The 144179-nt window shown below is 43.6% G+C and overlaps 1 protein-coding gene across 2 annotated transcripts; it reads left to right on the plus strand.

The window, feature by feature from the left end:
• The first annotated feature begins 26232 nt into the window (after positions 1-26232).
• LOC117225444 (protein apterous) lies at positions 26233-117403 on the plus strand. 2 transcript variants are annotated; one of them, XM_033479011.2, is made up of 6 exons: positions 26233-27170; positions 52945-53236; positions 55524-55923; positions 101303-101832; positions 107374-107591; positions 115477-117403. In XM_033479011.2, exons 1-6 carry the CDS (start codon positions 27123-27125, stop codon positions 115690-115692), a joined length of 1704 nt encoding a protein of 567 aa, XP_033334902.1. In that variant the 5' UTR covers positions 26233-27122; the 3' UTR covers positions 115693-117403. The 2 variants fall into 2 exon arrangements, with proteins under 2 accessions (XP_033334902.1, XP_076375363.1); XM_076519248.1 differs by having other exon boundaries at positions 52948-53236.
• The last annotated feature ends 26776 nt before the right edge of the window (positions 117404-144179 follow it).

Raw genomic sequence — 144179 nt, forward strand, 5'->3', positions numbered from 1 at the left:
CTTGATCAGACACAATTCGCACAATTTTTGTCACACGACGTTATTGATTAATGATTTTTAACAGCGAACAATTTATTTCTATAGGAAAATCAAATGGCAATTTCAGATGGTTCTGTTTTCTCAGAAGACTAACCCGAGGAACTTGTGAATTTTTTTCTTGGAAACTATCCGATGGATCGGATTGATCTTATTTTTCCTTGAATCGGGAAGATTTGGCATATTTGAAGCATATTTTTTTATACATGCTCGCGTTCACACGTTGCAAACATATTTTTATAAATTATTAGAGAATAATCTCTCGAAGTAAAAGTCAACCAAGGATTGATTTATGATTTGCAACGTTAAAGCATTGATTTCTCGATGTTGTAAAAATTTTGGCAATAAACTAAATCTATTCGATTGAAATTAAAGAGAAATTTAATCAAGCTCGCTAAACAGTCTTCGAGATAAAAATTTATAAGCGCAGTCTGTTATCGTAAAAGTGTGGAAAAATAGCTAAATTCGTGTGCCTGTATCTCGATAAAAATTGTTGTTACACAAAGTCTTGAGTTGACACAATCTGCACTGTCTATGTGGATTACAATAAACAGAAGTCGAATAGAAGTGTATTTCCTCCGTAAATAAATTTAGTAAGTTAAAAATAATATAACGATATTCTAAAAATCTTCAAATGTTTTCGTTGTTCCGTATTTCACCTGCTCATTTGTCTCATAAATCCATAAAATACGCTGTTTACCGATCATGGCGGATTTTATGCGTTTATAGGAAAAATGGACGAACGAAACACAGAACAGCGAAGGCAAAAGAAGAATTTGAAAATACAGCATCGCTGTAGTAACATCATTAAAAGAAGAAATACGTTTACATCTAATTTCAGTTTTATATAACCGGCGATGCAAATCTTTATTCTGCATAATAATAAAGATTCGCAGCCTACCGATCACTAGACTGCGTATTTTATGCATTTGTGGCAAAAATGATTAATTAAAATTTCATACGATGACATGCGCATTATTTCCAACTCGCTTAAATTATTAACAAAAAAAAGAAATCGCTATCTGATTCCTTTTCGTTGCAATCGTCGAAGATCATTTTTATTCTGATTTAATTTTAATTTTTATTCTCTCTCTCTCTCTCTCTCTATAAAGAACAAAGAGAGGTAAAATAAATTGAATATTATTTGAATTCCAAAAAAAGAAGCTAACATTTGCATCCAGTAAATATTGTTCGTAACGTTCTTACATCGATAGTAAAAAATGTTCAAATATTCCAATCAACCTGAACGTTCTAGCTAGCATGATTTGGAAGCTTTTATCCACATGCTGAACGTACCTCTACTCAATGGATACGCGTAACAATCGTTTCGAACTGAAATCCAATCGTTTCCTCGTCGCATCTCCGGTTTCTTAAAAGTTCCAGTTGAAGGTGCGACGGATGTCTCAACTACCGTTGCGCGATCTTCGATTCTTCATGGTGTCTGCGAGAAGAGAAGGGCCGGGGCCGGCAAGCTGATGCGCAACATTAATTTTTTGCATTTGTCACAGCGAAAGAGTTAATTATCTTCGGAGCGGCGGCGCAGCGTCGATGGTTAGCGGGCATAAACGGCGACAGATGGTGACCGTGTCAGCCGTTCCGGCGTTTTCGCCAAAATCACCGAATCATTTCCGGTGCAGAAGGGGCAAAAATACCCGGCACTCGTCTCGCCTATCATTCTTTCGCAACCTAACGACTTTAATCGGTCCTTGAAGAGCAGTCAGGCGCCTGGACCTCTCGTAAATTGCAGTTCAGCTGCGTCGCGACCGTAACGTTTGATTAAAAGCAATTTCGGCCGGGCCGATTAAGTAATAACATCGGCTACTGGTTGCGTTCGCTGTCTATCGCCGATAATGCAACTGATTTACGATCCTGTCGTTCTTCAAACAACGTCGGGGAGAACTTTCTTCCGGGTTAACGAACCGTATTCATCGCGCGTCCCGTGTAAAACTGCAAAATCTTCATCATTGATCTCGACTGCCACCGAATTATCCGCAGTGTGTGGCTGGTAATTTATTATTAGCGGCCGGCGATGATTGCATATCCGAGCTATATATTTTTTCCAAAATATTCGACGATCGGCCATCCACGATCGGACATAGTTAACGAACGTATTAAATTATAATATTCTTGTATCTATCTAAAGGAGGGTAAGAAAAGGGACGTTTTAATCGATGGAGATAAACGATACGAAAGATGGATCAGATCAGCAGTTACGCAAATTTTAACTCCTTGCATTATAGTGTCTCTTACTAATTCCTTTTTTTTAGTTTCAAGTTTTTGCGTTTTATCCGATGCTATCATTATTATTACTAGACGGATTTTATGCATTTGTGACAGAAATGAGTAGATCGAACAAAACTCATCAAATGCAAGACAAAAATCGAACAATGCTGTTCCATTACTTAAAACTGATTAAAAATGTTAAGAATAAAAATCGATTTATTTTTTTAACTCCTGTTTTTTTGCAATCGTGGTAGAGGATTTTTATTTTGCATAAAGATGACGCAGTATAATTATTGCTCTTTCTCGCTGTAACAAAAGGTTTATCCCTTCGATAAATAAAGTTATTATTATTATTATCAAGACTAGAACTACGAAACCGGTCAAAATGATTGCTTCCTGATCTTTTCTTTTACAGTTCCTGATATTATAAAACTATATCTACGAGAAATTTTTAGGTGCGTTTCTTTATTGAAGTATATATATTATCCAGTCTTGGCATTGTTTTAAAATAATATTCATTAGCCGCGTTTATGGCTCGGTAGATCTAGTATTAAATACTTATGATTATTATTATTAACTATAGAAACTAATAATAAAGTTCTCTGTCGAATAAACGTCTGTTCAAGTACACGCAGATTCAATTGACGCACCTCGTGCAAGTATCGCACTGCATTTTCTTGCCTCCAGAAATGAAGCGAATCGTCGTGATCTGTACAGAAGCTTAATTCCACTGTTCACCTCGCAACATAGACGAGTCGCCCGTGGATTCGACCAGCGCAATTTATGTCTAGCGATCCAGATTTATGGTAGACACGGTCCTCTTCTGTCCGCTGCGGGTCTAAGCGCCACGGCGCAAGATGGATGCTTCCGGGAAGCGTAGCAGCGTCAGGATTCAGTCAAAGCACGACTATCTGTACGGTCCAGATGTTCGGGAGTCTTTAGTCAATGGCCCGTGAAGCAGGAGACGAGGCAGCAGATAAGCCTTAACAGCGATTCGCCTCGTAGATAACCGCCGGTCGCTTCTAATTCCTCGTGGACGACTAGAGCGGTTATTGTTGGCCCCTCCCTCCACGAGGAGAATCTCGACCCTAAACCATAACGATACATACGGAAAACCGTGACTCCTAACTAGACGAGAGAAAGAATGCTCGGGGCATTTAGAAACATTTTAATCACTCGAGCATTTCATTTTAATAAATGCGCGGTAGCTGGCCCAGATGGGACGATCGCGCGGTGCCCGATAAACATCGCCGGAGCCAATTTATACTTCGTCCCTTAATTACAATAATTTATGAACTTTCGTTGCGCCGGACTCGCGGCCCACGTTGTTAAATGTTATTTTATTAAACAGTTTTACAACGAACCGCTGTTATCCGGCCGCCGCGACGCCACGAGCGGCTATTCTCACGGGCTGAATCGATGAAACGGCATTTAAAGTTGCGTTTCGCAACGCTCGCGTCGCTCGCGGGAAATAATAACATTTCCATAAAACGTTCGGATCCGAAGTAAGTACATTTAATTGCGTGCGAGTCGTCGACGCTGGTCGAGCCTCCCAGCGAGAATGTCATCCATCGTGCCGCGTCTCGCACAGCGCCAGCAAAATGGCCGCCTACCTGCGGAAGATCGATGCCAGATTACCGAAAGGCAAAGGATAATTCGCCTGTTTAGTCGGTCATTGTCTCCATTACCGCCTAAGAAAATATTTACACGAGGCCCGGGCCTAACCCTGACCTACTAATTTCCGGCGGGAAGAAAGGCGCGAAGTGGATGACTCTGCAGGCGAATCGCGGAAACTGTTTACTTAAGATCCTCCCGTTGGATCGCGATAAGCCATGATCTCTCATTCTCTCGTTGTGCCAGCGGAACTGCTTCGATTCTCTCCGGTTTCGGGGCTCGAGGAATTAGCGGTCGCGAGAAAAAGAGACGAGCAGTCGAAAGCGGTAAACGGAATTACGAAAAAAGGGGGAGGGGAGGGGGGCCGTGGCTGGGACGACGAAGCGCGTAGTCCTCGGACACGATGTCGCCGCGATAACCTCCGACTCTTTTTTCCCACTTCTCAAGGATCCGAAGCCGCGCGTCCATCGTGCTTTCTCCGCGCTGTTAATTTACTGGATCGTAAATGTCGCGCGGCGAAGAGACACGGGGGCCGGCGATTTTTCGAAAGGAGCCGGGCCCCGACATTCGGCAAAAAAGTAACCCAACGCCTATCACACTGACACAATTTTCTCGGTGCTCGGTGGGCACGCCGCGACACCTGAGTTATTTACTGCGCGTAAATGGAGATATATCGTAGGGAAATCCTTTTTAACGACCGCCTCGCCCGGCCCGTTTCGGCCCCTTTTCGGGTCCGATCCCCCCGGCGAACCATTAAATAGTGAGCGCGTGCGCTGGCTCGCCGGTGCCCTGACAAGTAAGTGCACGCGGTCCACGCGCGCGAAATCCGACGGTATTTAATCGACAGGATTTAAATCCGACGGTAATCCATCGATCTTGGCCGGTTCCGCCTTGGCTACCCGCTCGGTCGGCTCGTGGCGCCATCTGGAGTTCACTGGAGCAAAGCGGAGCCTCCACTTCGCGACTTCGACGACCAATTAAAAGCTACAGACTCTGTTCCGCGAACTCTTTACTAGAGTTTAATAATCCTCGAGCATGAGGAAAGGCGACAACGCGCTTTCATTGATTGCAGGAGGCTTTGGAGGGTTCTAAACAATGATCTACGATCGACACGTGATCGCGTCGCTGCGGCGGCCAGTAGTATAGACTGAAAGTAGACGTGACTGGTCAGACACGATCCTCGATAGTCCATAACACTCTAATTGCGAGCGTAACTACTTCAGTCTCTCTCACGTGTTTATTAAGATCGAGACCGAGAGCAGTGGATCCAAGCAGAGGATCTTCGTTCCGGAGGCCGCTCGTCGTCCCCCGTATCAATGGTACAAAACCACGGAGCAAAACACGGCTCCCCCACCACGGCGGGTCGATCGATCATATCGGTGGTCCCTCGACAACGAAGAATTTCCATGGTATCAGCGACGGCCGACTCTGTTAGCGGGGATCTCCAAGGGGCCGCCGAAAGGAAAGATGATCAGGACAAGCCGTCGTCGCAGCTGTGCTCGCGATGCAGTCGCATAATTTATAGCATCGGCCAGGGACGCGAAGGCAGAGAGGAACACGCTGGCCGGTCTGTGGAGGGGGACAAAGGGGGAGAGGAGGAAGAGGAGTCAGAGGAGGAGAGGGACAGAAAGGATACACTCTCGGCGGCGGCGAGACGCGACGAAACAGCGAAGAAACAGAGACGAAACGGAGAAGAGATAGAGAGTGGACAAGGAAAGGGGTGAACGAGGGTAACGGGCGTAGCGGATAGGGGAGGCGAAAGGGGGCCGGCGGGGTGGGGACGGAGGAACATTAAGATACCGACACTAGCTGGCAAGAGTGACGGGGGAAAGGCGCGGCCGTGGAAGAGAGGGACACGACACGAGGGACAAGCATTCTTTATGCGTCTTATCGGGCTTATCAAACGGCCGGTAGTGATGTGACTCTGGCCAACTCGATGGGCCCCTCCTCGCCGCGCTTCCAGGCATATTCCCGGGCCCCCCTCCTCGGGCCTCTTTCGTCGGCGCTCGTTCCGTCGACGGTCGACCGTGTTATTTACGAGCATCACCGATGCGAAGGGCACGGGGGGTCCAGACGGTCCAGGGAACCGGCGTTCTCTTTTTAGGCTCCGCTCCAGCTGGAGACGGAGCGGGTCATCCCGTGCAACTTGAATTTCAATTGTCGCCTATCATTCTCCATGATGCGCGCGCGCGCGCGCTCCGAACGGCAAGCCGTAGGATACTCGGTGTCCTTGGCAGCTGACACAGTCATCGTTCCCAGATATTACACGGTTAGGAAATACGAAGAATCCATTCGGACAGACTCCGCCTCGCGGCGGCGATGATGATTCGTTATGGAATCCGAGACAATCGGCATCAGAATCTTTCCCGTTCGGCCCAGGAAGTGCAGCAAGGAGCAGAACAGCGTTCTAAATCAAGATCTTCGCGCGGTATCAGATCTACGACTATATTTACCGAGCGCGCAGCCACTTTGTTCGAATTCCATCTACTCCGGATCCTCGTTCCGACTTGTTCGTGGCTGGTCCGTCCGAAAAAGGAGCCCGTCTTCCCGGGGACCGACCGAGCACGCACCATAAATCACCTTAGCGGAGTGCGCATCGGTGTCCAAGCGGCGTGGCCGCGCGGCGGTGTTCCACGCCGGACGTTAGATTATTTATCACTCTTGCATCGACGCATCCCGGGGCCCGTCACCGTTAATGCAACCGTCCATACGTTCACATTGTCAGCCGCGCCAAAAGTCCACGGCGCGATCTCGCCACACCTACGTAACACCGATCCTCGGAGCGACGCGGCGCGGACCGGCGAGAACCAGCGGGGAGACGTAACCCTCTTCACTCTCGAGGGGCTGTAGCCGGAGCTGGCGTCTGATTGATATACGGACTGTTAAGTGTTTGCAATAACCGACGTTTATATCCACCTCTAATACATCCAGCCATAAATAACCGGCCACTTCGAACGCCTGCACGCGGCACGAACACCGCGAGAGGTGCACTCGCAGGCTCCCAGCCGGCCTCGAGAGGTGAGACGATGACCAGAAGTCCGCTTTCGGGGAGCTGACACGTCCCGCGGTGCCGATTACCTATTTTAACGCACGCTCCGCAGATTTTCTGCAACGATTCGCGATGTTCCGCGGGGTTCCTGCTCCGCGAGGCTGTCCAACCGAAGATTCCGGTCTGACAGGCTGAAAAGAAGGTCGTTTTTAGGGTCTTTTCGCGAGAAATGTGACTAATTCGATTATCTGGAGATTTCGACATTTTGTCATGGTTCTTTTAAGCATACAAAAGTTATACAATTTTTTATTTTATCTAAATATTCGGAATATTAAGAATAGTTAGATTTCTTTTGTAAATCTTACGCTTCCTTCAAGTTCGCTGCCATAAATGTCATTCGCCTTTATCTCTGCTCATATAATCAATTTATATTTCATATATATTTCTTCTTTTCTTTTTATCTTGAGTTTTCATATTTAAGATTCCTTCTAATTTTGAGTATTTATATTTTACACATTCTCTTGTGTGCAGTGCTACATTATTATCACTTTCTCTCACTATAACAAAGGGTATATCCCGTCGATAAATAAAGTTATTGTTGTTATTATTATTATTATTATTTTAAGAATGAACAGGTCTTGTTCTATATGGATCGTCGAAGAATTCTCTTCATGCCATCTATTGTCCGATCAGTTCGGTTTCTGCAATCCTACGCGATACAATTTTTCTGACAGAAAAGGGTGAAACCGGCGACGAGCAAATTCGCTGAATTTGAAGGAGAAAGTAGATAATTTTCGGCAGCAGCTTTGCAAAATCAATTGGTCCGGATCAGGGACTACAGCTTGCGACGGTGGATTAGAATAGATTTATTTTTGATAAGGTGCGCAGGGTTGCATTAATCACCCTTTTATACCGGGTCGCTCGCTATGGTAGAATGCTCGAATGCTCTCTCCTTCGCCGAAATCCTAGTCACTAATAACGCCGCATTGTACGCGGCCAAGCCGGAGGAATGCTCTTTCGACGACAAAACGGACGGTCTCGGCGCGGCGCGTCGATGAGTGCGCTTAAGGTTAGGGGTTTAGTGGAACTCGAAGATTTTAAGCCGTGGGCGACACCTGGATCCCTGGGATCGCAGGTGTTCCCCCGGGAGGGTCTACTAGAGATCGTCGAAGTTCAATGGTTCTGTGGGCACAAAAGGGCGTGGCGACACACTGAGCGCGTCAAGGGTAAATGGGTGATTTCACACAAATTAACCAAAGCGTGCCTAGCAAATTATCCTGGGTCTGCTGGCTAATGACGAATCAATGAGATGGGTCGCCGCTACGGGCGAAGCAGAATTTTGCCATCCAGAAGATCGCGTGAAACCAAATTCTTTCTTAACATTTAATGTCCACTGTAAACGAAAAGATTTGAAGAGTATTTTACAGTGCAGATTAATTCGAACAATTGCATTATTTACAAAAACATATTTTTATTTATAACGTATTTTCATTTTTATAAAAGAATTTACCATTTATTTTTAAAATAGAATTTAACACTCGAACGGCGGACCTTCTTAACAAAATTATATAATTGATCATGTACATATTATATATGAATTAGGATCATTTATAAATTTATTTATCATTCTTTCTCAACATATTTTTTAACATTCTTCGTTTGGACACGTTAGTTTTTCTATAGACATTAACGAAATATGTAACAAATTAAATTTTAATTAGATAATAAATTAGCAGAAACTGGAAACAAATGGCAAAGTGGCAAAATTTACCTGCTGAATATATGGTCCACGTATAAATCTAAAATAAATAAATAAATGTTCAGAGATCAGCCACAGAAAATAGCGAAACATTTTCGCACAAAATCAAATCGAATCGACGTCTTAATTCAACAAAAAATACTGGTGAAAAATTCTTTTCCGATTGAAATGCTTTAAGCAGAGTTTAATTTAATGCCGAGGAGAGAGAAAATAAGCCAGGAACGTCGGGGAACTTTTGCGAACTTTCGCTGGCGGTGAATCGACGCCGGATTTCGCCTAACCGATTTGACGTTTTATCAATCACGGGCTGCCAGCGCTGTCGTTTTCATTAGGCCGCGGCTCGCGCGGCTTTTTCCATGCTTGATGGATGAATCCTGGAAGTCTGTAACACGAGAACCGGGGGCGGCGCGGGGGTGGGACGCGCGTCACCGTGCGTATGGGGGCTGATCCCGTTGTTTATGAGATTTTTATGGAGGCGAAATGTTGGGAACACGCCGCGCGACCTCTCGCGATAAGCCGGATAATAAAATGTCGAGCAATCAGCCGGGTCCGTTCGTTTTTTTTTTTTTTAGTCGAGCTGCGACGAGGGTTCATAATTAGAGAGACTTTCCCCTAAACGGGGAAGAAAGATCGTCGCCGATAAATTATCCTCTTTTTTTTCCACGAACCTGTTGAATCTACCGTGGTAACGTACATATGTTCCCGGTGAAAGTTATAACTGATTCTCGAGGACTTCAGAAAAACGATTCGAACTTCTATCTAGATTTTTTCGTCGCGGCATTTAGAGATCGGATGAAAGCGAAGTCGGACAGTTTTAGACAGATGTTGACATCGCGACTGTTCAATATTAAATTCCGAAGTTTAGACGAAACTGAGAGAAAGAGAAAGAGAAAGAGAGAGAGAAAGAGAAAGAGAAAGAGAAAGAGAAAGAGAAAGAGAAAGAGAAAGAGAAAGAGAAAGAGAAAGAGAAAGAGAAAGAGAGAGAGAAAGAGAAAGAGAAAGAGAAAGAGAAAGAGGGAGAGAGAGAGAGAGAGAGAGAGAGAGAGAGAGAGAGATAAAGCTGATATTCGGTTAATGGCACCCTTCGGGACAAACCACTGTCATAAACGAAATCTGATTTATTAACCCTTTGCACTCGAGCAGTGGCTCTGAGGCACCTCTGAAAAAAAATTGTTATATCACGTTCCAAGATAATTTTTATATTATCAAAGTTCATATTTAAAAAATTGTTGAATGTGTAACTGTTCTACGAGTCGCAACAATCCATTTCATATGCATAAACTTCATAAAATGGAAATAGTGCAAATCAGAAAAATTATTTAAAATTTACAGTTAAAATGACTTCGCGCGAAAAGGGTTAAGCATAGTCTCAACAATTGCACGAAATTCGAAAGGTTATTGCTAGGGTATGTATAGGTATCACTGCGATTTCTCAATGAAGTTGATGTTAGTAAATAATATTTGAGGTTAAATGATAGCGACAGTGTCCGTCGATTCTATATCAAAGTAATGATTACTTTATCTAAAAATAACGCTAAAATGGATAGTTCATTATTAATTACCAAAATATAAATGCCTTTCGAATCAGCGTTCGCAGCTGTCATTACGAGTATTTCATAAAACTCAACGTTTTCATAAGCATCCGAACATCAAAAGTCTATAAATGAATTAAAACTGCGATTGCTATTACTTGCATGTCATAAATTATCAATGTTAAACATATAAAAAATTATGATATACATAACACACTATAAAATGTTAGATTTTATTACTTTTATAAACTACCGCAGTATTTGGTGCGTCCGCAGTAATACCCACACTTACCCCACTCTTTCGGTTTCAAGCGCGGAGAATATTATGGTCGCTTTCGATTCCCACAAAATTCTGACGCCCTGCGAACGCGGCAAAATGCGATCTTATTAACGCCATCTTTCTTCTCCTCGAGGAGAATATTATGTAAACGGTAATGGCGGTTTTTTTCTCGCGTCCACGGCGGCAAATTGGACCGCTCTATCCGTTTTTTCACGAGCGAAGAGAGAGAAGGAGAGCGTCTCGTAACGGGTGGCTCGTAGCTTTCAGGCCGTTTCCCACAATAAAGGGCACACGTGAGCTCGTTGCGGGGTGCAGAATGTAGCTTTTTTTTACGGGGGTATCCCTTACACGTCAGATCGGCTCTCGTCAGCGACTCGTATTGCTTTACACGGTATATTAGACCGTCAAGCTATTCTGGTCTTGCAGCATCCTAGCCGTGGTTCATTGGATTTTCTCTGCTACTTCTGTCCTTTATTCCTGGGACCCCGGAGAGGATAATGCGGCCTGACGAATTGCCGAAAATTAAATTCTCGTACGAGAAGAATCGGGAGTTGCCTGGACTCCTCTTATTCCAATCGCTGTAATTAATAAATAGACTGCGGATCTTTATGCAAAATAAAAATTTTCCAAGACGATTGCGAAAGACAGAAATAAAATGAAGCTAAATTGTTCATTTAGATCATTTTGACAAACTGAAAATAGTGTAATTATATCGTTAAATTCCTCTTATGTTTTCACAATTTTATATTTCAGCTATATACTTTTCTCACACAAAGACATAAAATCTGCACTTTACTTATATTAATATTTTGCGGGCAAAATTAATTCCTATACTTATCATTCAGTTTCCTTGACGTATCAATAATCATTGCATTTATCAATTACAAAATAATGAAATCTCCCGAAACATCGACGACAGAAGCCTCTCAAATAATTCGAGAAACTGCGAAGAAAGCAGATGCAACCGTAAATCGATAAATCGGGAGTCGACCTTATCGACAACAGCTGGTGCGCGTGTCCTTTCAGTCGGTTGAAGGAGCTTGTGCTTTCAACATGCGTCTGCCTAATTACAAAAAACGCGATAGAGAAGTGTATTGGTGAAAGCGCGACACCATAAATTCCTCACTAAAGTTTCATCCAAGAAAAAGCCAAGCTCGCAAACTCTAACCGAATTCCCTTAAAAATAAATCGCAGAGCAATACGAAAACGACGAAAGAAGCAAAACGCAGCAGAGTGTTGACCAAGACACTTAGCGTGCATAGAAGGAAGGTTACAGCTGCGCCCGAAACGAAATCGAACCGCTATCGAGCCACCACGATCTTCCACCGTCATCCACCTCATGATTCACTTTCGGCGGGCAATTTCCATAATAAATATTCCGCAGGGACCATTATCAAGGACCAACGGTGAAAGCGTGACCGTGGCTGTGAGCCCAAATTTAATTAGTCCAATCTCGAGGCGATGATCACAAAGAAATTCAAGCCGGAAGACAATGGCCGAAGGAGGACCCGGAAGGAGGGGTAACTCCGCGAAAGAGCAAAGACTCGGCCCCCTCGAATCCGGGCCGAGGTTGCTCGTCATCGACGATTCCGATCGCGAACAGGAACCTTCAATTCCTCCCGGCCCCCGCGTTACCGAATTTCAAAGCCGCGATAAGCCGGCGAGTGTGGAGGACTCGAAAAATCTGACGTGTCCCGAATCTCGCTTAATTAATAGCGTTAGGACGACGCGCGCGGGGAGGGGGCCGCCGCGTTGCGTCGAAGGACCCTCTCCTCCCTGCTTCGCAGGACTGGTCGGTAAAGGGGGCACGTGCAGGCCACGTGTCGGTAAGAGGATATCCGTCCGTGCTACCCTAAGCGGCCCAGGGCCGAGGGCCGAGAGCAGAGCGCCGAGAGAGAAGGACAGAGCTAAAGGGCACTGGCAGCGTCGCCGATGGTCTCGGTCTCGGTCTCGGTCTCGGGTCTCAGGTGCCTCGGGTCCCGTCTTCGTTCCTCCCCGAGAGACCAGGCTCCGCTCTTCCTCGGCAGCGTGCGCGCACCGTGTAATCCGCCGGAGAAAGGGTCGAAAATAAAAGAAGGGAGCCGCTCGTGTAGTTGCCGCTCGGCCGCGCAACGATTTCGCGGACCTTAATCCACGGCCCGCGGCGAATTCGAGCTGAACACCATGATTCCTTCCTCGAGGACCTGCGCTACCTACCCGGTCAAATCATTTGAACCTTCGCTATGGTTCGCTATGGTTCGGTAGCGAATGGGTTTGGATCTTGAGCGCGGTCAAACAAACTCAAGAACAACGACTCGCGTTTATTAGGCGAAGAACGAAGTGTATGTATTTGTGGAAATGAACTTTAAATTTTTCATCCTTTTATCCGGCACCTTTATTTTACAGCTCAAGGAATCAGGGTGATCTAAGTCAGATTTTCCTTGTTGCGAGATGTAAGGAGTGCTATTGTTTACTCACATTCGCATTGTTTACTGAGGAAATTCATTGTTAAGATCGTTTACAGTTAAGTTAATTTATAGTAACTTCATTATTTATTTCACTTGTATTTTTCACATTTTGACATGTACAGTAATTTCTCTCAGAAATGTTCGGAAATCGGAATTGAAACCGGCAGATCTGAGAATACTAAGTCGCGATTCTTGGAATCTCGCGGTTCGTTTTTTATAGAAAATCGAGGCAGTCGGCAAGAAAAAGACAGCGCCCAGCATGCCGGTTCATTAATATGAATACATAGTAATGTTAGAATAAAAACGATGACTTAACTTTTTCCTAATTTTTCTAATTTTTTTTCCATGATTCGAAGGCAATTCGGAGGCCACATGCCACGATTCCAAGGTAATTCAGAGACTTAATTCGAAAGCAATTCGGAGGCCACATGACACGATTCGAAGGCAATTTTGAGACCACATGACACAATCCGACGTGTTATGTTAGTTCCTACCACGTACTTCGCGTTTTTTCTTACCTCACTCACACCCAAACAGTTTTCTATTGTCTTCCGAAAATTCGTGTCGCGTGCCGCATCACACGCTTGACCAACTCCGTCGGTCCTTAACATCGGCGTAGCAATAAATTATTTAGGCGTAGGACTAGCACAAGAAAATTCACAGCAACCCGAAATTTCGCATTTCTGGGAGAAATGACTATATACGTATAATATATTACCTGCAAAAACGCGGGACGAACGAGAACAAGAAAACCCGAAATTTGCCAAGTATTTACTTCAAAACAGCGCCGAATAAATGAAAACGAAGCATGGAGAATCGATGGGAACTCCAACAAACGGTGCTCGGGGTGTAAGTACCTCTGTTTATTTATCGCCGCGGATTAAGGCTAATTCGGCCGGCGGTCACAATTCTGGCGGACCGTCCGGACAATTCCGTCGACAAAAAAGGACATTTCACTTCCGACTGTCCACTTGGAGAATCGAGGGAGTTCTGTTAATCCCAGCGATGTCCATTCACCAACACGCGTTTCCGACAACTTTGGGCCCGTTGTCCAACAGCTCTAGCCGTGTCGGCGCGACGGAGCTTTCCGTTTCGGTGCACAATGGCCGAGAAATATTTTCCAGCGAGCCACCGGGCCCCTTTGGGGTACATTGATCGAAGAAAACCGAGGCCCTTCGGTCATTGTAATATCGTTGTCGTTCGGGCGCGTGTAACTGGCCCCAATGGTCATTCATCGGGCTTCGACTCCGTTTACGACTCGCTGCGGAGTGCCTGGACCTGGACGCGTGCTTGTGGGCGAGACACGAACCCCTGTACAATGCCGACAATGCGCACGGGGTGGACCGTTTAGGGTCGCAGGGGTGCTTTGTGAAAAACGGCCGCCCCCGATTCAAATTGCCGCATTTCGGGGCCCGTGCTATGTTCCCTTGCTCGCCCCCTCTCCTTTCTTGATGTCTCTATCCAGTCGTTCTCCCTCTTTCTCTCTCTCCCTTTTTTCTTCTCTTGCTCTCTTTCTCGCGTTCGCTTCGTTTTTCTCGTGGCCGGGCTTTGTGATCTCTTTGGGGATCGTTGGCTCACGGCCGTGCTGATGAACAACGTATTACCGATGCTTTTTCACGTCTGCGCCTGAAACCTCTGATTCCTTAAACGGTCGTTAGCGTCGCGTGACTGATCGCGAGTGACGAATTTGCGATCGTTAACCCTCGCGAGGCGAATGCTTCCGCCGATTTTTGCGGCTATTATGGCTGGACCAGTTCGGGTTCTTCAGCAACAAATTCTTTGCGCAAGTTTCGTAAATATTTACAGGAAGATAGGGTTGATGTGCCGGCTGTGGCCCGCTTGTACCGTTTCTGGCCATCTGGACATATCTCCACCACCGTGGTTTCTTATTCGAAGTTGGCTACACGTTCTAGCGATCGGCAGAATCTCAAATTAGTAAATATACCGTTTTTAATGGATACATACAAATAATGCCAAAACCATTTTCCCTAAACTATCTTTAATCCCTGGTTATACTTTGACAAGTCTCGTCATGGAAATGTCTAATAATAATTTATTGAGTATAGATGTTATTCTGTCCTTTAAAATTGGAATAAAATTCTAATCACTTGTCATCAATGTTTAAGCATCCAAATAAATTTAGGCACACAATAAGCAGCAATTTTCTTTCCCTTCTAAGAAATCATTGCGATCGAAAAATTTCTAATCGCAGTAACTGCGACGAAAATGGTATGTCAACCCCTTGCCATACTTCGACGTGTCTGACACGTGATAGAGATTTCCAGTAATAACCTGTTAAATATGAATGATATTCCGTTCTCTTTAGTCTGAATAAAATTCTGATTTCTTGTCATCGGTATACAAACATTTAGATAAATGTAGACACAATAAATATAAATTATCTTTCTTCTTCTTCGAAATTATTACAATCGAAAAACTTCTAATCGTTGTAACTATGAAGAAAATGGTACGGCAAGGGGTTAAGGGGTTGAGAAAGAACCTGTGGAACTAAACGTACGAGATATGTAAAATTACGAAATTAGTTGAACAAGAAAATGCGATGCGAATAAAATTAATAGCACAAGGAGGATGTACACTTCGTCTTTTAAAGTAAACGCAAACAGAATGTCGTAAGATTTTTGCAGACGAGAAGTTACACGAATCGGAAGATCGACGAGTGCTCGGTTATGCATAAATCGTGGCACGGTGGTCCCCCGGCTTCGCGGCTCTGTAGAGCACGGAGCTGCGTTAATTCGATTCGGCCAGCGGCAGAGTCGAAAGCAACATCGACGGCAGAACTTCATTAAAGTGCACCGTGGAACCTTGACCAACTTTAGTCCGCGGCGGAACCAACAAAGCGACGGTGCGCGCGGCTCTTCGCGGTCTCTGAATCCGTCGTAATTTCCATCGAATATTTAGCGAACGCGAACGCGAAGGGGTCCCGAAGTGGCGTAATCGGGCCAGCGAATCTGCACGAGCCCCGCGTAACAATCTCGTGCCTTTCTGTTCTGAATACCAGAAGAAAGCCGCTGCGCCGAGGGCGCGGAGAATGTTTAAAACGGGGGAGTGGAAAACTAAACGCTCGAGAAACCAGTTTTCCGAGGGAAAACGCGTTCCCGGCCGAGAGAACAACGCCGGCGCGTGAATGAAATAGAGGAAGTAGTATAGAGGGAAAGCGTTTTTGCCCTTTGACCCAGAACCAGACGCGGAAGCCGCTCTCGCGCGGAAGAATACGCCCTTCCGCTTCCTCTTTGCCCTGTCATTTCGTTTCTAAAGCGAGCCAGAATCCGGCCGACACTCGTACGCGCAATGAAATCCTCTGGTTTCTGAATTTCGACGGTGAATAGCGCCCGTGTATCGCGATATTCCGGCTGTGAAACGCGATGATTTTAATGGAGACGCGTTCATCGTGGCTTTCAAGATGGCGCGTATTCGCGTATGAGCCCCCGTTGCACCTGATACGAGCGAATTGAATTGCCCGCGAAGCTATTCCGCATCTGGATTTTATAACATTCGCTGAATCGCGGCTTTGTTTTCTCGGTCAAGGACGCTGCTGGAGTCTGTTTCGTGGAAATGGATCAACTTTCCTTTTTTGCAAATGCTCTCTGTTATTTTCGAGTGTCTTTCACCTCTGAACAAAATCTCTGTGCACGGTTATCGATGCATGCAAATTAACAGGACTGAGGAGAAATCCAGTTTTACACACAGGGTGTCCCAAAATTATCGTATTTTCGAGAAACGAGGGGTTCCTGAGGTCTTTTGAAGCAACTTTTTCCTTAGCGGAAACGCGATCCGCGGCTTTGTTTACGCGAGTTATTAAAACGAAAAACAGTGACCAATGAGAGGCGAGGGCGCGAAGTTCGAGAGCCCGCAGCACGTGGCTTTGGCAGAAGATCGGGACGGATTCGAGCCGCCCACGAAGTATTGAACAAATCGCGGTGCGTGAAGTTTCTGGAATTTTTTAACTACGTAACAGTGATATTTTTAAGAAAAACACTGTTCACTTTTACTTTAGAACGTCTGAAGAATATTTACCAATTTTTCGGAGCCAAAATAGTAAGTAGTTTTACAGTGAAGATTAACAATAAGAAATCCCGTGAAACACACGCAAAAGATATTTTTGTTTCAATAATTTCATATTTAAACAGAATTAAACGAACGATTCGCAAAGCTAATTCAGTAATAAATCGCGTTAAAGAATGTTTGTGTTTTCAACTTAGCCAAGAATCGGCGTTCGACTTTATCTTTCCCGAACTTAGAAAAGGACAGAAAATGAAGAATAGATAATAACGCAATATGTAACTTTTTTATTTTTTATTATTTCTTAATGGGACTTTTGCCAACGTAGTTTTGAGCTTTTTCTAATTAAAATAAGACCAAGCACGACATAAGTTTTGTAAGATTATATTGATTTTTATGAAATATATATACTTTTCATATTAATAATTAATATAAATAATTTAGGAAACCAGTGAAACGTCATCCTAGACGAAATTTTTATTTTCGTAGTTTATACACTCTCTGTATCGAAATAATTGTCTAATTTATAAATATGCAAATAAAAAAAATGCACTGTTTAATTATATAAAATAAAAGTTAAATAAATACTTATTGTACTTGTATAGCTTAATTATGCTTACCCATTGAAATTAATAAGAAAGCAAGTGTAAAACATTATTCCTTAAAATGGGACGTATTGTACAATAGAGATTATACTGGCGGCTCATTTTTATAGTTGTTGACAATTGATAACTATAAAAACGAGCCGTACGTACAGAAATGGGCAAAAAAACTTTGTACTTCAAAAATCAATTTTTACTCAGCCCTGCAAATTATGTTTAACGATGCATTCCTTTCAGGTTATTAAAATGATTGAAGGAGAAAAGAAATCTCTATTTTGCATAAAGATCCGCATAATATAATAATAATATAAACTAATAATCATACAAAATTCGCCAACGTCGATTAATAATAATCCAAAATTCGCTAACGTCGACTAATAATAATCGAAAATTCGCCAACATCGATTAATAATAATCCAAAATTCGCCAACGTCGATTAATAATAATCGAAAATTCGCCAACTCCGTTCACATTCAAGCTCTGCTTCCAGATTATTGAACATTGCAAACGATAGACACGCGTGAACACTGCAATAAATATCGATGCCACGGCGACGGCGGGGATCTGCCGGTCAATTTGTCCCGAAACGCAACAAATAGACCAGTGGGGGACAACGGGGCGGAGTAGCAGCGCTCGCACAGCGTATTGTGCAGCTATCAATGAACGAACACAAATTTTAACAGTTCATCCGGTTACGTTGATCCCGTAGGTACAAACGGTTTCACGGAGAGACCGAGCCCCGAAACGCAAGGTTCCGCGCTTCTATGGGTCTTTCACGGGTTTCCGTCGAGTCCCACTCTCATGGGGGGTTCTCAACGGGCGGGGCCCCATTCTCCGCGGGGCGCCGCCGTTCATTGTACCGTCACTGCGTGTTTAGTACTCGCGCGTCAAGTTAACAGCATCCCTCTCCCTTTCTCTCGCCTTCTATATTTTTTCTTCTTCTCGCCGCGCTCTGTTTCGATCGGGCGGATCTCTTTTTCCCCCCTTATCCGCGTCTTCCTACGGCGCCGGTAGACCATTGGCGGCGATGATTTTCTCAGAGCCGGGGATCCGGGGCTGGAATAGTCGCCAACTGTTTCTTTATGCCGTTAAACAGCTCGTTTCGTTTGCATGTTTATAGTTGCGACGGGGCCCATCGAGAAGTTCGGTCCGCTTCGCGAGGGTACGCGACGGGAGCTATGAGAACGCGGATGTCGCGTGATTTTTTTGCAAGATGAGGGTCCTCGGCGCTGTTGACACCTTCGGAGGAGAGGGACCGGCCAAGAATGCTCAAATACGATTGTATACTTTTAGGGCATAATGTCGCAGTGCGAGATCCTTTTCGTTGGCGCGTTAACACGCTGTGTGTGTGTGTGTGGAAGAGGTATTAATATCTTTAAAAAAGATTTTTTTTTTTAGATTTCGTTATATATTTTAACCAGAATCAAGCGATGACGAGTATACGCGTCAAATACAGAGTAAGTGTCGCTGTTAAAATATTGGATCAAAAAGACGATTTTATTTTATAAAATTAACCATTTCAGAGTATAAGTATATTTACTTATTCACTTAACCTTAACGTATTCTAAACTACTTAAACTACTTAATACTTATAAAATTTAAAAATTCAAATTGCTGCTGTAGAGTTGTATTTGGCAAAGCAAGAAACGATCATAATGGCACTTTGCACGTTGAACACCAATATCGTGATGCTTTTCTAATCTTATTTTTATGACAATGTAAACAAATCTAAAGTGTAGAATTGACCTCAAAATATTCGAAACATTTCTAAATTTGAGAATATGTTTTCATTTTCGCTAAAATTAGAATTTAAATAGCCAATGGTCACTACTTATACAAAATACTGCCACTTTTCCATGATGAGTATACTCGTCAACACATAGCTAACTGGTTAATTAAAGAATCCCTCTGCGAAATCCTAAAAATTCTCGTTATATACTTGTTATCAAAATCTTATCGTCAGTTTTGCAAATATTTAATGTCTTTTAAAAAGCGGATTTTTTCCAAATTCACTGATTTTCCATCGTTGAAAGATATAAAGTTTAAAAACGATACTCTTTTGCGCAGGGTGTTTATTCTATCCTGCACATTGCAATATCTTCGTTATTTTTGCTGATATCAAAAAAATGTGCCGAGACAATCTCAAAGCTAAAAATATTACGATCCAATTCAACGACCTCTGACACTATGACCTATAAATCGATCGAGACATATATTTCGCTGTTACATACGCATCCAACATGCAATAATATCGACGGCCATTGACACAATTACGTTACCATTTTTATACATTAGAGCAGCCAAAATCAACCCCCCTCGGAGTCATCGAAGCAGCAGCGGTAAAAGTCACCGACGCGTTCAAATCTAAACCGATCTATAACGAGGCGAATCTCTCTTGCTACAAAGCAACTGTCAGTGAAATCCAAGCCATAAAATTCAAGCTCGACCTCGCGGATACAAGGTAGATAATCGTAGCGGTCGCACCAGCCGAAAGAAAAAACTCACCCCTTCGACGAAAATGGCAATGAAGATTGAAACTCACCGGGGGCCTCCAATAAACTATCTCACGACACGGAACGTAATTAAACTTCGTCATCGAACACCTCGTCGTCGGCCACATTTTCTCTTGCTGCAATGTTGCTGACAGGGAAACTAGACCATAAAACTCGAACTCGTCTACACGGGCATAGCAGTCGATCCGGATAAAACAGGAGCAGGGTTCCTTAACGTGCATGAAAATAAGGGCGACGCTAGAACTCGCGACCCCTCCACTGTTCCCAAAACAAAGCATTCAATGCCGAAGACAATTCTATTCGAAATTGGCCAATAAGTCATTTCGTTTGCGGCAGATGTAGATAATTGATGTAATATTCATAAAATAATAATATAATATTATTATTGTAAATATGATATAATATTATACCTAATGATATAATATTATTATTGTAAATATAATATAATATTATACATAATAATATAATATTATTATTGTAAATACAATATAATAGGATACATAATAATATAATATTATTATTGTAAATACAATATAATATGATACATAATAATATAATATTATTATTAATATAAATATAATATTTTCTATTTTATCGACAATTTTTAATATCGCTTAAGTCAATGAATCGCGTTAACGAAATTTTTGCCACCTTGTAAACGTTGATTCATTAATTCGTTATACGTTAATTCATTATACGGAACGAGAATTAATTTATTTATCAGTTTAATAATTTCATATGAAAATATTTCAATTGAAAATATTATAGCTAGTTAATTAAATGACAAGTGTTAAGTTGAAATATTACAATCGATCGGTTTATTTATACAAAGCCCCGCACGTTTTTTTCCGTATTGCCGTCTTTTAGGAAAAACGCAATGACTTATTGGCCAAGCCAACATATCGCATCCTTCGTCTTCGACATTGCAGCGTGAAACGTTTCCGCATCAGCGTGACGGACGAAAGAGAAACTAGAGCATAGAACTTGTATCGGCAACGGGGCGGTTCGCGGTGATCGCCTTCGATTTCGATCTCGCGTTCGAATCGCGGCGCGAGGTTGGCCATCGGAAGCGGGTCCAGAGGCGGACGGTTCTGTTCGCCGGCGCGTTTCTCATGGTTCCGCGGGGACAGCCTGTAAACACGGGATTTTAATCGCGCGGGTCAGCGCCGACGTCCGCTGCGGATCCCATCGTTCGGCGAGCGTTATCGGAGCCACCGGGGCGACCGACGGTTTCCGTCTACATTGCAAACGGAACCGGTTCCTTTTTATGACGGAATATCGGCCGTACGGACGGTCGTCGTTCTGTTTCAGCTGGTCAATCCTCTCCGCCATCCTCGCCTCGTTCCTCCGTTCCCCTTCTGTCTCCTTGTTCATCGCTGAGAGAGAGAGAGAGAGAGAGAGAGAGAGAGAGACCCGTCGTTTTTTCGACGGAGACGCAACACCGGGAAGGAAGCGGCGGTGGGCGCGTTACGCTCGAGCCTCGGCCGCGGAGAAAAAGAATGAAAACCGGGGGCCGTTTTTGTTGCACCTTTTGTTCCAGACTGGCTACGGTCTTCCCGAGTGGATCGAGGTTACCAGATCTCCTCCGCTGGATCGAGAATCTCCAGAGAAACCCGGCTTTCGTCCGTCATCGGATGCTGCGTCCGATCCACGCGGAAACTTCTGACCTTCCTTCTTTTACTCGTTTATCGCGTTTATTTTGCTGGACGCTTTATGGAAAACATGCTGCCGCACGCTCGGTATCTGCTCGGTCGTTCTATGTGGGCACGCGATTTACATTTAGCGATGATTACGGTGTACTAATTTATCATTTATTACTTATTAACCACTTGCCGTATCATTATCTTTACAGTTGCAATAATTAGAACGTTTTCATAGATTATGTTCTTAGAGTAGAAAGACAATTTGTACTCATCGTGTGGCGACCTTTGTTTTAGTGATGAAATATCGATGGCAAGAGAACAGAATTTTATTTGAACTTTTTTTGAATGACATGACATTCGTATTTAACAGGTTATTATTATAAATCTCCGTCACAAATTAGGCTTGTCAAAGTACGGCAAGGGGTTGATTAAACGGGTTAATTGAACCTATCTCGTTCTAATTTGGAAGACTCGAAAGATCCGTTCTTTTGCTATAAAAATGCATAGTGTCAATGAGTTTCACTTACATTTGTATGTTTTATTTTCAATTTCTTTAAAAAGTTCATTTTGTCCTATTCATTGTTGTATTTAATATCCATCAATGGGACAGTGTAATAAAATAAAGCAATCTTGGTATTAATCTTATAAGTACTGTCTTTTTTATCGATTGTAAGTAGGCACATGCAATATTATACAATGATCTTAAATTACACTCACATTTCTTTGCATCTTTGGTTGATATATTTAAAGTATTTTATGGCAAGATATAATCCTTTCAACAAAAATAAGCTGAAAAGAAGGTAATAAAATCATTTCTGAATAAAAATACCTTAAAAATGATTTTAACAGGCATCCTAACAACGAATAGCATAATTGCTTTGCAATAAACGATGCTGTTTATCGAAGCTAATGTAACAACCAGCAATGCTGAAATACTAGACGTGTATATGATGCAGTATTGGCTGCGTAACGATGCACTGATTGATCAGTATTGAATTAGATCGAACACGATTCTAATTATAATAGGTCCAGCGGCGTCGTACATGGATGGACGAACTTCGAATAATTTCGAACAATCGCTCAAATCTGGGCGCGAACGGCACGACCCGCGATACCCGCAGTTTCAGCGGATTCCGTCGACCGATATACAAGCAAACAGAGCCGATTCGGTTACTTCTGGTGAAACTATCGGCGTCGAGAACGTTACGCACGAAATTTTCTCGGTATCGTAAAATCCGACGGGCCAGAATATACGTACCCGGCGTTGCGCCAATCGCCGCAGCTACTCGGACTTTTTGTCAGCGATAATTCGACTTAATAAGTGCCGCGATGGATGGCAGATCGAAGCGAAGCGGGAAAAGGCAACGGAACGGAAGCTTTAACCTTCGGGCCGGCTCGCTGAAGAAAAACGGCAGGCCGTGGTTTGGCCGTCTAGCAATTTCAGTCTATCGTGGACACCGGACCGAGACACGCCGCGCCGTTCCGCGGCGGTTGTGTAACAGGCAAGAAAATCCAGCGGTCGAAAAAGTTCGGAGAACGGGCAATGTCGTGTACAAAGACAACAAAGGCTTCGACGGCGTGGCGCGATGCAAAAAGATGAAGGCCGCCGCTGTTCCGCCGAATCGACTTTCCAGAGAGCGAAATAAAAAGAGCCCGGACCCCGTCGGACACCGCAGAAAGCGTGGCCGGATGCAACTGCCCGCTCCGCTGGCTTCGGGATTCTCCTATCGAGAGGATTCTCGATCGCGCGAATTTACCACCCCTCGGTCGAATCGCGCCCGCACCCCATCGGATCTTCTCGAGGCGATAAAGTCCCGAGTCCGAGCGTCTTTGCACGTCAGATCGTTTGCTTTGTCGTAATTTATTTCTAATTTACTTCTACTAATTTTTACTTGCATACATTTACTTCTACGTCTGGCTATTTACAATAATTTCTCCCTAATTCGCGCTCAAGATTGCGGCTCGTTTTTATAGTTATCAATTGTCAACAACTATAAAAATAAGCGCGAGGCTCGAATGATCGTATCTCCTCTTCCCAAATTGTCCATTCTTGTGCGCAATCTGAGCGCGAATTAGGGAGGAATTACTGTATTTCTGAACTACATTTATAAGAATTATATATTACTGTATATTATGTATTATGCGTATTACTCTACTTCTGAACTACATTCATAAGTATTATGATTCGAATGTCCCTCTGCGTTCGGGTCATTCGCGTGATAAGGGGATTGTATGCTCCTTTGTGCTCGTTCTTCTTGTCCAGAATCTCGAGATCTAAGCACGCGTGAAAAGTATAAAATTGTAAATGTGTGTAAAGTTATACGATTCAGTGTATTTTTGCTCAACGCAAATAGATTCTTTAACACTAGAATACCAAAACGGTCAAAATGGCTGGTTTCTGATTTTTCCTCCTACACTTCCTGACATTTAAAAAATGTTTCTACGACTAATTGTTAGATAACTTCTTCATTGAAGCATATATTACAACAGAAATTATACGTAACGTAAATAAATATAATCTTGTCGTTATAAAAAAAAATGAATATACAATAAATTCTCCCTAATTTTCCTTGAGCTTGTAAACGAAGATGGAAAATTTAGGACGAGGAGATACGATTATTCCTGCCTTGCACTTCGTTTTTATAATTGTTGACAATCGGTAACTATAAAACTAAACCGCGAGGCCGGAACAATCGTACCTTGTCTTCCTAAATTGTCCATTTTTGTTTACAAGTTGAGGGAAAATTAGGGAGAATTTACTGTTGATCGTGTTTAAGGCTCGATAGTTCTAGCGTTAACAAACTCCCCCAACACTATAGCGAATCTGTCATCGTTGCATTTCAACCATCGCAGTAAGATGGAACTTAGACGGGATCTTAATGTCCCACAAAATAGAACGGTCCAGACAGTAAACGCGTTAAACGACCGATCACCTGCGACGCTCGCGTGACGCGATTGCAGACGCTACGCCTCCGTGTAATTTGGATGTTTATGCAAATACGCGGGGTGGTTAAGCGGACCGTTCGCCAAACTGCAACCGTTCTCCTTCCCCGCCGATGCACGAGCAAAGCGAGCGTAATTGCTGGGACCGCTGAATTTCGGCTTTCAATGCGAAAATTGGCAGTCTCGAGCCGTGTCTCGTGTCTTGCGGTTTTTCAACCCCGTTCGCGGTCTTTATCAATTCCTTTTTCGGCCGCCTGGACGCGCAAAATGATCGCCAATTGATTTGTTACACCGCTTCTAATTTGCAAACTGTACCCGAAGCATTTCCAATGTTGCCATTCCTAAAGGATCGACGATATCTGTTAGTAACCCAACTTGTCGACATTATAATCGCGGTGTTGACGAGTTTACGAACGCATCGAATGCGTTGAAACAATTGAAGCGCACTAGAGGGCAAGTTCGTTCTCCTCGTGCATCGTTCAGGTCACCTCCTCCACAGCCAACAATGCAAAATGAAAATTGTTTGCGCTGATTGCAACCTACAGAAGCTACGTAGACATTTATTTCGTTTCTTAATAATTTTGAACGTTTGAAAATAATACAATAGTATCTTTAAATCCTTTAAATCTTGTTACTGTTTCGATATTCGACCTAATCATTTCTGTCATAAATGCATAAAAGCCGCAATCTGTTCATAGTCTGTTCATAGATGTATCAAATACAGATGTATAATGACGCATCTATATTTATAGTTAACAAATACAAGTCCTTCGTTACAAACGAATACCTCAATTCCTGCACACCCCTACACAACAATAATAAATATATTGTGTGACACATATGTGTGTACGAGTGTACAGTATATTGTGGAATATAGTGATCGAGAACAATTCATGATTCACCCGTCCCGCACAATCCACCTTCCCAATACGATCCCCCAATATCATCGAAGATATAGGGGCGTCAGCATTGAATTTGAGGATTGGATAAAAGCACAAGTTTCACTTTAGAAACGCGATCGACATGGTCTCGTACATTGAAACATTTCGGTACGTTTCCCAAGTGTCCGAAAAGATCTCGCGGAACGAGGGGGGACCAGTCGGCGTAAAATAGAAGGGCGCGTAGCGGACCCGAAAAGGTGTTAGGAGCAACTACGCTAATCCTGGTCAGAATCATTGTCCACCGTGGAGCCTTGCTTATCCTGGCCAGCTAATAAGCTACCTAATTTCCCTGTTCCAGGTAGAGCGGGTCACAAAAGGCCGCGAGACGGGAGCGGAGGCAGCCGAATCACCTGGTCAAAGGGTGCACAGTATCCTCTCTGGGTTGACAATACGAGAGCCGGTCTACGCCACTGTGCGGCGCGCGGCGCGCCGGTGTCCTCCGTGCAGACGGTTCGGAGTTTGGTGTTGCGGCGTGGAGCGAGAAGGGCTGCTATAGAGAGAGTCGCGCGGGCTGGAAGGCAGGAATCGCGGCGGAGAGGGAAATCGTTGCTCGGCGAGCGGGCGTGGCCAGCGGCCGGGCTGTGGTGGGGGCATAAGTGGGCGGTCCTAGATGGAATCGTGTCCGCCCCACCTTGTATCGCCGGGCTTCGATAGTTCGACCGCGATGCGGCGCTGCCGGTGGCTGGAACCAGTTGCAGCTGTGCCGGTTCCCTCACTCCGCATCGCGGCTTCGTCCCGGCAGACGGGCCTGTATTTACCGTGGCGCAGCGTGCTCGCGCGAACCTCGTTTCCTGGGGTTGTTCCTCTCGGCGTGTCGTCGTCGGGTCTCGTCGAGTTCCGTGTCCACGGGTCAGGCACATGCGCCATAAACCGGGCTCGCCGATGCTGACGCTGACGCCGACGTGACCGTTCTCCAGCGTTCGCCGTCGCCTAAACGCGAGAACACAGACCCCGGGGCTCCGCCGATCTCCCTCGAATGCTCGAGAAAGGACTGCCCCTCGGAGAGTGGTAGTACACGATTATTGAGTGCAGGTGTCGCGCCGCAGTGATAATTTGTGAACCGGTAAACTGGCCCCCGGGGGTGGCTCCCGGCGATGGAACCAGGGGATTCGGTGTCACGGACTGAGCACAGTCTGCCCGGCTAGCGTGGATGAACCCCGGTCAGTGATATTGTGCAGTGTGCGACTCTGATCCTCGAAAGAACCGTGACTATAGATCGGAGGGGGTTGTTGATCATGTGCCTGTGACGATCGGAGGCGTAGCGATCGCCGGACAGGTGAGACCCAACCCGAGGGAGAAGCGTATGTGGTTTCAGCAGTGACGTTCTCCGACCGCAAGAGGAGCCGAGGAGCCGAGGAGCCGTTGCTCGGGCCCCGAGGTAGCCAGGGAAGTCGAGGAAGTCTGCTCTCTCGGGCGCAAAAGGTGGCCGCGCTCGAACGAAGAGGAGACAGAGGAAGAGAACCTGCGCAGCGGACGCCATCTCCGCGTTATCGGCAAGCGGATCCCCCGGGACTCCCCCCCAAGCAGCTTCGGCGTCGCGCACCCTCGGCGGGAGCTACCCCGCGACAGCAGCCACCCTGATGGGAGTGTATGAGGAGCGCGCCCCTCCTACCACCGGCATGCACTGGGTGAGTGTCATCCCTCTGTTCCAGCTTCTTCTTTGCCCATTGGCCGTGCACAAGACGCGTCGTCGGCCGGGGCTCCCTTTCTACCCGAGCCCGAGATCCTCCGTCCACGATCCTCGTCGAATCCTCTTCGTCTTCCTTCATCCCGTCTCCTTCGTCCCCGTCTTCTTCCTCGTCTGCGACGCTTCTCCGTCCGACACTTCCTGTCTCACCTCCTAAAGGTTCCGGCTAGACTTCCGCCGACGATCCCCGAGGTTCGCCTAGCCGCTGGAACGATCTCCTATGCTCCAGTTGTCGGCTGACAGGTGGATCGATCGCTAGATTCTTTAAGAGCGTAGGGCGTTTACGGATATGCGGCTTCGACCGCCTCGCCTCGAACCGGTATCCGTCGACTTCTTCGTCGCTGCGCCGTCAAAGGGAACTGTAACGCAGTGGAACCTCGATTACCCGGTCCTCGAATACCAGAATCATTCGTTACTCGAGTACTTTCCATCTGCAAATTTTGCTTTTCATCGATCAAAGACGAACCGTGTACGAAACGATTCATTGTATAAATAAGAAAACATGACATCTGGCGCTTTAACTCGAGGTTTACGAAACCTCGTGTCAACGACGGGTCACTAACTGCTTAATTTACGATTGTTCAGATTGTAAAGGACACTTACGAGTTATTCGATTATTTATTCAATGCACGCGCTGCTTGTGGCAAATATTACGATAACGCTCGTTCAAAATCTGTATAAATGGCATCGGGGTCTTGTTGTTACGTTTATTAACTAACGTAAAACAGCCGCTTTTAGTGCTCCGTAAATCTAGTGTTAAATAAGCAAATGCTCCTATTATCCGAACATTTATGTCACATTGCATAGCCCGCATAATCGAGGCTCCACTGTGCAAACATCGTGATAATGGTCTCGTAATGACTACTGATCGGGACTCGCGCCCGACGCGACCAACCCTTTCCATTCGTGTCTCTTTACGGAAGTCATTCCGGGACGAAGGGATGCTGGTTCCTTTGGGGTGACGTTCCGAGCTGAGCTAGAATAGGTCGTTCGTTAGTTACAGAGTCCTCGGACCTCCTGCATTTATGACAAAAATGTTTAGTTCAAATAGAAAACGGTGAAAACATTTAATGAATTTAAAAATGCTGTCGCATTATTTTCAACCGATTATAATCCTTGTGAGACGAAATAAATGTCTGTGTAGCTTCTGTATCTTGCAATTAGTGCTGTCAATTTTTATTATGCGAAAAAACCGCAGTCGTCGCGTTAAAATGATGTCAAGTGGATAACTCTAACAACTTAGAAACCTTAGGAACATCGATCATCCTAGGTGCGACATGCGGGTGGTTTCAATTCTTAGCAACGAAATAGCACAATCTGTCAAACATAGTTGCTAGAAATCATGAACTTGTCGTGTCGAGCAACGTTCGTGCAATAATAGCGAGTACGTCGAATCCTCTTTTCAATGTCGCTATCATACAGATATGTTCTTCTATTGATTAGCCTCGAACAACGTCTCCGACGCGTCCGTCATAGAAATACGAATATTTTCGATCGCATCGATCCGTTGATCGATGGCCGTTAAACGTTCCAAGCGTCCACGGCGACGTTTCCCTCGTGTGCCCCGAACAATTTCCCCGGCGTTTCGTTCGCAGAAACATGAATATTCTCGATACTCCAGTACTAATTTAACGAGCGATGTCAGCGAGCCGATAGTTGAAAATGGATTGTCGACGGAATCCCAGGCGACGCCTCGCCGGTTCGTACCCCTTAATGGAAACAAATCCCGAGTCCGGATAATTCGAGCCGGCGGTTTTATTGCTCGTGATTCCGTAATTGGAATATTGCTGGTCGTCGCGCGACCAGTCGCGGACGAGTCCGACGCTTATCGGCGACGTAACGCCCGGGTGATATATTCACCGGACAACGTCGACACGGGCGAAACGGGTTTCTTGATTCGTGGCGCTGTAGATCGATGCCGACAGCAAAAAAAAGTACCGATTACGACAGTGCCACGGCGCGTCAACGGAACCACGCTAATGGATCGCGATGGGAACCGCGAATTTTCGGGGTTACTTCGAAAACGTCGCCGCCTCGGTCGCGTGGACGTTCTAATGACAGTCGATGCCATCGATTCCTCGAAAAATCAGATTTTGCACCCGAAGGGTTCAGGTTTTCTTGCTTCGTTTGCTTGCAGATTCATTTTTGTCAGCCGAAATCGAAGCGTAGGAAATCATTGCATTTTAACACTTAGAGTACCGAGCATTAAAAGTGACGAATTTGTGTTGCTATGTAAGAAGGATAAAACTGAATTTAATTTAGATATTCCACAATTTTTATTACAACGAATACTTGGTTTAAGAAATTTATTCGAGCGTTTTCTATGGGAGAGTCTTTATAATTTCAGCAATTTTAAAATACAAAATGTGAAAGAGTGGTCATTTTGACCGGTTGTGGTGGATTTAGTGTTAAAATAAATTTTGTTTTTAATATCATAGCGATATATTTCAACGTTGTCTATTCGATCGAGTAGGTAATGCATCTCTCTCTCTGAACATTTCGAACCGGAATTTTATGTACGTTAAGCTGTCTGCAACAATCTCTCGAATTACGATAACAGCAATTACATGGTTTAGCTTTAGGCTTTCATTTCTGTATCCCGTCGTTCTCTCTTTTTCTTACCCGTCTGTTCGCAAGTCATCACATTCTGTTTTAGTTTTGTAGCACAAAAGGTTCGTCCCGTTAAACCACCGAAATAAATAAACACGTGAGATGCGTTATTGTCCGCAAGCGACTGTCACTGGTGCATAGATAGAACCCGTTTAGATTTTGTACAGCTTTAATTATAGAACTTGTTCCAATAATGTAATTTATTCAGTCATTTCCCACGAAGAAGTCTCCGCGAGTTTATGGTATCGTAAAATTAAAAACCGGTCATTCTGACCATGATAGGTTCGGTATTAAAACCGAACAAAGTCGTCTGACATTCTTGCTTGGACTCGGCCCGCAATCGTTTCGCGCAGCGTCCGGGCGACAGCTATCGAATTCATTGAAAATTTCGCTTGGTTCCCGGACTCGTTCGCGTTCCCCGGGACTTGTAAAGCGAATCAGAGGAACGTTGTTCGCCGGTCACAGAACGTCGACATTCGTTTCCATCCGCAGAGGCCGCGCGCAAACGCGAGCGTCCCGAATGCCCGAACAATGTACGATCAGCGAAAACGGCGTTCATCTTCGCGGAATGTTAATTCCGTTTTAAACGACTGCTGAATGGCCGGCCCGTTAACGGGTACACCTTGTAAACAAACGTAATTGATTGTTCCGTGTCACCGCGTTGCCCGCTAATTGAACCGATGCATTAACCGCGGCGAAGCCGACGAAAGGAGGTGGATACGAGGAACCCCCCTTCTGGTATTCCTTTGAATTCCTTTTTTCCGTTTTATCCGGCTCCGACGTGTCCCCCTCTCGCATTAAATTCGTCGTCGCGTCGGCCCGAACGATAATCCGAGCGTTGCGGATTTTTCACTCGGCGCGCGTCGTCGACCAGTCGATCGGAGGCCCGCGTCGATTCTTTCGCGGGTAAACGCTGCCCCGATCGGTGATTAGTAGTTTTAGGCCCGGGAACTGGTTCCGTTGACCTAATGAGCGATTCAAACGATAATTATCGATTTCCTTTCGTCGGGTTTCCAACAATTTCCGAGCGTCAAGCGGACCGTGCAGATTTACTGTCACGGGCGTTGATAAATTACTGCTCAATCTTCGGACGTGATACAATCCCGAAACACGAGATGCGGTTAGATGTTTAATTCAAACGCAGAGATATTCGGTAAATTAGTTCGGTTCTAAATAATTACGGTTTTCCAGATGTTAGATTGCGTAATAAGTCCGTGCACCTCTGACATCTAGGAAAAGGCGAGGAAAACTACACGGACTCGGACGAATTTTGAGATACGTTCTCGCGGGGCTATATCTGTGCAACATAGCTCAAACGAAAACTGAAAGTGTCTACTTTAAGACAGGATTAATTAGATCGCAACAGAATGACGGGATCGTTTTGAAAAATTAGAAGAAATCGATCTCTGACATCGTGGGGTTTACAAGATTCGAAAGGAAAAGTTCAAATGTGTTTCCAGATAAGTTTCCGTAGAGCTATTTCCATGCGACTTAGCTTAAATGACAGCTGGAGGTGTCTACTTTAAGACAGGGTAGATTAGACTGAAATTGCGTAATAGGTCCATTCGCGTTTTCTTATAAGAAAACATAGACACATGGATAATTCTGGACACGATACGCTTCGACTTTGCGAATTTTTCGGAGCGACTCGCACGCTCGGACAAGACCAAATTCATCCTCGACCACGCGAATTCGCTCGATTTTTCGTAAACAGTGCTCCATCACAGGCATCAAGCATATCCACGTCGAACAAATTCCAGCATTTCGAGAGTGGATCGCGAGAGGAACAAAGCTGCCATTCAGTCGGCATTAAAAAAAAAGAACGAACATATTTTCAAGCGAATTATCCTAAAGTCCCTGTGTCCCCGAATAAATGTCTTCCTCGAGAGGATTACGAGCGGATTATGAAACGAGCGGGACAGAATGGTCGGTTTCTAAACGCTGTCGGTTTCGCGAAACCGCGAAAACGGTCGAGGCGCGCTCGGTCCGGCGATGACCGGCGCGGCGGCGGACGTATCTCGGCCTGGCCGGCTAATAAATTACGGTCCGCACAAACGGACCACTATCACGAGCAGACACGTTCATGGCACGATGCCCTTATCTCATCGAAGTTACAATAATCACACTCTCTTCGGCCGAGCCGGGCCTCGGCTCCAGGCTGACGCGCGCGCGTCGAAAACATCGAAGGCGTCCTCGTGAGACTAAACGACGCCGAATACGGGCCACGATAACGCCGTATCCACCGAACGAAATTTCCGGTACATCGTTCGATCTGTCCCTGTCACAGCCTCCAATCCAGTACCCAATTCCAGAAACCATCCGAAAATATCGTAACTCTCCAAACAATCGCCAAACTGCAGCGAGAATTCAGGCGTGCATTCAGGATGCATTCGAACATGCATTCAGAGACGAATTCAGGGTGCATTCGGAGATGCATTCCTATCATTGCACGCCGTAGAAACTAGATGGAACGACCAGGAATGCGATCTGTAATGTCTGTACGAGCTGTCAGTTATTTTTAGTGCCGAGGAATTTTTTCAATCGTTGCGAAGCACACGGTGTTCGTTACGAAATCTAAGCGTGCGAAGTAAATATGTTCTGCATCAATTGCAACAAATAGAAACTAAGTAATGTTAAAAGTATTATTTAGGATTCGGGATTTTGTGATTTCACTGGTATTCGCTTCTACGATCTATTACAATCGGAGACGCACGTGTTCGCAGTTCAAGATCATTTTAGAGACCGAAGAACACGCGCGCACCGTTCGCACACTCGCAACGCAACTCGCATACTCACCCTCGTGTGTTTGTGTCTAGGTACAATGTCTATAAGTGCAACGTCGATATGGTTGTATTCAGATTTGCAGATTTGCAGTATTTTTACATTTCTTCGTAATTGAAAATTACATCGATCGTTATTTTGAACGATCAATTCCGAATTCACAATAGAATTGCTCAACGCTAGAAATGGATTTTACGCATTATGACAATAATTAGAATTGAAAAAGATGAAAATATCAAAAGAACTTAAGGACATCAACGTATCGTTTTCGACTCGCTTTAATAAAAGAAAGAAAGAAAGAAATGTTTATCTGACTCGTTCTCGTTGCAATTGTCGGTGATAATTTTTATTTTGCACAAAGTACCGCGATCTATTTATAACAACGACAAGATTCGACTTATTTAAACCTCCTACGATTTTTATTATAATATCTGCCTCAACGAAGAAATTCGTATAAAAATTCCAACGAAAAACATTTTTACGGTATATCAGAAATTGTGAAACGAAAAATCAGAAACCGATCATTTCAACTGGTTTGGTGTAGTTCCAGTGTCGAAACAGTAACACGAACGACCCAGGAGACCGTGAAACGCATAATCGAAATCGCAGCAGCAGCAGCAGCGAAACAAAAATTTCTCATCGATTCCCATCGCTGAAAATCGATCATTGTCTGACGGCGTGTCGTCCACGATGGCCCACCCCGTGGAATTCTCAGGACGAATAACTCACGGCTCGGCCGAAAAACTCGCCGCGAGTCGTAAATTTCCGGCTCGTCTCGCCGTCCGTGGTCCGGTTATTTATTTTCGTGTTTTCGCGGCCGATGCCGGCGAAATGAATTATTCTCGCGGGACGCGTTCGGGAAATCTGGTTGCGCAACGCTCGAAAAAGCGGGGCCTCCGCGGCGCGACGCGGCCGAAAAACCATTTCGCTGGCTGGCTGGCTGGCTGGCTGGTTCGGCTGCTGTTTCGCGGCGATAAAAGTAATCGCAGCCGCGCCGCGCCACGCCGCGCAGCGCCGGCCAAAGCAGATTAGGATGTTCGACGCACGGCACCCGCCGACTTCGAGCGATACGCTTTTAATCGCGCACGCCGCTTTCGGTAAACAAAATATTTACGCGGTTCCCTGCGCCTCCGGGCATCGTGCTCGCGTTACCAGCGCGTTTACGTTCGGGTTAGGCGAAAGTGCGGCCCAAAGTGCAGCGGCGAGAGCCGCGGAGAAGCGCGCACGCTGCCGCACTTTGCCGCACTTTGCTGCACTTTCGCGATTATATATTGGAGCTTTCAGTTTTTATTACATTATTTTCGGAGGCCATATGCGTTCCTCGCTTTCCATTTCGCGCCGTTGAGAAATTTATCTGCTTATGTTGTTTATTCTGAAATAACAAAGTTCTTCGAGTTTTCAAGCAACTGCATTACTGATTGTACACTGATTTTTATTGTTTCGAGTAATTTTAATCTGCTTGAAATTATTTTGCATTATTTTGCATTAAAGTGAAGACTTTCTCTCTCTCATCTTAGGGGAGAAGGATTATTTTAGAAGAATTATTAGAAATCCTTTTAGAAGGATTATTTTTACAATATCCTGGCACCAAAACATTCTATCATCTAAAAATTATGTTCAGATGATAATGTATCTAAATAACACAACGATTAGATGATAGAACGTTTGGATACCAGAATATTCTGAAAATAAATGTTCCTATAATCGTGCATCGTATGCATAAAAAGTTGTCGGGAACGCTTTAAATAATTATTGCCTAAATCCTAATAGTTCGTAAGTTCTCAATGATTTCCATATTATTGGGTACGTTATTAACAATGATTTTCTACAAAATACCTTCTGACTTCATTGAAATTTCATCGTTTAACAACGGTATAAAATAAAAATCCACTGCACTCAATACTATCATAATTCAACTAACGATTTCAAGTCGACAAATGAAGTTATTATTATTATATTTCTACTTCTCGGTTCCCTTTTTCTCCGTTCATGTCTTCGTGTCTCATCATGCTGCGATCACTTATTAGCGATTTAACGAAACTATGACGCAAAATCACGACGATCGACCGATTATATCCACGAAACTATCATAATTCAACTAACGATTTCAAGTTGACAAATGAAGTTATTATTATTATTTTTCTACTTCTTGCTTCTATTTTTCTCCGTTCATGTCTTCGTGTCTCATCATGCTGCGATCACTTATTAGCGATTTAACGAAACTAGGACCCAAAATCACGACGATCGACCGATTATATCCACGAAACTATCATAATTCAACTAACGATTTCAAGTTGACAAATGAAGTTATTATTATTATTTTTCTACTTCTTGGTTCTATTTTTCTCCGTTCATGTCTTCGTGTCTCATCATGCTGCGATCACTTATTAGCGATTTAACGAAACTATGACGCAAAATCACGACGATCGGCCGATTACATCCACGAAAGTAGGTGTTTCTTTCCATCGTGCCGAGGGTTCTAGCGAACGATTAAATTCGTGCAACGTCGGTCGCTCGCCGGACCCGGCGATATTAATTATAGTTCTCGAAGAGCCGTAATTCAAGAGATTTCTGGCCACCGCGTTCGATCGCGGATCGGTTTGTGGGAAACACCGTCGGGCCCCGGACGGACACATATATCTCCGTGCACGTTGCCTCGGGTCACCGCGGGTGGACAGTGAGAAATCTATTAAACCGTCCGAACAAATGGCGGCGATCCGTCGCGAGACGAGTCGCCGAGATTCGGCCTCGGCGAAAGGGCGACGGAATCGCTACCGGTTCGGACGGAAATTAATTTCGACGGGAACACGACGCTGTCCGGCGAGAGTCGTCTAAGCCGAATTATTTCGCCGGCATTCCTGCCGGCCGGGCCGCGGCTACCTGGGCCCCGGCTATTCGAATCGATCAAACCGAGCCACGATGATAAATGATTAATACCTCGGACGATTATTTTCCTTGTTAACCCTCTCGCCTCGATGCTCGGCCATCTGTCCGTGAAACCGAGAGTGTTTCTGTTTTAACACACAAACGTGCCTGTAACACATTTGTTTAACGATTCATAAGCGGAGAATTGCCGGTCGGAACTGGTTTAAACGCGGGGCTCGTCCGTTTCGCGTATTCGAGCGGCGTAAAATTATTTAGACTACGTTGCCCGCGGAACGGTGCTAATGATATTCTGCTTCAACTTGTAACTAAGCGAAGCATAATCTCTGGCGTGTAATTTCTCGAAAAAGTTCGCCGGCTCTCGGAATTCACGAGGAACACGGTTTCGGTAGTTCGGCGATTCGAAAACTCGAAGAGATTCGTTTTTACGGATTCGATAGTCGATAAGTTTAATTCAGATAATTTTTAAATTATTCACGATGTATTTGATTTCAGGATGCATTCGAATTGAGGATAATCTATTTAGTGAATATGTTTCTGTTGGTGGATACAAAATTGAGAATATATTATTCATCATTTTATTTTAATTTTTTTATCAGCTTACTTTTCGAGGTTTTTATCAGTTTGAATGATCGTTGAATTTGTGGATATTATTATTTTTTCACTTTTGAAAGGAATTATAATAATAAATTGTAATAACGAAGAATGAAATAATTAGTATTAATAGATATAGACGTAATCAATGTGTAGTGCTTATTTGTGGAATTGAAGAGTAATTATTATCATTCGAAGTAGGTGATTAATAGACTGCGGGTCTATTTATGTAAAATAAAAATAAATTGTTTCTTTTAATGATCTTGATAAGTTGTAAGTGGCGCAATAAAATTATTCAGTTCTTCGTATGTCTTCGCAATTTGATATTTCAAGTCGCTCATTTTTTACGATCTAGTAATTAATATATTTGATATACCATTAATAATATAATATATACCATTAATAATATACCATTAATAATAGTAATATATACCATTTCTCCCAATTCAACCATCTAATGAAATGAGTATTACAATAATTATTTTAAATTAACAATTCTATTAATGAAATGATTAAAACTTCTGCTCGCCAGCACATATTCAGAATAAATTGTTTAACGAATTTTGTGGATGAAGCATGATTGGAGATCCGTCAGAAATGCTCGAGACTCCCGACTCTAGCCAATTCGCCAACGTTCGCATTTATCAACATTTCCGAGCGGAATACTAGAACACCGAATAATATGAGAGCTGTTTATTCGGTCTTTCAGCGAACGGATTAAATTTCGACCGCGATCGATCGCTGAAATGAACAGCCGGTTGACAGCGCCAGCGAGAGAGGCGCTGTCTAAATTTCTGTGGAACGCGAGGGAAACCAATATCTCGGGGTCGGGTCGTGATTCTTGGCCTGCTCGGCATGCGCCGCTTTCTGTCGCTGCATCTTTCAGCGTTAAATAATCAGCGCGTCGCGTCTCGTAGATCTCCGAATATGTCCATTCCGGTTGCGTCGCATCGGCGATCTTCCTCGGAAACCGCCGGTCTATTTTTAGGCGAAATGTCCGGCCTCCGGCGATCAATTCGATCGCCCGCGACACCGGAACTGTCAAACAAATTCGTCATTTTATTCTCCGCGAATAAGTTGGCGCGATTTAAACCTCGATATCAGTTTCCCGTATAATAATTGCCTCTCGCACGTCATTCGATAGCTTCGACTTCCTCCTGTTGTGAGATTGTTTACTTACTCGTTCCGTCCGAGTAATAAAGCGACTCATTTTTTTGTTTGTTAAACTATGGAATGCCGAGCTAACAAGACGAACATTGACGATTTAATCGTGCAGCGAAACAGGTCGGAAATGTACGTTCCTTAACCTGCCATTTCGTAGTTTTCAAAAAAAAAAAAAAAGAAGAAAACGAACACGGGAAGTTTAAATCGAAATTGAAACCTATTAAAATATCCTATTAAAATGAAACTATGCAGCAACCTGTTAGAAAGCAGTTTTTAAATCAAAAGCCAGGAAATTAAAAAACATTTACCTCGGTTAATATATTATCGGGAGCGTATAAAACTATATGTATTTCTATTTTATCTCGTAATAAAAGTTCCACGGTTTCATCGTAATATTCGATGAACCAGCCGAGGATAAAACTGAATGGGTGGTTTATGTAGAATGATTTTTCTGCGAGTCAGATTAACCAATCAATGGTTAATCTGTTTGGCAAAAAGATTTTCCATTTTTCCGATCACCGCGAGAGAGAGAGAGAGAGAGAGAGAGAGAGAGAGAGAGACAGAGAGAGAGAGAGTGAGAAAGAGAAAGAGAAAGAGAAAGAGACAGAGAGAGACACAGAGAGAGACAGAGACAGAGAGAGACACACAGAGAGAGACAGAGACAGAGAAAGAGAGAGAGAGAGACAGAGAAAGAGAAAGAGAGAGACAGAGAAAGAGAGAGACAGAGAAAGAGAGAGAGAGAGAGAGACAGAGAAAGAGAAAGAGAAAGAGACAGAGAGAGAGAGAGAGAGAGAGAGATACACACAGAGAGAGACAGAGATAGAGAAAGAGAGAGAGACAGAGAAAGAGAAAGAGAGAGAGAGAGAGACAGACAGAGAGAGAGAGAGAGACAGAGAGAGAGAGAGATAGAGAGAGACAGAGAAAGAGAAAGAGAGAGAGAGAGAAAGAAAGAGAGAGAGAGAGAGAGTCCATCTTGCATCGGCAGGGACGCCCGTTGAAAAAAGCAGGAATCGGTTTTATGTGTTCGCCAAAGAAATAAAATTTCTTTTTAGATCATAAACCCCGAAGTGTTCGCGGACGCTGCATGCATAATTAACCGAGAGGCCATCTTGAAACCAGCCTAGTGATATAGCGCGGTGTTTAGGCTGTCTTTTTATTGGCCATGGGAAGCTCATTGTTCCTCTGAAAGTTCAAGCATAGATGCGCCGATAGCGAACGCGTTAATCTGCTCGCTAGGCGATCGGTCGATCATAAATTCTCATTACACGCGGATAATAAGTGCGTCCTATGCTAATGAGAATCAAATTTTGCCCTGACTCATGCGCCGAACTCAACAATCTTCGATCGAAATGAATCATCGCGATTGTTCGCCGACTCCGTTGCATCTGCCTTCTTCGTTTCCGCGAAACGAAATAAGAACGACAAATCGGCGGGAATTGTTTGAAATTGAGTTTCCTGTCTTCGCGAATGCGTACAGTGGTCCAGACGTCGGTAATATTTGGCCAAAAGTCAAATTTTCGGCTTTGATGTTTCGAGATATTTGTTTTCTCTCTAAACTGACAACCCTTTGAAGCCTCGAAATCCAAAGTATTAAGTTCGTCAGACAACTATGTGACAAAATATAGCGTGGCGAGGACAAATTTAGTGAGTTGAGAGTAAAACTAATCAATTTAATTATTTGTTATTAAACAGAAAAATGCAAGTTTGGATTATATTTGTATGTATGCGGGAACTTTTGTATTTTAGTTGGTTCATTATGGTAGAAGGATCTTATGAGGCGCATATTAATGGTACAAGGTTTGCAAAGCTTAAAACTTTGACAAGGCTTGCACCAAAATGTTTGAAAATGATTGATTTCGGACTTATTTCCTATGACAGCTTACATAATCCTAAACAAGAATACGTAAATTTCAAGCGCGTCCATTTGCGACCTTCAATTCTACGTGAGCTTTCATGAGTAAGCGCCTGAGTCATTTTAGTGTTTCGCTTAAGTATTTAAGTTAGTATATCATTTAAACGAATCCCAGGTAATGATTTATTATTTCTAATTGCATTTTTTGCATTTTTTGCCTTAGTCACTGATATAAAAGTCACTGCGAATGTATTTAATTGAAACCAATCGTCGCAACTAAAGATCTCTGCTAATAAAAGTATATAAATCGTTTTTTAGGCTCCATTTTGAATTTCAAATTTTTTGGCATCAGATTCGTTACCGCTAGACTGTGAACTTCGTACATTTATGACAAAATTGAGTACATCAAATGGAAAATAGCAGAAACATTTATACAGTTTCAAAACATTATTGTATTACCGTTGACTAATTAGAATGATTAAGAAGAGAAATAAATGTCTATATAGTCTCTACATCTTGCAATAAATGAAGACAATTTTTATTTTCGAAATCCCGGAATTACAAGGTTGCAGAAAAATTCGACGAAATCGAGGACTTTCGGCCAAAAATTACCGATCCCCGGACCGCCGTGAAATGAAAAGAAGCTCGAGATTTCGGTTACGATCACACAGAATAATTCCGCGTAATTTTCTAGAAGCCGTCGACGTCGTTCCGGGAAACATGGCGGACCGACGATGACTCCGAGCGGTATCGCCGCGAAAAAAAAAGAAAAATATGAATAATTACGGCGGAGTGAAAGGTATCGATTCGATTGGCGTTTCTCTTTCCAAAGCGTCGTGCTCAAAACGATTTCAATTATCGAGCCACCTCCGCTCATAAAATTTCGACGAGTTTATCGGACGGCTTTCCACCGCGCGGAACGCTTCGACTAGCATGAATATTAATTCGCATATAAGACTCTCGTGGGTCTGCCCCGGCGGCGTGCAGATCTTTTTTCTCGTTTTTTGCACGGCCGGTTGCAAAACCGCGGCGTTTTGCAAGTTCGATGAGTCATCGGGGTCCCGGAGCAAAGTCGCGTTTCCGCTTCGAATCAGCGCCGATAAATTTTGCATTTCTTTTTTTTCGATTTTCGCGTGCCTCGCTCGTGATCGCGAGCGAGTTTTTTGCGCGACGAAGACGGAGCCGCGAGCACAGGCAGCCGGCGCACATGCTAGTCGCAGAAGACGAATCGAGTTTCGGAGAAGAAGGGACGCGTTCCGTGGAAATATTAAATTGAACCGACTGTCCTTGCCTCGCATCCGGTGCACCGTTGCACCGTCGTTGCGCCGTTGCACAACCGAGTACGAGATGCGACGAAGGGAAACGTCGCAATTTGATCGATTTGGAACGAGCCATACGTAACGCCAATTTCAGAACTGCCGGTCTTTACGGGCTCCGCCGTGATTTTCTCAAAATTGCCCGCCACGTGAGTCTCGTTTCCAGACGAGCGTTTATTCCTGTTCTTCGCCGATCCTTCGAACAGGATTAACCCTTTGCACTCGATGCCATTTTAACACGTCATTTAACGGAAGCCTGTGAAGAATTCGATCGAAATGCTAGTAAAGAATGAGAATTATCGAATAATTCTCTATTTGTATAATTCTTTATTCGAATAATTCGAAAAATTCTTTATTCGAATAATTCGAAAAAGTAATATAGAATAAATAGATCGACAAACTATGAAAAAAAACACTCACTGCATATTCCATCATTTTTATTCAAATCAATTATTTCCCGTACGAATTTCTCTATGAATCAATTCTTATTCGAATAAAATTATATACGGATACATTTTTCTCTAGAACAATATTTACTCGACAGTGTAAAATAAAATTATATTCGAATAAATTTGTATCTGGATACATTTTTATTCGATTGAATATTAATTCGTTGCAATATTTATTCGATTGAATATTAATTCGTTGCAATATTTATTCGATTTGAATATTTATTCGAATGAACATTCATTCGTTAGAATATTTTTTCGTTGCAATATTTATTCGATTTGAATATTTATTCGATTGAACATTCATTCGTTAGAATATTAATTCGTTGCAATATTTATTCGATTTGAATATTTATTCGATTGAACATTCATTTGTTAGAATATTAATTCGTTGCAATATTTATTCGATTGAACATTCATTCGTTAGAATATTAATTCGTTTGAATATCTATCCGATCGAATATTTCTGTCGAATAAAATTTGATTCGCCAGTCTTCATCTCTTATCCGTCATCCGGATCCCAAAGTAGCTCTCGTTAGTTCGGACAGCTTCGTTCGCTTCCACCGCAAAGAATTCGCCCGAAAAGCCTCGACTTTACGAACCGCGCGGCGCGCACAGCTTCCAGAGCAAGGAGATTCGGCTGGTTTTTCGAAGTTGAGCGTGTCTTTTTCCGCGCGACCGGTGTCGAACCTCGCCGAAGCAACGTGGCGGCACAGTAGCACGAGAACAGAGCCTCGGAACCAATATTTTCGTCCGCGAGAGTGGCTGGTAGCCGGTCGCCGCGGAGAAGTGCAGATAGCGGAGCAGTTTATCGGTTCTCGGCGGTGTTAACCGTCGCCCACGCGTTTTAAGAGAGAAACTACGGCGTCCACGGCCGCGCGGCGAGTAGACGACGAGGCTGTTTATTGTTATCACTATCGCGGACCGGCCAAGGGAAGCTGATACGCCGCGCCGCCGGGCAACACGGTGGACGCGCGTGCTTATAAAACCGTGAAAATGCGCCGCTTCGGACCGCCTGCCGTTTCTGCCGGTTTCTGCTGTCCCGGCCGGCCATACTGGATCGGTTTCCTGCTCCGTGTGTTGCGCGAACTTCGATTTTTCCACCGTCCGGTCCCTCCTCGTTTCGTCGGTTTATTGACCGGGGACGATCGTGTTAGAGAATCCGATCAATGTTGCTGGAAATTTCACGCTTTGATAAGCGGACGCTGCTCCGCCGTGCCTGCACGAACCTATAATTTTCTGTATTTGGGCTGCCTCGGACATTCTGGCCGGCGATCGCAGGCATCAAGGTTTCAAATGGATCTATTTTATTGGTTATTACCGCAAACATTTTCTGGCATTTTACAATGCACGCGGACGATGGCGCATAAACGTTCGCAGATGAAACGAGACCACTTCCTGGTCGGGTCACGCGAATACTCGCGTGGAATGTAATTTTTATGGACCGCGTGCTCGAAAACCGACAGCCGTCGGAGGATAAGAACAGAAACCGAGGGAACGACATAAGCAAATAAATAAATACGTAAATAAATGAATAAACTTCTCTGAGCACGCTCCGGGCGGAACCGATTTTCCATCCGCGCTCGCGAAATCGTCGCCGGTGCGGAAAGGACGCGATTCCGCTGAATGTCTCCGAAACCGTATCTAATGAAATTTATTTCGCGGTGTCTTGCGGCCCGAAGGAAACGCCACGTAACAAAGTTTAGCGGCTGGCTACCCGGCTGCTTTCTTGCCGCGGTTTTTGTTGCGATCGGATCTCGAGGTAATTGGAGCGCGATCCTTTTTGTCGCGTGCCGCGATCTATTGTCCGACGAATAAGTTTTCCGACGAAGGAAAAATTTCTAAAATATTTTTTAGCCACGCTTGTTGACGAGAGCGACGGTTTTCTTTTACGAGGACTTCACTCGGCGCCGTCGAAATCGGTTTTTTATATATCTCTTCGCGATGGAAACCTGCCGCGATGATTAAAATTTAACCTTCCTTGTTAAAAATCTTGTTCCATTTCTCGAACGAGCCGCGTATAGAGTCACTGATCATGTTGTCGGCTTATGCGTTTCTTCCAGCAATTCGCTGAGAACTGACACGTAAACGTTTCCACGGATTTGGTCGCGTGCCGATCTATCATCAACACCGCGGACATTGTATGCATTCGTGACAAGGGTATGGAAAACGTGAAGCGGTAAAATCGTCGGAAGAGTTCAGAGATGTCCTCGCGTAACATGTGGACTGCGGATTTTATGCATTTATGGGAAAAATGGGCGTGCGAAATACAAAACGGTGAAGCCAATCGAGGAATCTTAAGATCTTGTCACCTATTTTCAATGTGTTGGAAACATTGAAAAGAGGAATACATCTCTGTTTAACTCAGTTGATGCAGGCATTTTTTATTTTGCACGAAGATCCACGGTCTAGTAATATAAATATACTGCGGATGTTTATGCGAAATGAAAATGATCGAAGTCGAGTGTGAGAAACAGAAATTTAAAAAATACGAATAGCTTCTTTTAATAATTTTAGTAAGTCGATTATAGTGCAACAACGTTATTCAATTCTTCCAATATCGTCGCTATTTTGTATTTTATCTTCTCGTTTTTATTATACATGCATAAAATCTAAATTGTAATATTCTCATTTGAAATTGATAGAAGCTCTGTTCGAAAGAAGAGATTCGTTTTTATGTAATTCCGGCAGTCGATGCAGATAATGTTCGCTCCGCATCAAGATCGGCTGTCTAGGCATGATTTACGGGAACCCATTAGGTCACCAGCGACGGAGAATTTTTCCGCGAATGTTCGCCGTGCCTGGAAAACGCTGGCGAGCCTTTTATCGACGCGCAGCTCCGCTCGTGCTTTAACCATGGGAAAATCGAATCGATTCGGCTTCACCCTGAGAAGTTTCCACGCGCTGCTCCAAGGAAAAGTTTCAAGGACGACGCGACGCCGGGCTCTCGACTAACCAGGTAAAAATGTGGCCGACGATTTTGGAGCCGATAACGGGCTTTCGGAGGCTTGACCGTTGATTATAGGAACAAAGAAAGTCATCGTGTTCGGGCGACGAAACATCGAGCCAAAAGCCACCTTTCCATTCGAAATTTCACTCTCGAAATGTTTTTAAAATGTCGGCGCATGTTGCGGATGGAGAAGACTCTTTGGGAATTGTGTTTTCGTGACTGGTTCTATCGCTGGTTTCGATGAAAAATGTCTCACAACTACAATACCGCGGATTTGATGCACTTGTAACAAAAGTGAATAAGCGAGATTTCAGACAATCGAAATATTGGGAGAATGTAAGGACTTCTATGTATTATTTTTAATTCATTGAAATTATTGAGGAGAGAAAGAAATTTTGATTTGACTCGTCTTTGTTGCAACTGACGAAGATAAGTTGCATTTTGCATAAAGATTCGCGGTTTAATCGTGACGTTAGAAGTTATTCGAAGTACAGTGGCCCACGAAAGTGTTCCTACACTTTTTGAAACGCAGTTACTTTCTTTTTTAAACTGGACTAAACGACTTCGATCGACCTCGATCAAATTTTCTGCATGCATATAAGTCAACAAGATCTATAAAAGGTATTTTAAAAATCGTTTTAATGGGCTCAGATAAAAAAATTAAAAAACGAGAGATTTTTATATTTCTATTTATCATTCCAAGTGATAGCGAAATTAAAAAGAAGCATTTTGGTCATTGTCTAGTAGACCAGTTCCTCTATTGTTTAAAAAAAATTCAGGCGTCTAGTTCGATTTAGTCTAGTTCGAAAAAAGTTATTGCTTTTTGAAAGATGTACGAATACTTTTGTGGGCGACTGTATACGTATACGTAGACATGCGCGATTGACTTTGAACAATCAAATGAGTAAATTGCATTTCAACAATTCCCACTCGAATTGTTTAAAACAAAATATCTTTTATATTACCGGAGTGGTAAATCATGAATTACGAAAAAAATGGCAACAGCAGAATTAATAACTAATTATAATTAATAACTCTTTACTCCGTAAAAACGGGTAGCCCACAGAAGGGAAATGAAACCTGCTGTTTCGAACGATCGCATGGCCAAAATTTCGCTGAATAAAAGGGTGGCGTGCCTTGTCGCGGTTACATTTAATTGAAAATTGTTCCCGCAAGTCAGAGGCCCGCTATCGCCGGCCAAGGAACCCGTGTTACACACTGATCCGCCGATGGAAAAAATCTCGCCGTCTCGGAACAATTTCCTTTTCCCCGTGAAAAAAATCCGGTATCTCGAATTAGCAATTCCGCGCGAGCTCCGTGGCCCGAGATGGCAAAAATGGATCCCGGATCCGTTATCAATCGCGAAGTCAGCCCGGGGAGTCGCTAAATCATACTGTTATCGGGCCCGGCAGTCAGTCAACGTGTCCGCGTCGCAAAGGGAAAAACAGGAGGAAAGAAAAGTCGTGGCAGGTACGAGCGAGAAAGAGAGAAAGAGAGAAAAAGAGAGAGAGAACGAGAGAGAGAGACCGGCGAGGTTGCAATTGGTGGTCGATATCTCGAAACGGTTGGACCAGTGACGGCGCACAATCGACTGCCGGGGCGACATTTCTGCCAGCATTCTACGGCTTTTCGTGCCGGCATCCCGCGAGGCGGATTCCGCGCTCGTTATTTACTTCACGTTTCGCGAAAATGAAAAAGGCGGGGTCTCTTGTGCAAGTTCGACGCCGCGAGGTGAAAGTCTGGCTCGCTGCACGGTTCGGCCCCGTGCCGGCCCGGGTCCACTCTCGAGATGGATAAGGATCTACGGAGGGAAGATCGATCGACCGGTCGCCGTTCTTTTCTGGGAAATTTATGGGATGCCCGGGTGCGGTGCCTGTTTGCGAAATCGCCGGGAAAATTCTGGAAATGGTCGATGCTGTTTCGATCGTGTTTCCCGTTTCGGGAGGTTTGCCACCGAAACACGCTGTCGCGTCGATCCCGGGCCGATCTCGGTCCGGTCAAGCCCTGTCGCATTTGCATTGCGGCACCGACATCGAGCCGTTCTCGCTCCGATTAATTATAGTATACAGTCGGTGTGCAAAGTATTTGTAAAGCTTCTAACACGGAATAATTTTTTTTATGATTAGGTCAAAATCTGAATTCTTTTAGGGATATTAGGGGGATGAGTTTACTAGAAAATGGATAAATAACGTTTTTAAATATTGCAATTGGTTAGCCTGGTGAAAGAAGAGTTAAGAAATGATGTATCTCAATCTTTTTATCTGAATCTTTAACGAAAATTTAAGAAATGCATTTTGTTGATGCCTGTAAATTGCACGCATGCTGACAATTTCATTGAAGTTGGTTGACGCGTAGACAAGATACAGTCACTAGAACATGCAAAAATTACCTCTTTTTAAAGTATCTATTAAATTATTATACTGTGTTATATATTATATATAAAAAACTAATAAATTTTAATGTTAACAGCTCATAACAGCGTTCCCAATTTCAATGAAATTTTCAGCTTGTATGCGAGTTACAGAGATCTACAAAGTGCATATTAAAAATTTTCGTGATATATTTTAATTATTTTACCGTGCCGACTAACTGAAATTTTTGAAAACAATTTTAGTACAATAGTACAGCACAATAGTAATATTCAGTTTTAGAACAATAGTAATATGTCGGAGTACGCGATTTTTATAAACTTTACACCTACATTTCTCATAAACAGGGTGTCCCAAAAATGTCTCGCAATCCGTAAATGGCGGGTTCCTCGGATCATTTGAAGCAGCTTCTTCCTTTACAAAAATTTTCTCCGAGGCACCGTTAACGAGTTATTAACGAAAAACAGTGTCCAATAAGAATCGAGTACGGCTGACGCGAGGCGGCCCAGCCAATCAGCGCACGAAGCCCAGTTCCGCTCATTGACTCGGTCGCCTCGCGCCAGCCGAGCTCGCCTCTCATTGGTCACTGTTTATCGATAATAACTCGTTAACGGTGCATCGGAGAAAATTTTTGTAAAGGAAAAAGTTGCTTCAAACGACCTGAGGAACCCGCCACTTTCGGATTGCGAGACATTTTTTGGACATCCTGTATATATCTGGATATCTACAGCTAAAATGTTATATACGTATGTCCAACATACAGACGTATCGCTCTGCGAAATTTCGTTGAAATCGGTACTATCCGTGTCCGATGCTTCCCTCGCGAGACGGTCGCGCGGACCGTTTTCTTGCGTCAGCTTTTCGGGTCCTCTTCCGGGTCCGCGATCCCGAGATGCGAACAGATATCTGGGTCGCAGACCGCGGACACTTGATCCGCGGAAGGAAGGCTCTCCCCGTTCGTGAAATTCTCTCGCATGGCATGGCGTGTCGTTGTTGCGGTCCGCGCCGCTCCGAAATGGAGTACACGGATAAAAAGCGAGTCCCGCTGGTGAGAAAACCGGGCTGTAAATGGAAAAACCGAGGCACAATTTCCAACGGCGGGAAGTATGTATTCTGCATTTTACGTTCGTTGTCGGCGCTTCTTTCGGACGCTCGATACACCGGCGGGGAAGGTTGGGAAATCTCATTGAGACACGTCGAAAGAAAACCAGCCGACCGCTCGCCGCCGCGTTCGTCCGGGAACCTCTTCGGTGCCTGTACAAGTGCAACTTAACACAATAGAGTGTTAAGAAACGCGCCCGACTGCTGGAAAAAGCGGGCATTGTTCGGACGATTCGCTCGAGGTTAATGATGACATTAAGCCCGCAAGAGCAAATGGAAACCATTGTCCGTTCCCTTTAGCTTCGCTCGACGCGGATCTCCACCGAATCGAGACCGACGATTTTCGAGACGAAGGTCGAGCATCCAGTTCTCTCATAGTCTAACCGCGCTCCGTTGTTTCCAGAAATTGATCCGGATGTACGATTCTGCTTGTTCCGTTTCGAATTGTATTTGTCTGTCTGTAGAACGAATTTTAGCGTTACGAATTATTGCAAATTGCATACTCGTCGTGACGAAATGCCAAGATTTTGGGCTACGACGAGTATACTCGTCATTCGTAAAAATGTGCTGTTTAAAATGCGATTTTAGTGAAAACCAGAATACATGAAATAGTATAAAAAATAATATATATTGGGTGTCCCAGGTTTTAATGTTCAAACTTTGTTAGTGTATTCTATGGCACAAAGTAAGAAAAAAATGTTATGTAAACATAGATCATATAGAGCTTTATTAAGAAGTTATAACAAAAATTCAGAATAGGAATAGTAATTGCATTAGAATAGTGAAGCATTGGCTTGAATAGATCAGCACATGCCGTGTGTTTATGTAAGCTGTGTTTATTAATACATTTCGAAATGTATTAATAACCGTTGTTGACAATACATGATTGATATCGATCGAAGATTTTTTTTATTTTTTATTTTTTTCTTTAGTTGATTACTATTCCTATTCTGAATTTTTGTTATAACTTCTTAATAAAGCTCTATATGACCTATGTTTACATAACATTTTTTTCTTATTTTGTGCCATAGAATATACTGACAAAGTTTGAACATTAAAACCTGGGACACCCTGTATAAAATCATCGAATAAATTGTACGATATTTCGAATATTTCGACGGAATGAAGCGAACGAAGAAAAAAAGGGCACAAGAAACTATATATAGTGCCTGGTTTGCGCCTCGTTTTTACAATTGTTGACAATCGGCAACCATAGAAATGAGCCGCGGAGCTCGAATAATCGCACCTCCTTTTCCTAAGTAGTCCATTTTTGTTAACAAGCTGAAGGAAAATTAGGGAGAATTTACCGTATTCTCGTCGTCGCTTGCATTTAACCGCTGGGAGACGCGATGTTGCACTAGGGGAAAGAAATTTTCGAAACTTTCGCTGTCGTCCGAAGAAGGAACTGCGGATGTAGGCGACGATCATGATCGTCCTCGGCGGATCGACAGAACTGGTTGAAAAATGACATATTCGTCCGTGGAATCGGGTCCGGCTCGGCGGGGTGTCCCGGATCGTGTCGCGCCGCAAGAAAGTCGCGGCAATCAAAGTTCCAATCGGTGGTTAATCAGCGATCCCCGAAGGAAACGAGCATAGTTCCCGATCGGTCGCGCGCCAGAAGCGTAGCCGGGACACATGGAAACGCGCGTTCCTGGGATTCCTTCCGCGGCCCGGTTTATTACATAAGAATCGCGCGCACAACGCTCGTAACCGTTACGTCGCGCAGTGAAAATCCTCCGCGATGTCGCGCAAACAAAGTCCCGGCAATTTCTATTAGTTTCCCCGTTGCGCGTAACACCCGGGCCCCCGGCCGATCAACACGATCGATCCGCACGATCGATCTCGATCCCGCGTCCTTCTGCCAAACCGTTATTTCCCCGATGCGGATCGAAGTCGATAGGCGAAATAAAATACACCGTGGCTATTAGAACGCGAATATCGCGTGCTGATCATCTGCGCGATTACTTTGTTCTTTATTTAATGGCCGGCATGCGTGCCTTTTCTTTTTTTCATTACGTTCGATCGACGATCGATCGAGTGTTAACCCTTAGCACTCGGAAGATTTTTTTTTTTTATATAAGCACCTACCAGAGCAAGTCGGAGCAAATTTTGCCAAAATTTCGCTTCTGCTGTACGAAGTCGAATTGAAAGAGAAATCATTGCAGTGCTGTGAACATTTTATAGGGATTAACGAGTGAAAGATTTTCTGATGATTATCTCGAAAAATTTATCAATAGATTTAGGATTTGAATGGCAGACTGATATGTCGCTTTGTGTAACACAATCGAATCGTTCCTCTAGAGACTGTTAAAAATAATAAATGTTAAATAATCTTGTTAAATAATGTTAATACAGGTTGTATAATTTTTTTAAAGATTTTTCTTGAGGTATGACGAGATTAAAGTAGAATTTTATAGGACATTGTTTCAGTTTTATTTTACAAAATATCCATTGTCTTCTTTTATGCTGAAAGAGACGTGTTTCTTCTAATTGAACAGACGATTAAATATTGCATGTCTGCTTAGGGAAGCTTCATGAAAAATTAATGTAGGAAACATGAAATAATAGTTTCCTGCATTTCTGATAACGCTCTTTAGCTTGAGAGTGATTCAATTTCGTGAAGGAACGTTTTGCTGCGGAACGCGAAGGGTTAACCGCGATTTGACTAAATTGTCTGATCGTGGTTGTCCGTATCTACTTACCGCAAGCGGGCGCCACGCTTTTAGCTCGATATATTCGCCTTTCTGTGGTTGTAGTAGTAGCTTCAAAGCACCCCGCCTTTCCAAGGATCGAAACTCCAAAGTCAAGTTATCATTTACTCGCATTAATCGGTCCGAGCATCGTACTATCCTGCTCAAAAATGATTATTATGAAACAAATTCATGTACTTACGAATGCTGGAAATTCTCATCTCCAGTCCCTTCGGTTCTCTCTCCGTTATCCCTTTGCAATCAAAATCATTCCTAATCAATTTAATTTAACTCAATTTAATTTAATTTAATTTATATACCTATATACTCATTTTTTACAAAAACAAATTACATTTAAAGTGACAGGGAATCAGCAGATTGGGCAAAAGTACAAAAATATCCTCGGTAAAGAAAACAAAAATAATTACAGCCACCGATTATTAACAACTGCGATCGTATCTCCTCTTCCCAAGTAGTCGATTTCTGTTTCGAACCTGCGAAATAATTTGGGAGAATTTAGTGTACAACCGAATTCCGGCAGGATCGCCGGCATTCCCAGGCGCAAATCAGCCTTCTAATTGGATCAGCGTCGTCGATTCCCGGAGTCGGCATCGGAGGCGCGACTAGAGTCTATCGGCGGTCATGCAATGAATTCAGCGTAACCGGGGGAATCCGCGTTTAAATTCGTCAGGGCCTGCGGGGATCTTTACGACGTCGGACGTCGCAAGAGTTTACCGCCCTTGGTTCTATCGCAAACGCGCCGCAGCACCGCGGCGCAGTAAATACCGGTATCTGGTGTCGTAAAGTTCAGCATCGGTTTTCCTCTGGCAGGGAGGAAGCCGGTGGGGGGGGGGGGAGAGGGGCCCGCGAAAGGAAATGCGGGGGAAAGGGTCGTAGGGAAAGAAGGAGAGGTTGTCGGAGGGTTAGAGGTACCTAGGCGCTCAGGGAAACGAGGAAAGGAGGAGGTCGAGGACGTGGACGAGGAGAACGGCGCGCGGGGAGGAGGCTGAAGAAGCGGAGGACGGCGAGAGAGGGCGAGAGAGGGCAGGAGAGGGCAGAGAAGGAGAGGACCAGGGCAGCCGCCTAGCCTTGTAATTTATGTCCCGAGCTTGCCGCGGCCGCGTTGACAGTTGAAACACGGCGGCTCCTCGGATTGGTCGGCATCGGGCGCCTTATAGGGTCGCGCGCATGCGCGATACACCGACTTGCGACATCCATCAGAGGCGACCGGCTACTGCCGTCACCGTGGCCACCGACTCTTTATCTTTCTCCTTTTCCCTAGCCCCCGTCGCGTCGTAGCTGCCCTTTGCCGATGTCAACCGAGCCGTAATCCGCTGTCACTTCGGCTACCGTGCTCTCCGCCGCGGCGAGTCGAGTCGAGCCGTCTCTTCCAGGTTGTTGTCCTATTTCGCCTATTCCGCGCGCTCGGAATAGCCACCGCGAAGCTGTCCCCGCGACCATGTCCTTTCAGGCTTCTCCGCCTCCGTGGAAAGTGTCTTCGCCATGCTCGGGCCCCGTTCCTCGGACTTTTGCCTCCGCCGCGCACTTTTGCCGCGAACCCTTCCTACTCCTTCTCCTCCTCCTCCTCCTCGCTGGAACCTCCTGCTGCCGGTTTTTTGGCGTCGCGGCAGCGTCTTCGCCTAGCCTTTGTTCCCCCCCGCGCTCCTCCGAACCTCCTTTAATTGCATCCTCCTCGATCACTTTCACCGCGAGTTTCTCTTTGAACAACGATTCCGCGCCGGCGACTTTTTCCGCGGATCGACACCGTTCCCGGACTTCTTCCAGGCACCGCCTATCGGCGCTCGTTTCGCGTTTAAGGACAGGCTTCGATCCGATCGATCGATCCTCTTCTTCTTAGCGCTCGCGACTTTAGGCTGTGGTTGTTCGCTGCGGACGTTTTACGGCTGTGGATGAAAATGTAGATCCTGTTAGCGTACTGGTATTAAAGCTCGCAGGGCGGTGGCTAGGTCAATCTTGACCCGGAGCACTTAAATCGTTTACTTCACAGTACGCCGACGAAGTTGGGTTTGTTTTCATCCGAACTGTTTACTCGGAGCCTTGTCAATGGCCGAGTCTGCAATCAAATGTTTAGTAAAATTAGCGTACTCGTTGCTTCTTTTTTATCCATTCACCATGATATAGCATCGTTTTTTAGAGAGAGAGAGGGAGAGAGAGAAAAGTCACTGAAAACATGCAAAACATACCTAATAAATTTAGATATAAATCTGGCGAGAAATGGCGTTTTTGGCGTTTTTATGCGTAAATAAAGAAATCTTGTTTTGAGCGGTTTGGGTGCTCGGATTGCGGCTACCGGATTATCTTAGCCTAGCCTATTCAAATCGCCACCTAATTAGGTGCACGAGGTGCGTACCTTCAAAAATATATTACCCAATTTTCGGCGATTGAGTGTAATAAAATTTGCTGTCGAATTAGAAACAACGGGAATACTAATAGGCGTGCAAGAAATATCTCGAAAAATATACGTTCCGAAAAATTGCTGAACAAAAGCTCGGAATTGTTACGAACATCCTTAATAGTACAGTCGCGAAAATGGTCCGCGCCGTTCGAGGGTTAACGCGTCCAGAGACGAGATTATTAGGGATGAGTCTCGGATTCGTCCTGTCATCTCGGCGGGTTCGACAGGTCCGAAAGGCGGAGGGCGACTTTGAAGCGGGCCCATTGGAAGATCATCCGAGCAGGTCACAAAACATGTAGTTAGACGCACTCGAGCCGATCGGCGGCGATTACTCAGCGATTCGAACGGAGCCCTGCCTTCGGCTCTCGCAACGAGCGCTCCGTTTTCGTCGGCTTCGGGTCAGCCTACGGGGTTATGCAACAATTGTTCCGAACGGTAGAGGGAGGACGATCGGGTCGGTTGGGCAGCGACGCGACGCGTCCATCGAAAACCAACTGGAAAAGGAGTTTCTAAAGTCCTCGGACTCGGTGTTTGTTCCAGCAGCCGGCCAGCTCGCAGGAGCGTGGCAGCGGCTTGGCTGTGGGGCGTCAAGGGGGGCCCGGCAGCGCGGGGGGGCCCGGAGCAGTGGACCAGGCGAGGGACCTAAGTCCCTGCCTCCCCGCGTCCATGGGCGACGCTGCACGACCCACCACCTTACCGTGCAGTCCTCCTGCCGCCCACCATCACGGGCCCCATCATACACCCCTGCATCAGACCCACTGTGGCACGAACAACAACTGCTACGACGGACCCACCACCCCCTACGACTCCAGGGACTACGACTCTCCTGGAGGTTAGAAACGTTTCAACTAACTTCTGATTTTATAACGCCGGTTTGGATCGCGTCGGATAGTCGTCTCCGTGAAACATTGGCATCGCCAGACCGTTCGTGCGGTTTTCGACGATTCTTAAACGCGTTCCGGGCCGGACCGATTTTTGGTTACTTTAGCGAGTACGTCACACGCTATTAGGATTTTCGAAAAAGATGTGTATTATTTAAAATGAAGGGGAGACCAGGGCAAAGTAAGTCCCGTAAAGTTCGGAGAAGGAGATCAAATGTTTTCTTTGATAAAAGAATACTGAAACAAAGTTAATTTATAGTTGAATATCTTCTCTATACAGGATGTCCCAAAATTATGGTACTTCTGGGAAATAAAGGATTCCAGTGGTTATTTGAAGTAACTTTTTTCTTAACGCAATTGCAATCCGCGGCTTTGTTTACGAGTTATCAAGGAAAAACACTGACCAATAAGAGATGAGCTCGACTGTCTCGTGTCGGCTGATCTCGCCTCTCATTGGTCAATGCTTGTCCTTAATAACTTGTAAACAAAGCTGCAGATTGCATTTTCGCATGAGGAAAAATTTACTTCAAATGACGTCAGGAATCTCTCATTTCCCGGAGGTACCATAATTTTGGGACCCTCTGTGTAATTCCAAAGCAACACATTTGAAAATAACCTGAAAGTAGTTTCAAAACTGCATACACAGAAACGAAGTAATTAGCTCTGTTTGCCTCGTACATGCGTCCATGGGGTAAAAAGATTATATTGCCATATATGAAGTCTCGCTATGGGGCAATAACAATCTGGAACGAAAACAGAATATAAAATTAGAAATTAAACAAATCAATTAATTATATAGAATTGTTAAACACGCGTTCATCAGTAAACAAGAATACCACTTTGAAACGTAGTTACGTTTAATTATATTTTTCGAGGTTGACGAACCTTTGGTTAAAAAATGTCCAACTTTTAGGTTAGTTTTAGGTCAAGTCGCCGCGCTCTACGTTCGCGCATTTTTCGTTTGCTCTCCAACGCGGCTCAGTTCGCCCCGAATAACATGTTTATCGTTAATCGAAACAAGTAAAATTGCTTTTGCTTGTTAAAAACCGCACGAACTTCCTGGCCGACGAAATAAACCCAAAAGTTGTTTAAGAGAAAATTGATTCACGGAAGTGCATCGAGTCCCACGGAATTAATTCTACGTGCCGTGGAATTAGAACGTTGCCTTTGCTACCTTCACCAGTTAGTATCCGATCGAACGAATCATAATTACCGATGTATTCGACGTTTAAAACGGTCCATTAACCGACTTCGCAAATAGAGATCTGCAGACTATCAAGATTTCCGACGAACTCGACTTCACGATCAGAATAATTCCAATGTGGTGAAATCGGGGCTGGATAAAAATCGATTTTTAAAATAGTAACTAGAGTATAAATGTTTTGATCATCTCATGCAATAGAAGATTTGGCAAATAAACTTTTCTTGATATAATATTTACATATGGAAAAATATCTCTGCAAATATATTTAATTACGTAATATCCACATGTGACTAATGTTACAAAAAAAAGCTTTATTTGCCAAATTCTGTATTACATGAGAAGATCGAAATATATATAGTATATATATTACAATAGAGCCTCCATTAAACGAACTGGATTTTCCTATCTTCTATTCTATAGATTTTATTTTATATTTTCCTATCTTTATCATATAGATTTTTGATTATTCCAAGTACAGTAAATTCTCCCTCATTGACGCACAGATTGAACAAAAGAAAATGGACAATTTAAGAAGAGAAGATATGATTATACGAGCCTTGCGACTCGTTTTTATAGTTACCGATTATCAATAAATAGTCAATTCCCGGTTGTCAAAATTGCACAAAAACGAGCCACAAGACTCTTCCCAAATGGTTCATTTTTGTGCGCAATCTGAGCGTCAATTAGGTAGAATTTACTATAATAACAGCGAAACCATAAAAGGACCACAATTACACCTCGGCCAATCATCTCATCCTGTTGCATCGATAATTAATCGGAAACAAAAATAATTTGACCATCAACTTCGAATTCGCATAATCTCGGTCCTACTGTACTTAAAAAATCGATTTCGCCCCAGCCCCCGGGCGAAATTCGTGGGACGCTAGAGGCACGTCGAACCGGTCGAAATGGAATTGTATTAAGCAAGGCGGCTATCTAGAGCGTGTTAACATCGTTGGCCCGATATAAATTGCGTCCGAGGCGGACGGTAGGACGTCGAGGTGAATGCAATTGATCGTTTGTGTGCCGAGCAGGTGGACAGGAGTACAGGAACAACAACAGCAGCTTCGAGAACCCCAGCGACCTGAGCATGCCGCCCCAAACCGCCCACCACCACCACCATCACCACCACCACCACCACCACTCCCATCTGCACCCGCAGACTCACTCGCAAGAACAGCAGACCTCGGAGCATTTGCACGCTATCCCGAAGCTGGAGCCACCACCCACCCCGCCGGCGCAGTCCGAGGACGTTCCGGGGGTGGTTTGCGCCGGATGCGGCCTCCGGATATCCGACAGGTTCTACCTGCAGGCGGTTGACAGGAGGTGGCACGCCGCCTGTCTCCAGTGCTCGCACTGCCGTCAGGGCCTGGACGGCGAGGTTACCTGTTTCAGCAGGGACGGAAACATTTACTGCAAGAAGGACTACTATCGGTGAGTCGGCGTCATGTTTGCTTGTTTGCTCGCTGGCACAGCGAGGCCTTGATTAATTGCGATCGTTGATCTGTGAACCGAAAACATTAGCACAATGCTGATCGGCGGACGCCGTTGCCACCGACAAGATTTATGCGTCCTGCGCGCTCGCGAGCCCCCCTTTTTACTCCTGTCCGGTTTGACGTTTAGTTAATCATCTTGACGGCCTACCTCTATCATCTAATGCCGGGGCCGACGGCGCCGTAGTATCAGTTTCTAAACGTTTCGTACGAATTCCGGTGAAATATCGTAGCCGCGTTCCCGGCGATTTTTCAGCCGGCCGGCTCGAGAATTTTAATGAATTTCGTTGCAGTTTCTACACGCTTCCAATTTGAACCGGTCCGACTTGTGACCGGAGATCTTCGCCGTGTGGAAACTCGAAATGTGCTGGCAACGATGCAACAACGTTGCCGGACTTTTATCCGTCGCGATATTTTTCACCCGGGGAAATTATTATTAATGCGATATTTAGGTTACAATGCGTTTCGTGACAAGCGGGACAGTTTATTTGTGAGTGATATTTTCATTAATCCAAACCGAAGTAGTTCAATTTTGCTGGATCACAAGATATTATTTATTAAGTCAGAATTCTGGAAGAGCATTTTCAAGCAATTTTCGAGTAATTTTTACGGAAAATATTGCAGTTTTGGCAGAGAATATACGACGGTAGTATAATTAATATAATATAACATTAATGATTTAGAAATAGCGATTTTAACACTAGATTTACGGAGTACAAAAAGAAGCTGTTTTATATTAGTTTATAAAAGTAATAATAGTTTTAAAGATACATTCATGAATAATTTATTCAATTTATACGTTACTTACGGCAATTGTTACAATAACACTTGTTAAAAATCAGAATAAATAGATACATTTATGTATCTTTACGATACGAATAATCTTAAATTAAAAAATTAGTGACCCGTCATCCTGACGAGTTCCGTAAATCTAGTGTTAAAGGCATGGGCAGACTCAAATCAGACATTTCTGATTTCTAAAGATTATATAAGAATCTACCTAAACGAATAATAATTTGTGCATTTCCTTTATATTTATAAACAGTGTCTCATAATTTTGTCGAAGTAAAATTGTACCACTTTTCGTTTAATTTAAACACGTTTCGTTGCGTTCTGCAAAATTGATGAAAATGTTACATATTAATACACAATACTTTGCTTTACACGAAATGCATTTTAATGCAAGCATTATATTAGGTCTACCGGAAAGTTCTGTCCGATAATGTCATTGCAAATTTCGATAGATATGCACATATTCATTTGAGACATATATTTTTGGCAAATGTTGCTCACAAATTGCCATCACGCCGTCATAAGTAACGACGGAAATTATATTGTACAATATAAATATTACCAAATTTATGAAAAATCTATTATTTCTGAAACGGACAGAACTTTCCGGCAGACCCAATACATTAGCTTTTTATACTAATAATATCTTAGACGTCCTTATAATTTTATCCGCCACTGTGGAATCAACGCGAACAGCATCGGATTGCGTTCCATCGGTCCAAAGCTGATGCAGCGACTTATCAATTCGCCTTGCTACCTATGAAGCCTCACGTGGTCGGTCGATAACGTTCCCCGGTACACCAATTAGACGAAACCGCAATGTAGTCTTTTTATCGGTTCCCGAGGAAGTTCGTAATAGTGCGGTCGGCCTGGTATCTTCACCTAAAATTATCTCAGTGTCGCGTTAAAAGACTTTGGCGGACCAGCAGACATCGTTATGCAATAGAAATGTGCTTCCTGCTCGGTGGAAAAAGTAGCGGGCATTCCTGCTGCGATCAATTCCGTAATCTGCGGATCAAGGACTGTCGGAGTTCGCCATATTTGTCGAGTGGAATTAGTAACTTCGTCACTTGCTATTTTTTCTAACACCTGCGGATTTCTTGCTTGCGCTTTTACCGAGGAAAATGTGCAACAGTCGAACGCGGTAAATTCTCGCTAATTTTTCTTCAGCTTGTAAACAAAAATGGACAATTTGGGAAAAGAAGACATTATTCGAGCCTCGCGGTTCATTTTTACAATTGTTCACAATCGGCAACTGTAAAAATGAGCCGCGAGGCTCGAATAATCGTATCTCCTCTTCCCAAACTGTCCACTTTTGTTTACAAGCTGAAGCAAAAATTGGGAGAATTTACTATAACCGGATCACCGAGTGCCGGATAATCGGTTGCCGGATATTCGGAACTCTGCCCTATATCGAACAAATAACTCACGAACGTGTCTTTACAACCTAAACGATCGTAAATTAAAAATCAGTGAAAAAACCGTTGTCTCGACGGGTTCCGTAAACCCTAGTATTAAATTCCTGCCATCGTAAATCGACGAAGTCTCTCGTCGGCAATGACAAGCTAAACAATGGAGACAAAGCCGTCCGGGTAGGGAAAAACGGCCCGAAATTCCCTTTTCCTTCCCTTTCCCTCCACGGGCGATTTTCGTTCGACGATCGCTGCGAACGACATAGTCGCCCAGCGCCTTACCTGCGGAATTCTGGTTAAGCCGGGGATTATCGTGCGAAGTCGGCGCGAGATATGGCTGAACAGGTGATTTCCGGGTATTCCCGGTTGCGCCGACGCGATTGTTTCTCGGAATGGAAATCGCCGGGACCCGCGAGCGACGTGAGAGAATTCTTGCTGCCGCCAAGTGCACAACCATGGGAATTTCGTCTGTTAAAGGAACCGCGGAATTTCAGCGACATTCCCGCGTTCGTCCCGCGCGGGGGGAAGGGGAGAAAAAACCGTCCGCGGTTTTTCTCCGGCCACCGGAAATCGACCGGGTTGCGCAACATCCTGCGAATTGTTTATCAGGCGATATCGCGCGCGCGCAGGGGAAAGTCGATTAATTCGCGAGCGTATCCCGCAGATGAGATCCGAGAGAAGCTCGAGAGACGATCGCTCTCGGCCGTACTTTCCTCGTAACTGGAACGTATTAGTTATACCGCTGGATACTCCGCGGACGATGTTTAATTAATGAGAACGCCGGGGCCGCTTCCACGGGAACGGAAAATCGCGATTCGAGGCTTCGAGTGCTTTCGATCGATCGGGTGCCGCGGAATTCTGACAGGATACCGCGTTTTTGTAGTTCGAGGAGTATCGTGGCTGGTTGCCGATCGTTTTGTTCGTGTTTTGTGTGTCACGCATTCACGCGTTCGTTACCGACGACACATAGGGTAGTAGCGCGGCCGGTTATTGTGTGGCGAACAATTGCTGCGCTCTTGGCTCGCGATTCGGGAATAATTAATTTCATGTTTATGGAATAAGATGTATCAGATATTTTTGCTCTTTTATTATCGTTCGTTTTTCGATGCAAAAGTTTAACCTACTTTATGCGATAACAATATTTTTACTGAAAAAAATAAACGAAATAGAAGAATACCAAACATTTAATACGTCTTATTCGATCAATATAAAATTAATTATCAGTAAAGTTATTAGTTAAAATTCATGGAAATTAATTCGTTCGAGTGATTGTCAATTTTATCGCGTTGATGCGAATGATTTATTACGTTGGTAAAGAATGATCGTAAGTATGTTTATGGAATAAGATATATTAGATATTTTTGCTCTTTTATTATCGTTCGTTTTTCGATGCAAAAGTTTAACCTACTTTATGCGATAACAATATTTTTACTGAAAAATAAACGAAATAGAAGAATACGAAACATTTAATACGTCTTATTCGATCAATATAAAATTAATTATCAGTAAAGTTATTAGTTAAAATTCATGGAAATTAATTCGTTCGAGCGATTGTCAATTTTATCGCGTTGGTGCGAATGAATTATTACGTTGGTAACGAATGATCGTAAGTATGTAAAAGTCACAGTACGTAGCTGAATAATCAGAGAGAAACCGTTGTTTAAATTCTTTTATGGACGGCTGGAAAGATTGAAGGTGTGGATATCGGAATGGATCAGGTAGTTCCGGAAAGGTATCCACCTGCTGGCGAGCACTAAAAGTAGCCGTTACACTTTTAACATTTCACAAGCAAGTTACGTTGCTTTCAATTTGATATTTCGACAATGAAGACAGGCAGCAACAAAGCGACGAAGTACCTAAAGTGTGCTAGTGAATATCACCTTGCATAAATTGAAAATAAATCTGGAATCATCAGGTTTCAACACGGACAACTTTGATCGCGAATAAACGTGTTCGGACTTCAAGAATCCTCTTCAGTAAAAAATAGCAACATAGAATCTTGCAATCTTTGTTCCCTGTAGTACTAAGAATCGAGCATTGGGCGAACGAAGATCGAAAAATTATGGGCATTTTGTGCGCCGAGGTCGCCGTTATTTTCGCCGGATTTTCGATCCCGCTCGGCTGCGTGCGAACCGCGTATCGCGTTGTTTGCCGAGCGGCAGGCCGTGCGACGATAATTTTTTGCTGTTCCACGATTGTTAGCGCATGATTCGCCTGCGCCGCCGGCAATTTATTGTCAATTGCGTGCACGTCGATAAAACGGGGCCCTTATCGTGACGAGCCGCGTCGTGTCGCGCCGGCTCGAGCGATTCTAGGCCTCTCCGGTCGTCGCGTTGCGCAAACGCCGGTTCCCGCGTCCGCTTGGAAACTCCGCTCGGCCACGCTCGGCACCGCTCAACTCCGCTTGCCACGAACCGAGCGGTTCCCAAGCGCCGTCTTCGAATGGCCACTGGAATTACAGAAATTGCTTCCTTGCTTGACTTGCTGGCGTGACGACCGTGGACCGACTATTCTTGCGACCCTAACAAGCTGACCCCGTTCCGAGGATTGTCAGCGATTGAAAATTGTTAGACGCGCTGCGAAAACACGATACACTATTCTACGGAATCGTAATCGCGTCGATGGGAAGGGAAACGGGTGCAGATGTCTCGGATCACTTATTTTTTATGGAGTATACACGATATAGACAATGTATCCATTCCAGAGTACACCTGTTCCTCGATTTACGCGAATGAAAGGCACAAGCTCAACTTCGTCGCCTGAAATATTTGGAACTTTGATCGTATTTTTATTGTTAATGTCAATTTTTCGGAGGATTTCTTTTCAATAGTTTGTTGACATTCGCTGCAACATTAAATTTTGGGGAAGTTTGAAAGCTCGTTTAATGCTTGAATCAATATCTACGATGTCTACAATGTTTACAGTGTCTACAATGTTTACAATATCTACAATGTCTATAATATACAGGGTTCCCCGGAAAGAATCATCCGATTTCAAAGATTTATATTTTAAAAAATTACACACAGAAAATTATAATTCAAACACGAATATAACGGGAAAATGTGCGAGTTTTACTTTTTATTATTTTGTTCTCAATAGGTGGCACTAGTGTGTAAATGAACTGAAAAAACGCATTTGTGATGCTGTACAAACAATTACCAGAGATACATTACACGAAAGGAAGTCATATTGAACACTTGTAAACAAAAACTCACACATTTTCTCGTTATATTCGTGTTTGAATTATAATTTTCTGTGTGTAATTTTTTAAAATATAAATTTTTGAAATCGGATGATTCTGTCCGGGGAACCCTGTACATCTATAATATTTACAATAATGTCTATAATGTCTTTAAAATTCTTCGGCCAATTCAAAATCTTCAACAAGATTCGCTGGCAGCGTAAATTCAGCTCGCGTGAATTGCCAAACAGTGCTGTAGCTGACCGCGTAAAAAAGGTGCCGCCGTAAATTGTAGGACGAAGTTAGTCTCGAGCCGAATCGAGGAATGATCGACAGACTTTTTGTAACGATCGAGCAATGAATTACCCGCGGGATAGGTGTTGCGCTATTATCGTCCAACGCAACACTTACGTACAATGCAACTGTTAATTGGGCGCGCCAAACATTTCCTTTCGCATCGATCCTCGACAATTAGAATCGGCGGACTCCATAAATCTCTCGATCGCAACAGTCGATATCAATTAATTCGCACACCGGAGCTTTTCCACCGTTCTATTTGCATTCGTATTTGCACGCCGGACAATTCGTCGGCTTATGAAATCATTTGCACTTACTATTCGCATGATCTCCCACCTGCCTCGGCAGTCTTTCGTTCGGATGCGGCGTACGCCGTTTGCACATGGAACCCTTACTTTCCCCTTCGATCGTTCCCGATGCGTTTCTTCGCAATGTATTTCATCGCAGCTCAATCGAGCAATTAGAAAATCGATGAGCAGAACGTTGAGAAACTGCGAAGTTAGCGAGGAAGCGCCAACGGTTGCGCAAGCTTTCGAAGATTTTACTGTTTCGTGTGTCTGGGCTGTCGTGTCTGTCAGAAACACGCTGACTGTGAGAAATTACTCCTGAAAGTGCTGACTCGTACTAGGTACAATCAGTTTAACTGTTTCACTGCCACGGGATTATTTGCACAGATTTCAGAATTAATTCGTACGCTAATTTATTACATATTCTTAATATTATCGGGAATGTTGAAATCGTGATTAATGTCATAGAGCTTATCCGTTCAATTTTAATTTGATTAAACGAGTGGAGCCAGCAGAGCTTCTCTTATCCGAACGTTTATTTGTTTAATATTCTGATACCAAAGCATTGTATCGTCTAAAAATTTCATCCAAGTTCTCTACTTTTCTTTAACGTATAAATCTAATACAATGATTAGAGAACGTTTAATTACTAGAATATTGCAAAAATAAACGTTCGGATAGGGGAGTCTCTACTGTACTCTGATCGTATGCATTTTCTGGAGTTGCTAGCGTCATAGTGTTCAATTGAATCGAACAATGTACGGCAAGATGAACATTCATTAAACCATGAGCACAGACTTTTATACTTTGCAAAATTATACAAAATTCAGCCGAACGGAATATATCGCGATAAAAATTCGATAAACCTCGGACACAGATCTAATCAACTTCTGCTCACCTAAGAAAATGATTTGCTAAGAAACGAAGCTGGTATAAAAATTCTTCTCGCGACCATCTGGCTCTGAAAAGTCACTTGAATCGTCAGCATCGCGTTTCAACTGTTTCAAGCGACTTTAATCGGCACTTCGACCGTCGGCAATAACTCGTTGTCTCTGCCATCAATGAACACGGCGAACCAACGAATGTCCGCGAATCCGGGCAGCTCGAATTTGCATAAAGATCCGTTTATAACTCATTGCGAGCGGCTCGGGCCCGCGCGAGGAATGAAAATATCAACGTTCGCGGCCCGTCGTAATTCCAGATTGTCTCGGGCCGATCGCCGGGCGAAATAATTTAAAGGTTCACGGCGGAATATCTCGATGGACGTTAGGCGGAGAGACAAGAACATCGTGTTGGGCCGAGGAAGGCCTCACACGGCGCGGATATTAGCGTACTCCCTCGCCGGCCAGGCCGATCTGCACACACGGGCTCCTTACGTACGTACGGACTGACCAGTCCGTGAACTAATGGTCACGACTCGACCATTTACCTCCGGCGAAGCGTCGATTCTTGATAAGTAAATCACCGTCGATCTACATTTCACGAGCGACGGACGATATACACGTGCAACGGCTCGGACGTCATCGAGACCGGTGCACCGACGACGAAGACGACGACGACGACGACGACGACGGCGACGGCGACGGCGTCATCCACAGATGTCCTCGATGCACTTGCTCGGCATTGTCCTTTTTCCGACCCGAGTCGCCTTTGGCAATTTATTCTTCCTGCTTTCACCCGTGTAGCTGCTTCATTCCACCGTTTCTTAATTATTATCCCTTCTTTGTTTATTTAGTAACACTTATTTAGTAGATTAATAGCACTTATTTTATAGCATTCATTCAATATACCGTCAACGCCTTTGTAGTCGCCTTTGGCAATTTATTCTTCTTTCTTCCGCTTTCACTCGTGTAGCTCCTTCATTCCATTGTTTCATAATTATTATCCCTTCTTTGTTTATTTAGTAACACTTATTTCGTAGATTAATAGCACTTTTTTTATAGCATTCATTCAATATACCGTCAACGCCTTTGTAGTCGCCTTTGGCAATTTATTCTTCCTTCTTCCGCTTTCACTCGTGTACCTCCTTCATTCCACCGTTTCATAATTATTATCCCTTCTTTGTTTATTTAGTAACACTTATTTAGTAGATTAATAGCACTTATTTTATAGCATTCATTCAATATACCGTCAACGCTGTGCGTTTGAGCAAGCAATGTAGTATTAAGAATTTTGTCATTCGTGTAATGGTGGAGGATGTTTCAAGGTCAACGTTGATTCTTTTAAATTAGGCCGTGCATTTTCTTATTCGTATCGCGACTATACTCAGTTGGACACACTGTATATAATGGTACAATATGTTCATATGTTTTTACAGTGAAAAGGATTTAAGGATACGACAAAAGTGGAAGTCAATTTTCATTGAACTTCTGTTTCTCATAATCGATTTGCAATCAGTTCGTGTTGTGCTTTTATTGTGCAACGATTTCAAGTGGAATTTGATTACGTTTGATTCAAAACGTAATTTCGTTTTTAATATAAAAACTTTAATATAAAATATTTTTGCAAGGAGATTCACGAGACACTTCGATGCGTGATCAAAAATATAAAAACTGTTTATTATTATTAATTATTGACTATTCGAGGCTCGCGACACGAAATAATATATATATATATATAATAATTTATTATTAAAAATTAAAATTAAAATAAATATTTATATATTTATATATATATATATATATATATATATATATATATATATATAATTGACATTTGTTTTATTATTGTTTTATTATTGACAATCGGCGACTATAAAAATAAATATTTATATATTTATAAATATATAAATCATTTAAATATTTATAAATATATAAATATATAAATAAGTCAATAATAAAACAATTGTCAATGATAAAAACGAGGCGCAAGCCTCGAATAATCGTATCTCCTCTTCCAAAAATTGTCCATTTTTGTTTAGAAGCTGAACGCAAATTAGGGAAAATTTACCGTACTCGGATCGCCAAAGGTTCCGCAGAATTTCGGTAGCCGGAACACAACAGAAGAGCGTTTCGCCCCGTTCGTGGTCTCCGTGCGCTTCTGCTCGCTCGTAAACGCGCTGGTATGCCTCGAAAATCACGGCGACCGATCTCTGAAGCGACGCTCGAGATCGCCAGCGATAACCGGCTGGTTTTATCGCGCGAAGGAGGACGCGGTAGGAGAGACACCCCGTGACAGTTACGAGATTAGACCTCGCGGAGCAAAAGGTCGGCTATCGGACATTCGAATGTGTGTTCCGATGACCTGACCGCGTCGCGCAATTCCTGCACACCGAAACTGTTGTCTCTTGCGGTTCCAACCCTTTCACTGCGAAATGCTTATTTATACGTTCTCGCAAGTCTACCAATACGCACGAATGACGTGAATATACGCAATTTTGTGAACTGCAACATGTTCGTTGCACCAACTCATCGTTGCGTTAAATTCGTTTTCAATATCAAATTTCTTTCTTTATAATTATTAGACTGCAAATTTGTATGCCTAATAAATATTGTTTGCCTCAATTGCAAGAAATAGGAAATTTATTCATTCTTATATATATATATTAATATAAACATATAAAATAAATTATTTATTCCTTATTTATTCTCTTGTTGATCACGTCAGTAGATTAAAAATAGTACACTGATATTTTTAAATGTTTCGAACATTTCTACTGTTTAAAAGTACAACTACCCAATGTTGCCATAAATGCATAATGTCAGAGCAGTCTAATGATTATCTTCGTAAGGATATGCCAGTCGTGGAGTCTGTTTTGTCTGTTTTGCCGCCGTCAAAGGGTTAAGGCAGAGAGTAGCTTTGTTCTAAATTCAGGCGAATTTCGAGGCGAATTTAGATTTTGTACTTTGGATGTTCATTTTTGAAGCAACGCAGCCGAAAACAATATTTACACTTTTCGCAGCGAATGAATCACCGGGGATGCGCATCCAAAGTGCAAACTCCGAATTCGCTTTTGCACTGTCTTCATCCTCGACTAGCTTCCAATCGACACAGTCTTCCGGTTCGCTGTAAAGCGAGAAAGTATCGAATGGACCAGGATCGCCGGCGGCGTTCTAAATTAGGATTTTTCCGAATGGCCGCGTTCCCCATTGTCGTCCGGGACAGGAACTTCAGTCGCGGCGGATAGTGTGTCGGCGATACGCGATATCTACTAGGAAAAGGAATAAATTTGTCGCTGCGATGTGCGCCGCGATCCCCGGTGATTTACTCGCGCGGCACTCGTAAATTAAGCCTTGAAATTTGAGAACGTAGATTTCCCGTTGATGCGATTGTGTAAGACGAGCCCCTCCGGCCTTTTTGCACGCGCACGGATCACGTTGATTTCGTTGTTTCGTGCCCGAGATGCAAATGCTGCGCTCGCCGATTACAAGGCCTGCCGCTACGCGCCGGAATCAGCCTCGGGAGGACGACTTGATAACGTCCTTTCGGAAGACACCAGCCACGCTCGTTCCCCCGGCCACCTCCAGCATTTTCTTCTCGACCGTAATCGTTGCCCACATACCGCAGGGAAGATGTTTTCTTGCAACCGTAGATTTACTTCGATAGACGAAGAAACGAACCGCGATGGGCGCGAACGAAATTTGTTGGACTGAGTGTACAGAGGCGATGGGACTGGTTTTCTTGTTTACGAATGTATCCATATATATATATATATATATATATATATATATATATATATATATATTTATTATTATATTATTGTATATTTATATAATATGTTTATATATGTTTATTATTATATTATTATATATTTATATACTATATTTATATATATTTATTATTATACTGTTATTATATATTTATATAATATATTTATATACATTTATTATTATATTATATGTATAAAGGGTGTCCACTTTTGAATGTTACTCTTAAATTTCGTGCCATTTAAATTTTTTGTATAAGTTTGCCGTATATTATTTGACATTTAACAAGTAGAAACATTGCGGTGAACAAAAATAGAGAGATAATCGGCTGTAAATTAATTATTATTAAAAATTATTACAAATATGGTGAAAGTTATGCAGAAGTTGGGAGAAACTTTCGCATAAAACGTGGAAGAGAAAATCGTCTACCAAACGTGCAAATCGAAAGAATAATTAAAAAATTTGAAAAGAGAAACGAAGAAAACTAATCTCGATTGAAAATTCTATGCGCCTGTTCGATAACTTAGGCCACGCCAGACTCACTGCCAATATTCTGCAGAGCGTAAAGGGGGTCTCTTTGGGAACGTAGATCAACTTCGATAGACGCGGAAACAAAGTGCAACAATAATGGACACGACAGAACAACGATGCACCTGTTGGATAACTTAATGCCACGATGATTGAAAACCCGCGCCCGGGAGATCGAATGCCAGAACCTAATTATTCCTGCAATCGCAGAAACCGGCCGTAACATCGGCTCTAAAGGTCCTGTCCTCCCTTTGGGTGCGCGCATCGCAATCTCAAAGATGACGCTCAATCTCTCATCTAGCAGAACAATAGAGCAGCCTCCCATCACGATTCCCAACAAGACAATCTAATGTTGCCCGGGAATCGTTCCCGATCTGACCCAGGCCCGACCCACTAGCCAGACCTCCCAATCTTCCGAAGATTTTCGAAATCGACCAACTACCCGAGCGAAAGGTCTCCGGAACTATTCGTGAACCAGCTCGATTCCTCCGACTACGACCTGCTGTTCCTAGTTGGCAGAATCGCCATAATTCAATTTTTCAAGTCCGATATTTAAGCCGTTTATTTTGAAAGTGGCATAAGTCACTTTACCGTAATGAAAAGTGGTGATTTTTTCATGTTTATACGAAATTATTTATACCGAGAAAAATATCAGTATCCTGAGATAACAAATACAAGTAAATCTTCTCGAAAGTTAGCATCCATATTTTTAAACCTGTTAAAATGCAAACCCTTAAATATATCGATTTAAAAACAAAGTGAAATGTGCCACTTTCAAAATAAACGGCTCATTTCGAGATACATTAAATTCTCCCTAATTGACGCTCGGATTATATACATAAATGGACAATTTGAGGAGATGAGATACGATTACTCGAGCCTTGCGGCTCGTTTCTATAGTTACCGATTGCCGACAAGTATAACAAAATTTTCATTAGGCCACAAGCACCTCATGAGGCGCGTATTAATGGTACAAGATTCGCAACGCTTGTACCAAAATGTTTGAGAATGATTGATTTCGGATTTATTTCGTATGACAATTTACAGAATTCTAAACAAGATATATATATATATATATATATATATATATATATATATATATATATTTAGATATAATTTTATATAGTATTTTAGTGTTCCGCGTGCAACATTTAAACGAATCACAGGTAATGATTTACTATTTCTAGTTGCATTTCTTGCATTCTCTGCCTTAGCCACCGATATAAACGTCACTGCGAATGCATTTAATCGAAACCAATCGTCGCAACTAAAGATTTCTGTTAAGAAAAATATATAAATCGCGTTTTAGACTGCTATATATCGTCAATTGAAGCCGCCATTTTAAATCTCAAATTATTGACTTGCAGATTTGCTATCTCGCCCATTTTATGCATTTATGACAAGAATGAATATAGATCAAACGCAAAATAGTAGAAAGATTTGTATAAAAAATATATATATATATATATATATATATATATATATATATATATATATATAAAATAATATAATATAAAATAATATATATAAAATAATATAATATAAAATAATATATATAAAATATAATGTTATAAAATATATTATAATATCCAAAATATTATCGTCGACTCCTTAGAATGATCAAAAAAAGAAATAAACGCTCACGTAAATTTTACATCTTGTAATTAGTGAAGACAATTTTTATCTCGCATACAAATCCGCGGTCTAGTCACCAACGACCTCGAGAACCCTGAATTACAAGGTTCCAGAAAAATTCGACGAGACCCTGTACTTTCGACCAAAAAATACCGATCTCCGGACTACCATGCGCCGATCGGCTCGCGATCGCGTTTGTATCTAATTGTGGCGCAATTATCGCGGCGTGACTAGGATTCCGTTTGGTCTGGAAAAACGCCTGGAGAGCCAGCGTCCCGGCGTGTCAGACGAGACGGAGCGGTGTTCACACATCGGGCGACGACGTTTGCACGCGAGTGTGCGCTTCCTCGTCCAGGCGGTTAGGTGTCTGCATGCTTAGGGGTCCGCGTGTGTCGTCATACAAGAGTGACAGGCAAGATGGAATAGCGCAGACATCCCGTCACGACACGGCTTCGGGCCCGAAACTCTCTTATCTGGCTGGCTCGCATGTGCGATCTGCTCGGTTGTCGCCGAGCGCATAGCGCAGCGCGAAGCCGGGCCGCGCGGTGTTATTAGGCGACGGCTTTGCCCTGCCTCGAGCCTCGACCCGGCTCGGCTCGGTTCGGCTCGGCTACGCTCCGCTCGCGTGTCGTGCACTGAACCCGTCTTTCGCGCGCGTGACACCCTTTCCCAAGGATCGGAAGGAATTATTTCCAGCAGCGTTTCTAACCTCCCGGAATCGCGTCGCCGCCGAGATCCATTGATCGGACCAGACGACGCGTTCAGCCGTCCAAGCTTTCTGGTATCGGATTACTCGAGCGGCGCCGGTGACGATGATCCCCGGCGACCGCTGCAACAAGAAAACGCTCGCCTAAACACCCCCGCGAATTTGTTGCTAATACCTCGTGTCCCTTGCGGTTCTCTTCCGCGGGGAGGACGTATCTATTTCGAGGTGCGAAACCAATTGCTACCCTTGCCTGGGGAAACTCGCGTCGCGTTAACCCCTTGCCGTGCCATTTTCTTCGTGGCTGCAACGAGTAGCTAAGAAGAAGCAGGCAATAACAGTAAATAATATCGAACACGTCCAACAACTCTGTATGTATTTGCTAAATAAACTATTCGGTTTAAAGCATTAATGAATAAATAGATCAGAAATTTCTCGATATTGTAATCATTTCTGAGAAGAAAAAGAGCAATTTATGTTTGCTTGTATGTACAAATATTGACAAGAAGAAATCAGAATTTTATTCAAATTTAAAAACAACGGAATAGCATTCATACTAAACAAGTTATTACTAAAAATCTCCGTCACGAGTCAGACTCGTCGAAGCGTGGCAAGGGGTTGCAGCTTTTCACCCTGGCAAAAAGAGCAGTAAAAAATCTCCTAAAGTACTTTTGCTTGTAGGGGTTCTTAAAAAGGAGATTCCTATTTTAAAAAGAAAAATTGAAGTTTCAATTATTAAGTTTTCTTTTTTATTAAATTTCTACTATTTTTAAGTTCCCCGGTAGTTCACCAGCAGTCAAAGAAATGACTATTTTTAATCATCCGAACGGTGATGTGTTAATTAATTTAGAGGGATTCGATGTGAAATTTTTCGATGGGAAATAATTTTCGATTGGAAAAATCCAGTCCGACGGAATCGAATTTTCCGAGGCCGAGCATCGTTCGTCCAGAGGATCCGCAGTAATCGTCGGCCGTTTACCGTTCGGACCGATTAATTAACCCGCCGCCGAACATCCCTGTGGTCCACGGCCGGGGAATGGCGGCCGCCTACGTAACAAATCTGCATCGTTTACGGTCGAATTTGCCCGGCGTGGGCAAGAAATTCCGAAAGGTCCGCGGAGCGAGACGGGCCCCGAATTAATTACCCGCCGGCATTGAACTTCCCCCGTGAACGCTCGCGCTCGCGTCTGCAAAAAGGAACGACGCTAGGCGATCCGCACGAGGAGGAGCCATCATCGCGGCGCGTCTCCCGGCGGAGACCCAACAAAAGCATCTCTCCTCCGCCGCGCCGGCCGCGCTTCGGATCTCGTTACGGGTAGTTCATTAGTCGCATTAGAGCAATTTATCAGCGATCAGGGTTGCCGGACACGCTTCGATTGCCGACGCCGTTCATATTAACTCTTCTGCCGGTGCCAGCCGAACGGACGTAACCGGCCACGACGAACAACGCCGGCAACAGAAAGAGAGAAAGAGAGCGAGAGAAAGAAAGAGAGAGAAGAAGAGAGAGAGAGGCATGCAACGTCGCGACGAGGAGAGGAAACGGAAGAATCCAGGAAGCTCTTAGCTCGGCGAGCAACGATCTCTTTACGCGCAAGCAATTTTCACGACGAAGCCACCGGGCCGGGCCGAGCCGGCACGCGAGCTCCCATGCTTTCGTTCCCGGCTTCACCACTGTGTACACACTGCGCAGAGAGACCGGCTCGCCGCGTTCGTAATTTCCCTGGAAAGTGGCTCGTTAAGAGTTTTTAGGGCCCCGACAACGAAACGGATAAGCCGAATAAACCCGGGACGCGGGGGGGCCCACCTGGACGCCGCTAAACCCGTACCGGCCAGTTCCCCGGTTCCGCTAATTACATCCTGTACACTGTCAAAATATCAAGATCTGGTCACCGGTCGGATACCAGGCTACTTTGTTCCTCCTTTTGCCGGAACGGAGAAGACCCGGACGGCCCTGATAACGGACAGATAGCGGGGAAAGCGAGACTGTGTTCAGGATACCGTCTCGATTCTCCGCCGCGGCGCGCCGGCAGTCTGCTTTTAGACTGTCACGGTTCTCCGGTTATTTTGCGCTGCTGCCGGGATTCTGGAAACGGTGGGACCCGGGCCCATGGTATTTCGATTTGCTGGCCGAAACTGGAAACGAAGGTTATCTACCTTCGTAGATTATCCTCTCGGTAGACAGGGATGCAGCGTTCTTTTAGGCAACAGAGTTGCGACTGGTAGAAGACTTGGTAGAACCGCGGAGGGTGGTGGTGTCGGTTTCTAGTTGCTTTACCTTTGATCTGTTTTCGTGTATACTCATCTTTATATTTGTCGAATAAGACAGGTTGCGGTTTTGCATACTTTTATTTGGTTTATCTTCGAATACTGTAAATTCTCTGCAATTGTCCAACAGTTTGTTTAGTAATTTCGGAAGAGGAGATGCGATTATTTGAGCCTCGTGGCTCGATTTTATAGTTGCCTAATGTCAAATTGTCCAGTTTTGTTTACAAATTCGAGAGACAATTTGAGAGAATTTTTACTGTATTGTTAAAAAGAATGCGTTCTCAACGTAGTGTAGCCGATTACTATGGGGTAATCAATCGCTCTTCGCTTCATTTTCGGGAATAATTAACTTAATATTTACCGAAATGAGATGTATTAAATTTTTGTGTTAAAAAATAAACAAAATGAAAGATTAAAAAAATGTATATAACGTCTTATTCGACAAGTATAAAGTTAATTATGCCCGAAAAGAAAGCAAAGGCACCCCACAGTAACCGGTTCCACCGCCCTGTCGTCGAGAAGATATTCTTTTCGGCGATACGGGGGGTGCGGTCGAAAGAAAAAGGGTAAACCAGCGAACATTTCCTCGAGGCACTGGTGCGGAATGGTTCTCGGATTTTCTAGCGTTGCGTGGCTGCTTGATGATTGATAACCGGCGCGGCTCGCGGCCGAACAAAGCAATTTCTTGCGCGGGAGATTGTTTTCCTGGTGAAAATGGCAGAAAACACGGATTTAATTGTGCAAGACGGAAGTCATGGTAACCGGCATCCAGTTGAAACGAAAACGCCCGGTTGTAGAAGAACTGTGCCTACACATGTATATGTAGAGTAGGAGGCGTGTGCATGCTTGAACAACATGCACGATCGCTTTCGGTGCCTCAACAGCGCATTCTCAGCGTTTCGACAAATTCCTGGGAAATTTGTTACAGCAGCGATTGATAGATTAGCGGAACACGTGGATAGATTTCCAAGTTCTCCGATGAAATTCGGAACGGCCAGGGTCCCGCGTGCCGACGAAGTTGTTCCCGGCGACACGGCTGCACGTTTCCACGTGTCACGCGAGGGTAAGGAACGGAGGGGTCGTTAAATTTACCAACGATTCCGAGTACCGAAGGGTACGTCAGATCGGATTTGCCGGAACGCGCGTTCCTGCAGGTTTATTTTCGCTATTGGTAGTCGAAATCATTGCCGGAACCCGGGCGACCCGTCCTTCTCTCGCCTTCGATGGGTCTGTCGGGGGCCGGGGCCCGGGCCCCGCCACTCATTATTTATCGAGTAAGCTCGTAGCAGCGCCACGTGGGACGCTCGACACGCATAATTTATCGCGTGGCTTTTTTGCATACAGCGAACGTATGAACTTCGACGGGGATCCGCACGAATTTCGATCCGCGGACTTCGCCGGTCGCACGAATCTCCGGCTCGGCCCGATGCAGGATCTCTTCGTCCTCGATCGGAGTCGTTTCGATCGCAATGATGTTAGCGATGATGTCGTTTCAGTTCGTTCTTCGATTCATTCGTCGTTCGTTCGAGTTCTGTTGCAATTCGAGACACTCTTGGTATCGATGCAATGTTTAACACTTTGACTGCCGCGTCATCCATACGGGGGTGGCAGGATTATTTGTTTTGATTTGAAAATTAAATATCACGTTAATTTGTTACGTCTTCCTAACTTTATTGGGATCCGAAAAATGCGAGAACATTGGAAACGTAATTAATACTAGATTTGCGGAACTCTAAAAGCAGCTGATCTATTAATTTATAAAAGTATATATTAGGATAACACTCGTTTTCAAAATCAGAATAAATGTCTTATTGTTACTTTTATAAATTAATATATATATATATATATATATATATATATATATATATATATATATATATATTAATTTATTCTGATTTTGAACGAATATTATCCTAATACTTGCCGCAAGTAAATATTGATTAAACAACTCATAAATGCATCTTTACAATCTGAATAATCGTAAATTCAAAAATTATGTCAAACCGGTCATTTAAAATTTCATGGAATAAAATACTTCAATTTTATCAAGCTTTTACTATTGTAATCGTGGTAATAAATGCGTCAAGAACGTTTTTCAACCGATTGGGCGAAGTGTCGAAGAAGCAATATCGATACAAACGTCGGTTAACATAAGAAGTCTTTTAGCCCGATGCTCTTTGGTATCCTAACAAAGTAAGATACAACAATAAGCTGGATGAATGAAACATTTATTGCCGAAGGATTCGCAAGGCAAGTCCACCGACGACTGTACTTCTCGCAAAAAGGTTTCAATAATGCACGCGATGGAGACACATTGTTGCGTTTCGCGATTAAGCCAGCGTTTACGGTTCACCGAACAGAGGGAGCAATTACGTGGACGATAAATCACCGCGTATGGCCGAACGTTGCTCGGTATCTGCGGAATGTCATCATATTTTTGCATCGGAAGATACACGACCGCATAAAATTCACTTATTCCTTGTAGAACCAGCGATACGTTTGAACCGGTTCGCCGGAGAGTATTCTGCGACCGGTGCCCGCCAATGGCTCTGTTTTCGCAGGACTCTTATGCGACTTATCTCCCCCGGATTCTGGTTTCTTTACAGTTCCACAGACACTGTAACCTTAATGTTTCCTGCGAAACGTCTTCGCTTTAATACCGGTGATTCATTCCAGCCGAAACGGTGACGTTTCCTCGATGCTTGGTAACTCGTTCTCTCTCTCTCTCTCTCTCTCTCTCTCTTTCTCTCTCTCTTCCTCACATACATACACACACTCTCCCTCTTTTACTCTCTCTCACACCCTTCCCCTCTTTCTCTTTTTCTCTCTCACTCTCTCCCTTTCAACTCATCATTCGATGCTCTTTTCAACCCCCGCACCAGGATTTCTTTCACAGCTTCGTTGATCAGTACATCTTTAATTATTATCAGAAAATTTTGATTTTTTTTATTTATTTTGATCCCTTATTTATTAGATTCGAACAACAGATAGTGTCTAGCTGCATCGGAAGTTATTTATAACTCGACTGATATTTTCCTTACGCGATCGGACAATTTTTGTTTCTTTCTTATGTCCTCATTCGCTTTCGCGAATATAAATATCCGCGATGAACGAGCGACATTCACGTTCGGTGGATCATCTACGAAATCCTGACCCCGAGTCTGACACGTTGATACAGTTGAAAGGGTTAAAGAGACTGCTTGTTGCCGGATAGCACAGGCCACTCCGACGAGACTGTAGCCCTTGCGAGGCGGCTCGATTCGCAACCCGTAAAAACGATAACCATCTGTCAAAGGAGACGAGCGGAGAAGACGAGGCACCTAATTGCAGACGAAAAACGCCGGGGAAATGATCTCGGCCGGAGCTCTGACGAGCTCGGGACTTCCTGCACGACTCTCGTCGAGTCTTCTGGGTTCTCCGGGCCGGTGGCAGTGGTCACGCGTCGTGGCCATGGCGTGCCGTGCGCGCCGTGTGTTGCGCCAACCAACGGCCCCTAATGCGCATCTCCGTGTTAGGTGTACGTCTCTCGTTGCGCTCGGATATTAGTCGTAAAGTATATATCGCTGTAAACGTCTCGGCGGATAAAGCTGCGTGCGTGCGGCCGCTCCGATGACTGAATTTAGCGTTCACGATCCCATCTAAGCGCAGACATTGTCTTCCTGCAGGCTCTAATTGGCTGAACGAAATCCTCGGGCTTTCTTCTCCTTCCTGGATGATCTAGTTACTTTTACAGTTCCAGCCGAGGTGCTGAACCCTTCTTCGTTCTGTTCGGAGGCGACCACGTTGCTTCCTCGACGTCCACGATTTTTTTTAACCCCTCCGCTGCTGTCACACTTTCTAGACGAAGCGCGTGCAACTTTTCGTACAGCTTTCAAACGTATATTTCAGTCTTTCAATTTTCGAATAACTGTCGCGCAAGAACTAGCAATATTGTTGAGAGCAACAAATTTAAGAGTATAACTGGAATATTCGAGAAAGTCGTTTCCTTTATTCGAACTCGATATCTCGCGTCCAAATATATTGAATTAATTTGTTAATCTCACACTTTCGAAAGAAGAGAGTTTATTCTATATATTACTATACATATATTATTCTATATATTTTATTCTATATATTACTTTATTATATACACATATTAGTATGTATTACTTTTTTTTCTATATTATTATAATATATTATATTATGAGTGTGAAAAATTTGCATAAACTTGCTTACTTTTACTTATTATTATTACTTGTACTACTATTGTTACAACTTATTATTTATTTATTTAAAAAAAATTAATGTGGCGCCTAGATTAGATTTCTTCAAAATAGACTCGACAGACAATGAGTTAATGTTGCAAAAATAGTTTTGAAAAATAATACGATAAAGTTCATCGCCGAATAATTTCTGAATCAGCGAAACGTGGAGCGAGCGAGCGAAGCGGAGATCTCCTGGATCGCGATAGATCAAACGGCGCACCATAATGGCGGCCGGCGGACGTCTGGCGAACGGTTCGCGACCGAAACGATCGCGGAGGACATTTCTCGGTTCGCATGAAGTGGTCGCCTTAAATCAACGGCTCGCAAAGGAAATAGCGAGTGGTAATTGAGCCATAACCCTCGGCCGGCGAACACACAAATATTTCAGCGCCGGGAGCTCGCTCATAATTTAGACCTCATAATTAAGATGCGCCGCGCAGACTCCGGACTCGCTGGAACCCCCTGCTCGCTCGCTCGCTCGCTCGCTCGTTCGTTCGTTCGTTCGCTCGCTCGCTTGCTAGTTCGCCTCGCTTCGCCTCGCCAGGCCTCGCGTCGTACGCGCGAGAATCCTTGCTCGAAAAAGGACGAGCACGAGCCGCGCGACCAGTCCGCCCGAAAGTTTCTCACGAAAATAGATGCGACCTGTTCGGGACCGGCTGGTCGAGACCATTTTCATTTCGGGCTCCTTCGTGGAACCCTCCTGACCTCCATGGTCCACATTTCAAAGCGATCCTCCCGATCGTACTCGAACCGTTCCTCGTTTCCTCCGATCCAAGGCTGAACTTCTTTCAGAAACGAAAGAATTATTCTTCGAATATGTTAGTCGATCGAGAGGCACAAACGATATTCTCTCGAGTCACAATCTGTGTCCAAATGGCTCGTGTCACGCGAGCTGACCGAGACACAATTGCTCATTTCGTTGCTGCAGCGACGTGTATACGAAGTGACGATGTACGACTAATGCACAGTAGTAATCTTTGCGATCTCTTCTTTTCTTGTTGTTGCAAAGAGGACAACGACGCCGTCCTTCGCACGTTGCACGATAAAAACACACGGACGCACACACGTGCGCGCATGCTATATGAACACGTAACGAGCGATTAGTGGTGCAGAAGCAATTGTGCAAACCACACGGAATAGTTAGTTAGTTATTTACTTTTTGATTAGGTGGTTAAGAGTACGTGTTATCAAGGCAATCGTTAAGTTGCTTTTCAACGCTGCGTTTATTAACACATTACCGTCCGGATGGTTAAAAATAGTCATCTTCTCGATCGCTCCTGAAATGCAATCTAAAATAAAAGATCAAGTCATAAAATTTGGTGTAATTGAATCTGATTAAAATTTATTTTCAATGAAGCAACGTATCTTATAGTTTAATTAAATTTTCTGACATTTTGTATGCATTTTTGTAAAACGATGCAACAGTCTTCAAACATGCCGGCCGCACGGAAAAGTTATCGCACGAACAGCCTCGACTGTATTTTGTTAAGATTCTTTCTCCTACCCTGCGATCTTAACCCTTTGCACTCGAAGCTATTTTAACTCTAAATATAAAATCACTCTTCTAACTTATAGTATTATTATTGTTATATACTTATATGAACATTATTATTATAATATGAATATTATTATTATATACTTATTGACACTTGGGACTCGCCCAACAGTTACATTCTCAACAAATTTTTAAATCCAAACTTTGACAATATAAAAATTACCTTGGAACGTGATACAACAATTTTAGCGGTGCTTCAGAGTCACCGCTCGAGTGCAAAGGGTTAACACTCATTTGTAAACGAAAGCATCCACTCTGAGCCGCTTGTCAGACCCGTCTCCATTCGACCGACAAACTTTCCACGCGAGAAATAACAAAACCGAGAAACCAAGTGGCAGAATCGTTCGCCGATTCGTCGACAGCGTCCGCAGCCTATGAGCGGCCGGCGACGCGAAGGGTGGAGGGTTCGGGCGCCCATAGGGCCGAAAGTTGAAGTCGGTCTACCGCTACCGGGACAGCCGGAGGCGGCTGACACCAAAAATCGCGGCATTAATCAGCGGTGTTGCAACCACCCCCAGAGCAGGGCCGGCGCAGGGCCGGTGCAACGATAACGAGGCACCGGGATATAACTCGGTGCCTCCACCGTGTTACGATCTAAGAAAGGGGCCGAGAAATACTGCGACACCGGGACGGCTACCGATGATGCATGTCCCAGAAGTGCGAGAGCGGCGGTGCACGCGTATTATGTTACCGTGCGACGCACCGGCGCTGCGCGGCACCGCAGCACACCGAGAAAAACCGGCACGACGCGTCGTCTACCGTGCGTGTGGATCCTCGGGTTCGGGTCATGACTCTATCATATTTATGTCCCCGGGCCGGGCTGTTCCCGGGCCGGGCCCCGGCAACGTCGAAATCACGGGCCGCGTAGATCCGAGGACGGAGATATACCGGGAGGCGATCTTCGATGGGCACCTCGGTTATCTCGGCCGCAGTCTAATCGGCCCCTCGAGGGGACTGATTAGAGAACGTAAACGGAAAACGGACGCGCGCGGTACTTTAAGGCCCGATCCCGAAGATACCCTCGGGGACGCCGCTGCATTCCTCGCGCCGTAATAGCGGTCGTCGGGGGGCACCCTGCGTCCTCGGCTTTATCGGGCCGTCGCTCGTTAAGCCTTTCTTTTTTTCTGGTAGCGAGGGAAAATTGTCGATCGATTTTCGGCTGCTCCGGGACACCGTTCCGAGGAAAGGATGCTGTCGTTAGGCTGTCGATAGGGAAGCCAGATCTTTCGGGATGGCTTGTAATCTACGCGGCTTCCGAAACGGGCCTTTGATCCGGCGCGCTGCGTGAGAAAAGGGTGGTGTCGAAACTCGGTGTTTTAGGGAAACGCACGGTTTTAGGGTCGCGGTGGATTGATGCGGTTAAAATCTCATAACGATAATAATAAATAAATAAATAATATATAATAATAAATAATAATATATAATAACATATAACAATATATAGCAATATATAATAACATATAAAAACATATATATAATAACATATAATAATATATAATAATATATAATGATATATATAATAATAAATAATAAGTAATAAATAAACTATTAGAATTATTAACCGTCGGACGGCGGGCCATTTTTTCAACTACATTGTCGATGATGTTTATGACAATTCTTAGCTTTGTTCAGCAATTTTTCGAAACATTTTTGAAAATATTGCAGGCTTATCAGATTTTCTGTTGTTCCTAACGCAACAGCAATTTATTTTGTTTAATTGCTGAAATTTGAGTAATCAAATGAACGATTTAAATACACTGTGTCAAAATTGATCCAGTCACCACATTAAGAGAGTTAAAGAAAAAAAGAAAGAAAGAAATTGCTGCTTGGTTTCTATATCATAGAATTGACGAGGACGATGTTTATTTCACATAAAAATCCGCAGTCTAGTAAATCCACGATTTATACAAGTTTCTCTCTTGTATTTTAGTAAAGTATACACGTATACATAGTAAAAGTAAATATAAAGTGTTTTATTTAGTTTTCATACAGATCCATCAGAGATTACTTTCATCCATAAAACATGCTGGAGAAAAAAAAGTAGATAGAGAGATGACCCAGTTAAATCGACTCAATCAAATATATTCGAAATCGTTGATGATACTAAACAATGTTTCGCACTAAAGCTGGAGGATATACGAAGGTCAACGTTTATTATAAATGCAATGCAATTTCTTATAAACGTAATCATAAATTTGTCGATGCACTAATCCATTCAGCTCGTCATAGCGCTCGTCAGCGCTTCACGAAAATACAAAGGCATTCAATTGAGAAAAATCATAGGCTCGGAAAACTGTTTAATCTCAGTATTAAAAAATCGCTCTAATATGCAATCATTGGTCCTCGCGTTGCAGCTACTCGAACGTAGAGACAAGCGAACTTTCATTCGCCGCGACAATCACCGATTGAGAATACATTTCGACTTTGAACTTGATATCGAGGAGCCTCGAAGGAGTGATTTACGGGCGGCGTGTTCTCGAATTTTTCGCGGCGGGAACGTGTTGTCGCGGAGCGAAAATAAACGGGCGGGTATCGCGGCTGAAAAGTCAAGCGACACGGCCGCGGCGGCGGCGGCGGCGCGCGTCCGGTTAAAATATCGCCGAACAATGTTGCCGGCCGATCGCGTTTCCATTCGGAACGGCAAACAAAATTATCGTTATCGTCGTTCAAGAAGTCACGCCGGAATTATCGGGGATTAATACCGGGCAGAGAACGGCCCGCGTAAAAGGAATTGATACGCCGGTAGTTGTAACACGAACGGCGATGCGACTCCTAGCGGGGCGCCGTTCCCCGTGAATCTGATAATGGCAAGAAGGTATATCGAAGGTGTACGCCGCGGCCTGGCTATCATTCGTATTCGCGCTGCGTTCTCGCTCGCATCCCGCGCCTGATACATGAAGTGTCCTCCGCGCAGGTGTCGCCGGACAAATACGCTCCGGTCTCCGGCTATCTCCCGAGCGATCTACGACATCGCGATATCCCGACCGTCCTTCTTTTTCTCCGATCCTCGAAAATGAGAAATCTATTAGCGCCGCGGGACTCTTGCTCCTCGCACTTTTCCTAGAACGGAACGCGTCGTCGATAGAACGAGATCACGAACGTGATAAAAATCGTCGGTGTAATCTGGCAACGATGCTTCTGAGAAATACAGTATTCTTTTTTTATTGTTTATTGTAATGCCAACCTCGCTGTACCACGTGCGGGTTTTTCGGACCCGGAACAACTCGAGGCCTGACCTCGAAAAATATATATAAATATATATAAATATATATATAAATTTATATAAAAAATAAATACATATAAAATAAAAATAATCTTGACCGTTTGACAATTGATGCCGTCTGCTTCTAGTAATTACTAGACTAGGGATCTTTGTGCAAAATTAAAGTTTTCCAACACGATTGTAAATTGTATGAAAATATAATAAATATTAATCTTTTAATATATAAAATATATAAAATATATAAAATATATAAAATATATAAAATATATAAAATATATAAAATATATAAAATATATAAAATATGTAAGATATATAAAATATATAAAATATATAAAATATATAAAATATACAAAATATATAAAATATATGTAAGATATAAAATAAGTCGAAAACAGTGTAACAATATTATTAAATTCTCACACGTCTCTTCGCGATTTTACATTTCGGCGACAGATTTTTAGCAGAAACGCACAAAATCCGCGGTCCATTAATTACGACGAAATTATAATAATTAAAACAAGAGAACTACGGAAACAATAAATTGCATTTTTCTCGCAGCCAGCCATATCGACGTCCAATATTTTAGTCGATATTTTTAGTCTTTCCACGCTTTCGTGCAGAGCGGTATTCGTCGCGGAACGGATCGACGTTTCTCGGCGAGAAAGAAAAAGAGACTCGCCGGTGAATTCGCACGCATGCCAGCGACAGTTTCGCGCGTATAAACCCCGTTCTGCATACGCCTCGCCGGGGATTCATACGGAGTTTTTACGAGTGGCTCGACCGTTGGTCATCGTTGCTCCTTAAGAGGATTCGGCGTAGCCCGGCAGGGGGTCCGTCTCGGAGGGGTCCGCAAGGTCACAGCGAGTCGTGTGTCCACCACGGAATTGCGAGTGTCACCACATAAACCATCCCCGCAAAAGTATCGGGTTACCGCGACGCCGCGGCCTCCTCTCCGACTACCCTTCTTGCTTCTTCCTGTTCGCCTGTGCTCCCTTCGGGCCGCTGACAAATGGCTAGATGTCGCCGGCTGATGCCTCCAACTCGGCCGTGATCGTTTCGTTTCGGTCTACGACCCCCTTTCGCGCTTTTTCCCTCCGTTAATTAAACGCACGTTTCGGTGTGCCGCCGGCTAATTGAATCGCCGACTTTCGGACAACATACTTTTATTTACATGCTTCTGCGTGTGTATGTATGAGCCGTTTATTTCGAAAGTGGCATAAGTCACTTTGTTTTTAAGTCGATATATTTAAGGGTTCGCGTTTTAACAGGTTTAAAAATATGGATGCTAACTTTCGAGAAGATTTACTTGTATTTGTTATCTCAGGATACTGATATTTTTCTCAGTATAAATAATTTCGTATAAACATGAAAAAATCACCGCTTTTCATTACGGTAAAGTGACTTATGCCACTTTCAAAATAAACGGCTCATATATAGAACGGTGCTTGTGTGTGGGTAGAGAGGGCTAATCGATCACCGGACTGCGGATTTTGTGCATTTACGAGGAAAGCGTGTAGATCGAATACGTAACGGTGGAAACATTCGGAGAATTCTCGTAACTTCTAGTTATTGCGATCGATTGATAAAGTTTGTCCTCTCCGAGGATTCGAAGTTCTTCCGAAGATGTAATCAAAGATCAACGTTGTGGAGCCTGTTTCCCTTAGAATTTGGAGAATTTCAATAGACCGCGGTGAACGTGAAATGCGGAGAATCCAGGGAATGCAACTTGGATCTAACAAAGTTACATTAGAGTGCGTTTCGATGTAGAACCGGCGCCGCACAAGGTAGATCCAGCTCCGATGAAGTGATTCATTCGCGAATGACTCGTGGGTTCGCTGGAATTGAAATCTGGTGTAGTTTAATTCAGAGTAACCTCTCTAAGGAAAGATTGTGATCTTTGTACTTTCGGAACAAACGCTACCGTACAGAGATCAAGAATTGGTTTAGCAAGTTTGAGTTGTCTTCATAGCGAATCTTGACAATCTTCTTGTACTCTTTTGCCAGAGAATTGTTAGAATTTCGAAAGCAGAGAATCTGCTTCTCAAAGAAATTATAGCATAGGAAAATATTGAATTAAAATTTACCGACTTTGACTGACGATAACTCCGCGAGAAATCATCGTAGAATGATGATTGTTTCGTTGAATTAAAGCCTGAAATCTCTACTTCAAGATAGTTTCTTTGGATTTCAAGTTTGATGCATTCTGTACTTAAGTTTAACGTAAACCTTTAACTCTGTAATCTTTAAGTCTCTACATAACAACAATGTAAGGGTTACTTTAAAATGCTGCAACTCTGCGAAAAAAAATCGCAGCCGCGTTTCTTTTGTTTTAAATTAAAGGAGAAAGATCGCACTTCATTTCGCCGTGAACGGCATCTCCGAAAAAAATTTCACGAAGTCCGTGCACTTTGTCAAACTTGGCAAACGTAGCCAAGGTTAAATTAGCCAACAATATAAACATAGCCTCGCATTTAAAAGATTACAGTAGGAAGAGTGCATCAAATTAAAAATCGAGAAACACAGTATATTAAAATAGAGGTTTTAAGCTTTAATTTCAAAGAAAATTCATCGTCCTACGATAATTTTTCGCGGAGTTATCGTCGGTCAAAGTTGACCAATTTTTATCAAAAATTTGTCTATAATTGGCTATAATTTTACTAATAATAACTTCGCGATAATTTCAATAATAACAATTTGGCTACAATTTCAATAATCATAATTTGGCTATAATTTTAATAACAATAATTCGGCAATAATTAATAATCATAATTTGGCTATAATTTTATTGATTATACATAACGTTGCCGGCTCGGATTCGACGATGCCTGACAAAGAAGGTTTTGGAAATAGATGTTCGAAGAAAAATGGAAAGTCACGGCAACGGCGAGTATGAGCCGCAAGGCGTAGTTGAATTACAGTTCCGCGACATTGTAATCGCGGGTATTTATTGCGCCGGTGGAGATGAGGTACGTACCCTCCAGCTAGATACCCCGCATATCACGCGACGCGGCGTGTCTTCCCGTCGAGTTTATATTTCCTCGGCCGAGCTCCTCGCCCCTTTTACCCGGCATCCTCTTCCTCCGGCTCTTCCTCTTCTCCCGTTCGTAGATCAATAATCAGATTAGACTGTTCGGAAGATAGGCGAGAGCTCGCCGCGCCGCGCCGGGGGAATTTCTGTGATTATTATATCACGGAGAATGGTTTTACGGCCGGTGGTTCAGGAGCCGTTCGCTCGTTAGAAAATCTGAATGAATAGGAGCGCCCATTTTTACGTCGCCGGCATAAGCAGGATACAAACGGCGGTGAACACCGATTCCGGTTCTACGCCGCGCGAAAACTGGATTTTCCGGCCTCGAAATCTCGCCGCCGTTCAAATTGTTCAATTAATTAAAGCAATGGGATCCGATACCGCTTATCCGCGGATACAGAAGCTGCCGATCGCCACGTCGTTTCTTATCGGCCAAGAACATTCATTTCGATCGGCTAGAAACATTGTAGGACCCCGAAGTGCGTCGACGAGCACTCGAACGGACAACTCGATGTCTCGGCGTACCGGAAGTCTTAGCGACGTCGCTTAAATTAGAGCTGTGACTTATGGGTGGACTGCCGACGATCGCGTAGGTACTTGCGATATGTCGCGAATACGCAGGCTATATGCAAGAATATGGGGAAACTGTATGCAAGTATATGCGGCACAGATTTGGCAAATTTGCGCTTGCGTGGATGCTAAGAAACGTTATAATAAATACTAAAAGTCTATTTATGGGTGGACCGCGGATCTTTATGCAAAATGAAGCTGGTCAGCATCAATTGCAGAAGCCAAGTACAAGGTTACGTGCTTCTTAAACAATTTTTACGGCTTGTAATTAATACTTTCTTTCTTGCAATTAATAATTTCTGTTAATTTCTTCACTGTTTCAAAATTCGGCTATCCATTCTTTACCATATTTCGGTACTTCTGCTGGTAAAATTCTCTCCAATTGACGCTCAGATTTGATTAAAAAATGGATAATTTGGGAAGATAGATAGAATCATTGTTAACAATTGGCGACTATAAAAACAAGCGACGAAGTTTGAATAATATTGGGTTGGCAACTAAGTAATTGCCGATTTCAGTTATAAATGTCTCTCACTCCCATTTTTATGATATCCGTAAATGTTATATTATAAAATTATTATTATTATTATTATTATGTTATTTTTTATTATCCGTGAATGTTAGCAACTGGACAAATTGAAAACAGCGGTTAAGGAAAAGCGACCAGAATTGGTCAATCGTAAAGGTGTCATTTTCCACCAGGACAATGCTAGGCCGCACACATCTTTGTCCACTCGGCAAAAATTGATGGATATTGGTTGGGGATTGATGTTACATCCACCATATAGCCCCGATCTCGCGCCATCGGATTACCACTTATTTCGATCCCTGGACAACTCCCTTCGTGGTAAAGCTTTTAACACGTTCCGTGCCGAGCTTTTTTTACTCGAATCTTCACACTTTGATATTTTACTAAAACTTGATGTATTACGTGCAATTATTAATTCTCGTACACATAACAAAGTAAAAAAAACTTATCAACGCCCATCCTTGCGGTGGAAATTGATTCTTCGGTTCTAAATTTCTTGTAAACAATTTGTTCAGTTCACTAAGTAAACATGCAAGCGTGTACCATCGATGGTACACGTGGCACGGAACGTGTTAATGATGATGACGCTGTAAAATCTCACTTAACTCAGTTTTTGGCCAGAAAGGATCAGACTCTCTACAAGCGTGGAATTTTCAAGTTGTCAGAGAGATGGCAAAAGGTCATCGAACAAAATGGAAAATACATTACAGATTAAACTTCATTCCAAGTAAAAAATTTTTTTATTTCATTGAACAAATCGGCAATTACTTAGTTGCCAACCCAATAGTTTGCAAGATGACGACAACAATATTTGAGTCAACAGAGACCGTTCAAAATTTTTAGACAAGACTGTACACGTCGAAAATAACGTCACACTGCAACAAAATAGCTCTTCAAGTGCCACGCCAACAACCTCAAAAATTCCATAAATTCGAAGTATCGTATTTAAACAAATCAAAACTGAAAAGCGAAATTATACGACATCGATTTCTTTCTAAAAATTCTCACGTTTTGTAGATCCTAATAACTAGACTGCGGATTTTTATTAATTTATGACAGTGCAGATTTTGAAAACGCAAGCAAATTTATAAATTAACAATGTTTATTTCATTGAACAAATCGGCAATTACTTAGTTGCCAACCCAATAGTATCGTCTCTTCCCAAATTGTTTTTTCTAGTGTACAATCTGGGTTAAATTTACTCTATTCCTGAATATGGTCCCACATAGTCTAAGACCTAATCTCGAACTATTTCGATCATTCGTCTCGAGCCTAAATCGCAAGGTCGGCGCGCAACGATTTCAAGAGACCAACGAATTCGTTAGGCGTCCAGGATCTGCTGGAGGTTGTCCGCGGGAAGGTGATAGGCAATTTCCCGCGCGAAAAATCGCGGCAGCCTGTCCACAGGGCTGGCTGAAGACAAACGATGATAGGAACTGCGGCCGAGCTCCCGTAGATCATCGGACAAATAATTTCGCTAGCTTCCTTTCGCGAGTGCAACAGCCACAGCTCCGATCGCCGGATGATGGATGCATCGGCATTAATCACGGCTCGGCGAGCCTCGGCGGGCCCCGGGCCCGAGCCCCGCGTCCCCGGGACTAATATTTCCTAAAGCGAAAGAAACGACGGGCATAAATTCTGCCCATCGGGCCGTGGGCGTTCGTAAATGGATATACGCACGGCCGTTTTCGGGCTCCGGCCGATTCGCCAGCGATTCTTGCTCCATTTGTATCGGCGTGCAAGACGACGCGTCGCCAATAACGGCAGCCGCGAGGCTGCGATTGCAAATTTTCCATCGGTCTACTATGGTCGCCGCTCCAATTATCTGCGGCCCCGTGGCACACTTGCGGCCAAATTATTGTCTATCGGCCATTATCGTTCGCCGAGACCGCGATATTGTTGCTATTTATTCCGAGACGCGCGCGTCTATCCGCTTCGCCGAACAATTTCAGCCGTGCGTAGAAAACAACTGAAGTCGATAGTGCAACAATTTTTTTCTCTGTTTTTTTTTCCATTTTTATATTTGCTCCCTTTTCTCTGCATAAAGTCTCTATTTGTCATTACTTCTTCTGCGACAAAGGGTTTTTCTACCCGTATTCGTGAATAAATTATTACTGTTATTATTATTATTATTATTATTATTATTATTATTATTATTATTATTATTATTAAAATTCGAAGTCGAGTTTCAAGCGAAATGCATGTACTTTCGCGCGAACATTGCAACACGATCTCATCAATCATTTCAGTCAATGTTCTCGAACCAGTTTCAAATAGAAATACACTTAGCTTTCCAGAAAATGAAGCTCTATCGGACGTGTTCAATACTATCGATTAGGTTGTAGATCTTAATGGCAAGACTAGATTTGAACGAAAAATTTTCGAAACGGTTTTCCAAACATTTTCCAATCATTCGATTCAACGATCAACTTGATCGAAGCAAATGTACGCAATATTCGAATAAATAGTAATCGAGGAAAACTGAAATGGGCAGGAATAGCATAAATTTTCTGTCGAGACTAAGACGATATCATTAGTGCATTAAGATCGAATCGGATCCGACCGTGATTGAACGGAACAATGATGAAGATGCTCGAACCCTTGTTCGAGGAAAATTAAGTCGCCCGCAATTTGCAGACGCGATGAAACGTTCGATTTCCTCCCGATTACGTATCAATCTGATCTGTTCCTGTAGAACACGAGATCATAAATAAAACAGAATTTTCCGGGATTAAAATGTAAAACGAAAATGGGCGAAACGTCGTTGGACGATCGTTCGCGCGGCTGCGGATAAATCCGAGGAGCGTATAAAAGTTAATCGTATAAAAGTCATAATAGCACAGAAAACACAAGATGCACGGGGCTCTTCCTTGAACTTATGGTAATGGAATCTGCCGCTGTAATTAAATCGGCCCCGATGTATGTGTACGTAATGTATATTAATTACGTAATGCACGCCGGTTATCTGTGCACCGTTTTCTCAAGTAGGTATTGTTCGTGCCCCGTGGTTGGTTGATCAACGTTGTGTTTCTTGTTTTTATCGATCGGGGAGGCCGGGGGCAAGTTAGACCGGAACAGTCTGTAGAAGGCTATAAAATGTTATCCTCGGTGAAAAAGATGCTAGAATAAATTGAAATTATAATTGAACATTTTCTCTGCGCAATTCGAAAACGTCACACTTGAATATAACCTTAAAGTAAAGTCGTTACATTATAGGGCAATGAGAGCTTGTAACGAGAAAAGAATATAGAAGTATTTATAAGATTAAAAAGAAAAAAAATTAAAACTAGAATAGGATATAAAATGATTTATAAAATTTATAATATTGTATTGTTTAACACGTTCGTCAGTCTGGAAATAAGAACAAAGCTTTGAAACACTTTCAGATAGTTACATTTGCTTGTATTTTTTACGGTTGACAAGCGTCGGTTAAGAAATGCAGAAGTTTTAAGTTAGTCTTTTTAGGTTAAGTCACTGCAAACTTCGTTGACACAGTTTTCGTCTGCTCTCCAATGCGACTCGGTTTGTCCCGAACGACATGTTTATCATTAATCCATTAATTTAACCATCTTTTATCATTTATTGTTATTATTACTAATGAGAATATTAACATATGTTAATATTAATATATAGAGAATATATATACAGAATATTAACATATATTCTTCTATTAATTTCAAATAAATAACTTATATATATTCAAATTCCAATTTCTAGAAAATGATGCGCTGACACATTATTACTTCATCTATTTACCAAACAAATGTATTACCGTAATTTAACGGATATAATTATCTGTTATAAACGCGTGTAATTATCATTGTAAATCGATTTAGCATAGAACTTTGTATCGCGTGAATTTAAATTGTACAAATAAATGTTCGACAAAGTTCTCCTCGTAGCAAGAGACGTGTTCGGTTGCTTCGTGTTGGGAACAGAAAAAGATGAGAAAAGACGTCGGTGGAGGGACCGCGGCAACGTTTTTACGAAAGTTATCGCCGGTGATACGGCGAATATGACATCTTTACGTCTACATCAACGGGCGCGATCCTCGAGCAGCGGGTTCGAAACCGAAGATTTTATTGGCACTTGGCTCCCGAGGTCCCCTTGTTCAGGCTTCTTTATCTGCCGCAGAGTACTGTGGGACTTGCTTCCGCTCACAATGTTGCGAATTTCCATATCCCCGTTCTGGAAGACGTTGCACGCAGGACTTCGTGGTGTTCGTTTCCGTTCTGCCGCGCTCACACAGGGTTGCTCCGGATTTCCCGACGTTTGTAACGTTTAACGCTAGAAAAGCGAAGCTAATAGGCTCTAAGAGCTCCGCGGTGGGTATCGCGTTGTTCACTTTGCGTGGGATTGGCTTCTGTCATGCTGTACTTACAGCGGGGTGGCTATTATACTATTTGCTAAAACGGTCGCCGTTCCGTTGGTTTTTAACACTTTCACGACCCCGCCGAAAGCCGCGAAAATTTCATAAAATTAAGGCATTTTATTCGATCAGATCAAAATCGCAAAGAAAACTTACGTGACATTAATTGCTTCTTCAACGTTCGCAACCCTTGCAAATTTTAATACATCGTTGACTAACATTTTACAACTCCTAGGAACAAGAGCACGAGTTAATTCGTGACCAATGTTAACAAAATTAAATGGTAAAAAAATGTTAAGAAAATGTTTAAAAATGTTTAAAAAATGTGTTAACAAAATTACGAAATTACAACGTTGATTGGCGTAAAAATGAATTTTTAGAAATTAAATTTCAAGAGGTCCACTGATTCAGCGTTCTAGCCAAGGCTTGAATTTAATTGAAATTTAATCTTTTTAAAACTAGATTTACAGAGCACAAAAAACAGCTGTTTTATATTAGTTTATGAAAGTAACAATAAGACATTTATTCTGATTCTTAACAAGTGTTATTATAACATTTGCCGTAAGTACCATAAATTGAATAAATAACTCATAAATGTATCTTTACGATAGGAATAATCATAAATTAAAAAATTAGTGACATAATCTATTCGGTAATAATTCCGTAAATTTAGTGTTAAGTATAATGTGAGTAAAAGTTTACTTTTCAATCTATTCAGCATTATTTAAGGAACTGAAAACAGGATAAATATAGGCGCTAAAGCGAGTCGTGATTTTGATATACTGATTTTAGTTTACGTTGTTATTTTTGATAGGAAAATTGGACAAAACAAATATCAATGCAGAACAACCGTCCAACTAGGATTTCTTTCCGTTTCCGAAAACGTGACAATGTTCTATTTATACGTAAATATATGAAATCAGAATTCCACTGAAAATAACCGATCGTAGCCGATTAAAAATTAACACAGTTTCATCGAAGCCTGGGTTAAATTCGCAAAGCTAATCCTCGCGGAGTTCAGCGGAATCCCACGATCAGGAAACGCTGAGTTGACAGGATTTGGAAGAAAATCGGTGGATCGTCCAGGAAGAGATAATGCAATATAATGCCGTGATCTAGATTAATGCGAACACACGACGGCGCGGCGCCGCGGCGTGGAGCGTCCCACGCGCGTGTGTCCTCTCGGACGAGGCAGCGGATTCGCCGGTAGGCTGTCGCTACATTATTCATAAAATAAAACGCGAGACCGGTGCCCGGCTAGCCGAGGCGCAGACGAGAGAATCAGCGAGGATGCAACGAGCCGAGGCGAGCCAGCACGAGCGCGGCCTGTTGCGAAATTATGCGAAAATCATTCCGCGGCTCCCGTCATCGCTTCCGGCGGTCCGCCTCGCAATAAAACGATACTTCCGTGACGCCGTCCGCGATCAACGAACACCTCGAACAGGATATCTCCCGAGCAAAATTTGACGGTCTATTAAGGCGTAGACTCTGCGCGGAGAACCGCGAGCGAACGCGGTGGTTCGCTGTTCACAAAGGAATAGAATTAATTCAGCCGGTCTATTACAATGTATTAAAATGAAACATGAAAACATAAAGTACGATTATAGTTATTACGGTGAAATTAATTTCATACTTACGAGGTGTTTCCGCTGGTTTAGCTTCATTGTATAAATGGATCGTGCTGCGCGTTATTCAAAATGGCCGGCTCGCGCCGAGTTTTCTGCATATATGTTAATACTTCTATTATTTCTGTGCAGCTGGGTTAGCCAAAGCAAATGTATTTATGAATAATAACGCGGACTGGCTGACGTTTATGGAAAATTAGCACGAGAACCCGGGAAACAAGGGAAACGCCGAAGGAGGAGCCTCTGCGCTTCAAAATGGCCGCCGGCCTGCAAGCTCCGACTCCAGACCTCTGCCAATTTTCTTGCGCAAACTTCAATGATGCGTCGCGGACAGTTTCGCGGGTGCGGGGGATGTTTCGTTTCGTAGACAGCACCCGCTGTCCCTATTCCATTGCGGAATTGTTTAAAATTAATAAACAATTACTAGTGGCCAAATAAGAAAGCAACTTAATAATAACGATTTATTTGCGTACATGTACGGCATGACACTTTTCAACACGGACGAGATATAAACAATCGCACGAGTATAGTTATAAAAGATTTAGAAGAATATGGGAAAACCAAGAATAATGGTGACGAGTGAGTGTCGAGTTAGAAAGCCATTAATATAAATACTGTAAAATTAAATACAAAATACAAATAGTATGGAAGAAGCATGGAAGTGTAGAAGTAGTGGAGAGGAAAGGAAGATGATGAGCAGAGGTGGGAATTATTCGAATAAGATTTTATTCGTAGAATTTACTCGAAATATTACTCGAATTCAGTTTTATTCGAAGGATTATTCTAAATGTTTTTCGAATCAAATTTTATTGGTAGAACTTATTCCGAATATTAGTCGAATAAAATTGTACTCAAAAAATTTATTCGGGATATTACTCGAATTAAATTCTATTCGAAGGATTATTCTAAATATTTTTCGAGTAGAATTTTTGTTATTACTCATATAATAGTTTATATAATAGTTTTATTCGAGATATTACTCGAATTAAATTTTATTCGAAGAATTTACTCGTATTATTACTCGAATTAAATTTTATCCGAAGAATTTATTCGAAATATTACTCGAATTAAATTTTATACGAAGAATTTATTCGAAATGCTGTTCAAATAATGACCGATTCTGGTGATGAATACAGGAAAATTAGACTGAGATGTACTGTAACGACCACGAGAGTAGGATAAGGAAAGGATTCGCAACAATCCTAGAGAAAATCGAGAACTTGTAAAATAGACTGGTCGCAATGAAACTAGTTCGAAATTGCTATGAAACGACTAGTTGTAGATAAACGTGTAGCAGCCGTCTCGAAGGACGCGTGTCCGAGAGATGGCAAGATCGCGGGCCCTATTCCGCAGGATCCCTTTCGATCACGGTTTGCGCGCTCGACACGCCGGTCACGTCTCGGCGAAACCTCCCGATCGGTCTTCGGGAAGGCCAGAAGCCGGGGCCGTTTATCGGCGGACGCATTAATTATGTCGTCGACGAGATTCTCGGGCCCGGGAGGACAAGCTTTATCGTGGAAATAATAATTTAGAGCGTCGCGAGGTCGCTCCGGCTTAAATCCTCGCGGCGGCTTGTCAGAAGCGTGGCGAGGCCACCGGCTTAAACGCTCCACGGCAGCTGGAGAACGGATGGAGACATCCTTCCCGATGGTTCGGCCGTTGACTTACGCCGCGAGGACACGGCACGCGCGTACACCGCGTCATGCCGCGCTGAAAAATCGTCGCTCGCGTTAATTAATTCCCGGTGACGTGATCGATGATCCGCCGTCGGTTCGCCGCGCGGCTTCCCGCAACGGAACCCGCGCCATTGTCGTCTGCCACCGGCTCGTGTGAACGAGGACTTCGGTTTTCGTTTCTTTTTTCTTTCCAGGACCGTTGTTAACTCTCCGCCGTACAAATTGCCTAGGGTGTTAGGTGTCCGCTTTTTATATCCGGACGCGTTTTTGTTCGTCCTGAGCTTGTCCGATGCGTGCAATCTCTCGCCGAAGGTGAACGTGGCTATAAAATGCTTTTTTTTTTCAAAGTTACACGACGCGTGGCGGCTGTAACACGCGCAAACTTCGCAGAGCGTATTGCTTCGCGAGCTGCTCCGGCTCTTCGGAAAAATTCTCGAACGCGAGCACGCAATTTGAAAGCAACAATTTTAACGTAACGGCGCGGTTCGACTACTACGGGCGACGCAATTTGTAAACCGGCATAAACGTGAGCGAACATTGAGCGGTGCGTTTAAGAGCCGCGCAGAAATTCCAGCGCGACAATGGCGGCGCGCGGTCGCGAAAGCATATTTTCCAACGGAAACGATTCACGACGCCGCGATCGGCCAGATTTGCCCGATGCGACCGGCTATTCGTACGGCGCGGCGGCGTTTTAACGACGCGTCGCCGTGCGGACTTAAGGTCCGCGCGCGATGGAATCCGCGCCGCTCGAACTTTGTTGCTACATCGCCGGGAAATCGCTGGAATGTTCAATCGGCCGCCGTGCTCCCGGATTTTGGCGGTTAACCGGCGTTCGGAGCTCGTGGAATCTCAAACGCGTTTGATAATATTTTAGTCCCCGATTCGAGCCTGGAATTAGCGACGGTGTTTTAACTGACTGCCGGTGTTCCATGGTGATCCTTAAACGAATCGCGGGAGATACCGGCACCGGCCTCGGAACGAGTGTTTTATGCGCCGACGGGTGCGAAGTCGGATGTGCTAAACGTTTTAATACCATTCGACATTCGATTAAATTAAACGGAAATGGTAGAATGTCCGCGCAAGCGTGGGCACCTCGGAGAACACGATTTCAGAATGTAGCGGTGTCATCGCGAAGACGCGTCGCTCCTACTCGTCGATGTTCAAGGAGTAACAGTACATCGATTTTATTATTATTTATTTATTTTGATTGATTAACGGGCATGATGCGTTTCCTGTACATCGACGATGGTGGAACAGCGATATGTTGGAAGTACATTAACACCGAATTTACCGAACGGTAAAATTGATTGGGGTGCATCACCCTGTAAAAGTAAGAGAAACCAATTTATTCAGATTTCGATTTATTCATATTTATAACAGTCTCCCTGCAATAATGTAATTTATTCAGTCAATTCTCACGAAACAATTTTTATGATTTCATAAATTTTATAATTGTTCTCTATAATTTGCGAACGAGTGACCGATCATTTGACTGTGGTAGATTTTGTGTTAAACATTGTACATTATTCCACTGAATTTTCACTATAAGCTCAGATAAAAAGCTGAAAAAATCGAGAGTTCCTTCACATCTTTTTTTTACTTCAAGCAATAGCAAAAGAAAATAGCAATTAAGTCATTGCAAGAGAACTAGTCCTTCTAACATTTACAAAAAAATGCAGGTCATTTGGACTAGTTTTAGAAAAAATGCCGTTTATAAAAGTATGCATGCCGTCTAAAAAGGTGTGTGGACACTTTTGCCCCTTATTGCATCTATTTCTTAGTAAAAGATGAACGCCACACGAGGTACACAACCATTTTGTCCGACGCATGGTTCTGAACTGTCACGGGGAACCGCCACGCGTGACCCGCGCTACACAGTAAAAAACCAGCGTGCACCCATGTCACCCAGTTGCACGTAAGACGTCGCGATACGGGCAATTAGGTAACACCGTGCAAGTCGAATCGTTGTAAAATAATTCGTGGCAGCACTCGCGATGGAAGTTGGGCAACGGTCGCCAAATGAAGACGCTTGAGCCGCACGCAGCGTTCCCTCGTCGGCACGTGAGAAATCGCGGTCTCTGCGGGGCTCGTGTCCTCGCGGCCATATCTCGCCGGGCCTGGAGCGAGACGGCGGGCCCCGGAAGAGGGACGAGGGGCCCGGCGAGGCCGTAAAGAAAGAACGGAAGAAAGAAAGAAAGAAAGAAAGAAAGAAAGAAAGAAGGCAGAGGCCAGGGATCGAAAAGAAGCAGCGCGGTTAAGGAACGGACGAGAACGGGCGAACCAACGAGAGGTAAGAAAGGGAATCCACGTGCTCCACGGGTGCCGAGTGTGCGAACGCGCGGCAAGTGGTCCCCGCGGCGAGTAATCGCGTATATAAAAGATTTCCGACTCTTTGTGGCGAACTGGGCTCTGTTTAGGAGCGGCGAATGCCGGCCCCCGAAACCCTCCGCTGCGCTTAGAATACCCGCTCGCATTGTATAATAATGTATCGCATATGGCGCATCTTGTAAAACTCTGCGGGCGTCCCCCCACCGTGCCGGCCCTGGAACACGGATGTGCAACGAAGGACGGATGGAAACGTGAATGAGGTTATTCCCGGTCGTGGAGCTCGCCTGCGCGCCCCGTTCATTCATCCATCGGCCCCGGCTTCGGCTTCGGCTTCGCCTCTCGCGGGAACCAAGATGATGCTTCTCCCCCCCTCTCTCTCCATCCCTCTCCCTCTCTCGCCCCTTCGGAGACTTCTCCAGAATTTTTTCCTACCCCCCCGACTCCCGGCTCCCCTTTGTGGAAGCCACGTCGCCGAGGTGTTCGGACCTGCGATGCGATTAGAGGATGGAGCTGTGATGGGTTAATGAAGCGGGAACGTTTGCGGGCTGTTTGATGCGGTCCGCTTCGGGCTGCGAGTGCTAGGAGTCTGTGGGGGATCGAATTTCGGCTGTTGTTTTCTTGACTTTGGGGATTCGTCTGTCGAAATAGTCACTCCGGGGATTCACGGAATGTGTGAGATAGGGTCGTATTCATTGACCAGTCTTACTTATTAGACCGTTTTAGACATGGTTTTTAGATGTCACTTAGATTATTCATAGAGAAATAAGGTCTTCGACTTGAGATTGTTCTGAGGAAAAATCTTATGAATTGACTGCGAATCTAGGTACCGCCTTGGGACCATGTTTGACAATAGTACTATCGAACCCTAAACATGACTAACATATTCTAATAAACTAATATATTGAAATATATATATTTATCATTGTAATATAATAATATAATTTATAATATAATAATATAATATTTATTATAATATACTAGTACATTGTTTTATAATAATAGCAAAATTAGGTTCATTTGAACTTCGTACAATTTCTATTGTAATATATGCTAGAATGAAGAAGTTCGTATACAAATTTCTCACAAAATTGTTTATAGTATATTTTATACAAAATTTTTACAGTATCAGGGATTGTAAAAGAAAGTTGGTGGTTTTAGTGTTAACACTGTCTTATAAATTAAGCTCGACTATGAAAAAGGCCCATAGTGGTAAATTTTGATAACTTACCAATAATAATCATTAGGTTTATAATAAATATTACACTCTTGTCTTGGTTTTTAGTGTGAAAGTTTAATAACACACTTGATGATAATAAAATATAATATTAACAAATGGAAAGAAGAAAACTGTTCTATCACATATATCAAAATTGATAGAATGTGGTAGAAGATATTATTTTTCGTTATTTAAAATTATTGAAAAACGGAACAAATCTCTATTTTGTCTACTAATTACTATTCGTATAAAAACTTTTTATTTTGCATAAAGATTCGCAGTCTAACGCGAATAAGTAATGTATGATAAATCTGGAAATAATGCTAAATAATAAAGCAATGCTAAATAAATGATATAAAAATGCTAAATAAATATGCAAATAATTCCAAATAATAAAGATAATACTGACACAAATCGGGTCTAGTGGAGAGCCGCGTCTGGTTCGCCGGTTTAGCGGGAATCTCACAACTTGAAACAGAACTATACTTCGGCTATCCGTTGCACAAAAGAAACGTGTAGCCTGCAAGCCAGGCCCGTTCCATCGCTAAATTACAGTTACTCACACTTACAGTTAGACCAGCCGACAAAAGAATAACAAAGAGCTCGCCGTCGGACACCTTCCGCAGTTGTCCGAAGGTGAATCCGCGTTCGGATCCGGAACAGGGCCCAGTCGATTACCCAATACAGTCGAACGGATCCGATTAGGTGAAAATACGCGGTGGCGTCCCGCTGCGAGCAAACCAGGCTGCCCCGGCATTGTGCGCCGGATGTGTACCGGGATTGGGGGCTGTCAATAGGATCAGCGCCGATAACAATGTGTCTCGAGTCAAGAGACCCTCTCGACAGTTCCGAAACTCGGCGTGGCTAATGCATTAGATTAGGTTTAGGTTTTACGGGTAGCTTGGTCGAGAGAGAGAGAGAGAGAATCCCTCGGCGTGCTGCGGATTCGTTGGTGGCTCCCGTGCCGGATGACTGGATCGCGAGCTACTTTGCCGGCTCAGGTTGTTTCGTTTGTTGCTCTGTGAAGAGGTGTTGACACGGCCCTACACGGTAACTCTCCTGGACACTTGAATGGGATCTCGAGGACCGTGGAATTCTTTTCATTAATTTGATCGGTTCGGCTGCGGTTCGCAATGCAACCCTTGTCACCGCGCTTGTTCCTCTCTGTTTGCACCCTTTGCTTTCCTACTTGTGACAATGTGATACGCCGACAGATTTTAGTATCTAGAGCTGTTATCTCGGAGATGAAAAATATCTACGATATCATTGAGGATAATGGGGTTATTATTAAAGATTAGTCGAGGAGTGCTTTCGTAGAAAACAATGTAAGTGTCAAAAATGTAACTTTCTAGGAGGAAGACAAAACACCGCTGTCTTAAAACTATTAACAAAACTCGATTTATCTTTATCTTTACACGTAACTAACACCGCAATAAATTAAAAACGTAACAAAGTTCTTTTTTACTTCTTACGATAATAATGCATGAATTTATGATAGAAAGAATTAGCGTTATTTATAACGAGATATTGTACCTAAATAGTGAACTACTGTATTTCCATCGGCACATAGAATATTTTAAGAGGAGAAAACAAAAATTTGTCGATATTGAAACTTACACTGCTTTCTGCGAACACTTCTCGAAATTACGTCCAGTCCAGTTCAAACGCCATTATCCCCTAATTATCATTCCACCTGATAATTCTATTATGGTAACGCGTCGGAAGCGATTTAAAAATTGCAAGGAGAACGGCGTTGTTTCCCTTGAAAGCGTGAAGGGATGAAAGAGCGATCCGGGAATGTTCGACGTTAATTAAAACAGGGCCGCCGGGCCGAATTTTTTATTCGGCCGCGCGGAATTAATATTTTCTCGTTACGATTGTATTTCGAAATCGAAATTCCCGGATGGCTGAATGGGTTCGTTATTCGATCCCGAAACAACGAGACTCGTTATGTTACGGGCTTCTGCTTTTCCGTTCGCGGTATCAGATCATTATTCTCCATTTTCACGTTTTCCGATTGCTGAGATCGTTGAGGCCGCACGGTGCGTGCACGATGTCGTGTGGCCACATCCTCCTTTTGTTTTCCCCGTATTTCTCCATTCACTCCGTCGATATCTGGCATCTCTGAAAAATCATTGTATTGCGATACCGAGCGACGTGATTTAGAGGGATCGAGCGGGAAAAACTCGCCGCCATCCCGCTCTAAACTTTCCCTATTCAGGAAAACTTTGCTGCGCGTAAATCTTGCTTTCTGCAAATCAATCTCAGTGGATCTGCGCGAAAAGTTCACGTTGCTGCAACGAGATCAAAGTGAAATTGTTCCGATTAATGAAACGTTCTATTATCAATGAAATATTCGCAATTTGACGAAGATCTGCTTCGACGCGAATAGAAATTCGCGTATCGAATTTCTCGCGACTTCGACAAGAATTACGCTGTTAGCAAGCTGCGAATATTTGTGCAAAATATAATATTGTTACAAGGAACAGAAGCAAGATAAAAATTGATTTTCACTCTTTAGATATTTTATTTAATTCTATAGTTATTATTATCAATCTTTACTAATCTTCGTTACTATTATAACTACTCTTTAGTTATCATTAATATTTAAGAGTTTTAATAAATTGCAAATAATGTTATAATAACCTTAACAGTAGACTTACAGACCACTAAAACCAGCTGTCTCCTATTAGCTTATAAAAGTAACAATAAGACATATATTCTGATCTCTAACGGTTGTTATTGTAACATTTGCCGCAAGTAATACGAAGTAAAATCAATCAAATAAAATATTAACTAAGATTAATCAAATAATACTAAGTAAAATTAACTAAGTAATACAAAAATATAAAAATTAGCGATTCCGACGGGCTCCGTAAATCAACTGTTAAATTCTTGGAAGTTTCGTACTGTCTCGTGTTTCGTCCATCCATTTTTGTTCTAAACGCATTCGCGGTCCAATTATTGGACATACGAGAAGCGCCATACAAATAGGAATGATATAGTTGATGGAGAAACGGCGGTCAGCTGGCCGGGCGTCGCGGCGACGGTGATTCTTGTCAAGGGTGGAATCCGAGCGTGAGGTTCGCGAACAGAAGCCGTTTGGCCGAAAACTGGTGCGTGTTGGGAGCGTGGCCGGGGATCGTCGTATAAATACAAATACGTGGCACGGCATGCCAGTTTCGCCGGGACTGGATCCGACGCGATGCGGCATCAGGGTTATAAGATCGGCCACGTCTCTATCTAGGTTCTTTAGTACGGCTGCGAGGGGACGCAATATATTTGGGCGGTGGAGAGCGAGATAGGTGGTTAGGTAGGTAGCCGTGGTGGATGTCGGGTAGATAGTCGACCGGCTTCGGTAATGGAGACTGCAGGGTGCCGCTAATGCAGTAGCGATGTCACGATGCCCGTTGCATCGGTATATTCCTTCCCTTTCCGGCCTTTTGCTCCACCGCGGTTTACCATACGTGTCCCTTCTTACCTTCGCGATATCACCGGACTTCTACGTGTCCCGCCGTCCCTCCCTCCCTCTCCTTTTCTCCGAGCCTTTCTCTCTCTCTCTCTCTCTCTCTCTCTCTCTCTCTCTCTCTTTCCTCTCCAAGTTCCCCGTGTTCGGACCCGCGGAGATCTCTCGGCCCGTCGTTCTTTATCTGCGCCGCGGCTTTCTTTTTCCCTCTTCCTCGCTGGCTCTCTCTCTTAACGGAACCCTATCGCCGCGGACACGGCAGATATCCGGCCGATGGGAAACATTCTGCCGCGCCGATGTGTTTGTATCGTTTAAACTGAACGGAAAAATGGGCGCCGCCTGCATCCCGCAGTTACGATAATTTCTTGGTCATTTTTGTTATGCCGCGGCGGCCGCCCTCTCCCCGGCCGATCCGCCGGCGACGTTGCTCGATTTCTTGCCTCGTTAATTGGCCGGCGACGGTGCTCGAAAAATGCGCCCCCAGAGGAGAAGCACGTTTTCAAACGGTTTTATGGGGATCCTGGGAATTTGAGGCCCCGAACACGAGCGCGGTCCGAATTTCTTCTTTCCGCGAGAGTTTACGCCAGCTTACGGGGATCCCCGAGCAGCTGTGCAACAGCTCCTGGAACTGGTTATTTAAATTCCCTGCTCATAGGCCGTTCTAACTGACTAAATAATGACAGCATTTGAGAAAATGATACGCCTCTGCATTTGCGTTACGCGCCAATGCGCCGAGCCGACTCTTCTACGCCCGGGCTGATATCTCACTAGACAGCTCGCTACCGTCCGCCTGAATTATCATTTCGTGTCTTCTTCTGTCATCGTTTCCATTGTTCCGTCAGCTCGTAGCCAGCAGCGCAATGCGGTGCCATCGGATTTGGATCGTTCGCAATAGTAATTCAGTTTACTAACTATGACCCTGTGTTATAAACTGCGCGCTGTCTTCGATCGCCGAAATTTTTATTAGAAAATGGCTATATTTAAATCGCACTGAATGACAAAACGATAAGAAAAGTTCATATAAACATACGTCCTGTTTGACTTTGTTTTCTAGTTATGATTCTTTTCAGCGTTCCGATAAATAATATAACAATACGTAATGGTTTAATGCAGGTATTCTTATAACTTGAAATATTTATAAGTTTATAAGTTTATAAGTTTCAATATTTGAATGCTTTGCATTCGTAATTCTAATCTACAATGAACGTTGCAAAAAGATGATTAACCTAATAAAAAATGAAGATAACTTCGACGTTTTTAACACTAAACCTACCAAGTAGTAATAGTAACTGACGTGCATTGCTTCGTAAAAGCGACAAGATCGAATTTACTTAGATTTTGTAAAATTTCTATTATAAAACATGCTCGAATAACGTGATTTATTCAAACATTTTCCATGAAAGCCTCTCGAAAGTTTGCAGAACTGTGAAATAAGGAAATAGTAATTTCAACCGCGGTAGGTTTGGTGTTAATATAATTGCACTATATATAATATATATAATAATATATAATATATATAATTGCATATTTCTTGCACTAATCGGTGCATCAATTTCTATAAAAAAAGGTGTTAGGGTTGCTCCTGCTGAAAATTCATTAGTTCAAAATTTATTTCGTCCTGAACGCCCACAAGGACCGTACACTGTGCGTAGACGGCGTAGTCTCCGGATAGCACGGATCCCAAAATAAGAGAAACCGACGGATTCGAATACCCCGCATTAACCGCTGAACTTTGTCTTTTCCAGGATGTTTGGCAGCATGAAGCGCTGCGCCCGGTGCCAAGCGGCGATTCTAGCCTCGGAGCTGGTGATGCGGGCCAGGGAGCTCGTGTTCCACGTGCGCTGCTTTTCCTGCGCGGCCTGTGCAGTTCCGCTGACCAAGGGCGACCATTTCGGGATGAGGGACGGCGCGGTGCTGTGTCGGCTGCACTACGAAATGGGCGCGGAGATGCACCCATCCCAGAGTCCCCCGGTCCCGGTCTACCCGCCGGGTCCCCACTACCCCGGCCAGCCGTTCCCCTCGCCGGAATTCCTTCACCATCACCATCACCATCCCGCCCATCCGCCGCATCCGCACCACTCGATGCACCCGCAGCACCCCCACAGCCACGTCAGCCCCGTGCCGCTTCAACCCTCGACGCCGTCCGTGCCCGACGCGGGCTCGCCGCCGAAAGTCCCGTACTTCAATGGCGCCGCGGTTGTGCCACCACCTAGGCAGAAGGGCAGGCCCAGGAAGAGGAAGCCGAAGGACCTCGAGGCTATGACCGCCAACATAGGTGAGCGACTTTGCATCTTTCGCGAAACGTTTCTGCTGATTTGCCTGGGACACTCGGATGTCCGGTGTCATTGCGGAGTCGGCGACGCTCGAGCTGGACGTTCGCTGGCTAAGCAGCAGGTTAGCCGGGTCGCTATCAGTGTTCTCATTAAAATAGGTTACGCAAGGAGTAGGGACAGGCGACGCGTGCGCGGTAGTTATGCACAGCGGCGTGGCGCGTCTGACGCGTGAACATTATGATTCTGAACTTCGATCTCTGTGTGAATGACATAGAAGAATACTTAGGCAATAGAAGAATTACTTAGTTGAAGTGACAGATGTCATCTTCGTTGATTTTTACAATAAGTCGTTTCGTATATGATTCGCCTTTGATTCAGCCGCTTGCAGATAAGAAGTATTTAAATAAGAGATGATTCCAATATTGGAGGATAATCGAGGTTATTTTGTCTGTAATAAATAGACCGCGGATTTGATGCAATTATGATAAAAATGGATTAGTGAAATTTAGGATCATCTATGTATTATGAATAACTCGCTAAAAGTGTTAAACGAAGAACGAAATTTCTATCGTGTTCCTGTTCGTTGCTGTTCAAGAGAAAGGTTTCTATTTTGCATAAAGATCCGCAGTATAGTAATAAGAATAAGAGAGGACCTTGTTGGAGATCCTTGGAAGACAAACACTCTCGTCCAACGAGCACCGTAGTTAAAAGCGCATCTTCGGAACCGTTCAGAAGCGACCGAGCAACGGCCAGAAATTGAAATACAGTCGGGAATGAGATATGAAAACGTGTATAAATTTCGGAATGCGCGTGGCTTGTTAAGAATATATCAAGCAATTAGTCGACTGTACAATTAGAAAAGCATTGACTTGCAATCTCACCAATTTCATATACAATTCCTTCGAGCGTAAAGTGGGCTATCCCTCGGGTAATAACGCGAATGCGTTGCCAGCTGCGTTTTCAGGAGGCTCGGAACGTTACCGAACCTCGTATCTTATTTATAATTAAGAAGCACGGAAACATTGTTTCTCTGTCAAAGTACAGTTAAAGCGGGGATTGCTCGCGCCGACGCTTCGCATTGGCATTTAATTGACGATATTATGGGGCGCTGGACGCTCAAATCTTATTCATTTCAATTAGCATTTAGATAAGACCGGCATTATATTTTCGATTTATACGCCGATCCCTTTTCAAATTATCCCGCTCGAATAATCCCCTGCGATCCCGACGATGCTCGCTTTAATGCGTTCAAATAGTTCGCCGCCAATTTACGTACCTCAGAGAATCAAAATGATAAACAACGTCTCGAAGATTCGCCGAACGTAATTCCAGAAATGGCCGACCCGTTGCATCGTTGATCCTCTTAAGCTCGATACAAGCATCAAATCGTTTAAATTAGCTGCCAGCAAATTACGTTTCCCATCAGACGCTTGTTACTCTGCGTCGAAATGAACGCGAGTCCCACCTCTCTCTTACGGTTTCAGATCCTGTAAAATCTTTCTGATCTCTATCGTCGGCGCGGCAATTTAACGCGCACCGAACAAGATCTAATAAACGTTAAATTATATTCGGTATATTTATTACTTTTCATTTATTCTATTTATTTATTTATTTATTCTACGGGCGAAAACCCATTGATTCACAATATAGAATGTCATCGGACAGGGAGCAGAGTTTACAAAAGAAGGAAGAAATGTAATCGAACCGCAAAAATTGATGTAAAAAAAGTACAGCGGTGTGCATAATTGTAGACTCAAAGCAACTGCTACCTCTTGTTACTGATATCCAAACGAAAACTCAACGAAATACCATATTTGTATATTTCTATCTTCTATGATTTCTAATATAGAAATATACGAATACGATGTTTTGTTAAATATTATTTTTAGATATACACTCGGTGTCCCAGCTAAAAACGAAGCATATTCGTGTGTTTACCTATATTTAAACTCGAGCAAAAAGAGAACAACATTTTCTAGCTGAAATAAATATAAGTAAATAAATATTACAACGGCAACGAGCGTGTTAAAGAGCCGCCAATTTTTCTTACACTCGTGCGTTAAAAACTGGCACTTCGTTCGGGCATCTCTGCTATCCGAACCGCAGCGCTTCGTTGGTTACCAGCCGGGCGATTTTCATTATTCCGTGTCGGCGGTTGTCCCGCGATGACAATCACGACGTGTACGGGGTCCGCTCGGTGGAATTTTCGTGCGGGGCCCGTCCGCAGCGTGTTCGGAGCTTACGGGCCGACGCGACGTGCAGCACGCGGTCAGATCGCACGTAGCACACCGGCGCGCGGCTCGGCTCGGCTCGGCTCGGCTCTGCGCGGCGTGTCCCGGATACACGGATCCGACTCCTCCCAGCGTGATTTACGGGCGCGCGTGGGCGTGCGGTGTTTGCCACCGAACCCTGATAAAATTTGTCGCCGCGACATAAATTCACGAATCCAATCCCAGCGAAGCGTGTACGTGTCGCGCGCCGAATCCGCTCCGCTCCGCTCCGCTCGGCTTTCACCCACGAGAAGGACTTCATCTCGATTGTTGACCGACCGTGGGAACAAACGGATCGTCTCCGCGAGGCCTCGACAAGAGCCACCCGGCCTTCGACGTCCGGACCAGTCTTCTTCTTCTTCTTCTTCTCTTTCGACTTCTTTTTCCTCGATTTTCATCGCCACCAAACTAAAGAGAGAGAAAGGGAGAAAGCGAGGGAGAGAGAGAGAGAGAGAGAGAGGGAGAAAAAAAAATGAAAGGACCACGATGATACCCCTGGGGCCTCTGGACCCGCCGATGACTGGGAGTCGCGTCCTCTATTTGGTCCCTGGCCGATGAGGCGCGAAAATTTATCGACGGAAATAAAATAATTTGGTTGGGGGACGCTGCGTCGATTGGGCCTTTTTTCTGGCAAGGTCACCTGGTCCCTCTCTCTCTCTCGCTCTCTCTCTCTCTTTCTCTCTCATTTGCTCGCTCGCTCGCTAGGGACATCAACGTTTTATCATCTTTAACCCTTTTTGCTCGCGCTCGTCGATTTAGCCGGGCAGGCTGCGGGGCTGGACCCGTTCCTGAATGAGACGTCGTGCGGCTTTTATTGGAAATCCGAGATTAGGGGTTGGGAAACGTGTAAAGTCCTCCGTGGAGACGTTTCAATTTCGAGGGAGAATGATAGCGGTGTAAAACCGCTGTTATTAGATACCGGGGACGTTCGAAAATATTATTTATTCGCCCGTGTTTATCCCGCGAACGCTGAATTTCCACGGCGAAATCGCCGTTCTTGGTCGCTTCTTCGCGCAAATTCACCTAACTCTACGCAGAAGGTGCCGCGTACGGATGGGTGCTGTTAATAAAATCGTTCGCTGTTCATCGTTTCGGGCTATAAAATTTCCGTACAGCGACCATCCATGGAAACTATCACGAACGTAACCTTGGAAAGGAGTGAGCCTAATTTGCAGAACGGTGAATTCGGTGACATTCGTGGACGCGTTCTAAAGCTCGAATGAATTGGTACGCGTTCGCGGAATTGGATCGCAGATCGGATAGAACCGGGATAAATTCGAAAGGACGCGGCCGCGGACGGTTCCAGGATCGGCCGGCTAGATGAGAAACCGTTGGCAGGCTCGTTTAGACTAGTTTCCAGGCTGCCGTAGATCCGGCCGCGATACCGCGGCGATCACGATCTTATCGATCCGCTCGATTCATCGGGAGCTACGATGGCTGCTTCTTGATCGCTGAACGACTGTCAAGCGCCGCTTTATCGTCCGGGACAACCGGGGTCCCCGGGACAAGATAGGTATACCGGAATGAGGTATCGTGCCTGCAAACTATTTGCTGCATAGAGTTGTAATTGGCTTGTGTATCCACCGGTCTTTCGCATACGCTATCACCCTTCTTGTTTGCACTCGGGGAGCTAATGAGCTGTGATACACATCAAACACCGCTAGAGTCGCGGCCCGGCCGCTGAACGCCGCTGAACACCGTTGAACACCGCTGAACGCCGCTTCCGACGGTTCGTCGCGTTGCTCGCGGGCCCCGGCGATTCTTGCTTCGATCGCTTGATCCGAGATCGAGGCGCGATTGTCCTATCCGTTACCAAATATACGTTAAATATCCGATCGTGCGACTGCGCTTTTCCTGGCAGCAAAGAAAACCGTTTCGAGATCGATGCTGCGATCGTCGTTGGATCTCGAACCTTTCTAGCAGCGTGGCGGATCGCGCAGTGATGCATTTAGTGGCACTTTTGAGCTTGTCAATCTCTGCATACGTTGCAGCAATATTTTTTGAAGCTGCTCTAAACGACTCGAATCTTTTCGGTAAATGTTAGAGGTATTAGTTCACTGTACAATGACTAAAATTTAGTATCTCGTAATCGAATAGAAAATCGAATAGAAAAATTGCTGTGTTGGGTTCTAAAATAATTTGCACATTAACAAATTGGATTGTATCTGAAGAACTATTAAGCAGATCATATTTAACGCTAGATTTACGGAGCACAAAAAAAAACAGCTGTTTTATATCAGTTTATAAAAGTAACAATAAGACATTTATTCTGATTTCTAACAAGTGTTATTTTGACATTTGCAGTAAGTAACATATAATTTGAATAAATAACTCATAAATGTATCTTTACGATATGAATAATCGTAGACGAAAAAGTTAGTGATCCGTCATTTTGACGGGTTCCGTAAATCTAGTGTTAACACTGGAATTTTACCAAGCCAGTCGAAAGGACTGATTTTTTATCTTTTCTTTACAGTTCCTGATATTATAAAAATATTTCTAAAAGAAATTTTTTGCTACACTACTTTATTGAACTATATATTATAATATAAATCATACGAAGTCTAAATAAATCCAGTCCTTGCATTGTTATAAAACAATAGACACTAGTCGCGTTTAGTGTTCGGTAGTTCCAATGTTAAAAGTGTAACTGTCGTAGGGCATAGCATGTCCAAGTCATATAAATTGGAAAAATTCTGAAAGCCAGAAAAACAGTTTCGCGACAAGTTAAAATGGCTTCGAGCGTAAAGGGTTAGCTTGCAAACGTTATCAACGCACGAAGACGTTCTCCAAGAGTTCCTATCCCCGCGCGTCGGGTGTACCAGAACGAATGAGACAACAGCGCGTAAATAAAGTCGGCCGCGCACTGCCGGCCGAAGCGTAATAACATCGAATGAAATATACAGTAAAAGAGGATAGCGGACGGAAAGGGCCCGGTCCCGCGGCACCCCTAATTGCGAGAGGTAGACGGAATAAAATATGCAGGCGGCTGACAGAGGGAGGCCAAGGGGCCGTCGATTTAAGTAGCGTAGGAACAATGGATTTCCCGAATATCGACGTGACGGGCACCGGAAAGACGAACAGCCGCCCCTGGCCCGCATAAATCTAACTGGTCCAACCCTTCGCGTCCAGGGCCGGCCGCGGCCGTGGCCGCCGGAAAAGATCCCCCGGGCTGATACACGCCCGATACCGTGGCGGCCTCAAAAAAATAGCCAGGCGACGCCGGTGTTTTAATTAAGACGCATAATCCGGATGTTGGGATTTATGTTGCAGATTTAAACGCGGACTACATAGATATGCCCTTCGGCAGAGGGGGGCCGGCGACTCCCGGCATACCTGGCTCGAACAGCAGAACAAAACGAATGAGAACGAGTTTCAAGCATCACCAGTTAAGGACGATGAAGAGTTACTTCGCGATCAATCACAATCCGGACGCGAAGGATCTCAAGCAACTTTCCCAGAAAACTGGCTTGCCAAAAAGGGTGCTGCAGGTAAGCCTCCGCGAGGATTCTCCTCTCTTTCTTCTCTTCTCTGTTCTTCGCTTCTCTCTCTCTCTCCCTCTCTTTTCTCTCTTATCGTTAGTCCCGGTGCCGAGGCCTCGTCCGCGGAACAGAGGCTCTCCCCAGTAAATTGACAATCTCCTTTTTGATCGGGACTTCTGTCCGGCGCTGTTCTTCTCATGCCGGCGAAACAACCGATCCTGCTATCGTTTACTCGCGGTCCAATTTGTTTTCGCCGGACATGCTAGCGGAGAGCTTTCCTCTCGGTAAATCCTCCGATCCCTCCGGCCCTCGGTAACCCTCCCCCTCCGACCGCGGGAGGAATCTCTGTTTGGTAGCGTTCCACCTTCACCTCTTCATCTTCTTCGGCCGCTCTTTCTTTTACGGCCGCTTCTTATAATTGTCAAACGAACAAATACGGCGTCTCGTTACGCTATCCGTCGCGTCTCTTCCCTGCATCCTTCCCGAATTGTCCGCAAATTGCTAATGACCTCGACCGTTTTGGCCGATGGAAACGTTCGCATCGAGCGTCCGTTCACGTATCATCCTTACTCGAGTCGGACTAATTGAAAGAATTTTCGGAAAGCGTGGCTCGCTTAAATTCCATTTGGAAGTCAACGAATAAATCGTTTCCAGTTGCAATTAAACATTTTCGAGACCCAGATAGGCAAGAGACATTCGATCCTGCGGTGTGCATGTTATTTTATTCATGTGAAATAGTCAGTTTATTCGGATCAGATGTCATTTTATTCGCATCAAATGTTATTTTATTCGGATCAGACGTTATTTTATTCGCATCGGATGTTATTTTATTCGCATTAAATATTACGTTACTCGCCCCAGATGTTACTCCATTCGTATCAATCATTCAGTTACTCGTATCCTCGCGTAAACACATTTCTCCATCGAGTTAGCGCACATCGAACAATTTTTCAATTCAATGCGCGATCTTCTTTTCCTAAGAAACGCCAAATCGCTTCGACCGTAAGATCCAAAATTCGCTCGACGAAGCGACGGATTCTCCGTTTCACGCGCCAGCGAACAAGATCGACTCGATAGAAACCGAATTATAGTGAACGTTCGAAAATTCCGAATAAGAATTCCCGGGAATTCCAGCGCGCGAGAATTTCGTTCGCCGCGCGCGCCCGTATCATAAAGCCAATAAAACATCAGATTTCGGTGTTTGAGAAGGGACATCGCCGCGCGCCGTGCGTCAACGGGGCCGTCTAGCCGCGTAATTAAAGCGAAATTTACAGGGTCGGTTCGCGGGAAAAATATAAATTCGCGGCGGCCGGCCTCCTCCAATTAGTGAGCGGCGTCAATGACGCATGACGACGCCCTTCATAGACGCTAAAAGTATCCGAGTTAGAGGGATCTTTTTGGACGGCCGCGGCACGGCGTCGTTGTCCCCTCGCCTTCGTCTTCGTCTTCGTCGTCGTCGTCGTCGTCGTCGTCGTCTTCGTCGTCCTCTTCGTCGTTGTCGTCGTTTCGGACAGATTGTATCGTTGGGGGCTGCTTCGTGTTGTTCGATTCCGGTGGTGTCTTCGGAATTTATGCGAGCCCGTGTTACACGTTTATTTCTGCGGCCGTTTTCGCTGGCCGCCGCGTCGCGTCGTCGTTCGCCGGCTTGGTGGGAGGTTAAAGATAGCAGAGATTGTTAGTACGCGAAAAGCCCCGGGAAAATTCTTATCTTCGCCCGTCAGAGGATCCAGCGCGGACGTCTATCCGCTGTCTCGATTCCCGGCGAGATAAATGGCACGGCCAGATAAATATGGCAGTCGCCCGTTCGCGAACTTGTTTTCCAAAGAAACTTCGTCGACTTCGGCCGAGATTGTACAACTTTTACTCTCGGCCGGCGGGACTTCTTGCTCATTTGCTCGTGCCCCGATTTTTCCGCGGGAAAGATACGGGAAGACGTTTCGCGTTTAGACGGTTCTCGTTGCCTTATTAGACGAAAATAATCGATCGCCGCTCGTACGGCGATCAGAACGCTTATATACAGCAAACTCATTTATTCCTTCCGTCTCGGTATCGTTCACGGTGCCGTGTTGAAAGTAACATGACTTTTAGGATCTCCTTTTGGGAAAACTGTACGCCGAGGTTCTTTCGAATCGAATGAAGTCCGCATTCTGGCAACGGTTGCATGATCGGGCATCACGGTCTTTAGCATATTAGCACGATTTAGCGGTCGTAAATTCGATTGTATATTTCATTTGCATTTCATTTGCATTTACATTTCATTTCATTACATTACATTTCATTTCATTTCATTTCGTTTCATTTCGTTTCATTTCATTTCATTTCATTTCATTTTGTATCATATCATTTCATATCATTTCATTTCATTCCATTTCATTACATTTAATTTGATTTAATTTCACATTTTATTTCATTTTATTTTATTTTATTCATTTATTCCGGGGAAAATCCTTTGGCAGAAAAGAAGGTAGTACGTAAGGAAAAGTGATCGTATTGGTACAATGAAAATATTATCGCTTATAAAGATTAATAAGTGTTCATTAGATTGCGAATTTTATGCATTTATAACAACAATTGTCAGATGAAAATTTGAAAATATTACTGTATTACTAACTGAAATGATTAAGAAAATAGATAAACGACCATGTAGTTTTTGCATCTTGCAATTGCTGAAGGCAATTTTTATTTTGTCTGGAGATCCGCTGATTATTGTACGATATACTGCAACGATAGAATTGGACTTCCTATCGAATGTGATTCTTTCGAGGATGCATGCAAAAAAGACAATGAAATAATTACTGGAAAAGAGATATGATTATTTGACTACGGATCTTAATGCAAAATAGGAAGGTTCATCATCTCTTCCATTAAACAGAAATTAGATAAAAATCTGTTAGCTCTTTTAACGATGTTAATACAGTGAAAATAATGCTGCAGTATTTTTCAAATTCTTCTTCGTCTTCGCCGTTCCGCGATTCGTTCATCAATTCTTGCTATAAACGCATAGAATCCTCAGTCTAACGATTACTTTGATTATTTTACTTGCAAACGAACTATCGGTAACCGTTCTTCTATTTTGCAATGTTTGAACATATATTTCAGATCCAGTGTTCACGTAATTGACTTACTTAATGAACTTTATTGCTTTCCTTCCGGATTACAAGTGATCCATCTCCTCACACATACATACAATAAAATAAAATAACATAAGATAGATGAAACAAAACAAGAAAATGAAATAAAATAAAATAGAATAGAATAGAGAATGAAATGCGATAAATTAAACTGAAATTAAAATACGAAAATTCATGGAACGGTAATTGACTTACTTACGCAAAGAAACTCGAAGTTTTCCGACCGGTTGGCCGAGTCGCGCGGGGATCAAAGTCAAAGCCGGAATCCCGAAAAAGTGTTCTACATTCCCGGATTATTTTTACCGTAAAACCTTCGTGGCGCATCAATTACCCTAGCCCTCAAGGAAACGAGCAAACAAGCCGGCCGAGGGGAAGGATCCGAGCAAAAATCCTCGTTAAAGCACGCAAGAAACTCCTCGTCAATTTCTCAATTCCCTTTACCAAGATTTCCCTCTGCAGGAAACGCCGCGCTCTCGAAACTCCGGCTCTCCGGTACGAAAATAAAACGAAACGTATTGGTAGAAAGTCTCGAGGATGCTCTGTCTCCCTCTCTCTCTCTTTCTTCTCTCTCTCTCTTTCTTTCTTTCTCTCTCTTTCTCTCTTTCTCCGGGATACCTATCGCTCGGCAAAGAAAGAACGTTTGAAGGGGGGTAGACCGCTTTCCAGGGCCGGGTAAAAAAGGTGCAGAGAAAAGTCGCGGCTGGAAGATGGATAGCCGGTGGTTCGATCGTTTTTCTGCGCTCTTTTTCCTCGGTTTGCTCCGGGCCCGTGGTTCTCCTATAAAAATATTCACGTGCGGTCGAAACGCGCGCGCTCTCCGCTCGGCTCGGCGCGGCGCGGCGAGGCGACGCGCACGCTTCTCTCCCAATTAGTGCGTGCTGCCGGCGCGTTGAGGTAAAAGAACCGCATGGGCCGCGTGATATTTCCGTCGACGAGCCTCTGTGGCCTTTCTCCGTAATTATGGCCCTCCGTCAATCCGCCGCTACTCAAAATCCCCGCGGCCCGGCCGGCGAACTTTTGTCGTAACGAGCGCCGCATCGCTCCGCTCCGCTCCGCGCCGCGCCGCGCCGCGTCGCGCTGCCCTCGTTAACCCACTACCGTTAAATTACATAGGCCGAAATCTATCCGGCCGAAATCCCGGAACCGACGATCGATCCGCGGATCGATGATCGTAATCCCAGTCCTCGCACAAATCACCGGGTCCCTCGCCTAATCTTCCAGCTTCTGGGCTTTCGGGCACGCCCGCCATTACCGCGGGCCAACTTCCGCTCGCCGGCTACCGGCCACGGTAGCAACTTTTTATGCCGAATTAATCTCTGCTGTTTCGTGACGGGCCCTTGCCTACCTTCTTCCGACCCTTCGGGCTTTTCTCGGGGAAGTTGCGGCTCGTGGGAGCCGCAGCAAGTCGCGGAATATTCGGACACTTGTGTCGGATTTGTATGAATTTCGATGCAAATATTCTTGAAGTGCAATTGCGATTCCAAAGAACTTTATTTAATACGTTCCGTGCCGTGTGTACCATCGATGGTACATGCTTACATGTTTCTTCAATGCGTTAACAAAATAGTTTGTAGCAAATATAGAACCGAAGAATTAATTCCAACGCAAAAATGGGTCATGATACGATTGTTTTATTATTATACATACGATAATGAATAATTACATATAATATATCAAGTTTTAGTAAAATATCAAATGGCCAGCGTGAAAAGTCGAGTAAAAACAACTTGGCACAGAACGTGTTAATCTGCTAGGACTTTAATTCGTGTCCGGATATACTGTTTTACATACATAACATTATCTCTTATTACATATTTCCCTTTTGGCAAACTTAATATCTATTTCTGTCTATGGCATTGTGAATTGACCTAAAATTTGACCTAGAACTGTTTATCAAAAATATATAACGCTTCAGGTATAACATTATAAAAATATAGACATTTAAATGTACCCATTAAAAATATATCCAATTTTAAATGTATCCATTTAGATTAATTAATGTATCCTACATTAATTCTATTATTCAGTTAAGGAAAACTGAGTGTACTTTATCACAAGACTTTTGAACGACCGAAAATCCCTCAATTAATTCTGCAAAGAGGAATTATCCAATTGTTCGCTGTGCAATTCAACTGAAAATACACTCTGTCGATATTCAGCTCAGAGTGTCGACCAGGACTGGGGAGAAATAAATGTTTAAAATAGCAAATAGACTACAAATATTTCAATCTTCTCATGTAATACAGAATTTGGCAAATGAACATTTTTGTTTCAAACAATAGTTTCACATGGAGATATCATTTCAAATATATTTAACAACGTAATATCATCATACATAATAACTATTACTTCAAAAAAAGTATATCTGCCAAATTTTGTATCGCGCGAGAAGATCAAAATATTTATAGTCTATTTACTGTTTGAAAAATCGAGATCTCCCCAGCCCCCGGTGTCCACTTATCCCATCGCACGATCTCCTCGACTCCTCTCCGACCGAATGAAACCGGCTGAGAAAATCGTTCTCGCTTTTTTCGAACGCAGCCAGCAATTTTCCCGTGGCCGTCCGGCGAACACCGACAAAGGTATCCCGTCCCGCTCGAAAAGGCTTGGACGCGTATCGAAGAGGGCGGCGCGCGTCGTTACACCTGACGCCCGAAGAGGAACACGGTGCTCGGACAAAGGGTAGAGGCGCAGGGTCCGGTCCGCTTACGAAAAAGCTCTCCCGCTCGGCGGTTATATATCTTCATCGAGGGGGTTTGCTTAGGGGAGTCATTTAAATGCAGCCGCACGCGCGTCAGCGGCCCGGTCCCCGCTAGGATAGCTACATCGTCCATACAATGCGACAATATATAATGCGACGACACACACTCGAGTCTCCGGGCGGCGTCTCTCTCTCTCTCTCTCTCACACACACACACACACACTCTCTTTTTCCCTTCCTCTCTCTCTCTCTCCCTCTTTCTCCCTTTCTCTCTTTACCCTCTGTGTCCCCGATAGATAAAAGACGGCCTCGATGCACGAGGATCTCGCGTCGCCATTTTCAAGATAGTCTCCTCCCCCGCGGACTGAAAACCCGGAGAGACTTGCAGCCGACGGCACCGTGGGCCTCCCCTTCGTGGTCGAGGCGCGCACGAGTGTTTCTCTCCGGTCTCCCTGTGCACGGCGTGCACAGGTGTGCGTGCGGAGGTGTGTAGTCGGCCGTCTGTGAGAGCTAGAGGCTCACGTATTCGCGCGTCTACGTGCACACAGCGAAAGCCGGGAGAGGAGAGCGGCGACGAACGCAGCCGCGGCGAATGAGCGAGTATTCGTGCGTTTCGCGATCAATATCAAGCAAGATGGCGACCAAGAACCCTACGCCGCACCGAATACAATAGGCCAGCTCTCTCTCTCTCTCTTTCTCTCTTTCTCTCTTTCTCTCTCTCTCGCTCTTTCTGTCGCTCTCCGCCCCCCCCCCCCGGGCAACCCGACGACCCCTCGGCCTTTTCTCTTTCTATATCTTCTTTGGCTGATGCCGGCGCCATCGAGTCACCCGGCGACCGTCTACGCCGATCCCGCTGTCGAATCCGCGGCTGAACAACGTTTCGAGGAGTTTAGAGGGCGATGGGGGAGGGCGAGCCTTTGTGCTCCGGTCGAGACGGGTTCCTCTCGGATGACAGGGATGCGCGGAGCCCGCAAGGCAACGCGTGATCCGGAGCTCGAGCTTTCTTCGGGGGTGGCTGGTCGATTAGGATCTTTGGGAGGGGCTTCTGTTCTTGCCGATTGCGGGGCTCGCGACTCCATTTTTCCACCGTTTCTTTTGCGAGTACGGTCAGCCCTTATACAAGATTTGATTTGATTAGAGTAGATTAGATTAGATTTATTTTTCTTCAGGTGCTCGGTGTTAAAAAATGTCACTTTTTTACATCGATTAGAGGCATCATAAAATACGGTTTTCGATATAGCGTGTAGCAAAAATTACTATAGTCTTCCTATAATTTCGAACTTTGACAACGTTAACCCCTTTGCTTTGTAACATCGTGCCGGACTCGTTACGAGGATTTTCAACATAATCCACGAAACGTGGATGTCGTTCACGTCTTTTAAATTACATTATAATTCTTCCCTTGTATTAGAAATATTTAAACGTTGATAAAATATTAATTTTTTGAAGACGAATGATGTGGAAGAAATCGCAGTGTGAAGGGTTAATCGATCTTCGCAGCAGGATTTCTAAATAAATCGTCGCGATTAACCCATTACCCGCCGCAATTCAAAGATACAAAAAAAAATTAAATTGAGATTATTAGTTTCAACCTGAAGTTTACAATGATTTAAAACAAAATAGCGGGAATTCTTAGTACATTCGTGGAGCACATGACATGTTCTCACTATTTTGATGCCTGTATTTTATGTAGAAGTTGCAGTTTTTAAAAGAAAGAAATTTGAAAAAGGGTCCCCAAAAAATGGTACATTGACGGATAGTAGGATAAAATCGAAAAATTATAAATGGTTCGAATTTATCAGCCAGTTACTCGGCATGCTTGGATAAAAAACCTCGGACTCAAATCGAAAGAAAATAAGCGAATCCAGTCACCCGCTTTTTTGAGTTCAAGGATTAACCTTGAACCGGTGGCGTACGTCAATTTGACGTCTTATCGTTCTGCGAAACAAGCTGTAAGAAATTTGGCCATCGTTGGAAAGTTAAACGATGCTCTCCTAGACTCTAGGAGCTAGATTAATTGATCAGAAACGGTGTAATCAGTAGGAAAATGTTCTGTCCGCAGGTCTGGTTCCAGAACGCTCGCGCAAAATGGCGGCGCATGGTGCTGAAGCAGGAGGGGAAATCGGACAAGTGCGACAGCGGCGTGGATGGTGGTTCCCTGGGCGATCTCGAGCTCTATGGGAACAGCACCGGAAGCGGTGGCCCGCCGATGAGTCCCCCGTTCATGCTGGGTGGACCCCATAGTCCCGCGTCCCTCGCCTCATTGGACTGCGCGTGATCCCCGAAATCCCTTTTCCGGGCCAGGTCGATCGAACGATTCGCCACGAGGGACTCGTAAAAGGAATCGGACGCGTTTCCAGGACCGTCGACGATCCGGGAGCGCCGGGGAGCATCGGTTTTCCCCATCCCGAGCCGCGGACACATCGATATTTCCATATCTCGACGCTGTGAATAATTTATTTGTCGCTGACGGGGTTGCTTCCTGGGTGATCCGGGGAGGTTCGATCGACGAGAACGTCAGAGATTTTCTAGGGAGGAGGCTCTCCCCCTCGAGATCCAGCGAATCGATGCTCAGAGTTGCCATTTTTTTATAGAAATGGACACTGCCAGGCTGAGGACACTTCAACCGGGACGATGCATCTTGTTCATTTGCTGCTCGACGTCGTTTCTTAACCGAAGTCCCCACTGAAATTTGTCTAATTGCTCATACGGCGAAAAAGTAATATTTATTTAGCTGCTCGGGACCCCACTATCGTGTTGCACTTTTATTAATTTGACTTCTTCAATGAACTCCTAGCCAATTCGAAACAATTCTTTCTTTCGACTCGGTGGAAGACCGACATTCCACAATCTCCTATCTATTAATTTCGCTATAGCATCGGGAAGATTGTGAATATTTAAGTGCTCTTTGCGAGGCCTGTTGGTTTCGAATCGCCAAATCGATTTGGATGACGCATCGAACGGTCCAGGAAGCATCGTTAAATCGGCCATCGTCTCCCCGATCGAAGACAGGAACGGATCGTCCTGCGGGCAAAATGGCGGATGTACCATAGCGGAGAATCGATTAGTCGAAAGCATTAGAAAGCGTTGTATTTATTGTATCCGAGACGGTGAATCGTCATTTCGAATTGGTTCGTGCTCGTGTTCCGATGACAGAACTCGACGGACAGTGCGGGCTCGCAAGCAGATCGATAGATCGACGGAGGACCGTTCCCTCGATCGCGAGCGTTTGTAATTAGTTATCGATGTCTATTTATTGGTTATAAGCGTTCTGAGGTAAACCAAGTTTGGCTCGCAAACTTGATCAGTGCTGTGTGAAAATCCAACGTTTCCGGGAGGAAATTATTGGAGCGGGAGGCATGTGTATGATTGTGTACGTACATAATAATATATACATATATATAATTACGATAATCGTTAGGTGAATTAGGTGACCAGAGCAGTTAATTCGCGTCTGGAACACGCGGTTGGAAAATTGCGGTCTCGTCGACGCAGAGTCATTGAAATTTGTTGAATAATTCAAAGATCGGAGCGTTCTGAAACGTTGGGTTTTAACGTCGATATAAATATAATTATAAATAAAAATAAAAATATATATATATATATATATAAATATAAATATATTATTTATATAAATAAATTTCGGGCGCGCGAACGATGTGTAATTATAATTATTGCTCAAGACAGAAGAACGAACGACGTAGAACGCGGAGCGAGGAGATACGGCGGGTCGAGCCGCGCCCGATCGCGAATCCATGACGTATTTGAAGTAATTGTTGTAAATAAAGGACGTTCCTCAAGTTTCTTAAGGCACCGCTATAGGTTGTAGGGATTATAATTGCATTCGGTAGCGGTTCTGTTAGGCAAGGTAATAATGATGACGACGATTATTATTATTATCACTCCTATTATTACTATTCTTGTAACGAATGGAACGATTGTCTAATTTTACAAGATGATTTTTTCATTGAATATATTTTGACAATATACTCGCTGCCTCTGTCGACTTTTTCTTTCGCAACCCTCGTCGACCCCCCTCCCCTCCACCCCGTCATCGTCCGTCCACAACAAGTCATTTGCAACCTAATGTACTTGCGTATAGAACAGACTTTATTCGAATTTGCAGGATTTATAAGGTTAATCGTTCGATTTATTAATCCTCTGAACATGTTTCTGAGAAAAAAATACAGTTTTAATTATCATAACAATAATTTTTATTTTCAATTATTATTTAAATTTATATAAATTTAATTTTATATTTAATTAGTACACAAATAATTTTTTAATTACTTACAGCGACGAACCAAGGTATTCGTACACTTTTCATGATGCAATAACTGTTTAAAAAAGTTAAAAAACAAGAGTTTTTGATCGTTTTTGTCATCCCAAGTGATAGGAAAATTCAAAATAAAAGTATTTTAGTCATTGCACAGTGAAATAGTCCATCTAATTATGTTAATACCCGGAATGGGCCGATTTCTGAAGTCATTTGAAGTAACTTTTTCCTTAGCGAAAATGCAATTCGCGGCTTCGTTTACGAATTATTAACGAAAAACACTGACCAATGAGAGGCGAGCTCAGCTGGCGCAAGGCGGCCAAGCCAACTAGCGGTCGACGCCCAGTTCCGCTCATTGGCTCGGCCGCCTCGCGTCAGCATACCTCGCCCCTCATTGGTCAGTGTTCTTCGTTAATAACTCGCAAACGAAGCCGCGGATTGCATTTCCGCCAAGGAAAAAGTTACTCCAAATGACCTTCGGAATCACCTCATTCCCGGAGTTAACACAATTATGGAACACCCTGTCTCAAAGTAATTCGATTCGTTCGGTCCAATTTAACAAAATTTATTGCGTCAGGAAAGGTGTGCACTTTAGTCCGTCACGTGCACGTCCACCCTGCGGTCCAAATTCGGGCCGATAAAACCGAGGAATTTCCGGCAAGAAATGTTGCACCGCGGGGCTCGCGTGCAGGTCCGAAGGGTTCGTTCGCGCGAGCGTAATCGCCGCTAGGAAGTCTGTTAAAGGGGGCGAGAGAGATGGATTGAAAAATGGTCGCCATCGAAGGTAAATGCTCGTGACGAGTGAAGGACGCGGCTCGCGAGGCTGTCGGCAATTTAACGATCCCGTTACGCACACCTACGAGTGCGCCACGCATCCCGAAGGGCGAGCATTAAAATTAAAATTATACGTCGCGCGCCGACCCGAATCACGCAACGCTGGATCCGGGGCGCAAATTATCTTTAACAGACGAACACGGGAAAAGAAACTCCTCGTTAGCTTTGCCGCCCGGGCAGGGCGGGCCGTTTTTACGAGTGACTTGCTCCCGCGGGATCGCCAACTTAATTGCATCACGGTATCGGCCGCAAAAATTGAAACACTTCGCGCGCCCCGAGCCGGTGCCGTTCTTTCACCGCCGGATGCACTAAAGCAAGCTGTTTCACGTCGCTCTGCAAAAATAACCGGACTGCGTTCGCTCGGATTCACGGCGATTTTTATTCCATTACGTATCCGGAGAACGCGGGCAACCTTTGGCAATAAGTTTCCGATCGGTCGCGTAGGTACGAAATTAAAAAAAAATTCATTATTAAAAATTGATTGTTCTGTGTGATTAAGAGTAATGGGAAATTAAGGGGAATTAAGGGGTGCTTACTATAAAGTATAAAACAACAAGGGCGTAGCCAGGATTTCGTTCAGGGGAGGGCAAAAGTGTTGGACTAAAGCAGACTTTTCTACGTAAATTTTACGAATTTTACGTAAATTTATCTTTTTGTATAATACATGAAACAAATAAAACGAAAAGTTTAATGATATCTAAACAAAATGTTTAAACAATGTTATGTAATTTCTTGTGTATCGTATTTGAAAGATTCAGCTTAAAATCAATCTCCTAGAATTCTCAGCGAATTTTGTCTCTTCATTGTCGCGATTCGCGATACTAATTGTTTGGCTGCTGCTCGTGCAATCATCGTCATTATCCTGCCGTTTATTTCCACGAACAAATTAACTCTAAATTTTAGTCTTTTTAACGTATATCGAGTCTTGCATCAACATTTAATAAATAATGCATATAAAATGGTAATATTAACGGTAAGTGCACTCGTTAATTTGTGCGACCGGCTTCATCAATTTCATGGTTTCGTTAATGGCTAGATTAATGGGTCAGGCATGTATTAAGCATGAATTAAAGCTAATAATAAAGGTATATGTTGCTTTCTGCTATACACTCGAGATCGTAAAATAGAGTGCAGCGAGTGAAAGTTGCATCGAATGTTTACGGTTCCAACGAGGTCTATGCCAACTTCCGTTAAAAAAAATCCTGTTTCCGCGGCTTCGACGTCGGTGTCATCGATCGTGCAAGCATTCTCTTCGGTCACTGGATTATGCTAATTCCGACGAATCCTGTGAAAACGCGGAGCACGCGACCGAATTTTCGACACCGGGGAGAATACGAACGATTCGCGGTTGGAAAGCGCGGCGCAGGAAAGGATAGCGGAAACGCAGGGGAAAAAAAACTAGAATGCAAGGTAGAACGGCGCATTCAATATGCATCCAGTTGCATTGTGCCGGCCGCTGAGTAAGCGTCTGACGCACGGAGCGATGCGATTTCGAGCAGAGATTGTTCGTTGGATTTCTGAATCGATAAAAATCGCGGGAGCATCGCCGCTGCGAGTCAGTACCATCCGCAGTCGAATCGAATTTCATAAAAGTTCTCCTGCGATTATCATTCGAAAGAAACGTCCGCTTCCTTGCGCAATTCTCAGCAGACTTCGGAGCTCGATGATTTTTCAAATAAAGCTTCTTGCACAATGTTTGACAAAGTTTGGAACTGAATGATTTAAAGGAAAGCGGTTTCCGCTTCCTTGAAAATATTTCAACTTTTACTATTGAGTTCGCAGGGAATGTTGATTCTCTTCGGACGAGATATTTTCGTCTCGTCGGTTCGAGAATTGTGAGAGCAGAAGATGGTAGCAAAATGTAGTCCTTAAGAAAAAAGAAATCTAATCGTCATTCTGTTGCCCGTTGCAACCAGTTCGAACAGCTCCCTGGGATCCGACTCGAACATGGAAGACCAAAGAACCAGCGAATGTCTGCTACACCCACGCGGAGTTCACGTTCACCGTGCCTGGTCACGTTCTTGCACGATTTCTTCCCGAGATTATTCCAGCCCGGCCAGGCGATTCTCGGAGAAAATAGCGGAGGGATGAAGGCTGCATGAACGCGAATAAAACACTCCATAATTCTTCGTTCGGCGAAACTGTCCCGGAATGCTACAAGTCAAAGTATCAAACCCCAACTTCTGACTTCGTTTCATTCGATATTCGTTGTTGCACCAAGCGGAAGCTCAATCCACATAGTACTCGTTGATCTCCAAGGACATTTAGATCTTAGATAGATCGAAATTCGTCAGAAAACTTTATCATTTAAGTAACTGTTCTTCAATAATTTCTAAATTGTTACAATTATAGTACTCGTTCATCCCTGAAGACATTTAGATTCTGGGAAGAGTGAAATTCATCGGAGATATAATATATTTAACACTAGATTTATGGAGCACAAAAAACAGCTGTTTTATATCAGTTTATGAAAGTAACAATAAGATATTTATTCTGATTTTTAACAAGTAACGTTTGCCGTAAGTAACATATAAATTGAATAAATAACTCATAAATGTACCTTTACGATATGAATAATCGTAATAATATGATAATAATAATTATTATTATTATTAATAATTAATAATAATATGAATAATTACAAAATTAGTGACCCGTCATTTTGACAGGTTCCTTAAATCTAGTAAATCTAGTATTAAGTAATTCTTCTTAAACAGTTTCAAGATTTTTGCAATTATAGCTACGTTCCGAAAATTGGAGATTGAATATTGTTACTCGATTGATAATTATTCGCAGTCATAGGTTCGGAGGTCATTTGTAATCAGTATAGTAGTAAAGACTGCTCATTGCAAAAGGGAAATAAGAATGTTTTATTCCATCCTGTTTGTTCATATATTTTCTTGCACTTAAAAAATCCGTACGTGCTATAATCACAAAAAGATCTGCTGTCTAATAATCAGTGAACGATCTTAGTGAATAACATTTTTCACAAAGATACGGTATTTTCTCCAGAACCTGTGTGATAAGTTGTACTTTATTGCTAGTCCTCAATGATCTAACGCATACTAAACTTTGACATTAAACCTACCGGGCAATAAAAGTGATCGACGTGCATAAACAACACTGAATTTATTAAGACATTTCATCAGTTTTATTGACGTTTACTTGGATGTTTCAATTATTTCCAATTAAGGAGTCTTTATAACGACACAACAACCTTAAAATAAAAATTCTGAAACCGGTGAAAATGATCGCCATGGCAGGTATAGTGTTGATAACGTGAGGACACTGAACGCGACAAAAATAAAAAAATGCAGATGAATTAAAAGAGAACAATGGTGGTTTGCAGAAAGGACATTTCGTTGCTCTCGGTGGGGATCCTGCGAAACGGTCTCAACGAAATCACTGGTTCCTCGATTAATTAAAACCGATTAAAATGGCCGAGGTTTGAAAATTACAAGGCACCGCGGCGCAGCCGATTAATGGGCTAAAGCTAATAAAGCGGAGGCGAGAAAGACAGAGAAAGAGAGAGAGAGAGAGAGAGAGACGAGTGTATAAGGGTTCTCACATTTTCTTCTCACGTTGGAAACAATGCCGGGAGAGTCGTGGGCCTCGTCGAGCGATAAAACGAGAACGGGGTCCGTTCCGTTCGCATTCGGGGACCGTTCATTCTCCGGCTCGATCAGGCGTGATCGAGAGGCGACCGAGAGATTCCTAGATCTTCCACATGCGATGTCACGGGGCCCAGGGGCCCACGGACCCACGGACCCCTGGCCGCTGTCCTCTGACCGGTTCGGGGGATCGAGATGTCGATAACGCGAATGATCGATGCCGGGCACCGTGCGACAGCGAGGAGACCTCTCTACCCGTTGACAGTGGTACGGTGTCGATCTTCGGCAACGTCTCATTTACTTCGTTAAATGCATCTTGACTTCACCCTCCCCGTCCTCCGCGGACTAGGACCCAAAGTTTCCTTCTTCTCCTCTCGCCCGTTCATTTAATAGCTTTAGACAAAAGTATCGATGCTTTTCTTCGTTATTGATCACTTCCGTTCGTAATGTGACTCGTCTGGTTTTCGTGGAGAATTTTCGATGACCGTTGCAAGAAATGGAAGTCACTATGATGTATAAGCGAAGAAAGTGTTAATACGTAGACGAACGTGTTCATGTTGCATCGAGTGTTGTTGATCCTCCATAATGTATGACATCTGCAAACACGAGATTTTTTTTAAGTTCATCCGAATTTATGAATTTGATATATATATATATCTTAATTTATATAGTTATTTATTATTATATATATATTTATTATATTATATATTATATTTATTATATTATATATATAATATTATTTATTATATATATATATATATATATATATATATATATATATATATATAAATATGTTATTTTATTGATATTGTTAGAGAGAGAGAGAGAAAGATCCGAGTGTAACGATGTATAATTTAAAGAAATGTGGCGCCATTTCAGGGTTAAGGATAGTACTACTTTTTTGCCAATTGCATTGTAAATCAGTTATGCAATTTTGTCAATTACATTGTAAATCAGTTATGCAATTCAATTACATTATAATTCAGTTACGTAATTCAATTACATTGTAATTCAACTATACTGCAATTCAATTACATTGTAATTCAACTACATCGTAATTCAATTACATTGTAATTCAACTACATCGTAATTCAATTACATGATTCGAACCTTTGAGTTAATTCAATTGCTAATTATTTTAATCGCGAGTGTAATTGAATTACTTTGCAATTTATTAATTCAATGCCGACCTGAATTTTATGAAGTACAATGTAATTTAATTTAATGGCGATCTGCATTACGAAATACAATGTAATTTAATTTAATGGCGATCTGAATTACGAACTACAATGTAATTGAATTACTTTGTAATTATAATTCCTTGAGTAATTCAATGGTGAATTCTAGACAACTCTGGCCTCTCAGCAGCCTACGTTCACTATTTTCAGAACAATTTCTGGAACAACGTTAATTATCAAAGTTGCCCCTTTACGATGTAAAAAGGTAATGTCATTACATCCCCATTGTCATCGAAGAAATACGAGATTGAAACGTGCGAAATCGCCAATCTCCGATTCGCACCCTCGCATTCGCATCTTTTTAATCAAGTCGGCGATTCCGATCGATGGAAGCTGCGCGAGGTTTCTCAAGAAGCTCCTCCAATTGTGATATTTCCGAGCGATCAGAAAATTCCCGGTCTCTCCTCTGGCGGCAAGACTGGGAACAGCAGAGTCGCGTGAAAGAGGCACAGAAAGCGGCAGTCTCGAAAAAGGCTAGGATAAAAGAAGGCAGCAGAGAGTGGCGAACAATTTCCATTTCTCGGAGCGCAAGGTCTCGTTGCCTGGAAAGTAGGCGAGGGTCCTCGACGACGGCAATCCCGTCGTTCTCTCTATTTCCAGTGTGGTCGCGGCTCGGCGCGGCTCGGCGCGGCACGGCGGAACATAACGAAACGTGTCTGTTCGTCGGCGAGAGATCGAGCTCCCAATTTATCGAGGCCGTATTCAACGGAAACGAAAACACGAGGCTCGCGACAACGCGGCGGTCGCTGATTTTCCCCTCGCCCCTCCCGCTCCTTTTCCCCCTTTTCCCCTTTTTGTATATAAACCTCGTCACGTTATTATTTCTCGCCGCGACCCGCTCATTAAACTCCTCTCCTTGATTTTTTTAGTGCCTCCGCGGGTCTCCGGAGTCTCCTCGTCCACGCCCCGATGCACGTTCCCGCTCCTCCTTCTCTCCTCTCCGCTCCTCTCTTTCCTTCCCTCCTCCTGCTCCCTTCTCACCGACTTCTCTCTCTCTCTCCTTCTCTCTTTTTCTCTCTCTCTTGACTTCCCTCTCGGAGTGAGTCCCGACTCACTCGTCTCGTTTGTGCAGTCCTCTTCGAGGAACGCTTCCTCTAAGCCCGCCTGAGCACCGCAACCCTTTGCCGAGGACTTTTGACGCCCCGCGATACGCTCGAATACCGTTCGACAAGAGGATTCGGGAGGCGACGAAGTTTTTTAACCCCTCTCCTATCTCTCTCGCTCCCTCCCTCCCTCTCTCTCTCTTTTCCCTCTCCTTTCTACCCTGAGCAGTGCACTCTTCCTTTCTCTCTCTCCCTCTCTCTCTCTTTCTTTCTCTTCATCCGTTTGCCCCCGTTCCGCTTCCTACCCGCTCTCTTCTTACTCTTTTTTACCCTTCTTTCCGCTTTGCTCCCAACCTTTCGCGATGACGAGCCACACGGTATTCAGGCGAACGTGTTGATGGGTTGAAGGATTGGTGAAGATGCGAGGCTCCGTGGCCAACACCGCGTGAGCATTGTGCTCGCGTGCTGAGGACTGCTTCGGGAAATTTCCTTTGCTTATAGTACACCCGCGGCCTCTGATTTTCGATCTCGCGATAGTTCGTACGTCGATCGACACGTTTCTAGGCTCGGTCACTTACGAATGTTACGCATTCTCGCATTTCTTCGAGATCCAATTATCTATTCAAAAATTTAATTCAATTTCATCTCCCCTGCAAAGTATGTTATTATTAACGCGATCATTTAGCTGTGTCTTCTAAGCCTGGGATCGATTTTTCTATCGTTTTTGGCTTTTAAGAAATTGATCGAATTCTGCAATGCTTACTGAAGTTGCTACTTTAATGTACAATTGAGCCGTTTATTTTGAAAGTGGCATAAGTCACTTTGCGTTTTAACACGTTTAAAAATATGGATGCTAACTTTCGAGAAGATTTATTTGTATTTGTTATCTCAGGATACTGATATTTTTCTCAGTATAAATAATTTCGTATAAACATTAAAAAATCACCGCTTTTCATTACGGTAAAGTGACTTATGCCACTTTCAAAATAAACGGCTCAATTGATGATTATACTTTTTGGGTGGAAATATTCAAAGATGAAAATTTCGTCTGGATACTTAATCCTAGAACGAACTCTGGGAATAACGCGACCCCACGTTATTTTTAATTTGTCTACCGACATGTAAATAAATACTAAAATATTGATTTATTATATAATATATTATTTATTATATAATATGCACTATATAATAATAATAATAATAATAATATATATATATATATATAATGTATAACATGCAATATATAAATAATAATAATTATATATAACATAATATAACATAATAATAATGTGTAATATATATTATGTGTTATATACTTATGCCAAAAAATGGAAAGGAGTCGTTCTAGAGCTAAAGACTGAGATTGCCGGTGGATAGTTAACTAAACAACAGCATACATGGAACTGTAAAGCAAAGTTCTAATATAATGACTAGAATATAATCATTAGAATAAGTTTACGTGAAAAGTATCTCTATGATGAATCGATAACAAAGCTGCAGATTGTTACGCATCCATTACAGTACACGAGTAAAACGTGTGTGTGCGACAATTGATAGTATTTGCCAGTTAATCTTGCCAGGAGTACATCCATTTCTCTCACGAATTAATCTCGAAAATAAAAGCCCAGAATGGGACCAATTTGCAGTTCGAAATTGCGCGTTAACCCGATTCTGGCATTCCCAATTGGCGGATATCGATCAATAAAACGTCGCGATCGTTTCCTCGGCGATAAAAGGCTGAAAAGCCATCGCGCGAGAACATCGTGTTACATCCATGAAACACGAACTGCTATTACCCGTCGGACACTTATCCAACAGCGGTACCACCACCGAGCAATAATCCTCGATCATACTTATCGAGCAATAAGTGATTTGCATGGGTGTAATTGGTAGCATTAAACCTACTTTGCGCCGAGGCCCGATCCACCTGCTCTTCTAATTTCAGCCCGGCGTGATTCATGCGGGACAATGTTTCATCCCCTTTCGCGCGGCAGAAGCGGCCCGCAAAGGTCCTCGGCCACGGAACCGCGTACGAATAGCCACGTGGGCGATCATGTTGACAAATACGCGGGGAGTGAAACAACCGTGCGCGTTCACCCGGGAACCCCGCCTACCGATTTCGCTTGGCAATGGTGCGTGTGCTCGCGCGTATACATCAGGGAACATCGTGCTGCCTACGTCGAAGCTCGCAGTTTGCTCTGCACTCGTTACAACCTGACCAAGCACTCCGCATTTTATTCTTTTTTATTTTTTCTTCCGCGATCTCTGATGCTTGAGAAAATGTATGATGAATTGGAGCAATAAATTTCACCGAATTCAGCGCGTTATATTAACCTTCACAAAAACAGGTATTTACGTTTAAGTGGAGATCGGGGCAAAGTTAGCCGAGAAAAGTTCGGAGAAGGATACAAAACGTTTTGTATGGTAAAAAAATACTGAAACAAATTTCAATTATAATTGAAAATAACCTTACAGCAGTTTTAACATTGCTTGTGGTGTAAACTCGCCCTCATTTCACGTTAACAGAAAAGAAACAATATACAATCTCTAATCGGTAAGAAAGACAACTATACTTAACGCTAACTATTTCTATAATTAACTCATTATTTATAATTTTGGACCTGAAGCCACTTGTCGACTAAGTGGCGCAATTGCAGAAATGAACACTTGCGACTTTTCGAGTCGCCTTCGAAGCAAATTCGAAATAGTCTGCAAAAGTCATTCCCCTGCACAAGTTCGCTGTTGAGTAACTAATTAATTCATTTACAAGTTTATTTATGTCAGCGTGGAGTGCAATATAGCGTGTACAGCAATGGAGTGTATCATATTGAACAAACTGAATTTTTGTTAGGACTGTTGGAACACAAAAGTGGTAAACTAATATTTTCTATGGCAAATTTTAGCTTTCTAGTTTCGGGCTCATTAATTAAACGACTCTGATGTTGTGTATGACTTGTTGAAGTCGATGTTCGGCACTTAGCGTGTTAAACCGAGCACACGCGGAAGTGATCCGGCAATAAACGGGAGACTGAAGCGACGCGAATCCGAAGAAGACGTCTCCGCCCCCGAGATGCGACGGAACTCATCCAACTAATCGTCCATCCGGAGCGGCGCGTTCTCCGACGCGACGCGTCGCGACGCCTCTCCAGAAACAACAAGAAGCCTCATCCGAAGGAGTACAGCCGGGAATTTCGCAGTTCGTGTACCCGGCCGTGACATCTCGCAGCTATTACGCTGACTCGCCGCGGCAGGTGCAACATCGCTCATTGTCCCCTAGCCTGATATATTAAAATGGCCCGCTGGGGCTTGCCATCTTGTCGCGGTCCTCTTTCTTCCAACGCTTCGCTGTGCAGCCGAAGACCGAGGTCAAAATACTAATCAAATCCGAAGTCGAAGCCGAAGCCGAAGCCGAAGCCGAAGCCGAAGCCGAAGCCCAAGCCGAAGCCGAAGACGAAGCCGAATCCAAAGTCGAAGCCGAATCCAAAGTCGAAGCCGAATCCGAAGTCGAAGCCGAAGCCGAAGCCGAAGCCGAAGCCGAAGCCGAAGTCGAAGCCGAACCCGAAGACGAAGCCCAAGCCGAAGACGAAGCCCAAGTCGAAGACGAAGCCCAAGCCGAAGACGAAGACGAAGCCGAAGCCGAAGCCGAAGCCGAAGCCGAAGCCGAAGTCGAAGCCGAACCCGAAGACGAAGCCCAAGCCGAAGACGAAGCCCAAGTCGAAGACGAAGCCCAAGCCGAAGACGAAGACGAAGCCGAAGCCGAAGCCGAAGCCGAAGCCGAAGCCGAAGCCGAAGCCGAAGCCGAAGCCGAAGCCGAAGCCGAAGCCGAAGCCGAAGCCGAAGCCGAAGCCGAAGCCGAAGCCGAAGCCAAAGTCGAAGCCAAAGTCGAAGCCGAAGCCAAAGCCGAAGCCGAAGTCGAAGCCGAAGTCGAAGCCGAAGTCGAAGCCAAAACCGGCCGCGCGTACGCGCGACCGACCGTTCTTCTTGCTCGGTTTTCACTTTCTATTCCTTTCTTTCCTACGCTGTCCTCCGCGACACCCTCCTCCCCTCTCGCGTGCCACGTTTGTCGCGCGTCGTCTCTTTTTCGGCACGCTCGTGAACCGCTAATTAGCGCGGACTTTGCGCGCCGCATGGATCCGTGGAATCCGCGCGGTTGTTTGTCACCCGCGCCGCACCGTCGAGGAAGCTTCCTCCTCCTTTCTCCCCCTCCTCCTCCTCTTCCCGTTCCTACGCCACCTACCCAACCCTTTCCTCCTGTCCTCCTTCTACGCCTTCGTGTCGGCCCACTTTCTTTGCTCGATTTTCGGCTTTCGCCACGGCTGCGCTATCTCGCCCGGACTTCCGAGACGCGGCTAATTTTTCGCCGGGATTTCGAGTATTCCCTGTACTCCTGGATCTTCGGTGGACTCTTCGGGATCCCGGTGACCCGATGTTCCGTGCCGATTTTTACCTTGAGGCTTCGTTGAATCTTCTTTAAAAATCATAGCGGATATTCAGACAATTTTCTTAATTTCACTCACAATCCGCAGCGCCTCCTGCAGAATTAAATGTACACTGGGTCAAAATGACCCGGTAAGCGAAGTTCGAAAGTTGCGTAGGTGTTATTTGCATCAGTCATTCGTTCGTGCGGAAGCTGTAAAGCGTACAATGCTTTAGCACGTGATGCTGAGCGCTGAAAAAATCGCGAGGTCTTGAACGAAAAAAGAAGGAGCTTTTGTGAAGAATTATTTTGGAAATATCAAGGCGGTCTACATTACCGTTGATCACTTCATGAACGAAGAGGGACGTCGTAACATTCCCTTCTGCGCTCCGAGTGGCGAGGCCAGCAAACTTTAGAACAGGTTGGTAATTGCGGCAGGTAATTTTATGTGATAGCATTCTCGAAGGGGCTATCGTTTTCTGAACGTTCGAGGAGTTACGGTATAATGATGATTTTATTGCCGCTGCATGCAATATTCTGGTGCAATTGGTACCATTTCGTTGACCAACAACGAGTTAACGATCGCGCGTAAAACGTGTGGGTGCTCCTCGGCATCTGCTTCGCCCGTGAGCCACGATAATTCGACGAGAACCCAGCGAACGATTCGACGGAGGTCTTCGCAGCGGCTGTGCGTCGTGGCTAAACAATAGTCCAGGCGCGTCAAATAAAGATTTCGGAATTGGACTTTCGCAGCTAATTCGCCGGGCGGGAGTTATCGGGTGACTGGCAAGTCTCCGGATCACGGCTGAAGAGTTTCCAAGAGCGTGCGACGACGCCCTTGCTCCGGGAACACGAAACCAACCGTGGACTCGTGTAAAATCCGGCGAGGCACGGTTCTCTTTGCCACCGAGCGCTTTCGACGCCCCGCATCACGCTCGGATACCATTCGACAAGGGGTGCCGCTCTTCGCGGCCAATAATTCAGACTTCAAGGCGCGGGCGTGAAGATCGCCCCGACGGAATATCAAAAGCCGCCCGCGTTTCCCGTCCTCCCCTTACCTCTTTCGCTGCCACCTCAAAGACGCCGTTCTTCGCGCCGACGGGGAGCGCGGGGAACGGCAAATTTCCCGCCGAGCTTGCGGATGCGGGGAACAAGACGTACTCCATCAAGAAACGCCGCCGTTCGTTCAGTTCTTGCCCGAGAAACGTTCGATTGTTTCCCCGTAACTCGTTTGCACCAGCCAAATTTGACAGGAAAAAAGCGTCTCCGGTTTTCCACCCCATTTTGCACTCGTTTCATAACTGATCAGCGATATGCAAACGCATTTTTTATAATAGATAAGATTGTAGGTTCTAGAGAGAATTTGTCTGTAGAGAATTTTAAAAATGTAATTTCTAATTCGCGAATTGTGCATATTGCATATATTTTGCACATTGAATATATTTCGGATACATTACAGACTTTTGACATATTTTGCATTTAATTCTACGTACATATGTGCGTTATATACGTTCGCATGTAATTATAAAGAACCCGAGGTTGCCAGTTACGATAACAGAAATAGAAACAAAAGGACTCTTATTATACGAATCAGTGAAATTAGTTACTGACATTATGCCGATGGGATCGAAATAATTCTTGCGGTATTTCAAGAACTTCCGCCATTTGCATGCTGAAGATCTCCAATGTGTTGCGCGATAAATATGAAGTTAAGCACGCTTGAAAATAAACAAAATGCACGGAAACTCGTCGAATCGTAATGGAAAAATCGTAACAAACGAACAAAATGTAAAGGATATCCCGAACGCATATAATCACCGACGAATTTATACTGTAATAAACATTTGAATAAATAATTAATATTTCTTTAAATACGAAACAATTTCGTTAATTCGATTGGCCGTGATAAAGTCCGTAGCATCGATCGTCCCCGTCCGCAGTTTCGTTAACGGGAATATCGACCGGCACGAGGAAACAAGACCGCGTTCGCGTTCGATTTCACGAAACGAAATTTGTTTGGGGGAGACCGTTCCGTGCATAACCGTGGTCTCTAACCTTCCCGTTTTTTCTTATTCGAGCGACGTCGAACGCGTTTCGGCCGAAACAGGAGGTCGGCCATCTGAGCGCAGCACTGTTTAATGGTATCTTATCGAGCCGCTTTGTACCGGTTTAATTAACGATTAATAATATTCGCCGGGCGTTACGTAAATACGGGGTTTTACGAGTCGCGCGGGGCCGGTTGATAACGCCGGGGTAATAGAAACGTATGAAAATCGAAATGTATTCGCCCAGGAAACCGGTCGGCTGGATACCGGAGATACCGTAACAGGGATTATAACAGGAACTCGAGGGCTTCCCGCCCGCTTACTCGTTCGTTTCTCCTTTATCACGGGGCCCGGGACCAGCACGCCTCTGCCAGTCAAATTAACGTGTTAATTGCGGCAAAGGGAGAAAACGAAGCACCGGCAGCGGCCGGCTAAATCGGCCGAGGCTGTTTACGCGGGGATTATCAGCGCTCCGGACGCTTCTATCCTCCTGAACGGAATCGAAAGTTGCCGGGATGATTCATTCTAAGCGAGAGCCTCGCCGATTCCGCGTATGAGCCCCGTGGAAACACCGTTGTCTTCGTATTTTAGCTTCGTACAATATTTCTGTTCTACCTCCGGAGAAGTAGAATCGAAGAATGAATCGTCCTATTCGAATTCCGTTTTGTCGAATTATTTGCTCGAATAATTCTCTATTCGTTAGGAATTATTCTAGCTATTTACTCGAATAATTCGTGAGAAACTATTCCATTTATTTATTCGAATTATTCTTTATTCGAATGATTCTTTATTAGAATGTTTCTTTACTCGAATGATTCATTATTCAAACAATTCTTTATTCGAATGATTCTTTATTCAAACGATTCTTTATTCGAATGATTCTTTATTAGAATGTTTCTTTATTCGAATGATTGTTTATCTGAATGATTCATTATTCAAACAATTCTTTATTCGAATGATTCTTTATTCAAACGATTCTTTATTCGAATGATTCTTTATTCGAATGATTCTTTATTCGAATGATTCTTCATTCGAATGATTGTTTATTCGAATGATTCTTTATTCGATATGATTGTTTATTCGAATGATTCATTATTCAAACGATTCTGTGTTCGAATGATTCTTTATTCAAACGATTCTTTATTCGAATGATTCTATATTCGAATGATTCTTTATTTGAATGTTTTTTTATTTATTCGAATAATTATTAATTTATAATAATAATTTATTTTTTATTCGAATAACTTTTTATTCGAGTGATTCTTTATTCGAACAAGTTTTCATTGGATCAATTTGAAAAACTCTTGATTCGAATAAATCGAATCAAGAAATTCCATAAAAAAATTAAAAAATTTCACATTCGAATAATTCGAATCTGGAAGAAATAAATCGATAAACTATGAAGAAACACTTTACATTCTTTCATTTTTGTTCGAATTAATTATTTTTCTGTACGAATAAATTCTTATCCGAATGAATTCTTATTCGAATGAATTTTTACTCGAATGAATTCTTATTCGAATCAAATTTTATTCTGATAAATTTGTATCTAGACAAATGTTCATCCGATTTAATATTTAATCGATCTATTTTCGTCCCGAATGGTTCCAGCAATTTCTATCTTGTCTCCGTTCTCCTTCTCAGAAATTAGTATTCATTTACCAAAGGAAACTCCCATTACGCAAGTCTCCCTGCAGATGTAATTCGAAACCCGGCCCGTTGCAATAACCGTTAACCACTGCAGTTTATAAAGTAAAGTTATCGAGTCGAAGTTTACCGCCGCGCGATTCCCGCGGCGAATTAATTTGTAAAAGCGCTTCTGGTAGCTTGACGTTCGGCCTTCGGCGAAAGAGCCTAAATCCGGACACGGTCCGCGCGAGCCTTAGGAGCCAGGACTCCGAACGCATCATTCATTTCCCAACCGGCCGACCTATCAATCATGCGAAGCAAAACACCCACGGTCTTCTTCGTCGCCCACGATCCTCCCCGCGAGAGAACGCCGACGAGAGAATCGCGAAACGAGGCGGAATACTTGGGCGATTACGTCGCCGGAATTATCAGGAGGTCAACGCGGCTCTCGGAGGATCGAGGAAAAAATGGTGAACCGTCGTGTCGCCGTCGCCGTCGCCGACTCGTTGGCGACCGTCGACGTCGGTTCCTCGCAATAATGCACTTTCAATTAATTAGCTAATAAGCGGCCTTGTTAGGGATAACCGGCGAGCGGCGTTGGTGGCGCTCGATTGCGTCACGAGCGTCGATATCGACGCGGATGACACGGTCCTCGGGGAAACTCGAGTCGGATATCATCTTCGGTAGCGCCTCATTAACTATTTCATTCTAACTGTCTATCATTTCTATCGCTATTAAACTTCGGAAAATATTGCCGGCTGGCAGAATTTAGTTAAATCGGCAAGCCGATCGAACGACGCATTCGTATCTGCGGATTTATAAGCATAAGGTTTTCTTCTTCAGCGAAAGGTAGGCTAACGGTCTTTCTTGTGATTGATCATTAGGCCGTGGATTTTACGGATTCGTGGCAAATATGACAGCAAATAAACAGCGGAAACGTTAGAAAAATTTCAGTTACTCGCCGTTATTAAAATTGCTTTCGCTTATTAACATTGTTTTCAGTTGTTATATCTGTTTAAATGAGAAATAAATTGTCCCGTTGTTGTTGTTGTATTGCGTTGTCCTGATTTAGGCAATTGAAACACAATGTTCCTGTTTTGCTCGAAGGTCTGCAGTTTATTTATCACTAGACCACGAATTTTGTGCACTTATGGCAGAAATGGCGTAATTTAAAACAGCGAAAAGATTGAAAGAAGAGAAGAATGTCGATGTATTAATTCGAACTTATTGAAATTATTAACGAAGGAAAAATATTGTGCTAGGCTCCTATGTCCGACAATTAATGCTGACAATTTTTATTTTGCATAAACATCCACAGTTTATTCATCGCACTGCCAGTACCGTTTTCATTGAACTGTAAAATTTTCGGAAAATCATGATGTTTCCGGAGATTTTTAAGATTTTAAGATTTTAAGATTTTTCCGGAGATTTTTAAGATTTTATGATTTTAAGATTTTTAAGATATTTCTGTAAGAACTTAGGCTGTCGAGTGGAAATGAAATCGCGTCTGTGCGTTACGCGTGTCACTTCTCAATGAATTTTTAATTAATCTATACTGCAAACTCGCACGAGACATATTTCACATTTCCACAACTTAGAATATTCTTCACGATTCGTCGAAATCGAGCGCACAAGTGTTTTCTTCACACTAAGTAGAAAGGGTAAGTCATGATCAGACACGCCAACCTATTCCTACACCGCAGTGTACGTGCGAAATAATTTGTTAAAATCGTTTCTCTCTGCAAACACGTTTAATTCAACGTACATATGTTTAATTAAACATACTGGTCCCTGATCTTTTCTTTTACAGTTCCCCATATTATAAAATGTTTCCGGAAGATATTTTTAGGTACACTTCTTTATCCGATACACATATTACCATAGAAATCACGCGAAGTTTAAATAAAGCCAATATTGCCGTCGTTATAAAACATTAGTCTCGTTAAGGGCTCGGTAATTCCAGTATTAAAAATCATTCATCTGCGACTTGAACTTTTGCGTTATACGTAACAAACATAAATGTTACGTAAAACACGTTGTCCTATCGCAAAAATTCGACGAACCTGCCATTATTACACTGTGGCTGCTTCGAAATAAGCACGAATAAAGCATCGAGCCGCGTATAGGTGGCTTCGATTGGCTCTGACCATCTCCGGCCTCCTATAATTAATTTGCAGCTGGAGGAAGATCGGGCCCCGAATGAAATCGACAAACGTTCAGCATACTTCGAGACACCGTCGGCCACCTGCTCGTGTCCTCGGCTCGACGGGGGGCGCTCCGCGGCCGGGAGGGGTTGCAGACGAGCGGGGTAGGGCGGCAGAAATTTAAATTAATTGATGGCCAATCCCGCGCGGGGCTGATAGTCTGTTAATTGGCAGCTTATAGGCGAGCGATCCTCGTTAGCAAGCGGAGCAACGTAAGCGCGCGCGCGCGCGCGCCCGCTCGCTCGCTCGCTCGCTGCGAGCGTGTAGCGTGGAGCGAGAAGCGTGGAGCGTCGAGCGGCGTGCGGCGCGTAGAACGCGTGGCCGCACGTGGTGTTTTCGGATGTGTTATTTCAGTCGAGCGGAGCAGGTACACGACGCAACAAAGCGAGGATAACAACGACAACACAGGTGCAACAACTGCCGGTAGCGGCGGCGGCTGTCATGCGCGTCACACCGGGGAACCCCGGTCGATCATCGATGACAGTTCGGTGAACCATAACCGCTTTAATGACGTAATCCCGCCTCCTCGACGCGGCCACCCCTTCAGCGTGCACCCACCCCGTGCACCTCTCCACGAGCTTCGATGGCCGCAGGTGGATGGAATCACGGTGACAATCGGCGAGCTGTTTTCTTCGGATCCTTTCGGCCCTTTTCGGCGGCCCTTCTCGGCCGGATGCGCTCCGACCTTTGATACAGGCTGCTGGATGCGCGGGGGCTCGTACGTGCACCCTCGATCCAGATGGCGATTGTTCAAAGTACGGTTCACCAATTCATAATGCAATTATTTCTGGGTCCGAGCATATTTTTGGAACATTTTGTTGCTTTCGGCTTCCTTTTTCAGGACCACGTTAATTTGTTGTGTCTGCGGGGATCGTGGATGTTGTGGCAACTTTGTTTTCTACGTTTCGCAATTCGATGAGTAGGGTCCACAGGTGTACAAGGGTGGTTTAACGTCTGTAACTTTGTGTAAATGAATTTAAGATGAGCTATGACAGAATATTGCAAGAATTTTTACACGAAGTTTTACAGGAGCTGGAAGATTGACAGGTGTTTCGATTATGTGAGCAACTTTGTAAAACAGTGAGTTTTATATCTTTATTATTCACATTATATTTGATTGTAGAACAAAGTTTATAGAAATGTAATTTTTTTCAGAACTAGTTTAACACTAGAACTACCAAACCACTCAAAATGACTGGTTTCTGATTTTTTATTTTACAGTTCCTGATATTATAAAAATACTTTTCGGAGAAATTTTTCAGTACGCCTCTTTATTGAAGTATATATTATAATATTATATTAAATTATACGAAGTTTAAATAAATCCAGTCTTGGCGTTCTCATAAAATAATATACATTAGTCGTGTTTAGGACTCGGTAATTTTTATTAATGTTAAAGATTAATTCGAAAATAAAATTAAATAAAACTAATGCGAACTGGAAATCTGCTTGCAGTGTCCGATCATGATTTACCATTTCCACTTGTTCCACAGGCAACTTCGATGCACTCGATCGCGATAGGAGACTCATAATAAATAGTAAACTAAACCAGTAAAAATGACTAATTTCGAATATATTCTCTTACATTTCTTGACATTATAAAAACGTTTCTATGAGAAAATAGAGAAACTCCTTTAATCATGCGTATATTAACAATAAAAAATCGTACGATGTTTGGATAAATACATTCTTGTCATTGTTATAGAAAAGATTGTTATAAAATTGTCTAGTGTAAAGTGAAAACAAGTCGCGTAAAATATTGCCGATTTCGTTACCGATTGGACAAGTATTAATCTCAAAGTGAGAGAATCAACGATACGGATATGAGTGCACTCTCGATCGAATAATATTGTATCGATGTCTGGAAGCCGGTGTTCTCCGAGAAAGTACGAGTGCCTCGGCTAGCAGAGCTAATTTCCGCTGAAGAGAGTCGCGGCAACCGGAGCATAATTTTCGATGGCTATTGAGCTACGAATACCGTCGATATCGCTATCGTAACGAAGCCGTCTCTTGTCGATATGTTATATCAAATCCTACGGAACCCCCGATCTGGAATTAATTGAACAGCCGGGTACATCAATTAGACACGGCAGATGCGTTCTGTAATATTTGTAGCTCGCGCGCAAGAGGCGTGAATACTGTCGGAAAAGTGGTTATTCCACGATTTTTCAGTGTGAACTGAAATAGAAGACGATTACCTTGTAGTACGGCTTCAATTTTCATGAAACCACTCGCAAGAGTGAAAACCGATATTTCCTAGAACACACGCTGCCTAAAATCTCGACGTACGTGAGCACTCGTGGCGCGCTTCCGGCTAATGACGGCGATATTGTTTTATTATCATTTCGAACATAGTAAATAGAAATCTTTGCACAAAGGAAGACTTTCAGATTCGAGGAGCCACTACACCCTCTCGCGCGCTGAAGCAGATCTAGGATGAATTTTTGCCAGCTCGTTAGAAACCAGCTCCTCCCTCTAAATTACTCGATTCTAAATCAAACCGATAGCTACTCGAGCTCATGAGTCCTCGTTTCTTCGTTTCTTCACCATTAGATCCCTAAACAACGGAGAACAGAGCGAATCCTTTGTCGCCGAGCAGCCACTTCGTCGGCAGTATTTCTCAGACCGTCTCACAGCGCGTTGCTTATACGGGCGTTCGCGAGAAAAATCATAACCTCTAATCAATTTTCAAAGGGAATACAAAGATGCATTGACTCGCATAAAAAAATTAAATACTTTCATAAACAAAAATTTACTTTTTAATTTACTTATTTTACTTATTTTACTTATTTTACTTGACTTTTTACTTTATTACTTTTTGTTTTACCTTCACTTTTTATCGAATGAAAACTTTTATGCGGATCCTCGTTAACATAATTTATCGTTGACCGAAGATTGAATAAGTTTTGCCGGAAATATTTTTTCATAAATTTCGCGGACGTGCTCGAAAATTCGTAGCGATTATTCCACGTACATTTTGAGACAAAGAATGTCGTAACTTTGCGTAGACCGATAAGTTTTCTTCGATCTGCTTGTAATTTTCGTTATGTAGCGCTTAAAAGAAAAACGCGGGCTTGGTTCTTCTTGATCAAGAGTGAATTCGATTTTTCGATTTTTATCGATTGGACGAGGCGACGCAACGCGCGTCTGCGAGATCTCCAGCGACTCGATATTACAAGGCGAGGGGTTAATTTGTCGGAGGAAGCGTGTCAGGGGTGTGTGCTCGTTGGCCGAGCGGAATCAGAGTGCGAATCCAATTGCTTTTTCGCTCGTTCGCCGGCTATCTCCTCCGGGTTCCGGCAATAAATTCAGCGGAATGGTAAACACAACGGACCGGCGAGTGCATCGAAACCCGAAACCCTAAATCACCGCGTAGATCGTGGAAAAAAGAGGGAAAGAACGACGTAGAGGCGGCGGGACGGAGTGGTGCGGGCGAGGACGCGGCCTCTGGGCCCCGGATCCCCTCTCCGTCGACGTGTTTGACTAAATAAACAAATACAGATTAGTTCCACGGGGCCACGGGGACGTAAATCATCGGCGAAACTCGTTACACACCGCGCATGTATATGCATACGGCCGGGACGGTGCCGCGATTTGTTGGCGGACGAGTCGACCGCCGACGAGAGGGCCCGAAAAAGCAAACTAAAAGTACCGAATTATTACTTGTCTATCTCCCACCCATTGTTTCGGCCGCGCCCACCCTCGCAAGTTCCTCCTTTTCCTTTATCTAGCCACAGTCGTCGTTTGCGCAAACATTTTCACGCGAAAGAAACCAAATACGATTTTATCTATTGAATTTTTGTAGAACAATTGTAACAATTGTGACAATTGTAACGCGTACACCTGAACAAAAATAGATCTAGTCTAATCAGTGTCTGTAGATCGTTCTGATGTATATCGAATGCAATTGAATCATTCAATGTACCCAGAAAATTTATTTCGAAAGCGTGGATAAGTTCTTTAACCCTCGAACAGTGTAACATTTTCACAACTGTACTGTTGACGATGTTTATAACGATTCTGCTTTATTCAGTAATTTTTCAAAACATATTTTTGAAGATATTTGATTAAAAATCTTTGTGTGTTCGTGATTTCTATAAATATTAATGGTTTTATTAATAATATTCTGAGATGCGTGAAAGTGCAATGATTTCACCTAAACCTAACCTAAAATTAACCTAAAATTAACCTAAAACTAACCTAAAATTTCTGCAACTTCTGAACCGAAGCTTGTTAACCTCCAAGAATGTAATTAAATGTAAACCTAAAAGGTGTTCCTGATGAACGTGTTAAACAGTTCAATATAATTCATTGTTTCGTTTAATGTTTTATTTTATATTCCATTTCTGTGACGCTTTGGAATGACACAGTGAAGATGTTCAACAATAATTTAAATTTGTTTTAGTATTCCTTCGTCGCGGAAAATATTTAATATCCTCCTCCAAGTTTTTCTGGGCCTAGACGATTATCGTAGCGTTAATATCTAACGAAACATAGAATCGGACGCGACACCGTCGATTATTCGACCGTGGCATCGCATTGTTCGACGGGAAGAGAGACCGAGAAGGAAGCCAGTGAACAAGTAGCACGGCCGGGAAGTAATAGAGAGCGGGAGTGCTTGTAATTATTGGGCAACTGGTGACGACGATTTAGCCGGTCGTCCAGCGGTCGTCGCGACTGAATCGTTGCTGTTCCAGGAAGCGGGCCCGGATCATTAATTCTCGAGGTACATTAATTTCCCGTAACCACGAGCAACGTCAGCCCGGGCCGAAGCTGGTGACCAGATGGCAGCGGGTTTGTTGCTCATTAGGTCGTCACCGGACCTTCACCGTTTCGGCTAGACCGTGGTGGCTGCGCCTACATCCGAAATCCGACGATGCCCGCCGAAAACGATGCTCCGCAACGAGCCGCTCCATTGAGGAAGTTACAGGAATACCCAGTTTCGGGACCACCCAGCTCGGCGGCCATCGATCGCGACCGGTAGCCTCCCGATATCTAGCCGAGGGCGGACAAAATAACTCGTCGGCTGTGATTTCACCCGCCGAGACGATCACTCCTCGCTTCCCCTTCCCGCGGAACCCCGCCTTTTTTCCCGCGTTGCTTCTTCTTCTGCGGCTTCTTCGCCTCTTCCTCCTCTTTCGCCGGTTCTTCGTCTTCCTGGCAAACAGGGTGGAGAACGCGGCCAGAGGTGTAGTATTCTTTGATTAGTCGTCGTAATTAGTGGCGGCGCTTGTTCCGGGCTAGACGTTAGGCGGGATTTATTGCGGACACTTTTTGCTTGTCAAGGGAGGTGTCGCGGGTGCCTTCTATTTTAGAATTATTGTATCGAGCTGGTGGCTGCTCCGGCTTGCGCGGAAATTTATGGCCGGGGATTCTGCCGGGGAACCCGCACGATATGCCCGACTCGCTGCGTTTTGATCGTCCATCAATCTTCTTTCTCGTTTCCTTCTTCTTCGCCGGTGATTCTGTAATCCACTCTGAGCACTCTATAGTTTACAATGCGAAACGCTGCAAGCCCGCGCGGTCTTTGTTGCCGGGGCACACACGGGCTGGTAAGCGGGAAATGCAGGAAGCAATTATGTCGCGCGGACAACGAGCTACGAAAATATTTATTTCGCCGACAGAATGGAGATGCGAGCAATGGTTAGCATTTTTACTGTCGTACGACGTTTGGAACTCTTGCAAATTCAAGATTCAGTAATTCCTCCGAATTAGTGACAACGTCGATTTCCTCTGATTATTCCTTGTACGTTTCAACCCTCAGTTTTACGCGCATCATGTTCACCCGGAACATTTTTTCTAATTAAGATTATAACGGCGATTATATGTTTTAACTTCAGGGGGGTATTTATTTCTGTATTCGGTCGATCTTCTTGTTCTACCAAGTTCCGTTTGTTACAATTTATTGACCTTTTCTTGCAACTTTGTTCGACGGTTGTCACTTGAATGTAGATCTTTATGCAAAATAACAACAAATAGAAGTTGAGTGATCATTCGAATACATTCTTACCATTTTTTTTTAGTTACAAGTTATAAGTTTAGTTATCGAGAACAATTTGATACTATTGTTAAATTTATATTCCTATATTTACTGTTTTGCATACCACCCCTACTCACATGTGCCATAAACGCACAAAATCCGCAGTCTAGTTATCTATTCTACTTTTATACACGAAAGGTACGTATCGTATTCAAATAAATAAATAAACAAAGAAACACGTAGCGCTGTCCCAATTTCTGAATATCGAAGGCGCACCGATTACGGTAGAAAGATTGAATCGGCCGGCAAAATGAAGCAATTACAGCCAAGATTAAAGGCTCGAGAGTCGTCGGAGAAGCTATCGATCATCTTCGATCGGGTCCGTCTCCGAAAAGCTGGAGGTCCGGAAACCGTCTTCTGGGATCATTAACTCGCGAGCCGGTCGATTCTTCTTCCACCGCGCGGTTTAATTAATTGGCCATAACTCAGAAGAAAACCGTAAATCTCCGATCCCGCTTATGCGGGCCCGCCACGCAAGAATGGCCCCGTAGGTGGCGATTGTCTCGGGGCCCACGCTCCGCAACGTGTGGGAGGAGAGAGCAGAAATGGCTGTGCTCCGCGTTTTCAGGGGTTCCGGCGAGTTTTTGACGTTCGATGGTAGTAGCTTGGAACAAGGTAAGGATTTCGTTACGATCTTCCTTGCTGGAACTCTCATTGAACGCGTGCTTCTCAGGTCACGTTGCCCAACACGCGAAATCGTCTTTCGATCGTTGTTCATCTGCGACGTTGTAAAAGGTCCTCCATGTATCACTTATGCTATATATTGCATTTAAAAACTATAATATTATCAAATGCTAGGGTGACCAGTTTGAGTTTGTTTTGTACATTTTAATCATATCGATTTCATGTTTATTATTATTATTTTATTAATATTACGACTCTGATTACTCTGATTATTCTCATTATACTCATTATTATCATTATTAAAATTATTCTGTTTATTCTCATTATTATCATTATTATCATCATTATTCTGATTATTCGGATTATTCAGATTATTCTCATTATTCTGATTATTCTGATTATTCTGGTTATTCTGGTTATTCTGATTATTCTAATTATTCTGATTATTCTGATTGTTCTGATTATTCTGATTATACTGACTATTCTCATTATTCTGATTATTCTGATTATTCTGGTTATTCTGGTTATTCTGGTTATTCTGATTATTCTAATTATTCTGATTATTCTGATTGTTCTGATTATTCTGATTATACTGACTATTCTGATTATTGTGGTTACTATGATTATTCTGGTTATTCTGGTTATTCTGATTATTCTAATTATTCTGATTATTCTGATTGTTCTGATTGTTCTGATTATTCTGATTATACTGACTATTCTGATTATTGTGGTTACTATGATTATTCTGGTTATTCTGGTTATTCTGATTATTCTAATTATTCTGATTATTCTGATTGTTCTGATTATTCTGATTATACTGACTATTCTGATTATTGTGGTTACTATGATTATTCTCATTGTAATCTTAAAGTTCGAGGAGTTCCAGAAGTTCTAGAAGTTCCAGTTGTTCTAGTAAGTCCAGAAGTTCCAGAAGTTCCAGAAGTTCCAGGAGTTCCAGAAAGTCCAGAAGTTCCAGATGGTCCAGAAAGTCCAGAGTTTCCAAATGATCCAGTTGTTCTGATTTTATTCTCAAATTTCTTATTATTCTTATTACTCTTGTTATTCTTACGATTCTTATTATTCTTATCCTTATTCTTATTTTCATGTTGAATTTTTGTAGGAAAATTAGATAGTATACGGCTAAATAAATTAATAAATGTAACAAGATGAAATGTTCTCCGATCTTTCCTCAAGATCACGGCAAGAACAATTGTTCAGCTTGCACGCTCTGTAAGTTCCTCCACTGGGGATTCCTGACGCTTTATACCGAACAGAACAAGAAGCGAAGTTCGATAGGCTCCTGGAGAATTCATTTGTGAAAAATGTGGCGAACACGAAATGGGGTGGCAGTGTGTCAGAGAGTGGAAACTAGTTTCTGAATCGGCGTGTCGAGCACGTTCGGAAGGGTGGCGGGCTACGTTTCTGTCCAATTACAAAACCCATCGGGTTTCTGTCTCTCGGCTCCTCCACCCACTCGTGCTCCGTAGAATGGAAGGGCTCGTAGGAAGTACAGGGGATGATAAGGAGCAGGATCGAGTAGGATAACACGGGGGCTTTGTGTCGCCGGGAAGCGACGCGAGATCATCGATCATGGCCCTGCGAATATGAATGGTCTGGGCTGGTACTACTGCCTGCTTCGCCGGAGTAGTTGCCTCGTACACAGAAATTTGCAAGTCGGGAGAAGGATGGCGGTCTGGGACCACACGCAACACAAATATCTCACTGCTGATGCCTTCAGACACCAAATTCGTCCGAAGAATCTGCCGTTGTTAGCCTCTTTATCCACCGAAAATTCTCAAGCTTCCGGTAAGTTACTGTTCCCTAAATAATCGATTAAAATTCTAAAGTTAAATCTTTCATTTTTATTCTGGCAGATATTAAATTTCTCCAAGGTCTTTGCAGCATTCTTAATTTTTAAAGGATATAGTTTATAATGATAGATTTATATTAAGCTGCTTTGGAAACAAAGACACTTCAATTTATAATATTCTACATATTTCACCAGTTCAAGAAACATATTAATCAGAAAACTGAACCATCAAATTTCCATCAAGTGTTAACAATGCAAGGGGTTAATATATGCTTCCTCGTGTTTTAACCCTTTGCACTCGAGCGGCGACTCAGAGGCACCACTAAAATTTGTTTCATCGCGTGTTAAGATAATCTTTATATTAACAAAGTTTAGATTTAAAAAATTGTCAAGATTGTAACTGTTGTGTGAGTCCCAAGAATCGATTTCATATGCATAAAATGCATTTTATCGTATAAAATAAAAAATACTATAAGTAAGAAAAATGATTTTATATTCACAATTAAAATAGCTTCGAGTGCAAAGACGTCATCTAGACGTCAGTCTAGTTGAAGGTACCGAATAAAAGATACGTTGCTGGAAACTGTTTTGAAAAGTATCGGTACAATGGTATTGTGGTCTCGTGCCCATTTTCTCCGGGCCCGAAGCGAGAGAAGTGAGTTACTCACTGGCGGTGGTTGGCTGGCGGCCGCGTTAAAATATAACGTCCGAATAAATCGAGTTCCAACAATGTGGCACGGTCGCGGGGCCCGTCGATGCTCTCGCTCTCGGTTGATCTCACACAGGGAGGGCCGGGTCAGGCGCGCCGCGGGGTTTTAGCTACCCTGGCAACTTTACAAACCTCTTTACAGATCGTTATTCGTCCGATCGGGGCCACACATAAATCGGGGCCCGAAAAAGGGGAAGTAAAGACCGGCGTCGGCGTCGGACGGTCTTCCAATAGCACGTACGTGCCGCGACCGGAGGAGGAATATATTCTTGGCCAGCCGGAAAA

The sequence above is a fragment of the Megalopta genalis genome, chromosome 2 (genome assembly GCF_051020955.1).
Source record: "Megalopta genalis isolate 19385.01 chromosome 2, iyMegGena1_principal, whole genome shotgun sequence".
Lineage (NCBI taxonomy): Eukaryota > Metazoa > Arthropoda > Insecta > Hymenoptera > Halictidae > Megalopta > Megalopta genalis.

What these genes read in the sequence shown, in the direction of transcription:
- LOC117225444 (XM_033479011.2), top strand. Translation starts at nt 27,123, where the DNA reads ATGGGAGTGTATGAGGAGCGCGCCCCTCCTACCACCGGCATGCACTGG. An exon ending in TGCAAGAAGGACTACTATCG is followed by an intron (nt 55,924 to 101,302) that starts GTGAGTCGGCGT and finishes TGTCTTTTCCAG; the next exon opens with GATGTTTGGCAGCATGAAGC. An exon ending in TGCCAAAAAGGGTGCTGCAG is followed by an intron (nt 107,592 to 115,476) that starts GTAAGCCTCCGC and finishes TTCTGTCCGCAG; the next exon opens with GTCTGGTTCCAGAACGCTCG.